Genomic DNA, 137,816 nt, shown 5'->3' with positions numbered 1-137,816 from the left:
GAGCCGGAGAGGGCACCTCAGATTTTCCAGCTCTCCTCGTTATTCAGATAAAGGAGCAAGGCCAGAGTGGGGTCGCCTCTGGAGGGCCGGCACGGACACCCGGAGCTGTCCAAACCCAGACGTCAGTGCAGAGGTCAGAAGGAGGTGGGACAGGAACAGAGGCAGAGGGACAGAGGAACCTTCTGGGTGTTCCTTTCTCCGTTTTCTGAGTTCTGTAGAATAGGATTTTAACAATACAAAGGATCATAAAGATCGTCTGGGGGAAAGATGAAAGACAACAGAAGCAAGGAGACACAGAGAAAGAGGACTGCAGAATCTATTTTGAGTAGATTGGGAAGAAAGACCAGAAGAAAAGAGAGGAGGGGACATCAAGGGAGAGACGGAGGGAAGATCCGACACCGGCCTTGTGGTCCAGCAGGGAAACTGAGGCAGCAGCAGGACTCAGACAGGCGCTCTGTGGCTCTGAGCCCAACCAACCTTCCCACCACAAGGCCACTACAAGTCGGGGGTGGTGGGGAGAGGGCTGGGGAGGAAGGAGGGCGAGAGGCACCTTTCTGGGAAACTTGCCCTGACCACTCCGGGCCTTTCCAGGTCCCCTGTCCCTGCTGTCAGCCCAGGCCAGCCTCCCCCTGGAAGGAGAAGATTCCATCCATTCCCAAGAAGGCCCTGGGCGGGGGGGGGGTAGGGGACAAGCCCGGTGTGGGGGACAAGAGCACGGGGCCCTGAAGAAGGAGGAGACTTGCAGGGCACGGAGGAGGGAGAGCAGGGGAGGTCCCCGGAGAGGGCTGGACGCTGGGGGAGGACAGCTGAGCTGGGCCCGCATCGGGACTGGGGCAGAGAAGTGGGGTGAGGGGCGGAGGAGGGGCGGTGGGGGTGATAGAGCCTCCCCAGTGTCCCTCCCTCCCCCCTCCCTCCCCCACCCTCTTTCATGATCTTGAAACAACCTTCAAGTCTGGGCTGGAGGCCCCAGGAGGCTAGTCACTTAGGAAACAAAACTGTTTCTGGGAGACCTTGACGGCCCATCTGCAGCTGAGTGGCCTCCCCAGCCCCTCGTGCACGCACACATTCTCCCAGGGACTCTCACGTACACCACGCACTCCCGCTCACACACCCCGGAGGTCAGCACATGCCGGGGTGCAGGCACTCGGGCTGGACTGACCACACAGGCGAACCAGGGCCGGCCTCTCCTGTCCTCTGGGGTTCTTCCTTTGGAATTTCCATGTGCTACGTTCGCGTGGCCCCTTTCCCACACGCGGGGCCCCACACGGTCGTGCCCCTCAGTCACGCACACACATGCACCCCTGCTCCCCACGCTGCCTGAACAACTGGTTCAGGACCACCCATCCCCACGGACCTCTGCCCCCCTCCCAAACCCACTCCCCAGCCAGGCCCGCGCCCCCCCCCCCCGCCCCCCACCACCGCCTACTTTCCAGTCCTTCCTGATCTCTGCTCTGTCCGTCTTACTCCCAAACTGACCGCTGGCTCCCTTCACAGGCACCGCAGCTCAAGGGACCAGGCGTCCGCACCGCACTGGTGTCCCGGAGTCTGAGGCCCGCACTGGAGGAGAAGGAAGTAGGCTCCCAGGGCCTCCGTGATCGCCCAAGCGGGGAGGGTGGGCAGGGACGTCTGAGCAGGAAATGGAGCCGGGGTGTCCTGTCCAGCCTTTCTTCTGTCTGAGCCCCAAATGTGTGAGCAGCACCGCCCTGGGGGCCGCACGCCAGCCCCGGTGCTGGGTATATGGCCCCAGCTGTATGCACAGAGGGAGGGCACGGTCCTTTCCGGTATGGGCCTGGCCGCAGGGACCGGAGCCAGGCCCTTGGAAGGACTGGGCAGCCCTGGGAGGTGCCAGCAGGGGTGAGTGTGGGGGAGTGAGACGGAGGCCTACGTGTCTGCAGGCTCGGGCTGGTTTTCTCTCCCACCTCACCTTGCGTCCTGGGAGCGCGGGGCAGAGAGAAGGTATTCGGAGCCAGCAACTGAGGAACAGGAGCCCCGTGAGCCCCAGGGGGGGTCCCCTCGTCTCCCCGCAGCCCAGGCCAAGACGGCCCTTCAGCTGCCCCGCTGCCCAGCGCCCCCCGCCACCTGTGGGCCACGCTTCCAGGGACTTCTGCCCAGGGCCGTCCCTCCTCATGTCCAACCACCCGCCCTCTTGCTGTGTCTGCAGCTGCCTCCCTCTCTCCCCTTGAACTGGGATCTGCTTTTCGCTTCCTGTTCCCTCCAATGCCTGTTCTCCCCCAGGCTCAACTTCAAGGTCCGCCGAGGGGCCTGAGGACAGAAGGTGTCTGTCCCCATCCTACCCATCCTTCCAGCTGTAACCCAAGAGGAGAAGGACAGCGGAAGCGGGATGTGACCTTCCGGATCCCTGAAATGGAAAATCCCAAGTGCGGGCCCGGAGGGGGCCAGTTATTTGGGGAATTCAGGCAAGAGCACTGAGCCCTGAGAATGGATTTGCTGGCACAGAGGTCCGTAATCCCTCCGGAGGGAGTTCCCTCTGGGGCCAGAGAGGACCCAGCCCAGCGAGCGGGCACATCAGGCCTCTGGAGCCGAGGCCCCATCCTCTCCCTCCTTCCCTCCCGGCTTGTCTGGGCTCAGGGCTCCCAGACCTGCTCTCCCTCCCCCTGCTGGCTTCCCTCCACTCCCTGTCTGTGCCCAGAGAAATGGGGACACTCCAGGAGAATCCCATCCTCTGCTCCCGGATGGCAGGGCCAGGATCGTTTCTTCTCTATCTCCCCCTCGCTCTCTTTGCCCCCCATGCTTTGGCTCTTCCATTAAAATGTGAGGCAACACCCCCAGACCAGCTGGTCTGGTCCCAGCTCCTCTCTACCCCTGTTTCCTTCTGGTATAAGTTACAGACACCCTTTCCGGCCAGGCCAGGCCCCCTCCCCACCCCCAGGGACTTCTCCCAGCTTCCCCCCCTGCTTCCCTGTGGAGGCCTGTCCTGTGTGCTGCCCACCTGTCCTCCCTCCATCCCTGGAAGAAGGAAACAGCCACCTCCTTCCTGGTTCTCGAGTCTGGCACGTGTTATTGTGGTGACCTCCAGATGCCTCTGAGAAGCTCAGTATTTTCCTCTCTTTTGACCCACCTGCCAACCCCAGGCATAGATCCGGCCTAGGGCTTTTCAACCGAGAGTGAGGGAGTCGTGCGTCCCTTCGGTAGCAAGGGGTCAACACAACCCAGAGCTATTAGCATGGACGTCTGCGCGGCTGGCTCCAGGCCTGTCCCCTCTGCGTCCCTGTCCTTTCCCCAGTCGCTTCCCTGGCCCCTGGAGTCATGATTCTTAAACTCTGGACAGGTTTCACCTGGAGGGCTTGGGGATTGTCTTTCCCCTCGAGGGTCCCCCTGGGTGCCCTGGGTTCCATGGCTGACTACTTTTTCTGATGTCCGTGCCCCTGCAACCTCTCCGGTAGAGGGAACAGTCTCTCTGTTTCTTTCTCTGGGAGGTTGGGTGCAGACTCCAGAGCCCCGGGTTCTGGTTCTGTTTTATGCACTCGAATTGTCTGTGTCTTTGGGCCTCAGTTTCCCCCTCAGGAAAACAAGAGAAAGGATGGAACCACGTGGTCTCTGGCATCCTGGGATGCTGCAGGGACTGTTCCCCACCCCCCTCCCCGGCCTGTCCCCAAGGGGCACACTTCCAGCCCCAGCCTTGCCTCTCGCCTCTCTCAGTGGAGGCTGCCACAGGCCAGGGGGGGATGGGGGGAGCCGAGGGGGGCACACAGCAGGACAGATGGACCGTCCCTGGTCCACCCGCCTGTTGCTTAAGGGGCGGGAGGGGAGGAGTCCTCAGGGATCCTGTTTCAACAAACGTTTCTTTCCCGAGGAGGGGAAGGAGGGGGAGAGGGGGAGAGGGACCTATTTAAAGCTACCCTGTGGCTGACTGCCTGCTCTGTCTGTTTGCCGGGGTCTCTGGCCGTCCCAGACCAGAGGTGTGAGCTTGGGATCCTCTTGGTGACCTCTCCTGTCTAGTCCCCCCAGCCACTCTGCCCCAAGATGGGCCGTGGGGTAAGTATTCCCAAAGAGAGGGGTCACTCTGTAGGGAGAAGGAGGGCTCTGTGGAGGGTAAGGGAGGCTAGAGGGAAAGAAGGTTGGGGTGAGGAGGGGTGTGAGGGGAGGAGCAGAGAGAAGCCCAGCTCTGGGGCAGCGTGAACTCGGACTGACAGTCTCTCAGGCTGCCAATGTGTCCACGGGTCCACGGGTCCACGGGTCCACGGCACTCGGGTGCCCAAGTGAACTCCTCTTCACTGCGCCCCCCAGATTAGCCCCGCAGCCCTCCACCCTACCCCCGTCTCTATCTCTGAGCCTCCCCACCTTCTAGCCAGACCCTCCTGGCCTCCCGGCCCAACCGAACTTGGCACCGTTAATGCTGCCTGCCTCTGCTACCCCCCGAAAATATCCATGCCTCTGGGAGTCCCGGGCTGAGAGGATGGGGGTCCAGTCTGAGGTTGGAGAGGCCAGGAGGGCTGGCTCCCGAGTCACCAAGCGGCCCCGACACCAGCTCCAGGGTCCCTGAATTGCCAGCAGCTGGGAGGGCCGTGGGGCAGAACAGCGATGCGGGCCCCAGCCCCAGCCCAGCACCCCTCCCGCTGCCCTGGGCTTTGAGCACTTTCCCAGAGCTGCCTGTACCCCCTCAGCCCACCCCTGCCCATGACATTCTGCAGCCCTGGGAATGCCAAGGGGGAAGATTAACAACCGTGGAGTGGTGGGGGGGGGCAGGGACGGGGCCCTGAATTCTTGGAAATGCAATTTCCATATGGAGAGAAGTCACCCAATCCCTTTACACACTGTGCCTGGCTGCTTTCCTTTTGTGGAATCCTGGCTGGAGAGAAGGGGTCTGGGGAGAAACAGAGGAGGGTGCTGAGGAAAGGGGGTGCCTGTGGGGAGAAGTGGGGGAGCTTCTGGGCCCAGGGAGGGGTCAGGGAAGGACATGTTATTGCACTGAGCTTAGCAGCTGGGAAAACTCCGGGCTTGGACGCCAGGGTTCCCGAGCTGGGGTAGGAGCTATAAATAGAACCAGCGTGTGCGCGCGCGCGTGTGTGTGTGTGTGTGTGTGTGTGTGCGGGTGTGTGTACGTGTGCCTGTGGCACACGTGTTCTCCACAGGCCAGAGCGGATGCAGATACTCATGGGCGAGCACCTAGGTTTCCATCTCAACAGGCCAACTTGCAAACAGGCCTGCAAGCATGTGTGAGCGTCGATGTCACGTTGTGTGGATGAGGGAGGGTCTGCGAGGAGCTGCCTGTGAGCTGTGGGGGTCACCGAGCAGGAAGTCACGCCCAGGGGAAGATACCCGATCTGAGGACCCTCAGCTGCACTGGGGAGAGGGGAAGCTACCCGCCATGCTCCCTCATCCCCCCACCCCACGTGGAGAGAACCAGGGGAGGCGGCCCTCTCCCCAGCTCTACCTTAGAACACGAGGTCCTGCTTGGGAAGCAATTTGACCTTGACTTCTTCAGCTGCCGAGGGTCTGTGCCTCTCCCCCCAGCATCCCTGGAGCCCCCCGCCCCCCGCCCTCCACCCCAGCAATTGTGCACAAGTTGGGGAGCAGATCTGGTTCTGCTCGGAGGGAGAGATTGGGCGAAATCGGGAGTCTTAGGGCTGGAGCTCAGAGTTCAACCTGCCAGGAGACCCCGTGGGAAGGGAAAGCCCCCCCTTACCGCACCCCTGCTACAATTCCTTGTGCCTCCCGTCTCTCCCCCCCCCCCCCCCCCCCCGTAGCGCCACTACAGAGCGAGGCCTAACCCTCGCCCTGTGCCCTGTGGCCATGAAGGGCAGCGTGGGAGCTGGGGGAAGGGACGGAGGGAGGGAGCCCAGCCCGCTCCAGCTGCCACCACGAGGCTGCGGTGGGGGGAGCGTGGCTGATTTCCAGCTGCCCCCACTCTGTCCCAGCCTCTGGCTCTCTCAGAAAGAACTCTCTGTTCTCCTTCAGCATTCAAGACCCAGAGAGGGGGACTTGTCATTGGGGGGGGCAGCAGAGAGGGGGGGTCCTCGCTTCCTCTCTTTCTTTCTTGCCTGGGCAGCCCGCTGGCCCCAAATCTCTGCAGGCTCCTGGCTGCAGGGCTGGAGATCCTTGCCAGGACGGGTGGGGGAAGGGGCAGTGTGTCCCAAGCTCTGTGCCTGCCGTGGGTGGGAACCGAGGGGAAGGGGTGCTGCGTGGAACTGCCCAGCCCGAGCACCATGCGACACGCCCTCAGGTGCATGGGCACTTTAACTTCACAGATGTCATTTCACGTCTGAATGTACAGAAATTCTCTGGGCTCTGCTTTTCTGCCCCAGCCCCACCCCCACCGCCACTCTGCCCAGGCCCTGTTCCTACCCCTGAAGCTCTGGAGGGTCACCTTGAAGATGGTCTGGCCTCATCTCTTGTCTCTGCTCCCTTTGCTGCCTTTCGTCCATTCCCCAGTTCTGTTCCACCAAGCGGACCTGGTGAACCCAAAGGACCTCAGTCCATTCAGTTAAATGAGCCCTCTTTGGTCTTCTGGGCCGGGAGACGGAGAACCTTCCGCGAGCCCTTCCCCTCTCCTGTGGGCTGCTTCAGTCTCCCCAAGATGATCAGCCTTCAGGAAGCCCAAAGTGTGCTTGATTCACGGAAACAAACGAATGCAAGGTGGACAAGGGCGTCCACCTCGCCCTGAGCTCGCCGCCCTGCTCCTGATTTCACCGGGCCCTCTGCTACGCCTCCAGGTGTTGGATTCATGAACGCCTGTGATGAGGGCAGCTGTCACATTCCCCAGATGGCTCCTGACTCTTTGATGGGGGGGGGGGGGGGGCGGGGAATGCATGATCCCAGCAGTGAAACTGCTCTGTGTGAGGCCGTAATAGATACAAGCCTTTACACATTTGTCCAGGACCCGTGGAGCGGACACCGCAGGGGAGCCCTGATGTACACGGTGGACCCCGGGTGATAATGACGTGCCAGCGCAGGTTCACGATTGCAACAAATGCGCCACTCTGGCGGGGGGGGGGATGTTGACAGTGAGGACAATAGCACGTGTGGGGGCGGGGGGGATGGGAGAACTCTGTGTACATTCTGCTCAATTTCGCAGTGAGTCTAAAACTGCCTTTTAAAAGAAAAGGCTGCCTTTTAAAAATGCACACTATCCTGCAAAACAGGACAAGTATGTTGGCTCTAGATGCCATCCAGGTGTCCAGTCTTTACGAAAAAATGAATTACACCGTAGCGTAGACAAGCTCACTCCTGAAAGCCTCGCACGGCCTCAGGGGCCAGTGGAGAAGGAGGCAGGGGACAGAAGTCAAGCCTCCCTCTAGGACAAGGACACGTGGCCCTGAGGGATGTGGGGGCAGGGGAGGGGAGGGAGTGAGAAGGCAGTGTCATGGCCCCCCAGCCCCTTCCCAGCCCCTCCCCCATCATCCCAGCCAGCCCCCCACCCCGCCCCGGAAGGACAATCGCCCAGCTCTTCCCCAGAAGCCCCTGTGAGACCCCGGAAGCCTGGCGGTGGTGAGAACACCACAGACCATGCAGAGGAAGGGGGACACAGGCTCACGAGGCTCTAGTTAAAAATGTTCGTGTGATTTCACGAGGGCGGGGTGGGGGGGGACCCCAAGAATGCCGGGACCCGAGGGTTACACACGTTTAGTTTTAGATGTAATCTCAGAGACGATTTCCTGTATTTTGGACAACGGGGCCCAGTTCCTTCATACCCGGTTGTGCCTTGGGGCCTCATGTTGCGCGCACTCTTGCTCAGCAGCGGGCAGGCCACTGCCCAGCCGGATGGAGAGGGTCCCCGGCACACTTCGTGTCCCCGTTCCCCGGGCTCATGCTGACCCTCCAACCGTTGGCTCCTCTCAGCGGGCGCATCAGCCCTGCTCGTACCATTTCCAGCCCCACCCCCTGACCCTATGCTCCCCATCTCCTGCAGACCCTTCCCTGCCCCGACCCCAGCCCTGGCCACTGCCTTCCAGAATTCTAAATAGCTTTAGATGGTAGCTTTTTAAAGTTTCTGTTTTGTTTAGTATCCGGCTGCGGGGTTCGCTCAACAAACAGAACCTTAGCCAAAGCCCAATAGTAAGGAGCTGAGAGCGAGGTCCTGAGTTCTGAGCCCCTCGGCCTTCCCTGAAATCCCCACATAGGGCCCGTGAGCCCGCCCGTGGTTTGCAAACGGAGCGCCCAGGGTCCCCTCCGCCCTCCACCCTTTCCTCCCCCGGGCTCATCACTGCCTTTGGGCCCCCTGCCCCCAGCCCGGTGGGAATAGAGGCTCTAGCCTCTGGCCTCCTTGACTCTCTGGGTTCTCCCCCCGCCCCAGGCCGGCCGTGAGTACTCGCCCGCGGCCACCACGGCGGAGAATGGAGGCGGCAAGAAGAAGCAGAAAGAGAAGGAGCTGGATGAGTTGAAGAAGGAGGTGGCCATGGTGAGGGCCGCGGCCCCCCGAGGGCTGTGGAAAAGGGGTCCCAGCGCACCTGCAGAAGGCTTTGCCGCCCCTCCCGTGCCCCCCGCTTCAGCCCCGAGCCCCTCGGCGCTCACAGGCGTTCTAGACACGATGCTCAGCCTCCTGCCCCCGAGTAACTCGACTTCCCTCCTCAGGACGACCACAAGCTGTCCTTGGATGAGCTGGGCCGCAAATACCAAGTGGACCTCTCCAAGGTGAGCGGCGGGGCTGGGAGTGAGGGCGCCAGGCAGCCCGTGGGTAGGAGGGGCCTCAGAGCTGGAATCCTGTCCTCTGCACCCACGAGGAAACTGAGGCCCAGAGTCCAGTGACTACTGGGGCCCAAGCCAGACCTAGAACCCGGATTCCCTGCCCTTCTCCTGGGAACCCGTTAGCCAGGCCCCCGGGGGCACCCTCCAGGCAGGGCTCGTCGTCCGCCCCGGGCAGCTCCGATGACACGTGTCTCAGGAGAAGTGACCTCCGTGAAATGCTAACCCCTCACTGCCCTCACGGTAACCTGTGCGCCCACGGTGCACGCGACGCCTAATGTCCACTTCCCTGATCCTCACAAGACCTAGGGGTTGGGTGCTGTAGACCTGTGTGTGACGGCAAGGGCTCTCGTGGAGGGGGACGAGCTTCCCACCGTCACAGAAAATAGCAAGCGGCGCAGTCAGATTACCAAGCCCACCATTTTGAAAGACAAAGCGTCAGTCAAAACTGTAGTGGGTGCGTACCTCCTCCCAGAGGCCCTCCCTGACTTCTTCCCTTTTGAAAATTCTTCGCCTTTGCCTTTCTTCTTCTTTTTTGTTTATTTTTGAGAGAAAGAGACAGAGAGAGAGAGAGAGAGACAGACAGAGAGAACACGATCGGGGGAGGGGCAGAGAGAGAGAGAGAGAGGGAGAGAGAGACAGAGAGAACACGATCGGGGGAGGGGCAGGGAGAGAGAGAGAGGGAGAGAGAGAACACGATCGGGGGAGGGGCAGGGAGAGAGAGAGAGGGAGAGAGAGACAGAGAGAACACGATCGGGGGAGGGGCAGGGAGAGAGAGAGACAGAGAGAACACGATCGGGGGAGGGGCAGAGAGAGAGAGAGGGAGAGAGAGACAGAGAGAACACGATCGGGGGAGGGGCAGAGAGAGAGGGAGAGAGAGACAGAGAGAACACGATCGGGGGAGGGGCAGAGAGAGAGAGAGAGAGGGAGAGAGAGACAGAGAGAACACGATCGGGGGAGGGGCAGAGAGAGAGAGAGAGAGGGAGAGAGAGACAGAGAGAACACGATCGGGGGAGGGGCAGGGAGAGAGAGAGAGGGAGAGAGAGACAGAGAGAACATGATCGGGGGAGGGGCAGGGAGAGAGAGAGACAGAGAGAACACGATCGGGGGAGGGGCAGGGAGAGAGAGAGAGAGGGAGAGAGAGAATTCCAAGCAGGCTCCACCTGTCAGCACCAAGCCCCACATGGGGCTCGAACCCACGAACCGTGAGATCGTGACCAGAGCCGAAGTCAGACGCTCAATCAACCAAGCCACCCAGACGCCCCTCTTTATTTTTCTTAAGGATCTGGCAGTGACGACTATTTATCGTGTATCGCTTCACCAGGTCATAAGCTCCACGGGGCAGGGACTTCACGGGTCACGTCCAGCTCTGGATCCCCAGAGCTGGCGACAGAGCCCGGCATGTAGTAGGCATTCAGCTCACACTTAGGAGACTGATGAGTGCACAGATAGAAAGACAACCACGTGGCCCCTGTCCCCAAGCCGCTCAAAGTCTGGCGGCAGGAAAGAAGGTGACACAGAATTCCCACGCCCCGTGTGGAGCGCGGTTCTAGAACAGTGTGTGGGCGACACCGGGTGCAGAGAGAGACGTCTGAACCAGCCTGGCGCTCGCGGAGCAGGGCCGGGCGAGCCTCTGGGGGAAGCGACAGATGGTTCAGAGCCGTGTGACGCTGAGGGTCAGCACACCGGCCGTTTCTCCTGGCTGAAAAGGGGAATCTGAAGGAAGACAGGTGGTGGGAGGAGCCAGTTCAGAGGCCTCTCCGGGCAGCCTTACCCAGGCTCCCTCCGGAGGAGGTACCACGGCCCTCACCAGCGAGTATCTCAACCCGAGGATGCCCAGAGTTGGGGCCACAGTCTGAATCTTCCTTGGGCTTCGAGGCCTCCAGCGCTCACTGCAAATGCCACCTCCCCGGTGTGACCTCTCCTGATGGTCCCCCACCCTTTCCGACCGGGTGGGATTTTTCTCTCCACCCGGACGTTGTTCCCCTGCCCGGGAGCAGGTGCAGGGAAGCGGTGAGGAGGTGCTCACACGCCTGTCCGTGCCTCCCTCAGGGCCTCACCAACCAGCGGGCCCAGGACATTCTGGCTCGGGATGGGCCCAACGCCCTCACCCCGCCCCCGACCACCCCTGAGTGGGTCAAGTTCTGTCGCCAGCTCTTTGGGGGCTTCTCCATCCTGCTGTGGATCGGGGCCATTCTCTGCTTCCTGGCCTATGGCATCCAGGCCGCCATGGAGGATGAACCATCCAATGACAACGTGAGCCTGCACGCCCGACCCCTGGGCCCACCACCCGTGGCTCTGTCCTTCAGGCCCGAATCCCAGTAGAAGTGGGGGCAGGGAACAAGGCCCTCACATCACAGCCCCGCGGGCCCCTCTGCCCTTTAGGCTGAAAGGGGGTGAGGCTTCTTTGTATATCTGTAAGCACACACACGCACACACATCCGTGAATGAGACAGCCCCTCCCTGTCCTTCCCACCTCCGTGGGCTTGTCTGCATCCCTGGGCATCAGGTGGAGAGGCCTGGTCCTGGGAACTCCCTACGACCCTCCCCGCCCCTTCCGTTTCTTAGGAAGGAGCCTGGAGGGGGAGGTTGGGGAGAAGGTCTTCTGCCATTCCCACACCCGGTCACGGACAAAGGCGGCCCCGAATGCCCACCTGAGGGGCAGCTGGCCTTCCCGGGCTGGGAGAAGAGCAAGTCCCTCAAACCTCTCTCCTTCCAGCTCTACCTGGGTGTGGTGCTGGCAGCCGTGGTCATCGTCACCGGCTGCTTCTCCTACTACCAGGAGGCCAAGAGCTCCAAGATCATGGATTCCTTCAAGAACATGGTGCCTCAGGTAGACAGCCGGACGGGGCTCCAAGGGGGGCCACGGGCTTTCTGGAAGCGTCCAGCTCCTCCCCCTCAGCACCTTGCGCTCTGAGACGGCGCTGTGGGCGGAAACACCCTCCCGCTCTCCACGCCAGGACCTAGTTTCGCTGCTGAGGGCGCAGGTGCCTTCTCCTCGAGGGGTGGAGGAGAGGGGGGAGGCCAGCACGCAGAGGAAGGTGCTGGCGGGCCGGGCGCGTCGTGAGATGCCTGGGTCCCCCCTCCACAGCAAGCCCTGGTGGTGCGGGAAGGAGAGAAGGTGCAGATCAACGCGGAGGAGGTGGTGGTGGGAGACCTGGTGGAGGTGAAGGGCGGAGACCGCGTGCCCGCGGACCTCCGGATCATCTCTTCTCACGGCTGCAAGGTGAGGAAGCCGCCAGGTGGCGGCCCGAAGGCGCAGGCCCTACAGAGCCGGGGTGGGGGCGCCCAGTTAGAGGCTGCAGGTTTGGGAGACCCAGGCCCAGTGTCCACCTGCCCCCGCGCCACCCGGCCGAACCCTGCCTCCCGTGGAGTGTTTGTGGATCGTCTCCTCGTGGCTGTGTGTCAGGCGTTTTCTTTGACATCCACTTTATGCAATCATGTCGCAGGCATTATTATGTGTCAGATGTTTTATTTACATCCACTTATGCTACTGTTTTTTTTTAAGTTTTATTTATTTATTTTGAGAGAGAGAGCATGAGCAGGGGAGGGGCAGACAGTGAGAGAGAGAGAGAGAGAGAGAGAGAGAGAGAGAATCCCAAGCAGCCTCTGCCCAGTCAGCACAGGGCCCGATGCGGGGCTCGAACTCACGAACGGTGAGATCGTGACCTGAGCTGAAATCGGGAGTCGGACGCTCAACCGGCAGAAACCCCCCCAGGTGCCCCTCCCCCACAGCTGCCCCTTTAACTCTGCCAGGCGAGTGTTCTCGTGGCGTGTGGCCGCAAGGGCGACCGTGCACGACCCTAGGCGGTTCCATTTTCTTAGCCTGTGATGTTCGAGGAGGTGCCCCCTACAGTTGTGTAACACAGAGACTCTGGTTACACGCCCCATTTTACAGATGGGTAAATGGAGGAGGTTTTGTTGGTTAGGTAACCAGCCCAAGGTCACGTAAGAAGCGAGAGCCAGGGTCCCGAACCGGGGCACGGACAGTAGCTGAGTAAACACGTGATGAGGGCCAGGGTAATGTGCCCATCGTGTCGCGGAGGTTGAGCGTGGTTGGAGTCCGGAGACAGCTGTGTGTGTACACGTGTGTCAGCCCGTCTCGTGCGCACACGCCTGCTTCCTCCGCAGGTGGATAACTCGTCTCTAACAGGCGAGTCGGAGCCCCAGACCCGCTCCCCCGAGTTCACCCACGAGAACCCCCTGGAGACTCGTAATATCTGTTTCTTCTCTACCAACTGTGTGGAAGGTGAGAAGCCGGCCCCGTGGGAGCGCCCCCGCCCAGCACCCACGGAAGGAAGGGTCCGAATCCCGAACCCCCAGGCAGGGCTGGGGGCTGCGGCCTTACCTAATTCTCGAAAGTCCTGCCTAAGGCAGAGGGAGGGGACCGAGGGGTCAGGGAGCCCTGAAGAGCAGAAGCAGTCCGTTCCAGACCGGTCCCTTCCACACACACCGTTCCACACAGGACACGCACAGACACAAACGCACACGATTGACAGCACGCACCATGCCCCAAACCAGCCTCGACTCCGAGAAGTCTTCGGTTGGACTGACTGGTTCCATTTCTCCTGATTCGGGGACTAGTTGCTTCCCTGTCTCACCCTTGCTCTGACCAGCACGCAGGCTGGGGAGGATCGAGCCAGGTGAACACCAGGCACCCCCCTCAGTTTGCCCCGTGCGCCCCATCTCTGTTCCGGGCTCTGGACATGAACCAGGGCCCACGGGAGCTTCCCGAGGTGCCACCACGTAAAGGCAGGAGCCCAAGCCTACCGGAAACCCCTCCCTCTGTGGCCGTGCCCCCTCGGAGAGAGCCCAACGGCAAGAGCTGGTGGGGACAGAGGCCTGGCCAGACCTGGGGCCTGGGACAGGCCGGAGGTGGCCGTGTGCCCCCCCCCCACTCCCTTCCTTCCCGACTCACTTCTCCCCGGGGTATTATGTCTCTCTGAGCCGCTCCCCTCCTTTAGCCAATTGGAACTCTAATGCAAATCGCCACACGTTAAATATCTTACATTTTTAATGTCCTGAGATTCTGAAACGTGCTCCACATTTGCCACAATTGGTAAACATGCCCAGTAAAATACTCGCGTTGCTTACTCTGAAATGGGCTGTGGAGAAAGGACGAGGAATGAAGGGAGCTGACGTTTGTTGAAGGCCTGCTACGTGCCAGGCCCCCGTCAGGTGCAGCACAGCCCCGACCCTTTTCGTTATGAAGGCCACCCGTCCCTGGGCGGGAAGTCAAACGGGAGTGCAAACCCACGCTTGGCCGGCTCCTACGTGCTCTTCCCTCATAGCGCTCGCCCTCCCTCTCGCTCTCCCTCTCTCTCTCTTCCTCTCGAGAGGAAGACCCAAGGGTCTACCCCTGTCTGCCTAAGGGTCGGTGACCGCCTGGCTCCTTCTGTGCGGTCCCAGGCCCAACGTTGAGAGAGAAAATCTTAAGGCCACACGGAAAACCCGTAACAGGTGCTTTCCTCCGTGCCCGTCGTATCCTTCCGGATCATAACAAGCCGGAGACTGATTTCACCGAAATACCGACGCTGTTTTTATTTCATTCGTTTCATTCTTCCTCCATTTGAATTCTGGGGTTTACCCGCAAGGTCTCCCCTCGGGGCCCAAGGACAAGAGGAAATGAGTTGCGGTTGGCGGGGGCTGGGACGGGCAGTCTGCGCAGGGGGAAGATGGCCACCCACGGGGGGTACGGCCTCCCGGGGGCGGCCCACGGGACCGGAGTCTGAGGCTCGTTTCCTCTGCAGCGGCCTTCCTTTTCCAGTTCCGGGCTCCCCTCTATGTTGCAGGCACGGCCAGGGGCATCGTGATTGCCACAGGCGACCGGACAGTGATGGGCCGCATAGCCACGCTGGCCTCAGGCCTGGAGGTCGGGCGGACACCCATCGCCATGGAGATCGAACACTTCATCCAGCTGATCACGGGGGTGGCCGTGTTCCTGGGGGTCTCCTTCTTCGTGCTCTCCCTCATCCTGGGCTACAGCTGGCTGGAGGCGGTCATCTTCCTCATCGGCATCATCGTGGCCAATGTGCCTGAGGGTCTGCTGGCCACTGTCACCGTGAGTGGGTCAGGCTGAGCGCCACCGGGGGAGGGTCTCGCCACCCTTTTCCTCAAGGGGCTTGCCGTTTCTCAGCGATGTTTTCGCTGCCAGCCCCCAAAGTCACTTATCAGATTCCCGTTTAATGGATGGCTCAGAGTTGGAGCCTGAAAAATCTCGGGAAGGACTGCGCCTCGGCTCGCCGTCTCTCTCCCTGGGGCGCGAGGCAGCCACCCCGCTCACCCCCGACGTGCTAGCCGCTGCGGGCTGCGGCTCACCCCGGCCAACCGTGCCATAAAGCCTCCCCCAAAGGTCACCGGTGGCTAAGTGGCAAGCCCGGTGCCCTTTCCTCAGCTCCCTTCCTTGACTCTGCCGCGGAAACGGGTACCGCTGTCCACCCCCTGGAATTCTCCCCTCCACTGGGCACCGCGACGCGTCGCTTTTCCGGTTCTCCTCTGCCCCCTGCGCGGTCTCCTCCTGCTCCCCCCGACCCTGATTCTCAGGCCTCGAGCTCTGCTCTCCACCCCCACCCCAGGCGCCACACCCCATGCTGTGCCAGCGGCTGTCACACCCCTTCGCCCAGCTCTGCGCTGGCCTGCTCTGGACCCCGGGCCGCGCAGCCTCGCTTCCCCGAACGCGCCCCTTGGTCTCAGCCCGGCACGGCCGAAATCGAATCCCTCCGCCACCGGCGTGTAGATCCCACCTGGTGTTGGCGGAGCGGGACCCCTGGGCCGGGGCGAGGTCACCACACGCCGGGCTCCAGGCTCAGCCCCGCTTCCTCCCCTCCCTCTCAGGTGTGTCTGACCCTGACCGCCAAGCGCATGGCGCGCAAGAACTGCCTGGTGAAGAACCTGGAGGCGGTGGAGACGCTGGGCTCCACCTCCACCATCTGCTCGGACAAGACGGGGACCCTCACCCAGAACCGCATGACCGTCGCCCACATGTGGTTCGACAACCAGATCCATGAGGCCGACACCACCGAAGATCAGTCCGGTGATTGGGCGCTCCGAGGGGGCGAGGGGCCGGAGGACGGCCAGGGCGCCCACGCGGCCGCGAGGCGGGGAGGGGGCGGACGAGGGACGAGGGCCCTGAGCCGCGCGCCCGCTTCTCCCTCCCTGCCTCCCAGGGGCCACTTTTGACAAGCGATCCCCCACGTGGACGGCCCTGTCTCGGATTGCCGGTCTCTGCAACCGCGCTGTCTTCAAGGCCGGGCAGGAGAACATCTCTGTGTCGAAGGTGGGGCGCCTCCGCACCAGCCCACCTTGCTGAAGCCCAGCTCCCCCTCTCACACCCTCCGACGGCCTCGGGGTGTGGTGGGGGGGGGGGACTTGGGTGCCCTCCTCCCTCGGCCCAGGTGACCCTGAATTCTCCTCCGGCAGCGGGACACAGCCGGCGACGCCTCCGAGTCAGCTCTGCTCAAGTGCATCGAGCTGTCCTGCGGCTCCGTGAGGAAGATGAGGGATAGAAACCCCAAGGTGGCGGAGATCCCCTTCAATTCCACCAACAAGTACCAGGTCCGGTCGGGCACCAGCACGGGGGCGGGGAGGGGGCCGAAATGAGGGGGGCGCGCAAGACCTAGGAAGGGTGGGAGCCTCGGCCGCGTCCTTCGCCCCGGCCTCGTCCCCCAGGAAAGCCGCGGTGACCCATGTCTGGTTGCAATGACCCCCTCTGACTTCCAAACTTCCATTCCTCACTACAGCCCGTCGCCCTCCCAGCTCCGGCCCCAGCCTCCCAACCCGCCCAGCGGCACCCCCGAAATTGCCTCAGGGTACCCCTCAGGCCGCAGGCATCTGTTCAATGCCAAGAACTCCCCGCCTAAGCACACTGAGGCCAGCCTGGCGGCAGGTGCCGCCCCCCCACGCCAGCACAGTGCCTGTCTTAGCTGGTGTGGGCAAACATTTGTTAGGTGAATGAATGTCCTAGGGGAAGAGGACGCTCAGTTTACAGGGCTGGGACGGTGAGGCCCCAACTCCCCTTCGCACGCAGAGGCCCTCCCTCTGTTGACAATGGTTGATGGATCAGGGGTTATCTTATTAGGGGAGGTGTCCCTAGCAGCCTCTGCAGTCCCAGGACCAGGGACGAGTATGGCCCCCTCTGTAACCACCTGTCCTCCCTCCAGCTGTCTATCCACGAGCGGGAAGACAGCCCCCAGAGCCACGTGCTGGTGATGAAGGGAGCCCCGGAGCGCATCCTGGACCGGTGTTCCACCATCTTGGTGCAGGGCAAGGAGATCCCTTTGGACAAGGAAATGCAAGACGCCTTTCAGAACGCCTACATGGAGCTGGGCGGGCTGGGGGAGCGCGTGCTGGGTGAGAGGCCAAAGCCGGGAGCGGGGCCCAGAAGGGTGTCCGGGCCTCAGTGGTTTCCCCGGGGCGGGGGCTCTGGGGACAGCCAGGCGGGCACCTGGTCGCACTCACTCTTCCCTCCTGCCCGCCTCAGGGTTTTGTCAGCTGAATCTGCCCTCTGGGAAGTTCCCTCGCGGATTCAAATTTGACACAGACGAGCTGAACTTTCCCACGGAGAAGCTCTGCTTCGTGGGGCTCATGTCCATGATCGACCCTCCCCGGGCTGCCGTGCCGGACGCCGTGGGCAAGTGTCGCAGTGCGGGCATCAAGGTACGCCCTCCCTCCCTCCCCCCCGTCCTCCAACGCCGAAGGTCAAGGGCCTGCAGGGGCTGCTGCCTCGAGGACACCCAGGCCACGGGTGGCCGCCTTCCCACGGACCCGGAGGGGAAGCTGTCCATCTGCCCGGAGCTCTCGCTCTGGTCCCTCTTGGTCAAGGTAACCATGCACATCGCCTCCCTCTCTCATTCTACTCTGATTTTGAGCCCATCTGGCACTCGTGCTTCGGACACCTGGCTGTCCAACTTCCCGACTAATGTCCACGCTCTCTAGCATTTGGGGTGGGATTAGCAGGCTCTTGTGGGCGCCCACTCCCTCCCCACGCCCCCAGCGACTGGCTCTCGTCCTCATCCCCCAAACACACCCCTCCTGGACCCTCGTGTCCAACTGCAAGTGCTCCCCAGGGGCCACTCCTTCCTCTGTGCCTCGTTCGTTCTTCATTCTGCAAATATTTATCGTTTACCCCCTGCGGACCAGGCAGTGTTCAAGGTGCCCGAGTTCAACAAACAGACGGAAACCCTTTCCGCTTTCCTGTCTCCGAGACACCCTCCTCGCCAGCCCCTTAACCCGTCTCATCGCCAGTCATGGTGCCGCGGCTGGCTCTTCCTTTTCCGGCGTCTCGGCTAATTCCCAATCAATTCAAGCCGTCGGTCCACTGAGGGCCAGGCACTCCGCCAGGCACAGGCATTGTAAGACGAAGGAGATGTGGTGCCTGGCCTCCGGCGCTCACGGGCTCCCTGGGGAAATAAATGCCCCTACGGTTAGTCACAGAACACTCTGAGAGCTGGGGTCGTGAGCACCTACCACGGGCCAGGTACTCGCATAACGCAAACCGCCGGTCGTGTGAATCAGGCACTATTCTCAGCGCTTAACCCGTATGATCTCATTTAATCTCCGCAAGAACCTGATGCGTAAGCACCGGTTTTTTCCTTTCGAACAGAAGAGGGGAGCTGAGGCACGAAGGAACGTGCTCATAAGAGGTAGAGCCGGGTTTGACCCAAGGCAGCCCTCCCTTTCCTAACTACCACACTGAAGCGCGCGCGTGTGTGTGTGTGTGTCCGTAAAGGGTTTCTCAACCCCGTAACCGCTCTGTCTCTGAGGGAGGCGTCGTTATCCCCGTTTAAAAATAAAACAAGCTGAGACTCAGAGGGGGTAAGTCGCTTTCCCGAAATAAATCTGCCAGTAAGGGCCGGATCAGGTATGTGAAGCATGGTACACGGCCTGGAAAGCCATGCTCCTGCTGGTGAGGCTGCCTCTGGCCACGATCGGTGCCGTCACGGAGGCCGGGGGACGGATCCCCCAGGGAACTCTGAGCAGGGAGCAGTTAATTCTGCTTCAGAGAACTGGACAATGTTTTTACAGAGCGCACGATATTTGATCTGGGCCTCGAAGGCTGGAGTGTCTTGTGAGGCAGGGAGAGGAAGGCTGTCAAGGTCAGAGACAGTGCGTGCCCTGATGGCGTCAGCCTGCACGTGGGGTGCAGGTGTGGGGGGAGGCGAGAGGCACAGGAGACTGGGAGGTTGGGCCGAGGCCATTTGGAAGGACTTTGCCTAAATGCCCGACTTGGGCTTCATCCTGCAGTCCCCAGAGAGCACAGGCGTCCCGGCTGATCCAGCTTTCAGGAGGCTACCCGTGCGGAGGGTCTGGATCTGGAGGAGGACGGGAGGCAAGGAGGCAGGGAGAGAGGCCGCTGCCATAGTTCAGGCAAGGGGTGAGGCCCTGAACCAGGGCGGTGGCAACGGGCTGGAGGCGAGGAGTCACATGAGAGAAATGCTTTGAGAACATAGTGACCGAGCTGGACATGGTCAGTGAGGAAGATGCAGGGGCAAAGGGACAGAATGCACAGACAGGACCGTATCGAGACGGGGACAGAGGGCAGGCTTGGCGTGCTGGTGGGAGTGCATGATGAGCTCCCTTTTGGCCTTCAGTTGGAAGCGTCCATGAGACGCCTGGGAAGAGACATCCCAGGGGAAGCTGGCCTCGGGTTAGAGCCCAGGACAGAGGGTCGGGCCCGGAGAGCAAGGCTCACCAGCACACAGGTGCAGCTGAAGGCCGGCTAGTCCGTTGCATCGTTCTGGCCGGGAAGAGAACCGGGGTCAGGGAAGGGGACAAGGATGGAACCGGGGCCACCAGTCTTGAGGCAAGGAGAGAGAGAGAGAGGAGCGAGTGAAGGAAGGGAGAGGGGGGCGTCCCAGCTCACGTGTGCTGAGTGCCCACCTGGCGCCATTTACCCTTCACGACAACTTTGGAGGGTGGGGCTCGTCCCCTCCTTGGGCCGAGACGCGGTGAAAAGACGGGTCCGAGGTGTGACACTGGGGAGGGCCGGTGTCCAAGCTCAGGCGGTGTCCATCCGCCTCCACAGCCGCCTCTTCCGCTGCACTTGGCGGCCACCCTGAGGAGGCGGGAAAGAGCCGGAAGAAGCGGGGAGGGCAACCGGGAATAATGGGGTCCATGCAGACAAGCAGGTCTCAAGGAGGGGGTGGTGGCCAGTGCCGAATGCTCAGAGGAGTCACGCGGCATAAGGACCGCAAAGATGCTGTTGTCTTCAACTGGGAGGCCCACGTGGCCTTCAGGGGGCAGGTGCAGGGGCTAGCGGGGGTGCAAGAGAAGGCAGGGGGCCTTGAAGGGGCTTCCTCCTTGGGGTCTGTGACATTTGCCCACAGACCCGCACGTGCAAATGCTTGTTCATCCGGCTCCGATCCGCTCACGCTTGTGACCGAGAGCCTCGTCACCGGCCTCTCGGATGCCAGCCACCCTCCCGAGCAGTGCCGTCCATTCTGCAAGAATCCCCTTCCTCCCCGTGGAGAAGGGGTGTCAGAGGCAGATGTACAGGCAGACGAGGGCCGGGAAGGGGGGCTGTGCCCCCTGCATCCCTCCTCTGCCCTGCTGGATGGCCTGCAGCCACAGAGTGGGCACTAAGAAAACCGTCTCCTACTCCCGGCTCCCAGGGGCCTTGAGTCACGGCCCCTTCTAAGCCTTTGTCCCTCACCGGTAGATGAGGGGGTCCTTCCAACCAGGACGGCCTCGTATCCCGTGAAATCCTAACTCCTAGACGGTCTCTGAGGCTCCTCTTCCAAGAGACCCTCGTTAATTTGTTACTCTTCGTGGAGGCTTTCCTCCACCCTGGTGAAGTATCTTTGATCCCTTAAGTACAACTTGTCACCCGCCCAACACGTGCACACACACACACACACACACACACACACAGTTGCACCATTTGGGCTGGGATCTGTGAGTCCCACCGTCTGGTGGTCTGGCCTTTTCTGACTTTGGGAAAGGAATGGGTTGGGAGGGGGTCCGAACACTGCTGTTCTTTTCTCTTTTCTCTGTCCTACCAGGTGATCATGGTGACTGGGGACCACCCGATCACAGCCAAGGCCATTGCCAAAGGTGTGGGCATTATATCAGAGGGCAATGAGACTGTGGAGGACATCGCAGCCCGGCTCAACATTCCTGTCAGCCAGGTCAACCCCAGGTGAGGCATTCCCAGGAGCCCGTCCCCCATCAACCCAGCCTGTCCCACAGAGCGCTCGAGTGTCCCCGGGGGCATTTGGATAGCTCCTCTGGGACTTTGCAGGCCTTGCCTGGGACACCTCAGTGACGGCTGCTCGGTCCTGAATGTGTCCAGGCTGTGCCACTGACTGTGTAACCCCGGAGGTGTCACCCTACCGTCCTGAGCCTCCATTCCCTCAACTACAAATTTAGGGTGCTGTCTACACTGCAGGGTGGCCATGGGGGCGAGAGGCATGTAAGAGAACTAGCACGTTGCCTAGCAACGACTGTGCTCTGTGAGGATGCCACCTCTCTTCCTCAAAGGGAGAGATGGGACAAGGAGGCCACCCATGGAGACAGGGGGAGGAGGCCCACGGCCCTGGGAGCCCGACTCGGCGGGGGCCCTGCGGCCCAGTGATGGGGGTGCGGGTGGAGGCAGGAGGCTGGCAGGGGCGCGGGGACGCAGGGGGTTCAGCCACCTCCGTCCCCGCCGTCCAGAGAAGCCAAGGCGTGCGTCGTGCACGGCTCGGACCTGAAGGACATGACGTCGGAGCAGCTGGACGAGATCCTCAGGAACCACACGGAGATCGTGTTCGCGCGGACGTCCCCGCAACAGAAACTCATCATCGTGGAGGGCTGTCAGAGGCAGGTGAGGACGACGGGGGCGCCTCGGGGGGCCCCGCCCAGCCCAGCCCCAAACCTCCCCGGGCCGGGAGGAGACTCCCGAGAGCACCCTGTCTTGAGCCCTGAGACGGCCGCCAGTTGAGGCCCCCCGAGGGTTTTAACGTCTCGGGAGGAGCCGGAGAGGGAAGGGCCGGGCGCGAGGACCTTTAGAAACAAGCGATGCTGGGAGCAGAGTGAGCTTTGGGACGGGTCCCGATGTGTCACAGTGGTGAGTTCAGTCCCTCTGTGCTTCGCCCAGGGGGCCATCGTGGCGGTGACGGGGGACGGCGTGAACGACTCCCCCGCGCTGAAGAAGGCTGACATCGGCATCGCCATGGGCATCTCGGGCTCCGACGTGTCGAAGCAGGCCGCCGACATGATCCTGCTGGACGACAACTTCGCCTCCATCGTCACGGGCGTGGAGGAGGGTGAGGGGCCACGCGGGCTGGGGTGGCGTCGGGGACGCTAAGCCGGCGCTGGCTTCCCAGGCCTCTGGACCCCAACGCAGAGCCGACGCGGGACCCCAGGCACCCGCGTGCCGCCTCGGCTCCCCTCAAACACACATTCCCCCTCTCTGGGGAACACGGGCCACCATGCTTCGAGCGCCTGGGGCGGGGAGGGGGCCCTCCCGTCTCCCTGACGCCCTCACCACCTCCCACAGGCCGCCTCATCTTTGACAACCTGAAGAAATCCATCGCGTACACCCTGACCAGCAACATCCCCGAGATCACCCCCTTCCTGCTCTTCATCATCGCCAACATCCCCCTGCCTCTGGGCACCGTGACCATCCTCTGCATCGACCTGGGCACAGACATGGTGAGGCCGGGGGTCGGAGCGGGATACGGGCGAGGCGATCACAGGCACAGGGGGGTGGAGGAGGGCAGCCAGGGCACGTGGCCAGGCTGCGACGGTCGAGGGAACAGAAGTCCGAGACCTGGACCGTAACAGCGTCTTAATAACGTTTGCTGAACTGCATCAGAGGTTCTTCCTCACTGACGGTCCTGTGCACCTGTCGCCTCCCTTCCGCTGCCCTCCTCCGCCCGCGCACCCCTCACACAGGTCCCGGCCATCTCCCTGGCCTACGAGGCGGCTGAGAGTGACATCATGAAGCGGCAGCCCAGGAACCCTCAGACGGACAAGCTGGTGAATGAGAGGCTCATCAGCATGGCCTATGGACAGATCGGTGCGGAGGGGCCCTGGGGCCCCGGGGGGACCCCGAGACAAGTCTCTGCCCAGCTGTCGGGGGAGGAGCCCCCCGCGAAATCCCAGGCCGGGGACCAGCCCCCCCCCCCCCAGGGGTCGGGGACATCCATCTCTGGCCTCACTCTGCTTCCTCCTCTGACCCAGGGCCTGTCTTTGCCCACTCCCCACAGGGATGATCCAGGCACTGGGTGGCTTCTTCACCTACTTCGTCATCCTGGCGGAGAACGGTTTCCTGCCATCACGGCTGCTGGGAATCCGCCTGGACTGGGACGACCGGTCCATGAACGACCTAGAGGACAGCTACGGACAGGAGTGGGTGAGTGGGGCCGCGAGCGGGGACACGCGGGCCGGGGAGGGCGGGCTCAGTGCCGGCAGGAGTGGTCCTCGTGGCCCACGGGGGCTGGGGGCGAAGGGCGCCTGGTGCCCGGGGCTGAGCGAGTGCCACAGCACGCTGCCCTGGGCACCTGCCCTCGCCTCTCACGCCACCCCAACTGCCCGCCCCCCTCCCAGACCTACGAGCAGCGAAAGGTGGTGGAGTTCACGTGCCACACGGCCTTCTTTGCCAGCATCGTGGTCGTGCAGTGGGCCGACCTCATCATCTGCAAGACCCGCCGTAACTCGGTCTTCCAGCAGGGCATGAAGTGAGCGCCCCCGGGCCCCCCACACCCCACCCCTCCCCCGGCAGAGTCTGCTCTCTTCCTCCCTCCTCCCGTGTGCCTCCTCCCTCTTTCCCTCCTTCGTCTCACACTCTAGTGACACCCAGCCCTAAACACGGGCGCCCTGTGCTCCCCCCCCCACGCCCAGGAAGCCCCAGTTTATGGCACCCGCCCTGTGGAATTGCGTTATCCTCATGGGGGGCTGGGAGCTGCTCGGAGTCAGGTTCGCTGCCTTCTTAGAGTGTGAGTTATCACGTGCCCGTCATCGTGTTGTGACTCAAACACATTGTCTAACCTCACAATGGCTCAATGAGATAGGTGCTATTTCCAATTTATGGACCAGAGAACCCAAAAAGGTTCCGTGACGTGCCTGAGGTCACCCAGGCGGTAAGCGTTCACCCGGGTCTGCTTCGAATGCCCAAGCTCTTGGCTACTGCCCTGGGTGGCTCGCCTGTCCCTCTGGCACCTGCTCGGTACTCAGCAATTACTCTGTGACTGTGGCATGGACGGTGGTTCGTTCTGGAGGCATCACTGCCATTCCCTTCTGCAAAGAGCGGACACGATTCCCCAAGTGAGTTTTGAGCTAATTTCTTAGCGGGGGGGGGGGGGGGGATGAGCGAGATGCCAAAACCCTGGTGAAGTTAATAGGCTTGAGATCCCGGGGAGAAGAAGGTGGAAAGTCCATTGGCTAAGTCAAGGTCACACGGCGGAAGGAGAGTCCACCAGCTGGATGGTGCGGTAAGGGGAGACCGGGAGCAGAAAATCCAAGACATGGGGTCCCCCTGTGGGGATCACATGCTGTGCTGCACACAGGCGACACAGGAAGGTGGGAACACACCGCCCAGCTGCCTCCAGCCCTCCGAGAGACAAATGGAAAAGAGAAGGGGGACTGATGATACCAACAGCCACTGGCCAGCGGCTGCCCCGCCTGGGGTCCGGGGTCCTGGGGTCCTCAGTGATGCTGGCTGCAAGATTCCAAAGCCTTACGGAGATCACCCACCTACGAGAGGGCTGTTAGGCTTCCTGAAGTTTCACTTTTAGGCAGAATCATGGGTGTGAAGGGCCATCCGTGATCCCACGCTCACAAGAGGCTCTGTTTGGAAAGCGTGTGTATTTCCAATGTTAAATGGGGAAATGGTATTCATTACTTATTAACAAATGTAGCCTGAGAGACAACAATCCATTAGAACGTGGTCAAGAAAGAATGGGAAGGATCCTTTAGTGAGTGGAAAGCTTGGGAAGTACCAGCCCCGGCCAAAAAGACATGTGGTGCGTGAGGTTTTAACAGGCTGACCAGTAATGCAACCGCACCCTGCGAACGTTCCAGAGCTATCCCGTCCCCAGCAAGCCTACGATATACGGGTACTATCTCCATGTCTCAGGGAAGGAACATGAGGCTCAGAGAGGTTCCAGAACCTCGTTTACAGCCGAAAGCTAGTAAGTGGGAGAGCTGGGACTAGACTCTGCTGTCTGACTCCAGAAACTGTTCTCAGAACCTCGCTCTATCCTGCTTTTCGGTTCCAAGACCGTGGGCATATTTCTAGCATTTCCTTTCCAGTGAGTGGACGCCTTCCTCTCTGCTAAGTGCTTTACAAAAGTTCTCCTCTTTATGGGATCTCGATCAGCAGCAACTACCGGGGCCGGGGAGGCCCTGAGAGTGTGAAAGACGTACACAAACCCTGAGGCAAAGGGCTTCCAAAGCCCCTTGCTAGGCAGACGCACTGACGCAGACCGCAGGCCAGGACCCGTGACAAGACCATACACTGCGGGAGGGCAGAAGGAAGCTTGTGTTGACCACAGCATCTCCAGCATAGAGCGCATCAACCCACACACTGGAAACGTTCATTTAATGGATGAATATATGTGTTCTGGGCAACAGTCGGAGGTGAAATCCGAAGGCAGAAAACGTAAAGAACATCTCCTTTGGTTTTGTGCAGCCTGAGAAGGGGGTGTTTGAAGACGGAGGGTGTAGGGCGACGTCTGTGATGGGTCCCGGGCATGCCTCTGCCCTTTCCACCACCAAGGGTCTCCCTGGATCTCCCCCTACGTCACCCCGCCTTCCAACACCGCCTCCTTTCTTTGTCTTTCCAGGAACAAGATTCTGATTTTTGGGCTCCTGGAGGAGACAGCGCTGGCGGCCTTCCTGTCCTACTGCCCGGGCATGGGTGTGGCCCTCCGCATGTACCCACTCAAGTGAGTGTGTCGTCAGAAGGGCCCCGGGAGGTTCTGGTCCCCAAACCCCACTTTCTGCGACCGCCCTGGGATGCCCCTGACACTCTCCCGTTTCTTTTTTTCCTGCAGGGTCACTTGGTGGTTCTGTGCCTTCCCCTACAGCCTCCTCATATTCATCTACGATGAGGTCCGAAAGCTCATTCTGCGGCGGTATCCCGGCGGTAAGCCCCCCGACCCTCATCCCTGCGCCCCGCCGCTGCACCCCACTGCTGGCCACCCCGCCCCGGGCTCCACGCCCAAAGCATTCCTACTGCGGATCCTTGCTCCTTTTCCTCATGTCCCCCAGATCCTGGGGCCCCTGGTCCTAGGAGCCTTGAGCCTGCTGAACTCCATTACTGCCAGGCCTGGGCCCACCTGACACACAGGTGGCCCTCAGGCTACTCCTTCCACCGCGACCAGAGAACAAAGAGTTGGGAGGATCCCTCCAGGTCACCTCGTCCCGCTTCCACACTTTACCGAAATGGAGAGGTGCCGAGGTGAATTTATTTGTCTGGGGTCATAAAGCAAGGACCTGGCTCTAGAACCCGGCCTCCTGATTCCTGGGCATCGACCAAGGTTTTTGTTTTGTTTTGTTTTTTCCCAACAAGCATTTTTGACCACTTACTGGAAATTGAAAATGGATGGCCCACAAGCCAAATATGACCCACGGATATCGTTTGGTCTGGTCTGCCCTTTGCTGGGTGGGTGTGTTTTTTAGTTGGTCCAATGACTGAAATTTGGAGGCTTTCACGTAAAATCCAAATTTCCGACTTCTGAAAAACCATGAGCGGCCAGCCCCACGGCCACATCTCTGCACGGCCACAATGGGCGCTTGCCCCTTTCGAAACTCATTTGTTACCCCCATGGCCCCTGAATCTTCACCCCCAGCCCACTCTGTGCCCACCCTGAACTGTGCTAAATACAAGCCTCCCTAACCCCAGGGCCCCAGCTCCCTGATTTCTTCCCCTCCCTTTCCACCCTCCTCAAGACTTCCCTGGGCCCCTGCACCAGGCCTGTGCTGCACGTGGCCGTAAGCCCCCGAGCCCGTGGAGACAGATCTCTGCCCCCCACCCCCGTGAACTCACGCCACGCCCCCCCCCCATCTCTCCCACAGGCTGGGTGGAGAAGGAGACGTACTACTGAGCCGTCTGAAGAAGGACCAGGGTCAAGGGCGCCTGGAGGGGGCTGGGGGTGGTGGTGCAAAAAGACTGGGGGGTGTCAGGGGAGGGTCCGGGAGGGAGAATGAGGCCACTCAGCAGGCTAAGTTGGGGGGAATGGGTAACTAAGCTCGGGGTGATTACCTTGCAGACCTAACTACAAACAACCGGGTTAGACCCCACACATCAGGGTCCTTCCCAGATCCCGCTCCACGCGTTCCGCTCTGTGGTCCACTTTTTCCGAGGAATTAACGGCTACCCCAGCCCTCCCTGTTCTGTCCCTGCACACCCACCTGCCATTACAACAGTTCAACACCCAAAGGCAGGGACCTGTCTGAACCAGGAGGAGGGGACCGTCTCAGATCACCAATGTCCCTTCATCTCCCCGGCCTTACCCCACTGTCCCTTCCACCGGTCCTTTGCTTCCTGCCAGACGCTGCCCCCTGCCCCCGCTGGGGATGAGACGCAGTTCCTCCTGGTGAGTGCCAGGTGTGGGGCCGGAAAGGGAAGCTGGCTGCCGAAGCCACCCATCCCCCCAGGCAAGGCTGGTTAGGAACCTCTAGGGGAGAGCTGGGCAGGGGGTTGGGAGGCGGGCGGACAGGCGGGCGGACGGACAGATACGGTAAAGGGAGCCGGGGAAGAGAGTGCCAAGGACAGGACAGCTGATGTGTGGCATCTCCAGCCCTGCGTCCTGCCCTTTTAAAGCTTCCTGCCAGCTCACATGTCGCCAGAGTAGCAGCAAAGGCAGGCCAGCTCGATCCGGAAGCTCCCTGGGATCCCACTCCCGTGCACCAGGCAGTCCCCACTGACCCCCGGCTTGTGTCGTCTGGGCCCTGGGGCCCAGGTGTCCCAGATGCTCCAGCGCTCTCCGTCCCATGCACCTGGTGACGCCCTCCCTCCATGCTGTTCCCAGAGGGACAGCGGCCAGTTCATTCCCTGCCCCAGCCACCCCCTTCCCCTTTGTGCCCATCCTGATGAACCGGCTTCATTCCAGGAATTCCCTGGCCATCAGCGGGAACCAGGGCGGAGAACTTCCAGAACCTTCCTGTCTTCCAGGGACATGCAGAATGAGCTTAGGTCGTGAGCATGGGCAGAAGCTCTGGACCACGAGAGAGCAAATGTCAGGAGGGCTGTTCCTCCCGGGCAAACTGCTTTCCTGCTAGTGATCATTTCGCCCACTTTCCAAGATGGGGAGTTAGTTTCAGGTTCCTACCGGAGGTCCTTTTCCTTCCCTTACCACCCCACCCCCAACTCCAAGACTAACAGTCTTGCCCTGCATGCGCGTCTGCCGCTTCTCTAAGCCTGGCCTAGAAGGCACTGGGAAGTTCCTGTAGACAGACACCCAGATGAACCGAGCAAGAGACACCTAAGGGGAATGTAAGGCCTAAGGCAGAAAGGAAGGCGGCCCAGAGACAGCCTCCCCAGGGGCTCTCGCCCCGCTACGCTGGAATGTCACTTGTTCAGAAGCACCTTAGCACAAGTGAGTCACGGCTTGGGGCTCGGAAACCTGATTGGAAGCCAGATGAATTTGGGCCTGATTCACCCGAGATGTGTTGACTGTGCACAAAGCTTATCTTTGCACAATCAACAAAAAGGGCACTTGTCTAGCAAAGTAAGGGCATAAACCACATCGCTGGGGGTGGCCTGTGTAGTCTACCTAAAACAATACTTTTGAAGCACTTTAGGAATATCTATGTAGACGCAGCGTGTGCCTGGGCTAATTATCATCAGTTCTCATGTGTTTGTTAAAGAAACATTTGCAAGACCTTTACTTGGTGACCTTTTTGTAAGACATTAGTTTGACATACTCCATGTGTACTTGAAAATAATAAAGTTGCATTTCTTTACGGAAGAGGAACCCCTTCTACGGCTCAGGTTTCTAGACGGAGTACTTGCCTTCCCCCCACGCTGTGGCATTGAAAGGTGTGCGGGACGTGGCCTGTGGAGGAAGCCGGAAGCCGTAAAGAGCGGGAAGGAGATGGGGAGAGGAAGGAAACGGTCTGGGGGCAGGCGATGTCAGCGGAGAGGGCCAGAGGGGAAGAAGCCAGGCTGCGAAATGACCTGGAAGAAAAGCCAGTAGAGGCCTCCGTCCTCGTGGCCGAACATACCCCGAGGGCCACAAGGGTTTGTCCAGAACAGGGAAGGACCTATGAGTCTATGGGGGCCCAGATCCTCAAGGCCACTTCTGCTTTCTCTGTTCCAGACCAAAATCAGGCCGCCGTCAGTCTGAGGGGTGGGGGAAGGGGATGGTCAAAACCAGTGAACAGTCTATACTGTAGGCAGAGCCCCGGTTCAGGTGCTGTTTAGGGGACGGAGGGAAAAGTGGCTGCAGTCCTTGAAACTGACCTAAGTAGCCGGCTCTGGAAGCCTTCGTGGGCGGGGCGTGACGGGCAGTGGGGAGGGGGTCCCCGGGAATGGGACAGGAGAAGACACCAGCACTGACAGCCCATGCCAGGATCTGGGAACGGGAGTCGGAAGTCCGTGCCTGCCACCTTCAGCTCCGCGGGCGTGGTGACAGTGACGGTGACCTTAGCGGGAGTATTACCCGCAGCTCACTCCGTGCCCTGACCGTGTCAGACCTTTGTTTGCACGGTCTCGTGTAACCCTCCCTCTGGGCCTTCCCTCTTGATAGTCCCACTGCCGGGAACACGCTTCCCGTCATTCACATGCCTGGCTTCCTCACCTCGTTCAGACGGCTCCCCAAACATTCCCTCCTCGGAAAGGCCCGCACGGAGCACCCCAATAAAATTACGCTCCCGGGAGCCCTTTCCCCATTCTCTTTGCTTTATTCATACATGCTTGCTACCTCAAGTTTAGGGAGACGATATATAGAAATGTATGCCCACAATTCAAACGTACGTAAGATTTGGTTTGCTCGACCGACTCCGGCATGCACTCGGGGATATTTTCTCTTCTGTCCACCACCTTTTTCTTTAGCACCTAAAACCATGCCTGAAACATATTGGGCAATGAAAACAGATTGGCCGGGTGACTGAAAGAACCCTCAGGATCCAGGGAGATGCACGCTGCTGTGATCTTTAATTTACAGATGAGAAAATTAGAAGGGTTGGAAAGGTCAAATTACGTCTTCAGAGTCTCCAGGATGGTGCGTATCCGAATCAGGATCTGACTCTCCGCCAGCGTGGCCCCCAGGGCCGGCCCTCTGAGCCGCCACACCACACTCTCTCTAGCCCAGAGGGCGCCTGGCCAGCCCGGTGGTTTAGGGAACCGTGGAGGCTTCGGAGGGAGTCAGGGATTCGCGCGACACGAATGTTGGTGCGGTAGGGGCTGGGCAGACACAGGTGACTAGAGACAGCCAGGCAAAGGGAGAGGACTCGGTCTTAAAGATGCTGGAGGGGGTTAAGAAGAAAGATACCGAGACTGAACAATCCACTAGAGGATTTAGTCCAAGGTGAGAGAATCTTAGCCCTGGAGGTAGTTAGGGCTGGAGGTTAAAGCCAACCTCCGATCCAGGCAGAAATGCTTTCCGCGGCATTTCCTTTTTATCCACAGAATAGGAAATGTGATGACTCACCCAGCAGAGACAGACGACAAGCTAAATATTCATCATGCTAAGAAGGCAGCAAAAAGATAGGAAAAACTGAGTAGATAGATATCAAAGGAAGACATCTGACACAAAATGAGTCTTTCAAAAACATCCTCAGCTCCAGTGTGAATTCAGTAGAGAATTGTTTTCCAAATTCCTTCAAAGAGCATCTTTAGATTACTTCCACTGTACTAGAATATAGGGGGGGGGGTAAATGGGCATTGTCCAGCCTATTTTGTGAGACAAATACAGTTTTGATAGAATTTAATAAAACATATCTTTGATGACTCCCAGCAAATCACAGAATGCAACTGCACCACATTATATGTTAAACCAAGAACTAACATGCCCTAGACAAAATGATTAGATCATCAGCTCAAAAAATGTTGAGGGGGCGCCTGGGTGGCTCAGTCGGTTAAGCGTCCAACTTGGGCTCGGGTCATAATCTCGCGGTTCGTGAGTTCGAGCCCCGCGTCGGGCTCTATGCTTAGAGCCCGGACCCCGCTTCCGATTCTCTGTCTCCCTCTCTCTCCTCCCCTAACCCACTCGCATTCTGTCTCTGTCTCTCTCAAAAATAAATAAACATTAAAAAAAAATGTTGAGAAAGTTATCAGTAAGATTCAGCATCTATTCTGGATTAAAGTGTTGGAAGGAAAAGCATATAGGATGACTAATCATGCTCCGAGAAGACAGGAAGTGATGTAGTAAAAGTCTGGAAAACTATAATCGTAGCAACTATAACAAAAGCAATAGCAACATTTGAAATCCTGAATTAGGAGTTTATATTTAAGTGGTCTAAATATAGAGACCAACCAGAAGAAGTAAAAACTTATTTCAACACAAAACAACAGGAGCAAAAAAAATCACAAAAATCCTAGAAGCAATGAGTTCAAACTTACAGGGTACGAGATATCAATTTTTTAAAAAACTCCCATGTATCCCTAAAATTAGTGAGATAGAAAGTATAGTACAAACAGCTTCTGTACGCAAAAGAATCAAAACCAATTACACTCAAGATCCCATGTGTGTGGGGCGCCTGGGTGGCTCATTTGGTTAAAAGGCTTCACCTTGGGCTCAGGTCATGATCTCGCGGTCCGTGGGTTCGAGCCCCGCGTCGGGCTCTGTGCTGACAGCTCAGAGCCTGGACCCTTTTTCGGATTCTGTGTGTGTGTCTCTCTCTCTCTGCCCCTCCCCTGATCACGCTCAGTCTCTCCCTGTCTCTCAAAAATAAATAAATGTTAAAAAAAAAAAGGTTCCACATGTGTGACATATGGCACTTATTAAAGAAACTTTAAAAGCCCAATAAGAGTAACAAAGGCATGAACACAGGGCTTGCTAAGCATCGCTGCTGTCTGGGAGCCAGAATGCAGGAAAGAGAAACAGAAGTTGCTACAAAGACTCAATCCAATATCAAAATCCTGTCTGTATTTTTACAAAACACGGCATGTTGGTCGTGACATTCGGCTCCAAACGTGGTCAGGCAAGAACGTCAGAGTTTTTTATAAGTAATTATGAAGCCAAGAAGCTGACAGCCGCGGTGACCCTAGCAGACCAAAGTGACCACTATCAAAACCTTGTCACATCGAGCTCAAACCTGAAAGTTCATCATTCGTTCGACATATTTGGGGAACTGTTTGTGGACCAGACTCTCTGCGCTATTCTGGGAACTGGGTATACAGCCGGGAAGAAGGCAGGAAAGGTCCCCCCGGTCACGGTCACGGTCACGGTCAGGGAGAAACAGACAATTAACAAGTCAACGCATAAGTGGGCAGGATGATTTCAGAGGGTGGAAAGGGCGGTGCAGACCACAGGGACGGACTGTGGGCTGCACGTGTGGTGGCCAGCTATTTTGGGTCTGACAACCAGAAGGCCTCTCTAAAGAGGTAGACTTTTGAGCCAAGATCTGTGGAACAGAATGGGGTTTCCAAAAATAATTTCGATTGATTACATGTCAATCGAGTTGCTTTGGGGGGCACCCTCCCACGTGCAAGGCTGGGCTGAGGGCGGTGCCCACATGGATGGCGCACAGGTGCACTTGGCAATTTTAACTTCAATTCGATCCTTGCTGTCAAGGGTCTTACGAGCTACATTACACACGAAGACCGGGCAAGACTGTGTGTAACGGGTATTCCAAAGGGCTCCTACAAATCCATAAGAAAAAAGAGACAGTGGGAAAGCGGGGGATGTCAAGAACAATTCACAAAAAGAAACATGAAATCCAGGGGCGCCTGGGTGGCTCAGTGGGTTGGGCGTCTGACTTCGGCCCAGGTCATGATCTCACGGTTCATGAGTTCGAGCCCCACGTCAGGCTCTGTGCTGACAGCTTGGAGCCTGGAGCCTGCTTCGGATCCTGTGTCTCCCTCTCTCTCTGCCCCTCCCCAGCTCATGCTCACACTCTGTCTCTGTCAAAAATAAACCTAAAAAAAAAAAGAGTAGGATTATTAAAAAAAAAAAAGAAACATGAAATCCAGAAAGCCAATTACCTCATGAAAAAATGCTCATAATAACGCAATGCAAATTAAACTACAAGATACCAAATTTCACCAATTATAATGGTGACAGAAAAGGATCAAAGTCACCCAGTATAATCTGGCAGATCCTGCTAAGATTTTAGATGAGAGGATCCAATCCTATGACTCAGCAACAAACTTCGATGCTACAGAAATTGAAACTTGGGGGCCTAAAGGTAACTATATATAAGGATACCACTGCAGCCATGTTTCCAGTGATGAAAAAGAAAAGGAAATTATCCTATACATGCACGAGTAGCGGGAGTGATCGGATAGACCGCGGTCAATACGGAACATGGAATGCACCACCACCATTAAAGACCGAGTTCAGTTGCACAACAGATTGGCAACCACAGGGGACTTGAAGGACTCTATAAAAATTAAGAATACATTTCCTTCAAGATTCTATTTGTATAAACAGAAAAAAAGCCTGGAAGGATTGCACACACTGTCAACAGCAGTAACACCACCAGTGGGGGATCTAAGTTTGGAGGCAGGACAAGGGGGCGGACCTGTAGTTTTTATTTGGCACCTTATTTTTTTCTTTTTTTTTCTTTTTTTTTTTACTTTTTGAATGTTTATTTTTGAGAGAGACAGAGTACGAGTAGGGAGAGGGCAGAGAGAGAGGGAGACACAGGATCTAAAGCAGGCTCCAGGCTCCGAGCTGTCAGCACAGAGCCCGACGCGGGGCTCGAACCCACAAGCCGGGAGATCGTGACCTGACACAAAGTTGGGAGTCTCCACCGACAGAGCCACCCAGGCGCCCCTATTTGTGCATTTTTAATTAAGCCGCAAATAAAACGAACAGTAGTTCACTCAAGCTATTTCTTGAGCACATACTACATGTCAGACAGAGTGCTCTACACAGAGCACCTCACTTGAATCCTTACTTTTGCCGCCTTAGTTAGATGATATCCCCCTTACGGACGAGGAAAGAGAGGCACAGAGGGGTTAGGTAACTTGTCCAAAGCCACACAGCTGGTAAGCAGAGGAGCCAGAGTTCCACCCCAGGACAGATTCAAAGGCCCAAGATCTGACCTCTTCTGCTATGACTTCCTAAAACTAAAAGCTCAAGGTCAAGGGTGGTGGAGAAGGGGGTCTCAGTAAGCGCATGCTCACACACAGTGCCTGCTTTGTTTTTCTGTCAGCTGCCGAGGGCCCCTGGGAGCCCCGGAAGCCCGAGAGACCCAGCGGGGGCCCCGGGCCCAGTCTTGCCCTCACACTGAAACTCTCACTGTGGCGGAAACTCGGAACCTGCTCCCGTCACCCTCGAGCCCGGAGACAGGACTTCTGGGATCTGGGACGGAACTGCGGTGAGGCCTTTGTGACCACAGAGCCAGGCGTTGCCGTGGCGCCCACAGGGCCTGGGCGGTGGGAGGGGGGGCCCTCCTCACCCTGACCCACCTGCTCGGCGCCCTCGGCACCTGCACCTCCTCACTGAGGCACGGGGCTGCCCCCACCCTTGTCCCCAGCCCTGCTGACCCGCCTGGCCTGTCACCTGCTCAGCCGCTCCCTCCCCCGTGCCCCCGCCTCTGGCCTCTGCTCTCTTCTGGCCGGTTTCCACCTCGTCCTCTCTCCTCACTCCGCTGGCCCTTCTCGTCCTTGCCGCCTGACCCCTCTGTGCCCCTCTTCTCTCTGCGCCCCTCAATTTCTTCTCCTCCTTTTGCCTTCCTTCCCACCAGTTGAGCTGGGTCAACCGTATCCAGGGAGGACTATGGGGCGCCAGAGAAAAAGGGGGACCGTGATCCCTCACGAGCAGATCCTAAGGCCAAGACATAAAAGGAGGCCTAAATCGGGGAAGAGAAGAAAAATGAAGAGGAAAACAATGAAGGCAGACATGGAGGAGCTGAAGAAGGAAGTGGTCATGGTGACAGCCCCCAGCCCTCCCGCAGCCCCCGCCCTCAGTCCCCAGCCCCATAGTCCTCAGCCCTCAGCCCCCAGGTCCCAGGGGGATCTCAGCCCCCAGCCCTCCCTCAGCCCCCCGCCCTCAGTCCCCAGCCCAATAGTCCTCAGCCCTCAGCCCCCAGGTCCCAGGGGGATCTCAGCTCCCAGCCCTCAGCCCCCAGATCTCAGCTCCCAGCCCCCCAGCCCTCACCCCCCAGCCCTCAGATCTCAGCCTTCAGCCCCCAAGCCCCAGCCCCATAGTCCTTAGCCCTCAGCCCCCCGGTCCCAGATCTCAGCCCCCATATCTCAGTCCCCAGGCCCCCAGCCCTCAGCCCCCAGGCCTCAGATCTCAGCCCTCAGCCCCCAGCCCTCAGCCCCCAAGCCCCAGCCCCATAGTCCTCAGCCCTCAGCCCCCAGGTCCCAGGGAGATCTCAGCCCCCAGCCCTCCCGCAGCCCCTGCCCTCAGTCCCCAGCCCCATAGTCCTCAGCCCTCAGGCCCCCGGTCCCAGATCTCAGCCCCCTGCCCTCAGCCCCCAGATCTCAGCCCCCATATCTCAGTCCCCAGGCCCCCAGCCCTCAGCCCCTAGGCCTCAGATCTCAGCCCTCAACCCCCAGCCCTCAGCCCCCAAGCCCCAGCCCCATAGTCGTCAGCCCTCAGCCCCCAGATCTCAGCCCTCAGCCCCCCCAGGTCCCAGCCCTCAGCCCCCAGCCCCACAGCTCTCAGCCCCCAGGTCCCAGCCCTCAGCCCTCAGCACCCAGCCCCACAGCTCTCAGCCCCCAGGTCCCAGCCCTCAGCCCTCAGCCCCCAGCCCCACAGCTCTCAGCCCCCAGGTTCCAGCCCTCAGCCCCCAAGCCCCAGCCCCACAGCCCCCCAGCTCCCAGCCCTCAGCCCCCAGCCCCAGCCCTCAACCCCCAAGCCCCAGCCCTCAGATCTAAGCCCCCAAGCCCCAGCCTTCAGTCCTCAGCCCTTAGTCCTCAGCCTTCAGCCCCCAGGTCCCAGGCCCCAGCCTGTAGCCCCCAGCCCTCAGCCCTCAGCCTATCAACTTCCTGCCCTAAGACCACTTCCCAGCAGGCCAGGACCACCCGTCTTCCTCAAGTGCCTCTCCCCCTCCCCTGGAAATGACCCAGGTCACCACCTGTCCCCAGTGACTCCACTGTCCCTTCAGGACGATCACAAATTAACCCTGGAAGAGCTGAGCACAAAGTACTCTGTGGACCTGACGAAGGTGAGCGAAGGAAGCCGCTGAAAGAGCCCCCCCACCCCCTCCGGGACGTCAGTGGAGCTGGGAGTCGGGCCCTAACTTCCAGGTCAATGTTCTTACCCCTCCCCTCCGCCCCCCGGCTGAGTTCCAGGGCGGGGCGAGCAGAGTATGGCGAGGCCCCAAGGAGTTCAGGGGCAGATGAGAGGAGGGAGAATGGGGTAGGGCAGCGCTTCTCCAGCCTGTGTCCCGGGGCCCCTCCACGCTCCTACAAACTGTCAAGGCCCCAAAGAGCTTTTGCTCGCGTGAGTTATATCTGTTGATGGTTATCATATTCAAAGTTAAAACTGGGAAAATTAAGAGACACTTCCCAATTCGTTTAAAAACAAGGGTAAATCCACTCTATATTAGTACAATCGTTTTACGACAAACTGGTTTCCCATAGAAGCAGTGTTTTACATTTTTGCGAACCTCTTTAATGTCTGGCTTTCTAACCGGAGACGGCGGGATTCCCATGTGTTTTCAGCATTAAATCTGTTGTGACACATGTCATGTAGCCTCTGGGAAATTCTACCATACACTCGAGAACAGGAGCGAAAAAGGTGAACCACGATTTAGCATTATCGTGAACAGCGTTCGACCCCCCCGAAAGGGTCTCGGGACCCTCCTGGCCCCCAGACCACCCTTTGAGAACTAATAGTTTAACAGGAAAACCGTATACGTGGTTACCATCACTGCCCCTGCTGCTGTCACCACTCATACAAGGACCACAGATAAAAACCTAAAAGCCCTCAAAATAGAAGCCCTTCTTCGTTCTAGAACGTCTTCACGGAAAGGGTGGGTCTCATCTGGTAACCCGGGAGGTGTGCAGGAGACTTGTCCTGTTTTCATTCAAGTTGTATGTTTTTCCGGGGAAGTTGGGGAGTGGCCGGTGGGGATGAAGGAGCGTTTGTTTTTTAATCCTCTGGCGGGTTCTACTATTGTTTTCATTTAGAGGAAAAGGCACAGGAACTCACGCCCAGCCTCCAGCGAGAATCTATTCTTTCCTGCGTTTGCTCTCTTTCCCCGCATTTCTAAGTTAAAGAGCCAAAGCATGAATGAATGTCCTGAGGTTATCGACATAAGGTGGCGTAGCTGGTCATCACGTTAGCCTTGCTCGTTATGTCACCAACAGTTGATAGTTACCTCCCCCTGGAGACGGGGTACCGTAGGGGAGGGACCCTTCTGACTCCTGCGGGAGTCCTGCCCCAGTGCCGGCCCAAGATACAAATTCAAATTTTTTGTGAACCGACCCATCAGCTAAAAATCCTCCCAATGTAAACGTGCTGATGGGAACGCCTGGGCGGCTCAGGCGTTGAAGCATCAGACTCTCGTTTTCGGCTCAGGTCATGATCTCCGGTTTCCTGAGTTCGAGCCCCGCGTCAGGCTCTGCGCTGACGGCACGGAGCCTGCTGGGGATTCTCTCTTTCCCCTTTTCTCTGCCCCTCCCCTTCCCGCCATCTCTCGGTCTCTCTCAAAATAAATAAAGTTTAAAACCCTGGGATGCTTTAAACACGCTAAAGGTTATCCCTCCTATCATGCAAATTTTAAAATCCCACCTTACCTAGGAAGAAATTCCAGGGTGGCCTTCAGGGAGCTTCCCCGGTCTCTAGACCCTCTAAAGGCGTCCTGGGGCTATAAATGGCACATCTGAGCCTTGCCTGAGCCTGCTTCTCTGTTCGAGGCCCTCCATTCTTCCCTCTTTCCTCTCCACACAGGGCCTCAGCCCCAAAAAGGCACAGGAAATCTTGAACCGAGATGGACCCAACGTGCTTACGCCGCCCCCCACCGTTTCGGAATGGGTCAAGTTCTGTAAACAACTCTTTGGTGGCTTCTCCATCTTACTGTGGATGGGTGCCATTCTCTGTTTCGTGGCCTATGGCATCCAGATGCATTTCAAGGAGGATCTTTCCAGAGATAATGTGAGTCTGTTCCACTGCCACAGGCCAGCCCGGTCTCTGCTTAGCCCTGATACTCTCCTGCTCCGCACCCTTGCCCTCTCGAAGGCCTCTGGCCCAAACCCCCGGTACTCCCAGGACTTTCTGAGGGAGCCCTCGGTCCTTAGGCTTTTATCTAGAAAGCTACTGATGCAGCTGCCTGAGAGGCATGGTTTCACCCCGAAACTTGCTCTCCTTTGATTATCCTCCTGCCTCATCATCAAAGCACTCTGCGGCCCCGTTCTCTTTGCCAGAATTTTGATCTCTTCACCTCCTTCCTCCTGGTCTCCCTCCCTTACCTGCCCCCCCCAGCCCAAGCATAGCCCAAGCATCCTGGGGTTCTGCTGCATCTTGCGGGCCTTCACGGTAGCTCAGGGCTCCGACTGAGACACCCTGCCTCAGATTCTTCCTCAGCCCCTCCCTGGCCATTACCCTGGCGAGCTGATTTTCTGATTTGAAGAGGAGAAAAAAGGGCTACTGATGAGCCCTGTGTCTCCCCACCCCCAGCTGTACCTGGGCATCGTACTGTCCTTCGTGGTCATCGTCACCGGCTGCTTCTCCTACTACCAGGAGGCCAAGAGCTCCAAGATCATGGAGTCTTTCAAGAACATGGTGCCTCAGGTAGGATTGGTGTGGGAGGATCAGGTGAGGGAGCCGTAGAATGTGCCCAAAAGGGCAATTTTTAAGTCCCCGGAACGTTACATCCTGCGACGCGTGAGGGAGGTGCGAAGGAAGTTGGAGAGGCTGGATTCCTCAATGACCTGAAAGACAAAGGCCAGACAAAGGCCAGCCGTGGGAACGTTCCAGGTTCCAGGGGGCTAAAGAGACAGGACAACTGAATGCAATACCTGGACGAGACCCAGTCCTGTGGCGAAGGGGCAAATAATGCGGCTGACGTACTGGGTCCCAACAAATAGGGGACTGACGCACTGGGTCTACGAACAGTAGACTGAAGTCTGGTGTCAAAGCGAAAGTTAGCGACACCGCTAGCTGTATCGTGGTTCTTCAACCTACTCATTCTTGAGCCGTGCACACTGAAAGGTGTAGGATAGAAGACCGCGACGGACGTAACGTACCCTCAGACGGTTCCGGAAAAGAAGTGCTCGCATCCACACCTCGGTAGACACGGTGACCAAACGACAGAGCGAGTGGGGTAAAACGTTAACAGGTGAATCTGGGTAAAAGTTGTGCCGGTATTCTTAGTACCATTTTTATGCTTTCCACTTTCCTGAAAGTTTAGGTAATTTTCAAATTAAAAAAAAAATGGTTTGTCAGCATCTGGAAATGACATGACAGCAGAAAGAGGTTCCTAGGCACAGAGATGGAGACTCGGAAAGGAACAGGCGCGAATTTCCCGGCAGCACCATCATGTTCTGGTGTCCTAGCCCAGGAGATTTTTCCCCTTTGGTGTCAAAGTGAATGAATTCCTCCCGCGGGTAAGACTTCGGGGAACAATGTTTTGGTAAAATGAAGCAGGAGTTTGGAGGCCATCCGTTCGCTTTTGCTGCCTAACTGGTCACCCCAAACTTAAGTGGCTCAAAACAACAAATGTAGCGTGTCCCACACTTCTGTGGCGGGGCTGTTCTGATCTGGGCTGAGCCGAGCAGTGCTGGACCGTCTCAGATGACCTCATCCCCATGTCTGGGGATGACTGAGATGGCTGTGACAGCCAGGGCCTTTCTCCTTTGACCCCTCTTCCTCCAGGAGGCGAGCTCGGGCTTGTTCAATATGGTGGCACGGGGGTTCCCGGTGACAAAAGGGCAAGCGCCCACGTGCAAGCACTTTTTTAAGCCTCTGCTTTGCATTATGTGTCTAATGTCTCAGGAGCCGAAGCCAGTGGTATAGCCAAGCCTAAGGGTAGGGATGGAGAGACAGACCCCATCTCTTAGAGACAGGGTCATCAAAGTCACATCGCAAAGGACAAGGATGGTAAGAATTTGGAATCTGCCAAAGAGACCTTCAAGCGTGATGTGGTGAGTGACAGTGCAAGAAAGGGAGTCAGAAGGAAGGAGCCCAGGAACAAGAGGCTATAGGCCAGACGCAGGATGCGGGAAGCGGAAAGTTCTGGAAATGACCCAGCACTACCTTCCCACAGCAAGCTTTGGTGATTCGAGATGGAGAGAAGATACAGATCAACGTAGAGAACGTGGTGGTGGGAGACCTGGTGGAGGTGAAGGGCGGAGACCGAATCCCTGCGGACCTCCGGCTCATCTCTGCACAAGGATGTAAGGTGAGGGGGTGAGGGAAGCCAAGGGAGGGAGCCCAGCATGGTCTTAGGGTGACCTTAGCTACTGGCCTGGATTCGGTTAAAGAAAGCACGATCTTATCATTCCGAACCTCGAGAAGTTACAGGTGCAAATTTGAGGTCGGAGACAATAGGTGCTGGTGTGTAAATTTGTTTCGCTCTGCAAGCCAACAGTGATGGCGTCAGTGGTGGATAAAGATGTGTCATCTTGCCAAAGGAATCTTTCTTCCCATGCTCACTTTACGACCCATCCTCCCTCCCATCCCAGGTGGACAACTCCTCCTTGACTGGAGAGTCAGAGCCCCAGTCCCGCTCCCCTGACTTCAGCCACGAGAACCCTCTGGAGACTCGTAACATCTGCTTCTTCTCCACCAACTGCGTGGAAGGTGAGCACGGTGTCATCAGTGGCCCAGATTCAAAAGCAGAGATTGAAATAAAGATTCCAAGAACCCCCTATCTTCTAAAGGCAGTAGGGTAGGTAAGAGCCAGTAAACGGGTGAGGCTCTCCGTCGCTCATGAGCTGCACGACCTTGGGGAAAGGTCAAAGCCATCGTCTCCCCGTTTTGCACCACGATGATATGAAGAGTCGCTATCCCGTGGATGTTTATGTGGATTCAACGCACAGAAAATGTTTAGCGCGAAGCCTAACACGTTGGAAGTGCCCTGCAGTCGTCAGCTAGTTCTATTGTGGCTGCTGAATAGACTGTGCTCTCTCAGCTGAAAATAGCACAGAAGGACAGAAAACTGTTGAGCCCCGCCAGGTCAGTCTTCTCGTCAGTTGAGCGCTAACTTCTCACTATTCCAGAAAGGTATCAGCATCGGAGATCCGAGTTACCAACGGTGCCACTCAACACGTTGGCTCAGCTCCTAGAATCTAAGACACCCTTGTGCAGGCAGTTCTGGCCAAGGGTGGTAACAATGGACTCAGCATCATTATGTCGACCTTCCCCCTCAGGGAGGCCTGCAACACCCTCTGGAACACACATGAAAGCCATTATTCGTGCTTAACAACAAATGTTTGGGTATCCAAGAAGTAGCTATTTTTTAATTGAACGCCTTGGACGCGCCAAGCGCTACAGATGTCTCTGACGCTCACAACACTGCACGACGGATAGTATCGCTTTTTTACACATGAGAAGCTCAGAGAAGTTAAACGCCGTCTCCAAGAGCACAGGTCGATAGGAAAGAGGAAAATCAAGGATTCTCCTGCAAGTCTGTCTCCCAAAGCCCATGCTCTTTCCATAGACCCTTCTCTGGGACAAAGCCGCCTACTGATCTCTCTGTTAATGAAATTATTTAATGCAAAAATGCTTTGGGGGCATCTGGCTGGCTCAGTCAGTGGAACATGCAGCTCTTAATCTTCGGGTTGTGAGTTCAAGTCCCACCAGGGGCATGGAGCCAACTAAGATACGATAAAGCAAAATGAAATAAATAAAATAATAAAATAAAATAAGGGGCGCCTGGGTGGCTCAGCAAGTTACGCATCCGACTCTTGATTTCCATTTCGGCTCAGGTTGTGATCTCACAGTTTCGTGAGTTCGAAGCCCGCGTCGGACTCTGCGCTGACAGTGGGGAGCCTGCTTGGGATTCTCTGTCTCCCTCTCTCTCTCTGCCCCTACCCTACTCACGCCGCCTCTGTCTCTCTTAAATAAACTTAAAACAAATTTTTTTAATTGAATTTAATTTAAATTGAAAAAGAGAAAATCCTATAACAGATGAGAGTAATTATAAAACGAAATAACCAAGAATCCCCCCAGAAAATAAAATCGACATTGAACCATTTTTAAATTTGGATCAGACAGAAAGAGCCAGGCGAGCCAGATTCCTCCGAAAACACTGGATTTCAATTATTAAAATTCAGGAAAAGCTTTTGCTCGGGTTTGTCTTCCCAAAGTGGGTTTTTTCATCAGCAAAGCGTATGCCTCAGATGAGGGAGCAAGGGGGCGGTGGTCTCCTACCCAGGAAACAAAGTTCCGGCCGGAACGGAGGAGACCACGGGGACCCAAGATGTGGCGGAGAGGGCGGAGCTAGGCCCCAGCAGCTCCTGACTGTGCAGCCGAGGGATGTCCACGCGGTTTGCAAACTAGTAGCCCACCTTCAACCTTGATCCCAGATCCTCACCTCCCGACGTTCATGGCCACGGCCCTGACAGGGCTGCAGGTACGGACGTCTGACTCTGGGTTCTCACGCATCTCCACGGGGCCTGAGCTGTCTCCCTGGCGACGTGCAGGGTCCGGAGGGGCCAGTCTGGCCTGGGATACAGGAGGCTTGCCCGTGGGCTCAACCTTCCCCAGCGTCACATCATCAACCCGTCCTGTCTCCAGACACGTGAGATTCGGTACTAAATCCCGCCTCTGCGGATGGACAAACCCACGAGGGAAGGCATGCAAAAGGCAAATCAGACCAAACCCTGGCACAAAATGGATGTAGGTAGCACCAAGCTCCACCCCTGCCCTCAAACACAAAGCCCTCTCGGTCCCCCTCAGTCATCTGAGTGTCTGCTTTGACAAGGCTCGGTGAACGCCACCTACTCCCGCCCGTGTGCAGAGAGCCCTGGACACAGCCAGTCTTCCCCGGCACCCCGGCCCTGCCCGCCGCCCTCGGGGTGGGACCCTGCTCTCAGGCCCACTCAGCTGAAGGGGACCTTGGAAATGGACCAGCCGCTCTGAGCCACGGTGTTTGTGAGAGCCGTCAGAGTCGAGCCACCCCTCCTGAGTCACGCCTATGAGTTTCTGTCGGTCCTTCTTAAGGCCAAATTCGTCCAGATGAAGAAAAGACAGAAGCGAGTATCTGGGTGCGTCCTATGTGCCCGATTCTGTTCCAAGCTGTTTCGTCACCTCTCATCCTCGCCGCTTTGTAGACGCTCTCGGCCCACTTTCAGGCTGAGCACACCTGGGTCTCAGAGAGGGTAAGGAGCTAACTCTCGGGCCGGGCAGCAACCACGCTGCAAAACTGAACTTCCGGCCGGAGCCCTGCTGGTTAGAAAACAGGTGCCGTTTCTAGAATACGCAGCTCTTTCTGGGTGATTCGGTGACTGTAGTGGCAGGGATTCCAGCCATTCTGGTAAAGCAGGAAAAAACCGTTTTGAGCCAAGAACGGGCCCCTCATTTCGAGCCACGTAGGTGAGGGGCCCGCATCCCACGGGTGTGGAGCCAAGTGTGACGTCCAGGTCCCCCTTCTGAGGCCGGGGCAGGGTCCGCGGAGCGAAAGCCCAGAAGCCCGGCTGTTATGACGGCTCCTCCCCAGCAGGGGTCAGGCTGGCTCCAGCCAGCAGAGCAGGGAGGGGCTCAGCGGAGCTGTTTCTCGAACTCCACTCTGGGGCCACTGGGGCAGGATAATTCTTCGTTGTAGGGGGACAGAGGGGCTCTCCCGTCAATTGCAGGATGTGGCAGCATCCACGCCCTCACGCAGCGACCTCTCCCACCCCAGATGTGACAGCCAAGGTGCCTCCAGACCTTGCCCACCGGCTCCTGGGGGCAAAATGCCACCGACGGAGGACCCACTAGTTCAGGGGAGAGGCCGATGTTGGAAGGTAGGGCTCTAACAGAAGGGCGGCCACCATTCCTGGGGATCTAGACACTTTGCAGCTGCTGAGGGAAAAATAAGAAACAGACAGGCAATAGAAGATACTCAGAATCAGTGTAACAAAGACCATTTATTTTTAATGTTTGTTTATTTTTGAGAGACACTGAGACAGAATGCAAGTGGGTTAGGGGCAGAGAGAGAGAGGGGGACACAGAATCCGAAGCAGGTTCCAGGCTCCGAGCCGTCAGCCCAGAGCCTGACGCGGGGCTCGAACCCACGAGCCGTGAGATCATGACCTGAGCCGAAGTCGGACGCTCAACCGACTGAGCCACCCAGGTGCCCTAACAAAGACCCTCTTGACGGGGAAGGCAATAAGGCAATGAAATGGGAGGACTGTGAAATCAGAGATTTTTCGGGCGAGGAGACCCTTTGCTTGTGTCAACTAAATGTGAGGAGAATACAACACAACGGCCTCCAGGAGGCTCTTGAGTGTCCACCTTGCTCCTGACAGCTGTGTCCTTGCAGGAACCAGGGGCAGCCACTTTCCCACCTCAGACTTCCCTGTTCCTCTGCAGGAACAGCCCGGGGCGTTGTGATAGCAACGGGAGACTCCACAGTGATGGGCCGCATCGCCTCTCTGACGTCAGGCCTGGAGATGGGCAAGACCCCCATCGCTGTGGAGATCGAACACTTCATCCATCTGATCACGGCGGTGGCCGTCTTCCTTGGCGTCTCTTTCTTCGGGCTCTCGCTCAGCTTGGGCTACGGCTGGCTGGAGGCTGTCATTTTTCTCATCGGCATCATTGTGGCCAATGTGCCCGAGGGGCTGCTGGCCACCGTCACTGTGAGTAGCCAAGGTGGAGGGTGGCGGTCTGCACAGACAAACCACCCCAGGGGTGGAAACCACTAGAAAACACAAGAAATCTCTCTTGCTGTTGAACCTCTCGAGGGCAGGCTACCCCTGATGTGTGTACCGTTACCACCCGCTTTGCTCCCCAAAGGCACTGACTTCCCCCACCCGCATTTTCTGGTGCCTTCTCTGTTTTCTCCGTGAGTTGTGGTGCAGAGAGCATTAGATTCTCAGTCGTCGGCAGTGAGTTCCAGTCCTGGGTGTACTGGCGGGCGAACTTGGCCAAATCACTGAAACTCTCCAGGCCTCAATGGAATCATCTGGTTTTCTAGAGGAAGATTGACTTGGAATGTAGAATCTTACCGGAAAGGACTTCAAAGCCCCTAGAAATCCAGCCTTTCAGCCCATGCTGAATATCCGGTGTACAATCCGTGGGAGATGCGGAGGATGATTTCTGGTCCTGGGAAGCCCGCCCCATCCACTCTCTGCTCATTTCATCACTAGGTTGCTGTAGCTGGATTTCACTGTGTTGAGCAGAAACAGGTTTTCCTGTTTGGTCCCAGTTTTCCCATCTGAAGACACACAAAACAAGTCAATTCTCTCTCCCTTCTACAAGCTATGCTTTCGACTGATGGTACCCATCGTGTCCTCCTCAAAATCTCCGGTGGGAGATAAGAAATAATCCCTTTTCCCTTAGCCGTCCTTCACGTCACACGGCCTTCAGGCCCCCGGCTTGCTGGTCACCCGTTTGGGGTTTGCCCTAGTTTACCGATATCCTTCTTAAAGTAGAAATGAGAATAATACCTAGGGTGTGGTTGGTTAGCACAAAACCTCAGGACCAGTGATGAGATGTGAATAGATCATAACCCCACGATTAGGATTCTGTACTGTTGTAGCCATGGCCTAAGAACGTATTCGTTTTTCAAACAACTTTGCCGCATACCTGACTTTCATTGAATTTGTGGTCCGTATAATTAATGTCCGCAAAAATCAGATTTGAATGACTTCTCAAGTCTGCAATATTCCTTCTCAGTTTCATGATTCGCTCCGTGTTCTTTTTTTATACCTATTGGTCCAACCCCCCCGCACACACAGCATCTTATACCCCAGTGAACCGTTAGCTACCGACGTGGTCCCCGGGGAGACCGGACTTGAGAGAGACAGGGGGGGCCTGAACTCGATTTGGAGCAGGCCCTGCTGAATAGAAAAGACGAAAGGATCCTGGGGGAGCAGAATATTCCAGGGATCAGGCCATGCTCTACGTTACCCTGGTAGAGGAAGACTCTCTTTTTCCAAAGCGCTGTCGTAACGCGCGAACAAAATCCCTTCCCTGATTTCCTTTACCGCGGCCCCAGATGGGATTCCCAAGGACTAGGTGGGAACGAAAGGAAATTAATTACAAAGAGTGACAATAGCAATGCCAGCTACCAGATTTCCCAAGCACACCGTGGTGTGAGTGGCCGACGTCTTGTCTCCGTTGATCGTCTGCCCTCTTCGCGGCCTTAGGTGTGTCTGACCCTGACCGCCAAGCGCATGGCGCGCAAGAACTGCCTGGTGAAGAACCTGGAGGCGGTGGAGACGCTGGGCTCCACCTCCACCATCTGCTCGGACAAGACGGGGACCCTCACCCAGAACCGCATGACCGTCGCCCACATGTGGTTCGATGAGACCATCTACGAGGCGGACACCAGCGAAGAGCAGACTGGTGACTGGTGGCACCGGTGGGCCGAGGGTGCGGGGCTGGGGGTGGCGAGTGGGCCGCGGAATCTGACGCGGGGAAGACGGCTGGGCCCCGAGTGCAGAGAAGGGAGGCGCGGAGGAAAGGTGCGGAGGTGCCAAGCAGTGGGGCACAGAGCAGGATGGGGCTGTGTCCCTGCTTTGCACTGCCCTGCCCCCTGCCCCCTACTCATGAGCCTCTCCTTCACCCCCCCTTCCTCCCCAGGGAGAACATTTGCCAAAGGCTCAGCTACCTGGTTCGTCCTGGCCCGAATCGCCGGCCTCTGCAACCGAGCTGAATTTAAGGCTAACCAGGAGACCCTTCCCATCATCAACGTACGGGGCCTGCGGGGGGAGGGGATGCCTCGGTGTCTGGGGCGTGCCCCGCGCCCTCCCCAGACACCTCTCTTCAGTGCTCCCCCCCAGGTCCTCCCCATCACGCCCCCCCCACCCCATCCCTGTGCCGTACCCCCGGGGCTTAGCGAACACACCCTGTCTCGGCAGCGAGCCACAACAGGCGATGCTTCTGAGTCGGCCCTCCTCAAGTTCGTCGAGCATTCGTACAGCTCTGTGAAGGAGATGAGAGAGAAAAACCCCAAGGTGGCCGAGATTCCCTTTAATTCCACCAACAAGTACCAGGTACAGAACCCGCGAAGGCGGAATGGCGGTGGGGGTGGGCTCGTCGTTTGGAGAATGCCTTCGCCTTCAACCTAATCTCTGAACAGTAGAATGAAGACAGTGGATAGATAACCAGCATCCTCATTAAGAGGAAGGCTGGGGCCGCCTGCGTGGCTCAGTCGGTTGAGCGTCCGACTCTTGGTTTCGGCCCAGGCCGTGATCTCGGGGTTCGTGAGTTCGAGCCCCCCGTCAGGCTCTGCGTCGACTGCACAGAGCCTGCTTGGGATTCTCTCTCTCCCTCTCTCTCTGCCCCTCCCCGCCTTGTGCTCTCTCTCTCTCTCTCTCTCTCTCTCTCTCAAAAAATACAAACATAAAAATAAATAAAAATTTTAAAAAAGGAGACGCTCACTGCAAGAGAAAGTGACAGACAGGTAGAGGAAAGGCGCCGGGTCCCACGCAGAGCAGGAGTCTCCCAGTCGCTTGCAAAAAGAGCAAGTCGGAAGTGTCCCATAGGTAGCGAAAGCCGCCGGGCAACAATCGGGGTCCAGCCTCGTGCAGCTGTCAGAGGCATCTCTGTGGCTCCCGCCAGGCTTACCACCGCGGGATAAGGCAGGGTTTGCAAGGCGCTCCCCGGTGGTGCCCTATTTCGTCTCAGGCTTGTGCGCGAGGACGCCAGGCAGACTCAGGAAGGGCGGTATTTGGAAGTTACTTGGGAGCGCAGAGCCTGAAAGTTTTCCTCACAAAGCGGAAAAAAAATTGTAACTAAAAAAAATAATAATAATAACAAAAGCTATATGGGGTTTGGAGTTTTTCAAAACCCAATTTCCCGTCTTCTCACGTTGAACATCGAGCACATAAGCGGTCAAGAAAGAGATCCAGAGTTTTGTGTCTCCGCTGGCTTTCAGCCAGTGTAACAAGATAGGTCTCCTGAGCCCAAACTGCAAACTTATTTCTACTTTTATCTGACGTTTAGTGGCCTCACAACCCAGACGAGGGTTGTGTGCCTGGCAGGGCCGGATGAAAGCCTGGGACGGCCAAGAGGTGGATGCCTCTTCCGCCGCACGGGTCAAAATAAAAGCCAAATATACCCACGACATTCGTTGGGACATCCCACAAAATAGCGACTTGCCCCAAAACGACCAGGTTAGCGCCTTTCCTGAGCTATCACGTGCCAACGGCACAACCTTCCTCGGTGGTTCCCATGCCAGGTGCGCCCAGCCGGCCGAGCGAACGCCCTAACTGGTGGTAGCCTAACTCCAGCTCTGAGCGCGGCCGTCCTCAGCCCGCTCGTCGCTTGCAGGGCGTGGTCCCTTCCTCGCTCTCCGACTAAAAGGAAAGGAGTGTCTCGGTTCTGATATTTCCAGACTTCTTCCACCTTCTGATCTGCCATTTTCTATCAAGATGCGACTTTCCCATGACCAACGGGCTAACTCATAAGTAGGTCATGCCGTCACCTCCGATAATCCCCCTAAATAGCGAACAAATGCGTATTAAGCCTTCAGAAAACCAAGCTTTTTAAACTGCTTACAGCTTTCTGTTTAGACAAGTTAAGGTTTTTTCCTCTTAACTGCTTAGGCATGCTTTGACTACAACTGAAAGTGGTAAGAAATATTTGAAAGTTTCTAATGGGATGGGCCTTTGAATAAGTTGGTTGTATTTTTATTTATTTATTTTTTAATGTTTATTTTTGAGAGAGAGAAAGAGAGCACAAGCAGAGGAGGGCCGGGGGGCGGGGCGCTGATGGCAAGCCCGACGGGGGGGCTTGAACCCACGAACCAGGAGATCATGACCCGAGCCAGAGGCGGTCGCTCAACCCACTGAGCCAGCCAGGCGCCCCTCTAATGGGATGGTTTTAACGGCATTTTACACACAGGCTTCCCACCGCTTCTCCTCTGGACGGTGCAATCCGGCCTCCTCTGCACCTGCTCATTTCCAGGTGCTGCTTTTGTGACCAGACAGGCTACTAATAGGGACTTCCTGGCTCGTAAGAGGAACCTCACCATAGTTCCCGCTCCCAGATCAGAGATCAAGAGAAGACGCAAAACCGAAACGCATCTAATTTCTCTCTCCTCCCTGAGTGTGGTCTCCTCAGTCACTCTTGAATATGCCCTTCCCTGTCCCCAGCACACCGCACTGACCCCGACCCCAAATTTCCATTAGCCCCTGGGACTTCTCACGCTACTGGGAGAGGGGCAAGGGCATGACAATGACCGACCTACCTCTGGATGATGCTTCGTGATTTTCAAAGTACTTTGTACAAATGATCGGACCCTCGGGGGCGCCTGGGTGGCACAGCCGGTTAAGCATCTGACTCCTGACGTCAGTTCGGGCAGGTCGTGATCCCACAGTTTGCGAGCTCGAGCCCCGCATCGGGCTCAGCCTCGATGGTGCAGATCCTGCTCGGGATTCTGTCTCTCCTCCTCCCTGCCCCTCCCCGGCTTGTGCTTTCTCTCTTTCTCCCAAAATAAATAAATAAACCTAAAAAGAGAAAAACAAACAATCTGACCCTCAAACAGCAGGTGTGAACCGCGGGGGTCCACTTCAACACCGCCGGTTTTCGACAAACACAGCACGGTACTGTCCGTGCGTTTTCTCTTGTGACCGTCGTAACAGCGCTGGCTTTTCTCACGCTCACTTTTCAGTGGGAATACGGTATATCGTACACGTAACATGTAGAATATACGCCAATCGACCGTTTATGCTATTGGTAAGGTTCTGGGTCAACAGCAGGCCGTATTAGCAGCTAAGTTTTAGGGGAGTCAAAAGTTCCACGCTCATTTGTGACTGTGGGGTCTCTCCTAAAAACCCGATGAAGTCGGCAACACAGAATCTTTTGCTTTTCATCAGAGGGACTAAGGTTTAGGAAGGTTAAATGGACTGACCCGAGGTCCTAAAGCATTCCTGCCGGCCCTGCGACCCAGGCCCGCGGACCCTACGTTTTCTCTCCTGTCCACTCTGCTGCCTCTGCCCAGCTCAACCTTCTGCTTTCCAGGCAGAGAGGAAGCAGACACAGTGAGAGTCCTGGTCCAGCTCTCAGCCTCCAGTGGCGGAGAAGATAACAGATTTGCTATAGGCTGGATTCCCGGCAAGGACGCCGGGTGGGCTCGGCCCTGAGTCGGAGCTGCCCGGAGGGAGCGGCTGTGCTGGGGTTTGGGGACCGAGGAAGTGGGAAGGGGGAGGGTGTGAAACAGGACTCTTTTCTCCTCCCCAGATGTCCATCCACCTGCAGGAGGAGAGCTCCCAGCCCCACGTGCTGATGATGAAGGGGGCCCCTGAGAGGATCCTGGAGTTTTGCTCCACGTACCTTCTGAACGGAGAGGAGTACCCCATAGACGAGAAGATGAAGAGCAAGTTCCAGGACGCCTATCTGGAGCTGGGAGGCCTGGGGGAGCGCGTGCTCGGTGAGGGGCTGGGGAAGAAGCCTGGAAGGAGTGGCACCACCTGGTCGTGGCTCGGGGGGCACAGAGCTGAAGGCGCTGGGGTGAGCGGGACGGAGACATCGGCAGCTGAAGGACTTCCATTCCCTCTGTGTCTCCAGGCTTCTGTTTCTTGAATCTGCCCACCACTTTCTCCAAGGGATTCAAGTTTGACACGGATGAGATCAATTTCCCCATGGAGGACCTTTGCTTTGTGGGGCTCATCTCCATGATTGACCCTCCCCGGGCCGCAGTGCCCGACGCCGTGGGCAAGTGTCGCAGTGCGGGGATTAAGGTAAACCTCTGACGGTCCCAGGAGTCGCCGACCCGTCACAACACGGCACAAGGGTAGAAAGCTTTGCATGGAACGGGTTCTCCGCCGTCTTGGTTTACCTGAATTGATTTCGGTTTCCTTGAGCTCATGATGTTTAGTTGTAAGAGACGACCTAGTAGTAAACGGCAAGTTTCTTCTGTCATGAGAACGCTGTCTTGCGTTGACCGTGAGACTCATCAGGGGAGCTTTAAAAATCTGATGGCTGGGGGCGCCTGGCGGGCTCAGTCGGTGGAACATGTGACCGTTGATCTTGGGGTTGTGAGTTCAAGTCCCACATTGGGTATAGAGGCTACTTGAATAAATAAATAAATAAACTTCAAAAAAAAAAAAAATCTGATGCCTAGGCCATACCCCAGACCCGTTACATTGGAAACTCTCAGGGTGGGGCCCAGGCATCTGCATTTTTTAAAACATTCATAGAGATTTCCGTAGGCAGGTCAGTTTGAGGACCGGCGTCCTAGGACACGGTTGTACATGTGACTCATCTGGGGCTTTTTCTGGAATGCAGGTGTTGATTCAGCAGGTCTAAGTCACCGTGAGATTCTGCACTGGTGACGGGCTCCCAGATGATGCCGGTCCGCAGGCCACAGTAAAGGTAGCAAAGTGCTAGAAGGGGTCAGGTCAATGTGCTGCCGGGATGGGCTGGGGGCTGGAGCAGGCGACGGCAAGAATGAGGTCATGAGAGCTGGGCCCTCGACCTGACGCAGGGTGAACAGCCGCGCTAACAGGTACACGTCCGGGGGTACAAAAGCTGGACACCAAAGTGAATCGGCCGGAGAGTGAGACACAGTTGCCGGGCACCCCCAGATGTGGGGACTGTTCCCTGGCCAGGGGGTGCTCGGGCCTCAGGGCGGAGCTGCAGAGTTTCTCTAGTCCTGAGACGTTCTGTACCCCACTTCCACGCCAAATTCTAAGACTCACCTCCAACCTGGGAGATTAGAGATTGGCACCTTTCCCGCTCCTACCTGATATTCCGGATCCCAGACGTGGGGGGAGCGCAGTTAGACGGAGGAGTGGGGCGGGGGGTAGCACTGGAGGTCTTTAGGGAGAACGAGATGCTCTCTGCAGAGCTGGCTTTATCTTAGACCTTTGACTGTGGGCAGTTTGTCAGAGGGCAGCTGGGCCATGCCAAGTTCAAGGATTGGTTTCTGAGAACCAAGGGCTGGATGTAGGAACTATTTTGAGTGAATTCCCTAGTGACTGCACACTGCTTGCGTGGGACAGTTCTCTGTAGCGACAGCTTCATTGCAGCACATCTGCGGAGGACGGCCACACCAACCCGAGCTCCCTCCCTCTGGCTCTCTGAGCTCCCGCACCATGCGATGGGAGGCACGTGGAGAAGGGCCCATTGGAGTTTCCTGAGCTTTGAGGCGGCCGTCGGAGTGGGGATTCACGCTGCAGGTGTGAAATGCATCTGGGGATCTGTGGGTCCCTTTAGCAAGAAGAAGAGGGTCACAAATGCACCTGCAGGCAGGGAGGACCGAACGGGGGGGACAAGGGGCTGACCGAGCCTGGGTGTCGTCAGAGCCCGAAGCAGGCGAGCCGCAGCAGTCGGAGGCTGAGGCCTTGCTGCCTTCCGGGCTAGCCCGTGTTCCGGGCACAGATGGGCAGTTCTCGTTATCACTTCTTCTGGCCCCTAAGCTGCCAGGACTTTGGCCGACTTGGTGAGAAATTTTGAGTCATCCCCTTTCCCTGTAGGGAAGTGAAAGACATACAGGTCACGCCATCCTCCGAGGAGGACAAAATGTGAGACGTACAGGGGGTTGCCCCGAAGGGTGGACCCTTTCAGGGTCGATTCCAAAACGGAGCTGATGCAGAGCGGATCGATGTTATGCGGCGGCTGACAGGGATCGGATGGCGGTCCCAGGGCAGCGAAGTTCTTACAAGGAAATGACGGCAGGGCCCATACTTCCCCAGGCAGAGCCCTGGGCTCAGGCCTTTGGAACTGATGTGATTTAAAAAACTTCAAGTACCCCATTACATTTGCCACTCGTCGAGGCTGCATGGTTCTGTCACAGCCACGGAGTTGCCTTCTCCTTCCATCGGCGCCTGGAAAATCATGCGCCTGGAGGGCACCCGGGAGCCAGGAGCCGTGGTTCCCCGGACGCGGTCATTCTTTCTCCCTTCTCTGATGGCTGTTTGTGGAACGAGGGCTGTGTGCCAGGCTTTGCGCCAGGGCCAAACTTCACAAGGGGTCACGGACACGGCCCTCCTTTGCAGAGATCACGGTGGCGCGCGGGGAGGTGGGCGCTCCCCATGGGGAGGAGGCTAAGTGCTGACATACGGAAGGAACAGAATGCCAGGCAGCTCGGAGCACAGGCGCCAGAGCTCTGGGGAGCAAGGGGACAGGGCCGGGGCTGGTACCAGGCACCCGCCAAGGGCTGGACCCCAGGGGAGGTGAAGGAAGAGGGAGCGAGAGGAAAAGCGAGGATCAGCACACACCTGGGCCTAGATGGTATTTTGCTAGGGCAGACGGATGATTCCAGACGTTCCTTTGTTACCATTTGTTCTCTGTGTAGGTGTTTGTCTTCTGAGCTTGAAGAAGCCGACCAGCTTCTGGAGCAAATTCAATGAAATTCTGAATATAGTAATGTGCCCAAATTCTCAGTTTATTCCTGGGAAACCTAGAGCCCAAACGGTTCTATGTTTTATGGTCTGGTGGTCCTGACCCAGTCCCAGGGGCGAAGCCACAGCAGCGCAAGGTCTCGGGGATGAGCTACTAACTCCCCTATGGAATAAAGGCAGTGATCCATTGGGTTGTGGGGAGAAAGGCAAAGGATCCAGGACTCCCTGAAGATGATTCTTCTCCTCTTTCCTCCCTTCCCAACCCAGGTGATTATGGTAACAGGGGATCATCCCATTACAGCCAAGGCCATAGCCAAAGGGGTGGGCATCATCTCTGAAGGCGCTAGAACAATAGACAACGTGGCCGCCCAGCTCAAGGTCCCCATCTGCAGCAGCATCGACCCCAGGTAGGACCCCTAAAGAACTCAGATCTGCCGTTTGTTCCCTCCATCCTCGGTCTGCCCCACCCGGATCCCCACTCACTAAGGTTCTTGAAGCCTCGTGCGGTAGGTAGATAGGACGTACGGGGTTTACTGACGGCAAAGTAAAACGTGATAGGGAAATGGCCACACGACCACAGCAGTGAGTTTGTAGAAGGATGCAGAGCAAAGGGAGGGGCAGGCGGGAAGCAGGCAAGGGTGCGGTGTGTCCACCTGGGGACAGCGGGTGGCCGGGGACACGCGAGCTCTGAGCCCTCTGAACCGGCGTTTGGAACCCGTTCCCTCAGGGAAGCCAAGGCCATCGTGGTGCACGGCTCGGACCTGAAGGACATGACGTCGGAGCAGCTGGATGAGATCCTCAGGAACCACACGGAGATCGTGTTCGCGCGGACGTCCCCGCAACAGAAACTCATCATCGTGGAGGGCTGTCAGAGGCAGGTGAGGACGACGGGGGCGCCTCGGGGGGCCCCGCCCAGCCCAGCCCCAAACCTCCCCGGGCCGGGAGGAGACTCCCGAGAGCACCCTGTCTTGAGCCCTGAGACGGCCGCCAGTTGAGGCCCCCCGAGGGTTTTAACGTCTCGGGAGGAGCCGGAGAGGGAAGGGCCGGGCGCGAGGACCTTTAGAAACAAGCGATGCTGGGAGCAGAGTGAGCTTTGGGACGGGTCCCGATGTGTCACAGTGGTGAGTTCAGTCCCTCTGTGCTTCGCCCAGGGGGCCATCGTGGCGGTGACGGGGGACGGCGTGAACGACTCCCCCGCGCTGAAGAAGGCTGACATCGGCATCGCCATGGGCATCTCGGGCTCCGACGTGTCGAAGCAGGCCGCCGACATGATCCTGCTGGACGACAACTTCGCCTCCATCGTCACGGGCGTGGAGGAGGGTGAGGGGCCACGCGGGCTGGGGTGGCGTCGGGGACGCTAAGCCGGCGCTGGCTTCCCAGGCCTCTGGACCCCAACGCAGAGCCGACGCGGGACCCCAGGCACCCGCGTGCCGCCTCGGCTCCCCTCAAACACACATTCCCCCTCTCTGGGGAACACAGGCCACCATGCTTCGAGCGCCTGGGGCGGGGAGGGGGCCCTCCCGTCTCCCTGACGCCCTCACCACCTCCCACAGGCCGCCTCATCTTTGACAACCTGAAGAAATCCATCGCGTACACCCTGACCAGCAACATCCCCGAGATCACCCCCTTCCTGCTCTTCATCATCCTCAGCATCCCCCTGCCTCTGGGCACCGTGACCATCCTCTGCATCGACCTGGGCACAGACATGGTGAGGCCCAGCCTGGAACCCGGCTCGAGGAGCTCCCGGGAGAGGGTCTGGGGGCAGGAAAAGTCCGTGTTCAGGGTGAGGGACAGAGCTCGCTCAAGTGACTTGTGAGTTTCCTCCTGAACTTTGCGTCCTTTGTCTCTCCCACCCTCCAGGTCCCGGCCATCTCCTTGGCTTACGAGTCAGCTGAAAGTGACATCATGAAGAGGGCCCCGCGGAATCCAAAGACTGATAACCTGGTGAACCATCGTCTCATTGGCATGGCCTACGGACAGATTGGTGCGGCCAGAGGAATGGGGGGCTGGGGGTGTGGGGAGCGGTTGCACCTGCCGGGCCGTTGGAGTCGGCTCCATGTGGAAGTCAGGGAGATACTTTCATGACAACAGACCGTGCTGGGCCCTGGGAACACACAGAGCCACTGAGCTCTGATCTGCCCTTGGCTTCAGAGTCTAGCCGAGAAGGGACACACGTACATCAAACGATAGCACCTTTCCAAGTGCCAAACAACAAACACGCATGGGACACGCGACAGGAGAACAGAGCAGGGGGCTCATGAGTCAGGAGGACAGTCAGGGGGACCCTGTGGAGGAAACAAGACCCGCACCCGCTGTTAGAAGACGGCAGGCGTACAGTCAGTTGAGGGGGTCAGGGGAGGGGAAAAGCACATGTCTGCCAGTTGAAGAGTGAATCGGCAGCTTGGGGGAGCGCGTACTCCCGAGAAAGGAGCGGTAGACAATCAGGCTGTAGGCACAGGTCGCGTGAATCCCGGAGCGAGCCTCGAAGGACACTTGTGAGCCGTCAGAAGTCTTTGCTCTGGACTTGCCAGTGGAGCAGGCGAGGGATGGACAGGGAAGAGACTGGGGACAGGGGACATCTAGAAGAGGAAACGCGTAGAAGCCGCTAGACCCAGGAGCTGCTAGGTCTGAGTCCCGATTTCGCAACTTAGTGCCCGTGTGACCCTGGATGAGGTTAGAATCTGTTTTCCCCCTGACGAAGAGGTAAATAATAGTTTATCATTGTGGTGAGAATCAACGTCCACAGGGACTCCGTGCGCAGCCCCGCAGCCGGTATGCTAACCTTGACATCCTCTATCGCCGTGGCCAGCCTTGGGGGACAGAGGTGTTGACTCAGGGACAGGCAAGGGGCAGGCAGGGGAGGCTCGAAGAGAGCACAGGACCTGATGAGGGCCCACACGAGAGAGGAAATGGAGAAAGAGGAGTCCAGCGCTCTCTCGGTGGAAAGGGGGAATAAATCCCCCCCAAGGTCCTTTCAGTTTTAAGATTATACAACTCAAAGATGGCTCTGGGTTAGAGCCCAAAGGCAAACGTCAGGGCTTGGACACAAGTCCGAGAGAGATGATGGGACCGGGTCACTGACGGCCAGCATCTCTGGCGTTAGAAGCTCAGACACACACCAACCCAGCTAGGAGCCACTCCCGGCCACCACCCCTTCCATGGTCTGCCTTGTGAGGTGCTTCTCTGAAGCAGGTTCCCCTGTCCTGTGACTCTGCCATTCACAGGGATGATCCAGGCTCTGGCTGGCTTCTTCACCTACTTCGTGATCCTGGCCGAGAATGGTTTCAGACCTTTTGATCTGCTGGGCATCCGTCTCAGCTGGGAAAACAGATTCCTCAATGACCTGGAGGACAGTTACGGACAGCAATGGGTGCGTCAGGGGGTCGGCCCTAGAGAGTGACCAGTGAGAGTGGGCCAGTGAGAGTGGAGAAGGGAGGCACCAGACAGACGGAGGTGACGCCTCATCTCCAGGCCTACATGACCCCAATCTCCGATCACGTCGGCAAAGGCCCTTCAAGTGACGACTTGGCGTAATGGCTTGATTTCTATTTGTTCCTGCTGTCTGTCACCTGTCCTTACCTTCCTGCATCTTTTGGCTTCCTTAGTCCTGGAGTTCTTCCTCCTCAGATCAACTTTTGGAGGCTGATTTCTGTTCTTCCAGGTTCCAGCCATCATTGGCCCAGAAATGAGGGCTGGCTCTTCTCTCTCTGTTCTCTCCCTCCCTCTGCGGGAGTTCAAATAATATGATTTCAAGTCTGCAAACCTATTTGCTTTGTCTCCCCCTTTCTCACCTTTCTAAGCTTTTAAACCCAGAGGATGCCTCTCTGTAGTAGGCTTCCCTAAAACCCAGGACGAACCCCAACACGAGGTGTTTGAGAATTTTAGTGAGTGTGCTTTTTTCCTACCTGTGAACAACTCCTGTCCCAATTTCTAAGACAGTAGGAGATGTGACCCCAATTATTGCTAGCATCGTAGGACCACAGAAGATACAAAGTTGAGGGAGGACACATAGTCTATTCTCATCCCTGTGTAAGTGAGGAAGCAGAGTCTGGAAGGATTCCCTGACTTGCACCAAGTCCCACAGCACATCCCTAGAAGAGCTGGGCGGGAGCTCTACGCTGACTCCCGTCCAGCACCTTCCTTCTTCACCATGATGCCTCTAAGCCACTGCTAACTGTAGGTTTCCTGCTAGTGTGCTAGAATCCGGTCGTTGGAAGGATGCCAACTGAACGCACTTGGCTTCCCCTAGCTCAGCCCCACGAGGCCATCAGATGTCAGTGTTCCCAGCAACCAACATCGCTCCGGGGGCCAATGAGGCCCCAAATCATGGTCAGCATCCCCTCAATCCTCAACTCCAGCCTTTGTTAGTTTCATATCTTGATACTTTCTCCCTGCGGCCAAGATGCAGCCTCACAGAGCGGTGGTCAGAGCAGAAGAGATGCTTGAAATTGAAATCGCAGAGAAACAAGCTGTTGGGAAGGACAGGATCTGGAGTCTGCCTGAGGGAGCAAAGGGCCCAGCTGGGGAGCGGAGGCAAACACCGCTGGAGAAGGAGATGATGGGGGTGGGGGGAGGGTGGCGGACATTGAGACCGTGGCAGTGGAAGGATCATCCACACAGATATTTGGATCCCCAGAAACCAGGACAGGAGCGGTGTTAGGCAGTGAGTCAGAGCCAAGATCTGCCAGCGGCCCCAGAGCCCCGGGGTGTTGGTCGATGACCACCCGCAAGACGTGGCCATGCGACCTGGCGTCACAAACGTGCCCGCTGGATGCGTTACCTGCGCAGCGCTTGGCTCATCAACTTCCAGTCGTTTCCATCCGATGTTTTCTGGTCATTCAGGGCTCGATCTCTTCCTCCGGGTACCACTTGGGCCACACCCTCTGAGGTTCGGCACGTGGCATCCCACCGTCGTTCAGTCCTACGTATTTTCAAATTCTTGATTCCTTCTACAAGTTCGCTGTAAACATGCCGTTTTCGCCTTTCAACATGGGCTTCTCCTCCAGCCTAATTTGGATGCGCCTCTTCCGTGTTCTCACGGTCCCGAGTGACCTCTCTTATAAACCACTATGAGGCTGACACGGCCAGCCTGTTTATCTTCCCCACTAGATTTACGTTCCTTACGCGTGAAGTGTGAGTGCGAGAGAGAACCACTGGAGGTGTGTGGTCGCCTCCTCCCCGGTGCCACCCGTTCGGGCATTCCCGTCTCTGTGGTCAGATGCCCCCCGGCCCCACCTTCCTTTCTGACGCCGCTCTCGGGGTCCGCCTCCCCTCACACGACCCTTCTCGTTCTAATGTGGGGATTCCCGAGCCGCACCACGTGCCGCTCACGGAACTAAGCTCGGGAGGGTGCTCGAAGGTCAATGGGACAGGTGCTTGCCCTTGAGTTGTTCTCAGTGGGTCAGGACAGACAGCCTGTGAACTAGCTCACAACCCAGCGCGAACAAGAGGGCTGGGACAAGAGGGCGTAAAGCCGAAGGGGCTGAAGGTCTGACCCAGCCTCGGGGTCCAGGACGGCAGGAGGGGCCCTGAGGTGCACCCGGACCCCTTCTGACAGTGCCCCTCCCCACCCTGCCCGCCCCCAGACCTACGAGCAGCGAAAGGTGGTGGAGTTCACGTGCCACACGGCCTTCTTTGCCAGCATCGTGGTCGTGCAGTGGGCCGACCTCATCATCTGCAAGACCCGCCGTAACTCGGTCTTCCAGCAGGGCATGAAGTGAGCGCCCCCCGGACCCCCACCGCCTCACACCTGCACGCAGGGCGCTGGCTTCCCCTACCTCTCCCTCCCTTTCTCTGGCACACCCTTTGACCTTTCTTCCCAGAAACAACATCCTAATATTTGGGCTCGTGGAGGAGACATTCCTGGCTGTTTTTCTCTCCTACACTCCAGGCATGGACATGGCCCTGCGGATGTACCCACTCAAGTGAGTAAGGGAAGGGACGCAAGCCAGGGGGGTGGGGATCCCCGGCACAAGGAGAGCCTGGGACAGGAAGTGGTGTGTTGGAAAGGGAAGCCCCGAGCTGGGGGCTGCCTGGCTGGCTGGGGGCCGCCCTGGGTGACGACGTGAGGAGAATCGTCTGTGCTCCAAGAAGCACGTCTTATTTAGGGAGGGACTGGGACCGTGTCAAGTGACCCTCGTCGAGACATGCAAATTGAGCAGACTTACCGGCACTCAACAGAGGGGCACCTTTTTTTATGGTGATGTGTGGTATAGCTGTTCCAGGATCCAAATTGCTCAGAGGGGAAGTAGGCATAAAAATCGCCCAATCTAGGCGTGGCTAATCCTGTCCTACTTAGGCAAACACATTCAAAGCGCATACGTGCACAGGTGAGCGGGCGTACTGAAGTTCTTACTGGCCGGTACCTCGTTTTGTTCCAAACAGGCCCGTGCGTCTGTGTCTTGGTGTATTTTGTTTTTTTACGTCGGCGTGCGCTTGTTACGAAGACGTTCTATCGCGACTTTTACGGGGAAAAAAAGCAAACGTGCCATACCACCCCACTCTCACCGCCCTGCCCGCCTCTGCGATGGTCTCGGGCGTGTTCGTCCAGCTCATCTGCCACGACTTCACACACTTTGCTCACCTTTCCGTCCCTTGCAGTGTTTCACACAACGCTTTGCGGGCTGTAGGTGCTCAATGAATGCTTAATAAGAGACGTTGGCATTGCCCTTGGATACTGACAAGCCCCGTTTCGAATTCCGACTCCACTGTGTGTTGTGCTGGACGGTATATAACCAGTCTAAGGCTCAGCTTTCCCTGCAGAGTCTTGGTCATACACACCTGGCAGAGTATTGTGAGAATGACACAAGGAAAGAATATTATGCGCCAAGCGCGGCTCCTTGGGTCGTGGCGGGAGCTTTGTTGGCAGTGGTTCTATTATTGTTGCCATTAATGTCAACACACAAGTCCTGGTAGATGCGGTTGAGCATTAACCGTGATCCCAAACATCCTGTACCCTCCCCGGCCATACAGCACATCCCCTAACACTGTATTCATGTTGGGTGTCTTTCTGCCTTCTTTCCCCTGATCACCTGAGCTCCTGGAGATCAAAGGCCATCCTGGCATCGCTTTTATTCCCCCAGGACCCGCGCGGACACAGAGCGGACACACGGCAGTTGTTGTTGAGTGATTGGGTGGCTGTGCGTCTGGGACCGCGTGTGCGCGTGTGCAGTGAGCCCGCGGCCAAGGCCAATATGGCTGGCCAATATGGCAGCCGCCCTGCTTCCGTCCCTCGTTCTCAGGCTCCTGAGACGTGGCTAGTGAGAGACCGATAAACGGAATCCGCCGTTGTAGCTAGCTGACGTAGAGTTAAAAGCTAAAGTGCCGTCAGAGATTATTCTACTCAGTACACCTTTCCTGTTTGGGTTGGGCTACGTTTTCCGCGGCCCTTTGAAAATCGAGGGTCCGACATGCGATGCGCTCTCATTGTGAAGTGCCCCCTGGACCTCGAAGGCTTAGGACAAAAGGAAGAGTGTAAACCATCCCCTTAATAACGTTCACGTTGGTTCCACGTGGAAGGGATGATACTTTGGATACACTGGGTGAAATAAAACGCACTGTTAGAATTCCTTGCCCCTGTTTCTTTTTACTTATTTTCGTGTGGCTACTGGAAACGCGAGCTCTCACGGGTGGCTCGCAGTGTATTTCCATCAGACGGCACTGGTCGAGGCCACCTGCCTGTCTGTCACCCAAGGGAACAGACGTGGTTCTGATTTGACTCCTCCCCAGAGTCTCTCTCCCCGGCCTCTAGTTACAGAAGAGGGTCAACCGGCAGAAGAACTTTCCGCGTGTTTGCCATATGGACACGTATATCCATCCCTTGGTGAAATGCCCCCACACGTCTAGACTCAGGTAGACGCGTCCTACTCAGACAACCTCCCCTGTGTGGGCGCAAGGCCCCGACTACCTGCAGGGCAACAGGGGTCGCCCTGAGCGACTCCACAGAAGCCAGGAACACCGCGTGTGCCGCTAACTCGGCGTTTGTCGCGTTCTGTTGTCAGTGGCTGCTTGTGTTTTTGTCTCCTCCCTCCCCCACCAGGCTCGGGCCTCCTGAAAGGTAGGGCTCAACCCTGCACACCACAACGGGTCACACGGTTCTGGGCGCTGTCCTCTGCACCTGCTTCCTCTGGCCCCTCCCTCGCTGCCCCACTGACCAACCCTTACTCCCTACAGAACAGCCTGGTGGCTCTGCGCCACTCCCTACAGCGCTCTTATCTTTATCTACGATGAAATCCGAAGGCTCATCATCCGTCGTCATCCTGGCGGTGAGGCTCCCTGCGCGCTGCTCTCAGCAGTCACCGGCCTCCCCACTGGCTCTCCCCTCCTGCCCTGTTGCCGCGGGCCCCTTGCCTCCCCACCCCACTGCCCCCGGGGTTTTTGCTGCCAGACAGGCCCCGAGGTCCTGGCCTTCCCGCTCTGCTCCTTCCTGTCCGCGGTGCCTCCCACCTTGTCCTCGGGCCCCCTCGTGCCTCACGCCCCGCCCCCCCAGGCCTCCCCTCCCCCGTCCCCAGTTCACTCCGGTGTCCTCTCTTCCACAGGCTGGCTGGAGAGAGAGACCTATTACTGAACTCGGCACAGGAAGAGCTTCACATGACGGCTGTCCCAGGGCCGGGTGGGGGTTTGGGGTGACGAGCTCGGCACATGGGAGAGGGGGGCGAGTGGAGCAGAGACGCTAGGGACAGGCGAGCCTGGGGCTGCGCTGAGGGCACTGGGGCTAGGAGCCCGGGCGGGTGGACGGGAAGCCCAGAGGAAGGCACTGTCCTGTTGAATCAGTTGCCAGTCTAGAGAGTAAATGTTTGCAATGGCCCTCACCTGGCTGGATGCGTCCGTCTGGTTTCTGGAGACAGGGGGTTATCGTGCCACCGTCCCCCTAGATCTCCACGGGAGCCCCGCAGGGCAGTCTTTCGGGGACCAAGTGGAGGCGGGGCGGGGGTCGGACTCAAGCATCCCTGCCCCTCGAGGGCTAGCCCCCAACTTCGAGTCTGAAGATGTGGAGGAAAACAAGGCCAGGACAAGTCAAGCAGAATCAGAGACACGGGCGCAGGCGAGGGAGAAACCGCGGAGCCACCGCCTAGAGAGGGGGCCGCAGGTGTCACGTCCCGGCTGGCGGTTGGACTCCTCATGGAGCTTGAGCGCTACAAAAGACCTTATGAAGTCAATGAAGGGCCTGAGGTCCAGACAGGACCTGAGAAGTGTCACACGGCGAGTGGTGAATGCCTTCCTCTGGCGACGGGGCCGCCGGTCCACCCTCCGCGCCCCGCTGTCGGGCCATCTTGACCCCACCCCATTCTGGATCCCTGGAGCCTTGGCTGTGGGTGAAGCGCCCTTGCCCCTCGCACCCCAGGCTCTGCACAGGGTGACAGACATTCCCCAAATCCTGGTCTCCGCCAGGCTCCGGGCTGGTCGCAGGTGGAGGAGGAAGACGAGCCTGGGAGTGTCTCCCTCGGAGGCGGCCCCTCCCCCTTCACCCACTTGCTGGCTCTTGCTCCCTGGGCTTCACGCTGCAGGTCAGCTCATTGGCACACGTCTTCAGGGGCCGTGTCCCCAAAGCCCGCAGGGCTGGGGAAAATGCTAAGGAAAGCTGGGGGAAGTCGTAGACTGTCACCAAAAACAAAGCGTATGTGTTAAGTGAGAGCACACGTGCCTGGCAGTGGGACGAGGGGCTCACACGCCCCATCCGTGAGTTCACACAACAAACAGATTCTTATCAGCCACCCTGTTTCTTAGATGAGGAAACCAAGGTCTGTCGGATTCCAAAACCTGTGCCCTTAACCACCCACAGACTAGTCCCCCAGAGTGGGCCGGGCCGAAAATATACACCGACAAAACAAAAAACAAAAGACAAAACAGAACAAAAGGACGGCCAGGGAGGAAGGTCCGCGGACGGTTCTAGGGAACGAGAGGCCGTGGGCTGGCAAAGAGAAAGCCATCGTAGGGGGTCACCAGCCACTCCTCCCCTCCTGAGGTCTCTCCCACCTGTCAACCTCCCCCCTCCAGCACCAGGTCCCCTAGGGACAGGGCTATATCCGCCTGGGGTCCTTCTCTGCTGCTGACAGGGCTGAACCAGACCTGGAGGACAGAGGGGCCAGGGTGTGGGAGTGAGGGAGCACGGAGAGCACGGGGAGCACGGAGGGGCCAGCTCCTCGGGTTTCAGTAGCAGGAGCCTCGGGTGTCTGGTGGGTTAAAAATACAGAGGCCCCAACTCAGGGTCATTTGATATCAGCGGCTGAGGCTTACAAGTCCAAGGGCCTGAAGGCAGGGGCTCAGAGAGAAGGGACAGAGCAGAAAGCAGGGAACACAGCAGCAGGGAGAGCAGGCAGGGGGCAGGAGGGGAGGGTACAGCTGTTGGGAAGGACTGGCTAGGCCTGGAGGGCCAAGGGCAGGGAGTGGGAACGAAGTGGGAGAAGGTGGGGGGGGCTGCGGGGCCAAGGTCACCTTTTCGCCCCATCTCACATCCTTGGGGGAGCAGGAGGTCAGCGTCCTGGGGGACAGGGCCGGTGTTCCAGGGTCTCACCCCCCACCAACATGCGGCGGAGGGAAGAAGTCCCGGCCCTCCCTCTTGCCCTCTGGCTGCGGGGCTGTGGGCACGTCCGCGGCTCTCCTGTGAGACCAGGAGAAACGTTCTGAGGCCTCTCCTGCTCCAGTGACAGCTGTCTCTCTTGGACCCACTCCTGCCACATTCTTGAGATTTTCTGTGGCCTTCCTTGCTTAGCTGTGCAAGGTCCACCCCACAGGAGGGGGCAAAGTTATTCCTCCTAAGATAATGTCACGCCCCTGCCTGGGTGCAAACTAAACCCTGTTTCTCCAAAGTCGGAGATCCCTCAGGGTGGGAAGGGAGGACTTCTGACTTTGATCCAGCCTCTTCTCTGGCTTCCCTCGTGCCTCAGTTTACCTGTGCATGGTAAGAGCCCTGGAGGGCCAAGAAGAGGGTCCTTCCTTCCCAGGAGCCTAGAGCGGAGCTCCTCTCTGGTGCTCGTCCCCCAGGCTGGGGCGCAGGAAGTTAGAGTCCCTCCTCCCACCAGCTCTCAGGTGCACAGAATGAATCAACCTCCTCGGCTGGGGTTCGGGTCGAGGTCCCACCTCTTCGGGTTTTAACCTGTCCCCTGGCGTTTACACCTGATCCCCTTTGCGAGAATGCTTCGTGGTCCAGCCTGGGGAAGGCTCCCTCCCCGCGTGCCCTGGAGAACCGGGTCCCCTTTGATGGGAGTGCAGAGCACGAGCAGGAGGCAGGAGGCAGGAGGCGGCTGGACGGTTCCCCTCCTCTCCTGGGCCTCCTCGAGGAGAGAAACCCCCGCCTCGCACGTCTGCAGGGTGGACGGGAGCCAGGGCTCCTTGCCCTCCCCCCCCCCGCCCGCCCCGTCCTTCCCTGCGTCCCGACTGAGGAGTGTTGAGTGAAGCACAGGAAACTGGCTGGGGCCGAGCCAGGTGGCCAGTCCTGGACGAGGCTTCATCTTTTATTCAGAGAATGACCTCATCCCTGGTCCTGGCTCTCTGAAGGGAAGTGCAAGGGGGTCTCTTTCTGCAGCCCGCTTGCTCTTCACGGCCCCCTCCGCCCGCGGGATCGAGCAGACAGACCTCGTCCGGAGGGGCTTCCCGGGTTTTCCGACCACGACGGGGAGGCAGTCCAGCGTTTGTGCCCCTCGTGCTCTGTATTCGTGAATTCAATCTCTGACCCGGAATCCCTCCTCTCCACCCCCATTCCCCTCAGTCCGAGTACCCTGGCCCTCCCCGGGCTCTCCCTAATTACCCCACACCTCCCCTCCCCCAGCCCAGCATCATTTACCTCCGACTCATCTGGTCTTATTTTTAGCTCCGGCCTTTTCCTTTCTTAATATGGCGATGAGCTTCTAGGCCTGCGTGGGGGACCGTGCTGAGGAGTCCTGGACGGCGGGGAAGGGGTGGGGGAGGGGCTCTGGGAGGCCGGGGGGGGGGGGGGGGCGGCGGGGTGAGGTGTAGGAGGTGGGAGGGTCTCGGCCCTCGCGGAGCTGCCCTGGCCTCAGAAGGTTATCCTCTCTCCTGCCAGGCCGAGAGACATATTTAGATGGGACCAGGTGGGGGCCCACGGGTGCCAACTTCGGGGCCGGCTCCGGTTCCCTCCCCGCCCCCTGCTCCTATCCCTCCTCCTGACCCTTTCACTCTTGGCTCTGTCGGCAGCCTGTCCGGGGACCCAGCAGTGTCCTCTGTCCACTGCTCTGGGCCCTTCCCCACCCCGCCCCCACCGTGAGCCCCTAAGTGGGGATTCAGGACCCGGGGCCCCTCCCTCTGCCCCGGCCACCCTCCTCTGGACCAGGAGAGCCGACCCGACCCAGACCCCGCGACGTCCATGGGCACTGCACACAGGATGGGGGCCGCGGCCGTGCCCGGCCCGCGGCTGGCATTGCTGCTGCTGCTGCTGGGGACACCCCGGCCGGGGGTGCGGGGGGAGGAAGGGCTGGACTTCCCCGAGTACGACGGTGTGGACCGCGTGGTCAACGTCAACGCGAAGAACTACAAGCACATTTTCAAGAAGTACGAGGTGCTGGCGCTGCTCTACCACGAGCCCCCTGAGGACGACAAGGCCTCCCAGAGACAGTTCGAAATGGAAGAGCTGATCCTGGAGGTGAGTGGGGGGGGCTCCGCAGGCCCACGGGGCACGCCCGCCCCCCCCCTCGCCCACCGCGAGCCCCAGCCGGGGAGTGCGCGCAGCCTCTGAGGGGGCCTGGGGGGGGGGGGCGCGAGGGACAGCAGTGGACACAAGGGCGTGTGGCCCTCGCCACAAGAGAAGGGAGACTTGGAACCCAAAGTCCCACCCCAGTCAGGCCGTCGTGGGCCAGAGAGGCTGCGGGGAGACCTCGCCTCCACGCCGCGAAGCCCTGGGTTTGGCCAGGACCCGGGTGTCCTTGGAAGGGGGGGCTCCAAAAAGGAAAGGGACGCTCTTCAGAGGACAGGGGAAGAGCCGCACTGTGGGGCGCTGTGGCCCCGGTCTAGTGGCTGCACCCCAAGGAGACCCGCCCGGTATGAATTTTAAATGCCATCGACATTCGTTTGCATCCACTTCCCGGCTGGAGGTTTCACGGAGACCACCCGTGGCCTCGCTCCCTCTCCCTCGCTCCCTCTCCCTGCCCAGACTGGGCCAGGCTGCATGCCCTGGTTGGAAAATTCTTGCAGAATGCCTTTCCCCAGCTTCTCTTTGCGGGAAGCTTCCTCCCACCTCCAAGTGGACTTCAGAACGAGAGCAAAAGTCTGTGTCTGGGAACAACTGGGACGTGTGGTCACACACACTCTCCATCCTGGGATAAGGATGTCTTCTCACCCAAGCTTCTGCAGCCCTTGGCAGTATGGATGGGCCTCGGCCCGCCCGGAGGAAGGACCGCAGGCTCCCGTGTGTGTGTGTGTGTGTGTGTGTGTGTGTGTCCCTGTGGCTGCTAGAACCTGCCATTGCCATCTAATTAATGTGCTGAGTATTTTTATCCTGAGCGTTCAACATCTCTGGCCATCCACCTGCCAGCAGCCTCCCTTCCCCATCCTCCTGAGGATCCGGCACCAGGGTCTGTTAGGTGGGGCGCCCTCAGCAGAGTGCATCGGGCTCCAGGGTCCAGCCGGGAGGCCGAGGGGGCAGGGTCCTGTGGGGGTGAGGGGCTGGGGTAAAGAGGGGGAGGAGTGCCCTGCCTGGGTCCCCTCTAGGGCCTGCTGGAGTCTCTGCCTCTGAAAGTAACAAGAGGTGGCCACCGTGACCCTCTGGCTTTCCCCACTCCTCAGGGACATGACCAGACTCCCCCCACACCCTCCTGCCCTCCAAAGCTCTCCCCAGTGGGGGTTACTCAGGGACTTCTAATGTCACCCCACACCGAGCGTGGCCTTCAGTCAGGATGGGGGGCAGGGCCTCAGTCACTCTGCAGGCAGGGCCTCCCTCAGGAACCCCCTCAGGAACCGGGAAGGATCACACCTTCAAGGGCAGGATCAGAAGCACACCGACGAGGGCCACGTAGGGGTCAGGGGCCAACACTGGACCGCAGACCAAAGGGGTGGGCTTGCAGGGCGCGGGGAGAGGCCCCGGATCCTCGCGCGGCACCCAGGGCAAGTCTTCTATTCCCCAAACGACCCCGCCGGGGAAGCCCCCCCGAGATGGGAACAGAATCCTGGAGCCGACTTTAACCCTTCGTTCCCTCCAGTTAGCGGCCCAAGTCCTGGAAGACAAGGGCGTTGGCTTCGGGCTGGTGGACTCTGAGAAGGACGCGGCAGTAGCCAAGAAACTAGGTAAGGGACCGGCAGGGGGGAGGCAGCGTGTGGGACAGGGGAGGCCTGGAGTGTGGGACGGGGCCCAGGCCGGCGACTCGGAGGGCAGCCCTTGTCTAGGCCAAGGGCCCCACGGTGCCCACTGGGAATGGAGTCGGAGGTGGGGGCGCGGAGACTGAAATTGGGACGATTATGGCTGGGGTTCTGGCATCTCCTTTACTCCTTAGAGAGACCCAGGCTCAAATCCCAGAAAGGGGGGCGAGTGGCCTTTAAACTCACCTAAGAATCAGGGCTAGGTGCTGGGGGAAAGGGGACGCCAGGGAACACCACCGGCGGCGAGGCTGGAGAGGCTCAGTCACACCCCTCCGTCCAGAGCTGGGGCCCCGGGGGTTATACACCGGCCACCAGGGAGCAGCACAGGCCCAAACTGGGCTCCGGGTGTGGCTGGGGAGGACGGTCAGTGATGAAGTCATCTAGTCGGTAATAGCAGTGGGTTAGAGGGCTGGACTGGCAGCGAGCGGCCCGAGTCCTCCCAGGAGGTGAAGGAAGCCAGGGAAGGGGGGACACCTTGTTAGACCCCACATCTCCCTATGTCCCCTTAACACCCCCCACCCCCCGCTGATCCCACTTTCTCCCGGAGAGCCCCTGCCCCCCCCCCACACCCCCTGGAGAGCCGCCTGGACTAGAGCCAACGGCACAGATCCCAGGGCTGTGGGGTCTGAAGGGAGGGGAGAGGGGCGGGGGAAGGGAGAGTGGAGAGGAGGACGTGGGGTCCAGGGACGCTGGCGCGGGCCCTGGACCGGTGGGCAGCCCGGCGGCCGGGCTCACCTCTGGCTCTGGCTCGCCAGGACTCACGGAAGAAGACAGCATCTACGTGTTCAAGGGAGATGAAGTCATCGAGTACGATGGCGAGTTCTCTGCTGACACCCTGGTGGAGTTTCTACTCGATGTGAGGGTCCCCTGCCCCTAACGGCGTGGCTTTAAGTCTTGACACCCTTCGCCGACCGAGTCCAGCCATGCACATGTGCATGCACGCACACACGCGCACACACACACACACACACACACACACACACACGCTTGCAGGTGATGGACAGCCCCTGCCTCCCTCTCACCCCTGCCTCCCTCCTCCCTCTCCTCCTCCTTCCAGCGAGGAGAGAACTCACACTCTCGCCGCTGGCCCCGCTCCTCCAGGTCCTAGAGGACCCTGTGGAACTGATCGAGGGTGAACGAGAGCTGCAGGCATTTGAGAACATTGAGGACGAGATCAAGCTCATTGGCTACTTCAAGAGCAAAGATTCAGAGCGTGGGTAACTCCCAGGTGTCCCTCCTTGGACCCCCGTTTTATCTGTCCCCCTAACCCCCACTCGGCCCACTGTCTCCCCATCTCTACGCCCTCCTCTCTCCGACCCACCTGCACTGGGGGCTCCCAGATGGGCACCCCCAGCGCCCCACCTTCCCCGCTAAAGTGCAGCTGCTCTCAGAGGACTGAGGGGTGGGGTCTCAGAACGAACCCCTCTGGCCGAAGGAGCCTTGGGGAGAAACAGAGGGGACGTGGCTCCCCGGCCGACCCTGGCCTCCCCAGAGACTGACTCCGAGTTACTCCCTCAGATTACAAGGCCTACGAGGACGCCGCGGAGGAGTTTCACCCCTACATCCCCTTCTTCGCCACCTTCGACAGCAAGGTTCTCTTCCCCGCGGCCGTATGGGGTTCCCCTCGCTCCCCACAGCTGCCCTCCAGACCTCTCTCCCAGAACCTACGGTCCCTCCCTACACAGGACACTCCTCACCCCACCCCCACCTCAGGCCTCTCGCGCGCGTCCCAAAGATTTTAGATTCCCTAACCCACCCCTCTAGCGTTCAGCCAAAGCCCAGAGCAGTCAAGACACTTGTCCATTGTCACAGTGGCAGTGACAAGGGCCCAGGCTGTCTGACCTCCTTTCTAAGGGCTGCTCCCCGTGACACTGCCTCGCCCCGTGACCCACATCCCCCTGCTCCACTCCCCCCACCCCCTCCCCCAAAGGTGGCAAAGAAGCTGACCCTGAAGCTGAATGAGATTGATTTCTACGAGGCCTTCATGGAAGAGCCCGTGACCATCCCAGACAAGCCCAACAGCGAGGAGGAGATTGTCAGCTTCGTGGAGGAACACAGGAGGTGGGGAGCAGGGTCAACAGACCCCACGGGTACTGGTAGTGGGTGTCAGAATGGGATCCTAACCCAGATCTGGCTCTGTCCTTCCTCGTCGTCGCCCTGCACCAGTGGTTCTTGACAGGGGTGAGGTGGGGGAGGACTTCGCCCTCCAGGGGACAACTGGCCGCGTGGGAGACATTTCCGGTTGAGGAGAGCGCTGCTGGGTAGAAGCGGGGGCGCTGCCTGACCTCCTCCAGTGCCCCCAGGACAGCCCCCTGCGACAGAATTGTCCGGCCCCACATGTCAGTGGTGCTGAGGCCGAGAGGCCCTGCCTGCACTCCACAACTGGAAATACCCACTCATCGGTATAAACGCCACCAACTCTCACTCCCCCCACTAGACTCTGGTCCCCTTCACCGGGGCAGGGCCGGTCAGCTTCGTCCAGCTCCATCGGCACGGCACCTGGCCCGGGGCCTAGAACTTCAGAGACTCTCAGCTGTAATGAGTGAACGAGTGGATGCCCAGACGCCCAGGTCTTACCTTTCTTCCAAAGATTTCTCTCCCAGTCCGCTGGCCCACTCTGGGTTCTCCCACCTGCTTTAACCAGGCAATGATCTGGGCCCGGTGCCCAGAGCTTAGACTTTGCCAGATGGCTCTGTTCTGGGCTACAAGCCGGCTGTGCCCGAGGCTTGACCCAGAGGCAGCCTCCGCTGCGAGGGCCCCCTGGGAGGGCATCCTTGTCGCCCACTGAGTGGTGACGGTCTCTTCCAGATCCACCCTGAGGAAGCTGAAGCCCGAGAGCATGTATGAAACCTGGGTGAGTGTCCCCTGGATGGGGCCGGGCCCCTAGGGGAGCAGGGGTGACTGAGGACTCAAGCCCTGGGAATATTCCCACCTGCTGTGCCCTCGCTTGTAGGAAATCGATGCAGTGGCAGAGTGTGGAGGGTTTTGTTCCGAAGGACATGCCACAAACTGGGAGACACACAAAAGCTGTTAAAGAAAACAGGGGGAGGAGCCCCGAGATCTGGGGCTAGCGGGTTTGCAACAGAGGTGTGGGGGCCCTGGCGCTGAAGCGAGCCGTGTCCCTTGGGACAGGGCCACCACCCCAAGGACGTACCTGTCCTGGAATCCAGAAGCTGGATTCCCATCCAACTCGGGTTCAAGGAAGAGGTAGGGTGTGTCTGGCTCTCTAACTTCGGGGAGCACAGCTAAGCCCCCCTCCCCCTAACAGGAAGACGACATGGACGGAATTCACATTGTGGCCTTCGCAGAGGAAGCTGATCCTGGTGAGGGAGGAATGCAGGATTGGATGGGGGGGCACCGGTGAGAGGGGGACGCGGGTGTTTGTGAGTGAACAGGCTTCCACGGGAGGCATTCCTGGGGATCCGCGGGCAATGGCGGGCAGTGGGGGGCCGTCAGGACACCCGCCGCCTCCGTGTCCCCTTCTCCCCTGCCCCACCTGACACTTCTTCCCTGTGTTCCCTACAAGATGGCTACGAGTTCTTGGAGACGCTCAAGTCCGTGGCTCAAGATAACACTGATAACCCCGACCTCAGCATCATCTGGATCGACCCCGACGACTTCCCACTGGTGAGGGGCACGGCTCTCCTAACCCCCACCCCCCGCCTCACGGTGGCACTTTCTGAGACCAGCTTCCTTCAGGGTCCCGGCCGCAACTCCTGGCTCAAGGACCTCGGGAGGTTATGTCCAGTACAGGTTCAAGGGCGCCACGGGCAGGAAAGGCACCCTGAGAAGGGGAAGCAGGATGGGAAGTGAATCTCACGGAACGTGGCACCCGATTCCCAGAGCAGAGGCTAGGCGGGTAGCTTGTGTGCCCAGGGCTGACTTCTCCTACAAACGCCCAGAGTTTTGGGGGGGGGGGCAGATGGACACCCTATTCTGCAGGTGGGTCTACACAATCACAGAGTCAAAGCACAGGGATCCCATTGTCAGGGGACAGCTTTGTGCCCAGCGGGATCCCCAACACCTAGCGCTCGTTAATGTTTACTTATTTTTTTAATTTTTTTTGACATTTTTTATTTATTCTTGAGAGACAGAGAGAGAGACAGAGCGTGAGCAGGGGACAGGCAGAGAGAGAGGGAGACGCAGAATCGGAAGCGGGCTCCAGGCTCTGAGCTGTTGCCACGGAGCCCGATGCGGGGCTCGAACCCACAAACTGAGATCATGACCTGAGCCGAAGCCTGATGCTTAACCAACAGAGCCACCCAGGCACCGCCCCCCCCATACTCATTGTTGAAAGTGTGAACGAATGGAAATGTGAGGGACATTGGCAATGACCAGGGATAATGACCTCAGTTTAGACGTGTAGAAGCTGAGGGTCATCGAGGAGTGACTTGCCCAAGGTCACAAGGTCACGCAGTAACAGATCAAGGCTCAGGAAACAGGGGTTTGCCACGCAGTTTTCCTTGGAAAGGAAAGGCCAATGTCTCCAGCCGACCCTCCTGATACTTTCTTTCCCTCTGGGATTTTTCCCTGTCACTGCTTACCTCCGCTCCTTCCCTTTGGGCCTTACGGCCGGGCTGTCCCCCATCCACATGGGTTCACGGGGACCTTCCCCTACCCCTGGACTGAGCCTCGCGCTCGCCCTCCGGGACTCGTGTGTTCCTGGACTCATGTTAACTAACCACACATGCTCTCTTCACAGCTGGTGCCATACTGGGAGAAGACGTTTGACATCGACCTGTCGGCCCCACAGATAGGAGTCGTCAACGTTACTGATGTGAGTCTCCTTCCCTCGTGCCCCGCTGGCCCCTGACTCTGCTTCCCGGCCCAGCTCACGTCCCCTGCTCTGCTGACTGGGCACTGAACCCTGCCCAGAGGAATGAGACGCGGCCGGGCTCATGGCTGCGGGGAGGGGGAGGGACTCGGGCCCTGAACACACCCCTGCTGGAACTGGCTTCTCATCCTCAAGGCCCGGGTCACAGCCCGTCTTCTCCACGAAGCATGTCCAGAGCCCCCGTTTGGAGTCCCACCCCTCCTCGCCACTCCCAGCGCCCACTTGGCATTGAGAACGTGACTTCTCTGTGGCTCTTTGTGTGTTATGCCTGCCCCTCCCAGCCGACTCCGAGCCCTTTGAGGGCAGAAAGCTTCTCGCTCCCTCGTGGCAGGTGCCTCAGACGTGCTCGCGGAGGTGAACTGAGTGGAGCCACAGTCTTTTCGTTAATACAATTGTCAGTCCGACTGGGGAGGCAGGTGTCCTGTTAACTACGCGGCCGGATCTCGTAAACTCTATCATAAAGGGCCCCATAAAATGCCAGGGAGGCACAGAAATCAAAGCTGCTTCTGCTGCAGAGAATCCGAGAGAAGGGTTTCAAAGGAGTGGCATTTAAAGCGGAGCCTGGACAACCTATAGGAGTCCCCCACGTGGAAGTTGTGAGAAGCCATCCCCAGACCGATGGAAAAGTTAGTGCCAAAAGTCAAAAGTAGGGAAACGAATACCAGGTTCTGGAAAGGGCAGGTCATTTGTTGTTGTCATTGTTTTGTTTCTTATGGCGTGAGAGTCGAGAGGTTTCTGCGGACGGTGCTGGGAAAGCAGGTTAGGAAAGCCTTGATCTGAAGGGCTGCTGGCTCTGTTCTCCGGCCACGAGGAGCCACCAGTGGTCCCTCATCAAGGGCACGGCGGGTGTGTTGGAGAGGCTGAGGGAGAAGGTCTCCTCGCCAAACCACTTTCTCCATCACTATCCCAGCCCAGACCTCCACCTGAACAGCACCCCCCCGCCCCGCTCCCGGCCATGACAGGTGCAGGGAAGGGACGGAGGATGTAGGCAAGGACTCAGGGAGCCCTGTGACGGGTCTGAAGACCTGAGTGGGGCTTAGCTCGGGTCCCCTGTGTGTGCCTCACCTAGGCGGACAGCGTGTGGCTGGAGATGGACGACGAGGAGGACCTGCCTTCCGCTGAGGAGCTGGAGGACTGGCTGGAGGACGTGCTGGAGGGCGAGATCAACACAGAGGACGACGACGAGGAGGAGGACGATGACGACGACTAGTTATTGTGGCCGCCGCGTCCCAGCCCGCCCGCTCTCCTCCTCGTGATCTCTTCTGCCTCCCCTGTCCCTCCCTGGGCCCCTCCAGGGACACCGGGTCACTCTCTGCCCTGGGGCGCGCCGGGGTCCGCCGGCTGAGTGCTGAGCCCCTGACCCTCACCGGACAAGGACGGATCCCACTCTTAACCCACGTGCCAGCCCGGGCGCCTCAGCTGACTCGTGTCCTATCCCACGGTGGCCCTGGGCCCGCTATTCGTTTCGTCCATCACTCCGTACAATCTTTCCTGGGACTCCTGCCTCCTCGGTTCCCTCCACCCGCGCACACTCTTCCCCGCACTCTCAAATCCTGCATCCTTCTGACCGGCCTGTCCCTGGCCAGGAGGAAGGGCGGGCCCTGTGTTTGGGGCTGTCTCTCAGCCATCTCTTGTTAATGTATTTGGGTCAAATGAGAGGCCTCAATAAAGGATCTGGGGCAGCAAGAACCAGTGTCTGCTGAGGAGGCCTCACCCCGTGGCAGGAGAGGGGCAGCCGGAGGACGGGGTGGCGGGAGGGGGGAGTGTTAGGTGTGGGTGCCTTGTGAGGGCGCCGATAGAAGGAGCGGGGGCTCCCTCCAGGCAGTCGTCCCAGAGGAGAGTGGATTATTTATCCGCTACTAGTCAACAAGCTTCCACCCCCACCCCGCCCCCCAGCACATGGTGTTTGTCCAGCATTGCTCACTGCTCACAGGCTCAGGGAGAAGACAGAGGGCCGGGCCCGTCCCTGCTCCCGAGCTGATTAGCCTCCCTGGGAAGTCGAGCCGAGCAACTAAACAATTGAAGACAAACACAAAGCAATGAGTAATTAAGTGATTACGGGCTGCTTGATAGCACCCCCCCTGCAGCTCTTATTTGAATGTCAGGACTGAGCCCAAATAGCACCTCCTCGGTGAGGCCTTCCCAGAGGCGGCCCCTCCTGCGGTTCCCTCCTCTGGGGCCACGCCGCGGCGCGCTCTCTACGCTCCTACTCCAGTCCTCAGCATGTCCTACCCTAGATCGTCATATACACGCCTGTCTTCCCCCGCTGGACTGGGGGCCCCTTGCCCCTGTGCCCACAGGGCCTGGCGCACAAAACATGGCGCTTAACAAACGTCTGTTGGAAGAAGGAACAAAGGAGCAGGATGGCTCAGAAGAGAGAGGTCACAGGGGTCTCTGATGGCTTCATAAAGTGAGCATTTTTCTAGGCCTTCGATCAAGAGTGGGGTCCGACGGGGCCAAGGAGTTCGGGAAGGCACCTTGCAGTCAGTGGGAAACCTGAAAAGCACGGGCAGGTGCTTTTCATGTGTATCATGCGGGGGGGCGGGGGGGGGGGGCACAGGAGAGACCAGAGACACAAGCAGAGACGGATGTTCCAGGGGTGGCCGCGAGGATGGGTGGGCATGGCGGGTGGCAGAGTTTGAGTTCAATCCTGTGGCAGTGCCCAGGGGGATGCGCAGGGGGAGGGGAGGGGACTCTCACACTCAGAGGCCACCAGGAGAGTCAAGGTGGAATTGGGGAAGCGTGGCCCCAAGTTGTGGTCCCAAATAGAGAGGAGACATTGAGTTTCGTACACTCAGGATCCTCCCCCGGCCCTGGATCTGGGCTGCCGGGGTTCCTGCCTGGAGGGGTCCGCACTCTGTCCGGCACAGCCCAGGCTGGCGTATGGGCAAGGGAGCCAGGCGTCGAATCGCGGAACCAAGCTACTGATCGCGCCCAGAACTCACAGATGGGACAGTTGTCATGGGTCAGGTGGAAAGGTACTGCTGAGAGACTAGGGGGCCACTCGGTATGGAAGAAGGAGACACGAGGTTACCGAAGCGTCACCTCTACAGACAAACCCGGGACATGCTCCTACGGAAGGCACAGGAGTGTGGAGCAGAGACCGTGTTTTTACCCAACTGGTAACCATTTAATGCTCAGTCTAATCCGTGCTGTGGGCCCTGGGCGGATGCGATTCTAACAGGGAGCTTATGATCTAGTACAGGTCACTGGGAGGTCCCACACTAACTAGAAGCTTCTAGGTTTCAAGCCCCCCTCTGTGCCAGTGCTCAGAGACGATTTCTGAATCTCAGAAGAGCCCTGGCAGACGGGCATCAGCGTCCCTATCTCACCGGTGAGGACACTGAGTCTCAGAGGCATAAACCACCCAAGAAAGGACGGGAGACAGCACGGAGCCCCAGTCCCCCGTGCCTGCTGCCTCGGGAAGATCTGAGCCTGTCACTGACTACAGACACACCATTGAGTCTCTCTGAGTCTTAACGACAGGTCAGTGAAATGATGTTCGGTCCTATAACGCAGAACAAATGAGATATCCTCAAAGGCAGATTACGAGGTGGTCTTACTCTGGAAGTGTGGTGCCAGGAGAGGGCCACTGAAGAGCAGAGAGAAGGCCTATGGAAAACCCAAGACGCCAGGAGCCTGAGCCTCTTTCCGGGGCAGCGTAGACCAAGAAAGCAGGGGTCCCGGAGGCCTGACCCGGCTCTGCCAGGCCAGAACCGAGGGAGGCCGGGGCGATCGTTCCCAGAGGTCGCCGGGGGAACTGGTGGGGCCCGGACCTCTTCCCAGGGCCAGACCCTGCCAGAGTTGAGGCAAGAGCCCTCAGGCTGGAGATGGGGGTGCAGACAGATGCTTCCCCACTTCTTCCTTCCCTCTTTCAGTCTGGCTGAGAATCTGGGGGAGGAAAGTCCCTAGGGGTGGAGAGGAAGTTGAGAGCCGCCGCCGGGTGCTGGGCCTGGGCAGAGAGGCAGAGCTAGGAGACAGAGCTAAGTGCGGCGTTGCAAGATGTCTATATTTGCATGCTGAGCTCACTGCTGCTCTTTTCCTCCCCAGAAAATAAAATTACATCATGGTGGGGGGAAGGCAGGAGGGCGGTATATTCGGGAAAGGTGAGAAGAACACAACGGGGCATCACCCCCGAGGAGAGAAGATCCGGGGCTCCAGGTCAAGGGGACGAGGCCCCGTGTTGCTTCCCGCCTGCATCCCTACCCACGCCCCCGCCCCCAATGTGGAGAAGCCCGAGCCGGCCTCCGATCCCTCGCTAGCGGGTCCCCTGACCCAGAAGGGGAGGAGAGAGGTTTTTCCAAACACAGGTCAGCCAGCTAAGAGGATCAGAGGCCCGAGGCCCGCCGGACGCCTAAACCCTAACGCACTCTGTGCTCCCCAGGGTCCCAGCCGCCGCGGCCACCGAAAGGGAACCGGGCGACGAGGGTGTCCCGCTGGGAAAGAACGAAACCCGAGGGCCGGGTCCCGCAGTCCCCGGGGGCGCGGGCAGCGGCCCTCGGCAGCCCACCCGCCGGCCCTCCCTCAAGCCCCGCCCCCGCCCCGCCCCCGCCGTGACGTCACCGGCCGGCCGGGCGGGGCGCGCGGGGCTCGGACTCGGGCTCGGCGGGCGGAAGCGGCGGCGGCGGCGGCGGCGGCAGGAGCGGCGGGAGCCGAGGAGGAGGCTCCGGACGCTGCCCAGGAACCGGGACGCCGGAGAGCCGCGCCCTGAGCGCTCAGCCCGCGGCGGTGAGAGGCGGGCCGGGGCCGGGGCCGGGGCCGGGGTCGGGCTCGGGGCCGGGCGGGCGCGCAGGGGCGGCGACCCGGGGCCGCGGGGGGCGGCCGGGGTGCGGGGTGCGGGGCCCGGCCCGGGGACGCTCGGCCGGGAGCCCGCTTCCCGCGCGGGCCGGCTCGGCCAGGACCCCCGCCGCGGCCCGCGGGGGGCCACCGGGGGACCGGCGGGCGCGTGTCCGGGGCAGGGGGGCGGGAGCCGGGGGCGGGGAGGAGCAGCAAAGGCGAAAGCCCTAATTTCCTCCAGTCCGTGTCGGAAGCGACAGGGACACGCACACCTACGAGAGACACGCCAGCACACACGGTGACACACACCCATGTGACTCTTCCACACATCGCTTCGCACACAGCAAATCACAAACGTCCCTGCACTACACATCCACCCCCTCCCCCCACGGCCTCCATGTGCACGTCCCCTGGGAGAACATCTGTCTGCGGGACAGCTGAGTGGGGGCCCCTGTCCCCAGGCCACCCTGATTGTCTGGGCACAGTCTCCGAGCCCTGGGCCTCAGGTTGCCCCTCTTTAAGACAGAGGGACAGGGAGACGGGATCCGGAGTGAGTGAGCCCGCCTGGCGCCCCGACGCTGGGGGAGCCGGGAAGGTAAGGGGCTGCTGCGGCCTCTGCCCCCCCCCCCCCCCCCCCCCCCCCCCCCCCCCCGCCCAGGCCCACTTAGGTGCCGGGAGCGGCTGGTTTCTGCGCCCCGAGTGGCCCAGGGATGGAGGAGGGGGTGGGAGAAGAGGAGAGGGAGAAAAAGAATGAGTATGAGTCAGCCAAGGATGGAGCCCAAGTCAGAGAGAGAGAGAATGAGGAGAATGTGTGCGAGGGACAGGGACACAGTCGGGGACGGGAGGGGAGGAAGCGAGGCCGAGGTGGCCAGAGCAGTGGGAAGAGGGCTGGGGGCTGGGCAGCACGGGCTCCGAGAGCCAGGACCCGGCGAAAGCAGGATGGGGCGAGGCGCCGGGGAGTTCGCGAAACGTGCTGAATGTGTGGGTTTTGTTTCTCGACGAGTCTGGCCCCCAGGCTGTCAGAGCGATTAGCTTTAATTGCTCTTCCCTTTGTGGCTAAACACTCCGTTGGGGAGATTGCCAGAGATGCCCTAGGCTGCCCACTGCCCCGGTTGCCTACTTCCTCACCGCCCCCGACACCTGTGCCCGTCCTGTGTGCATGTTGTCATGCGTGAAGAGGGCCACGGAGTCACGCCCTGCCGGGCCGTCCCCTTCCCTACGGACCCTCACGCGCCACCTGGATGCAGCCAACCAGTTCAAGCCCCTCCCCCGCCCTTCCCCAAGCTGCTGCTCTCTGGGCAGCAGGGAAACTCTAGCCCTGAGTGTTCAGAGGGGGATACTGAGTCACAGACCCCAGCGGTCCTCGGGGCCACCACCCAGTGAGACCGGCTGAAAGCCCACTGATAGGACAGGAGGAAGGGAGCGAGAGACTGCAGGAAGGAGATGGGTGAGGGGGAGAGGTGGGAAGGAAACCGAAACAGGAGTAGGAGAGACACCACCAGCTGAGTGGCCAGCACTCGGGCCACCTCACCAGCAGGCAGCCCTCTCTGCCCTGCCCGACCCGATGCCAGAGGTCTCCTGATGCCCCCATCGCGGGGCGTCTGCCTTCTCTAAGACTGAGGGCCTCTGTGCCCAGGGCTAACCCACCTGCCTTCTCAGCCTGAGGCCCGGGTATCCCGTCTCCCCTCATTCCCAGGCTGGCCGGCCGAGTCTTAGAGCCCCCTTCTTCCTTTGTTACAGGAAGAAAGACACCCCCCCCCCAAAGCTGAATGGAAGCTAAGGGAAGAAGTCAACTGAGTGGGTTATTAAGGGAATCATTAGGACTAGGACTGCTTGAACTTGGGGCCCAGGTAGAACGGGCGCCCTGCCCTCCCTACTCACCCCTCTGCTTCCCCTCGCCTGGCACCCCATGCCCGGATCCAGAATCGAGGCAGTAAGACCCCCTCCTGCTGGTGTGGGAGACCTCCTCCACCCCCCACTCCGGCAGCTGCCACAGATGTGGGGGGGGGGGGGGGAAGGCTTTCTTTTGAAGTTTACTGGGAGTTTGGGACCAAACGGGAGAGGGGATGGGCATGAAGTAGTGTCCCAACGCACAGGGGTTACCCCGATTTTCTAGGCTTCTCAGGGTGCCCCGGCCCGCTCCTTCCGCAGGTGGTGCCCCAGGGCCCCCACCTGTCTTGCTCTGGGCTCCTATCCCCGGAGGCCAGCATGTAAGATCCTCCCCACCTGCCTCTCTCCCCCCAGCTTCCTCCATCACTTCCGCTTTTGTCAGGGCTCCACCTGGGGCCAGCTTGGAAGGAGAGGGAGGGAGGGAGGAAGGAAGGAAGGAAGGAAGGTAGGTGTGAGGAAGCAGTGAGCAGAGCACAGAATGATCTGGGAGGGAAGGGGACTGACTTCCTGGCAGCCTCAGCTCCGGCCCCGGCCCCGGTTCCTGCCTTGGTATCCTGTCCCAAGAATGGCCTCCGCCCAGGCTGCCTGGTGTTCCCCAGACAACCTCTGTGCTGCTCCGGGGACCTGGAAGACTTTGCAGGGCTGGGAGGGGAGGAGACGCCTCTGTAGGCCCTGAGGAATCCTGAGTCTCGGTGACAAAAGTGACCGGGCGAAGGAGCCCGGCTTCTGCCAAGCCCCACCGGGGCCACACCGCCCCGAGGATGGTGCTTGTCCGTGAGACTTGAGAGCCACCTAAGGAGATTCCACTTCTTGCACCCCAAGAATTCCCCAAGGGGCTGGCCTTGCCCCTGCTGCCCCGCCCAGGCCTGGCTGGACGGATCTCTCCAGGGAGGGAGCCCCCAGGCCGCCTTTCCCACTCCCTGCTGCACAGCTTCTGTCCCTCCTTGCCGCTCCCACACCCCTCCCATCCAGTGGTGTCATTGTCCCCACCGCTGGGGGAGGGGGGGGGCAGAACCGAGGTCACCCTGGTAACCGCGGAGTCCCCGCACCCTCCCCTAGGATCCCTCCTTCGCAGCCTCCTTCCCTCTCCCAGCCCCGGCTCTTCCTCCATTCTGGGGGCCCTCCTCACCCTTCCCTTCTCTCTGCTTTCGGGCCTGTGATTATAGAGCTGACACACGCGTGCGGCGTTCACACACGCGCACGCACACACACACACACACACACACACACACACCTCGTACGCTCACCGCCACCCATCCAGCCCCAGCACGTACACATCCATTCCCAGAACACGCACGCACCCCCACACCCCGCCACCGCCACCTCCCGGTGCCCGCGCCCCTCAACGTTCCCCCCCACCCCCGCGCCTCTTGGGGGCCTCGCGTCTGCCTCGCGCTCTAAGAAAGCTCCTACCCACCGCCCCCCTCCTTCGTGGGTGGCTCACTCACACATTAATCCCTCCCCGCCCACCTCCCCTGGAAGTCTGTGTTTTAGATTCAGAGCCCTAAACCCAACTTCCTTCCAGGAGACACACACACACACACACACACACACACATTCTCCTTCCACAGGATCTAGTTACAGCCTCTTCTGCGTGAAAATGGACAGGAGACCCCTAACCGCTGTCCCATTTCCCAGCCGAGGGCTTGGTGTCAGGGTCTCCTCCATGGGGGGGCAGGGTCTTCTTGGGGGCACCCTGCCTCCTTCCCGTGCTGCCCCTTCCTTTTGAGCTCTCTCCACTCCCCCCCCCCCCCCCCCCCCCCGCCCATGGATGTCCTCATGCCTGGACCCCCTGCCCGTCACCCCCCTCTCCTGGCCCGGGATTATGGAGGGGGTTGGGGGGGGCGCTGGGCTCCAGGGCCTGCTGCTGTGACCTAGATTTCAAGGCAGAGACGGCTCCTGGTGCTGACAGTCAGAGAGCATTGTTCCTGGCCCGGCCTGGTGGGGCGGCCGCCGGGCCCTGCTGTCTGCTTGCACCTGGCTGTGCAAGTGAGCGTGCCCGTGAGTGCCTGTTTCTTGTGGGGGTCCTGCTGGCTCATTGTGTGTGTGTGTCACGGTGCCTGCCACCAAGGGAGGCTTGTTGGTTCCGGTCCGAGTAGGGGGTTGGGAATGCGGACTTCTGGGTCCACGCCTTTTACTATGCCATGCCTGTCTGCCTCAGTTTCCCTGCACCTAGACCAGACATAAGGAAAATGGGGTGAGGCCAGCCCCTCGCTGTCTGCTACGTTCCCAGGCCAGCGTTGGGGTGATTTGTGGGCAGTCCCCGTCAAGTACAAGGTCGTCTATCTCCTTGTCCCAATCCTTGGTTCAGCCAGAGTTTAGGATAGAACTTACTTTTTAAAATGCTTTACTTTTCTCATTATAAAAGAAATATATACTCATTGTGGGGGGGTGGGGAGCCCCTTTTAAACTCAGCACCGGAGTTTCACATCTTACCACTTCCAGAAGTTCATTCTAAGGTCTGACCTTCCTTCTTCCTGTCTTAGTCACGCTTCCTACCTAGTGGGAAGGAGGGCCTTGAACGTTCTCTACCTTCCCACTTCAAGATCTTCCTGAAAGAGGGGTGGGGTGAAGGCCTGGGGGAGCCGCAGCCTCGCCCAAGCCCCCTCTAGGAGCCCACCCCGAAGGTGGTGCCAGCCGGACGTCGGTGCAGGCAGCGGTGACAGCCCCTTTGCTGCCGGACTCTCCCAGAGCTGCCTCGAAACCCCTTCCCCTGCCACCCAGCCAGCCTGGGAACCGGGCAGGGGGCCAGAGCCAGCCGCTTGGTATTCTGGGGCGCGGGGGCTGCGGGCGTAGCACAAAGGCTAGGAGAGAGGGCTGTGCGGAGGCCCGGCAGCCATCAAGGGAGGAACGGGCTCCACAAAGGTGGGGGTGGCCCGTTGCTTCCCCCTCCCCGCCCGCCCGAGCCCTAAGGACTGAATACAGGGGGGCACGGAGGGGCCAGGGGACCGTTAGACCAAGCACCTAGGCATCCATCCAAAATGAGTCATTGGAGGGGCGGTGGGGAGTTGAAGTGAGGGACCCCTTTGCTTCTGGGGAAGAATGGGAGCTAGAACACACGAGCTCTAACCAAGCAGCCCCCCTTCTGCCCCTCCTGCCCCTCCCAGAGCTTCTCACTGCCACAGACGGCCAGCCTGCCTCTCCCTGAAGGTCGTTTTGGAGTGTTGTGGGGTTTTTGTTTTGTTGGTTTTTTTTTTTTTTTTTTTTGACAGGGGGAGGGGTTGCAGGTGGGTGGGGCGATTCTGGGGGGGGGGGGCCTGGGAGGCAGTGGGTGAGAAAGTCTGGAGCAGGTTGCTATGGTAACCGCCTCCTCAGTCAGGGGAGCTGTTGCCAGGGTTACTGCTGGGGGGGGGGCAGAAATGAAAAAAGATGGGGGAGAAGGAGGTGTGACTTGTCACTCTAGGCTGAAGCTTGGCCCTTAGCTTCTCGTCTCTTCCCGACTGCTCCCGCCGCCCTTGGGTCTTCATTTTCTCCCTCCAGCCCGGCCCCCCCCCTCCCCCCCGCCCCCAGCCTCCGCCAGGGTGGAGGGAGCTGGTGGAGGCGGGTGCCGGCGAGGAAACCGGACTGGCACCTCCAGCTCAGCGGCCTCTCCCTTTGTTCATCCCGCCCCCAGTCATGGCCGAGTACGGGACCCTCCTCCAGGACCTGACCAACAACATCACCCTTGAAGACCTGGAACAGCTCAAATCGGCCTGCAAGGAGGACATCCCCAGCGAGAAGAGCGAGGAGATCACTACTGGCAGTGCCTGGTTCAGCTTCCTGGAGAGCCACAACAAGCTGGACAAAGGTGGGCGGGGGCCGCGGCCTCTCGGGCTCAGTCCTGGCGGCGGCAGCGAGAAGCAAGGTCGGGGCCGCACGCGCCAAGCATGCTCCTCTCCGGCAGGACGGGGGAGAGGCTGCGAGTAGAGTCCCGGGGGTGGTGGTCCCTGCGTGCCTTACGGTGCCGTCAGTCACTAACGGGGGCGCTCACACGCCCCTGTGCTATTGTCAGATGTGCGACAACACATTAAAACACAAGTCGAAGGCGATGGGATTAGAAGTAAAACCACAAGTCCCGTCGTTTTCGTATCCACTTTTAGAGACCACTGCTCTGGGAGTGGCTTGGGCGGGGAGTCGGTGCGTTAAGCTAGCCCTGCAAGGCCAGTGTATTTCGAAGGCAGGGTCCAAAGCGGGGGCGTGCTTGGCAAAGGACCACAGTCCCAGAGGCAGGAGTGTCTGGTGTGCCTGGAAGAGCAAAGGGGGCCTGTTTGGCTTGGCTGGTGGGGCCTAGGGTACATTTAGCGGTGGCTGGAAAGGTAAGTTAAGGCTGCGCCGTGGGGGGCCTTGAGGGACGGGGTATTCGGCGGGCGGTAAGTGACCCGTGGGCCCCGTGGGCCGCGAGAGGTACTTGTCTGCCTGTAGCATGGCGAGCGGTCGGGAGGCGGCTGCAGAGGGTCACAGGGGAGGAGCCAGGGAGGAAGGACGGAGGGCGTCTGCAGTCTAGAAGCAGCCCCGCCACGGAGAGCATCCTTCTGGCCACGGCCGTGCCCGGGCTCACGAGGCCCAGCATCTCTCCTGGCTGGTCTGGGGCCTGCACCCCCATGGGTGCTGTCAGGAAATTCTGATGCTGACGAGGAGGAGTGCTAGGGAGTCAGCGTGGGTGTGGGGGGTCAGGAAGGCCATTTAACTCTTCTGTTCTCCCCTCCCCGCAACGTGGAACCTGGTATTCAGCCCGAGTCCCTCGTTCTAAATCCCTAATGTTTTAAACTTCACTGACCAACCACCTGCTCTTCCTGGGAAGTCCTCCGTATTTACTGTTGGTGCCTTAGCTTGCTTGTCCTGCTCGGCAGCCCCGCCCCTTCCAGGGGCGTGCCCTCTGATAGCCAGTGTGGGTCCCAGAAGCCTGGCCTGGTGCGGCAGGGGAGGCCTCTCCAGCCTGGCTGACCCCGTCTCCGTCTTCCTTCAGACAACCTCTCCTACATCGAGCACATCTTCGAGATCTCTCGCCGCCCTGACCTGCTCACCATGGTGGTGGACTACAGAACCCGTGTTCTGAAGATCTCCGAGGAGGATGAGCTGGACACCAAGCTGACCCGCATCCCCAGTGCCAAGAAGTACAAAGGTAGGAGGCCACGCCTTCACCGTGCACCTCTCCCCCTGCCCAGGGGTGATCCTTGGAGCACTTGACTCTGGGGAGAACGGAGGCGGATGCGGCGGGCCTGCCTGCTGTCGTCCACGCCTCCCGTCCCTGGACACCTCCCTTTTTGCCCCCAGACATCATCCGGCAGCCCTCGGAGGAAGAGATCATCAAACTGGCTCCGCCACCGAAGAAAGCCTGAGCGAGGGGGAGGAGAGGAGGAAGGTTGGACCTTCACTGGACCACTCCCTTCCCCCAGCCTCCAGGGGAGGGGCGAGGGCAACCCCCCCAGTCTACCCACTTACTAACCTGGTCCTAACCCCCTTACTGTGCGCGTGTGTGTGCGTGTGCGCACGCTCTGGCTGTCCGTCTGTATGTCTAGCTCATCAAGTTCCTCCTCCTTGTGAGAGGATGGGGGTCGGGCTGGGGGGGGGGGGCTTCGTTTCCCCACTTTAGGGGGAGGTGGGGGCTGTTTCTATGCAAATAGAAATGGGCACATTCCTCCTACTGCCCTTTCCTCCACTCTTCCCCCACACGGCCGAAGTGTGGGAGCAGAAAGGACCTGTATTTTCCTACACTGAGGAGCCGAGCTGGGGGTGAGGGCCTGGGGAGAGGTGGGTGGACCTAATGACGAGCAGCGGGAGGGAAAGTGGTTACCCAAACCCCACCCGGACGGGGCAAAGAACAGCCAGAGTTCCGAGTTTGTACTCCCATGCTGGATTGGCCAACGAGTCTTTTCTAGTGGTTCCTCAGGTTGGAGGGCCTGGGCCCCGGCAGGTCCCATTTTGCTCCCCTCCCATGGGCCTAGGATGGGTATGAGCCAGGGATCTAAGGAGAGAGGACCACTGGATCCCTTCCTGGCCCCGAAGTTCAAACCCCGTGGAGCACCCAGCATTAGACCCTCCCGCCTCCCCCAGAGCCCATGCTGGGAGCAGGCCCCCCTAAACCAGATGTGGGGTGGGGGGGCCCTCTTTTCCACTCCTTTATTCCTACTCAGACTGTTGCACACACTGACTCCAAACCTAGGGAGACTGAGGAATGAGCTCCTTAGGTCTTAACCCCAACCCCGTCCCACCCACAGGGTCCCAGCGTGGTGACTACAGGCGACCCTCCCTATCTCGGGTCTAGAACGCCCCCAGCTGGAACGAAGGGAAGAAGCTAATTACAGTGTCTTCCTTTGCACTGACCACCTGCCCCCGCCCCCCCCCCCCCCCCCGCCGCCAGTTCAGTCCAGGAGGGGACTTGTTAGCCCGTCGCCCATCTTCCCCACTCTCCTGGCGTGTTGGGCTCGTGAATGCCTCCTAGCCAAATCACTAGAGTGCAGTGACCCCAGCCTCCTTCCTGTGCCAAGATGCCCTCCCTGCCCTGACCGTGCTAACTGTGTGTACATATATATCTACATATATGTATATTAAACCCGCACTGCCATGTCTGCCCTTTCTTGTGTCTGGCATTAACTTAGTGTCTAGGCCAGGGCGGGGGTGGGGGGGGCGCAGTGAAGGGAGCGCCAGTCCAGTGGCTGTGTAGTCAAAGCGAAGAAACTTTCTTCAACTTTAAATTCACATGCAATCTCAAGAGACTATTCAGAGAAAGTTTTAAGTTCAGAGCTTTGAAGACGTGGGAGCAAAACTTAAGTGGGAGCGGAGGGCTGGCTGTCGGAGGAGGGAAGAAGCCAGACTGGCCGGAGAGAGCCGCCTCTGTGCCCAGCCCAGCCCAGCCGTCCCCTCTGGCCACCGCTGCGGACACCTGCCTTAACACATACACCTTGAGTACTCCACACAGTTTTGCCTTAAAGGACCTTCCCAAGTTTCCCCAGCCCTGTCTGGCTTCTCCCTCAAGGACAGAGAGCTACTTGCAGAATTGGGAGGGGGGAACTGAGCACGAATTGTCCTTCCGGTCAGGATATGTGATGTGAGAGTGTGTGTGTGTGAGAGAGAGAGAGAGAGGGAGGGAGGAAGGAATTAGGAGCGTTCTCTGAAGAGGAGAGAGGGTGAGATGGGAGAAGGGAGACAGGGTCATTTTCAACAGAGTCTAGTAGTATCTCTGTAAGGCAAAAATAATCTAAAAAGACTAACCTGCCCTCCCATCCCTGTACTGCTGTGAGATCGTCCCTATCCTGTGCTCCCCTGTCTGCAGTGTGCACGGCCTCATTCTAACCCTGGAATAAAGGTGATTGTACTGTACCCGATTCTAGAATTTCTGTGAATTACCAGGACTTTGGAGTCTTTGAATGACTGGGAGGGGAGGGGGAGCGATACCCCAAATCCCTCACCGCAGCCTGGAAAACACCCCTAATGGTATCCTTCCCCCCGCCTCCCCCCACCCGTCTCCCGAGTAGCCCTGAGCTATGGGGCCTGCTCCACTGGAGCCCAGGCCTGGAAACACGGCTGTCCCAGACCAGACCTCCTCAAACGGTAAGGGAGACAGGGCCAGGAGCCTATAGTGGAAGAGACCAACCCGGTCCATCACGAATGAATGGGCCACATGTCGCACACACACAGCGGCAGTCAGAAAGGAGAAGAAGAAAAAAAAAAAAAGCTTTACTGAGAGAAAATACACAACCAATTCCAGAGTGCATGGTTTTCAGGCCACTCCACGACCCCGCCGGCAACAGGAGTGCGCGCGTCCCCGCCTTGGGGAGGAAACGCAGCAGCTGACATCTGGTCTGAGCGTTGCTAAGAAAAGGGGCAGGAGGAAGGAGTGCCTTCCATCCCTTCACTCTGCCCTTCCTTCCTGGCCTGTTCTAGGAGAATCGGGCCGCCTCAGGATGCAGAATTCCCGGTTGGGGGCCGGGGGGGCTGGGGGGGGGGGTGGATAGCAGCACAAGCAATAAGGGCAAAGATTCAACTTAGGACTTTCATTCAGCGACCAGTGACGAGACAGGTGTCCAAGCCCCAGCTATCTTCATCCTTAGATTAACGATTTGTCCCTCAGTCGCGAGATGTCAAGAGGTGGACCAGCTAGAGAGGCCACCCCAGGAGGCCTTTCTCTGCTATACTCTCCTCCCACGAGGAAGGGGGCTGCTGGGGCAGGGTGGGTGGCTTAGAGAATGAAGCAGCTACAGGTAAGAGTGAGCGTGTCCTCTGTCACGTACAGTATGAGGAGAGACAGTCTGCAGTGGCAGAACCTTCCTGAAGTCACAGTTCAGTCAAGTTTTAAAGACGGGCCAGCCTCTGGTTGGGAGAGCATCCTGGGAGCACCCACAAGACCCAAGGAGAGGTAGGAGATCTGGGGCAAAGAACTGAAAGGAACTCCCTGTTTTCCCAACCCCGCAACCGCGGCAGGAAGCAGGGAAGGGCAGAATCGAGGATCTTTCCGTTCTGGAGCCTCCAAAAACCCAAGGGGTCGGCCCCCATCTCTGGTGGCCGCAAACAGAGGGCGGGCTGGGCCCTGTGCGACTGCGAGGGCAGGACTCCCACCCTCCACCTTCAGTCCCTTCCCTGCAGTCACGGAGGACATACAGGTATTCAAACTGACAAGAATTTTAACGTGCTACATCCAAGTTTGACTTGCTTTTTAATATATTTATAGATATAAAATTAGGCCTCTAACAGTGACAGGGCAAGGAGACTGCTGCCACCAAACAACTTTTTTTTTAAGTAACAGAAGAGGTAACATCCTTCCTATCCTTCCTCCACTTCTGCCCCTCCTCCCGCCACCCCAGCCCCCTCACCAGACCTAGTTAGGGGTGACGGGATGAAGAGAAGGGCATGAGGGACACGTCATCGAGTGTGAAACACCATGGGAAGGACAGAGGATGAACGGGTGGGAAGGACAGTGAAGAGTGTGGGGCGGTTAGGGGCTCCGAGGACTCCCCAGAATAACAGGATCCTGGGATGGGGTCGTCCGGGGGCGGGGGGGTGGGGGGGTGGGCAGGGGAATGCAACTGTCACAGACTTTTAAAACATAAAGAAAAAGGTCAACAACCTAAACCAAAGAGAGAACGGCACATCCACCGCCCCCACCCCGGCCCATTGGTACTGAACAGCCAGTTATCCCCGCCCCCCACCCAAGAAACAAGGGAGATTAAAGAAAAGGAAACCCCATTCCCTACCCCAAACCAGTTAACAAAATAGGCTCCCCCCTCCCAAAAAAAACAAGGCTTTGGGGAGAGGCTGTTTCTGCTGAGCCCTCTGCACCTCTCCGCGGAGCCCATGCCAGGGCCTGGCTCCTACTCCTAGCTACTCCGCAGGTTCGCGCCCCCTCCGGTCTGTCTGTCTCCCAGGAGGTCTTTCTTTTATCTAAAGCAAAAAGTCCAAAGTGCGTTTCTGCTGAAGGTAAGGGCCTGAGACAGGAAAGGGCTGTCCAGGCAGGATCGGGGTTGGCAGCTCCGGCCCGCCCCTCCCGGGTCCGAGGCCTCAGGAAGGCATGCACTGCACCCGGTCGGGGCCCTCCTCCTCGTCCGATGTGTCTGAGGAGCTGGGGGACTCATCCGAGTCTGCATCTGTGGCCCCAACCCCAGGCTCTCGCCAGCGCTGTAGAGTGGGAAAGGCCTGTTAGTAGTTTCCCCACAAAGAGGACAAGCCTGTTAGGTCTTAACTGTAACTCAGGTGCTCTAGGCCAGGGGTCGGCGGACTTTTCCTTAAAAGGTCCAGATAATAACTATTACCGATCACGTCTATTGGATATGTCTATCGCAAGTCTTCGGCTCTGCTGTGGTAGCACGAAAGCAGCCACAGACAACGTGAATGGACGGGTATGGCTGTATTCCAGTAAAACTTTTGCCAAAACAGGCAGCATGCCAACCGCCAGAGTTTGCTAACCCCTGCCCTAGGCCTCTTTGGGCAGAAGGAAAAACAGAAAGTCACTCTGACACTTATCATTTTTCCCAACTCCTTCCCCACCCTCACGCCTCTGCAAACACCGCGCTCTCAGGCATGGCGATGGAGAGCAGAGAGCAGACCCCACCCGTCTGCCTGGTGGCTCTTCCAAGGCTGCACCAGGGCTCTGGTGGGGGTGCAGGACAATGGATAAGCAACCCAACCACAACCACCCGATCGCTTTTTAAAATGGCGAGGAAGTGTGCACTAGGACATGTGACCCTTGCGGGGGTCACCGCCCCCGGGCGCCCACCCCCCAATGCCAGCTTACCCGGTGGTGGCGTCTCTGTCTCAGGTGATGCATGAGGAACCAGAGCATGTGGCTATCAAACAGGTCAGTGTGGTGCAAGCTGTCTTCATCCCGCTCCCGCTTGTTCTTCTTAATCACCTGAACCGGAGAGGGTGCTGGGGGTGAGTGTGGCGAGTAATGACTAGGGACCCCGGCCCTGATCAGAAGGGACTGGCGCCCCATCCCCCTGAAAACGTCCTCCGGGAGCCGTTAAGCCGAAGGGGAGCCAGACCAGATTAGGAAAGGGTGCCCCAGGTTTATCCACTGAGAAGGTCAGGAAGCTCTAAAATAGAACGATTCTTCCGAAAGACCCCCCCTTCCCCACTCCGCCATGAACTCAGCGCACTCCACAGCTGCCCCTGGACCCCTGCGCAGGGGATGCTCCCCGAGGGCCAATCACAGCCGCGTGGGGGAGGGTGTTAGACTCAAAGTGCAACATGGACCTCCGCAGTCAGCTACTTACATCCTTCAGCCCCGTCAGCTCAGTGGAAGTTTCAGCGGTGGGTGCCCAGATCTTGACATCGTGGTCTAGGCCGCTGGTTGCCAGCACGGGCAGGTGAGGGTGGGGCTCAAGACAGTTTACCTGGTCAAGAGAAAAGGAAACCACAGGCTCAGGGGTATATGGGAATAGGACTTAAAAACCACTACTCACCTTGAGCCAAACATATTCCTCAATCAGAGCTGAGAGAGTGCTGGGAAGGCAGGCCCAACCACCACGAACGCAGGCCAAGGGCCCTGGGGGTGGAAGAAACGCTGGACACAGACTGGGTAGATAGAACAGGCCCAACTCTCATCTCCCAGGTATAGGTAGGGGTGGCCTCGCCCTAGACACAGCCCCAGGGGCAGGCGGGTGACTAGCCAAGCTCACTGCTGGCTTCACAAAAAGGCAGTGAGGTCCAGATGACCTCATCTACTCCGGATTCCACAGTCCCAACTTGCCCAAGGCTGGAAAAAAAACATCTCAGTGCCTTTCACCAAATGGCAAATAAATTTTTAAAAATGAAGAAAGCAGCAGCTGCCGCTGAGCCCCCAGAAAAGAGAGAACAATCACATTCACTTGGCACGGTTTACTTGGACTGGAGGGAGGCACAGGCTGGGGAGGGGTGAGGCAGTGGAGGCACGCGGATGCTGGAGAACCCTGCACGCCCCAGGGGGACGGCATCCTGCTGTGCACCCAGAAAGCCCAACAGGCTCAGCCACAGGGTGGCACAGTGTAGGAACACAGCTTCCTGGGGCATCCACGGCATCAATGTAAACCACCTCTGGGTACAGTGACTGCACAGGAGAAAGGGACTGTGGCAGACAGGCAGGCCTTCTGGCTTCAGCAGCTTCCTTCTGTCTGGGGGCACCCATGCCCCCTGCTGTCTAACTTGGAAACATCAGCCTTCCAAACAGGGCAGGGCAGGGCAGGGCAGGGCAGGGCAGGGCAGGCAGCTCCCAGGGCCACTGGAAGAGCTGGTCCCAGATCTAGCTGCTAAAGCATTTTGGGGCTTAGTCAGCCGAAGAATAGATAGGAAAGGCACCCGGAAGGAAGAGGGTGTGGCCCTAGCCAGTCCTCACCCGCACCCCCCCCCCCCCCATCCCATCCCGCCTTGCAGCTGCCCCCGTAGGCCAAAAAAACAACCCCTGGCAAAAAGCCTCTTTTATCTTTTCCTTCTCTCTGGACCAACCTCCTCTGCCTGGCCTGCACACGCAGAGAGCGCAGCTGAGGGGAAACTGGGGCCAGCATGGAAAATAATACTGACCCGGGCTTCCAATCGTCTTTGTTCTTCCATTTTACAAGTAAATAAATGCTCAGAGAAAACTGAAGTGAAGCCCGAGCCCGAGAGTAAAGCAGAAACCACGTTTCCCCTCTTCTCTTTCTCTCAAGCCCCGTATCAGCTCGCTGCGAAGTTTCTACTGGGGCTCTCTTCAGGTAGTGCGGACAGTTCTCAGCATCTGCGGCATGAGGAGACCCCAGACAGGAGCTCCACTGCCAGAGATTATTATCCAAAGATACGTGACAACTTACACGTACAAACCAGAGATCATTCCGCCGCCTCCTGATGAGCCCTCCACCCCGACTACCTCTCCTAGAGCAAGTCAGCGAAATCAAAAAAGTTCCTTGGAACTTGGGACTAAGGACAAAGCCAAAGGCAAGAGAGACAGCAGTCAATACCGTATAGTACGTGGGTTGGAGCCTGCAGGGGGAGCCGACAGAGAGCTTCTGGGCCAGGCCCGTCTGAACGCCAGCACTACCCGGTCAGTAACAACCTGAGCAGAGCAACGAGCTCCAGCCTCAAGAGGCCTGGGCTGGGAGATACGCGGATGGGACGGAGCAGTGAAGTGCTCTGGGGGACCAAGGACTGTCCTTTAACATCAACCCCACCCCCTTGTCCTTAAATGGGAACAAAGAAAGGACTAGAGACTGACGCAAAACCCGAGTCGAGAGACCTGGGCAAGGCGGATGATAACTTCTAAGATCCCTTCTGGCTGTAATATTCTACTTTACGATGAGCTGCTATGCATCTTCTTTGGAGGCTGGTGCCCGGCGAGCAGCTGCGGGGAAGTTAGGGCCAAAAACACGGAGGCGGCCAGGTGGGAACACACAGATCATCAAGCTCACATGGGGACAAGAACGAGCTGGGAAACGCTCTTCAGGGTGCAGCCTCTAGATCTCTCCTTCTGGTCTCTCACTCTCGTGACCACCAGATCCAGGCGTGGGGCCCGCCTATCCCAAGCGGCTGCCCTCTCCACCTGAGAACCTGGATTACCCATCAGACCCTGATATTGGCAGAGCTGAAAGCAAACCGGCCTGCAGAGTGGCTTGGGAGAGGGCATTCGGCCCTGCGTCTCTCCGGAACGGAACGCAAGACAGTTTATGATCTAGAAAGGATTCGCTGGGCCCTTCTGACTTCCTTCTGACTACATGCCTACTGCAGAATTCTCATGAAGACGCCAGTGTTTTAGTTTGTTCACTGCAGATGATAGAGGAGGACCTACGGAAGGGCAGGACAGGAAGCGGGCAACAGTGAGATACACCTTCAAGCTCCACACCCTCTCCACATGCGTCCAGGCCAGAGAAGCCTGGGATCTCTACTGGCCCCAGGTCCCGAAAACTTAGACAAAACCAGAAAAAAACCTGAAAGAGCTTCACGTGAAGGCAAGAAACACACAAGGAAAGGGAGCCTGACTGCAAAGCACCATTTTAAATTCTACCACCACTGTCTGGACACCTCATGAAGAGATGGGCTCTTTGCAACTGCCCGGAGCTGAGACGGGATGAAAAGGGAGAGAGACCAAGCTGTCTCAGCCGTTCCTGAGAGGCTCCTAACTAGACTCGGGTAATCAGTACAAGGCAGTCTCCCAAACTGCCTCTTTCAGATCTTCTGCAGTCCAAAAACCTTACAATAGGAAGCCACTAAATTCCTTTTCAGAGTCTGGGTCTCAAAAAAGAAAACAAATATATGATGAGCTAGATGGATCTTAAGAGCTGACCGTACTTCACTCCCCAATTCAGGACCCCTCATGCTTCCTTTCTGCCCTACCCCTTCGAAGGGTGTCTGGAATTCAAAGGACAGGCAGACTGTGATCTGCTCATGGGCTGTACAGCAGGCTGCTCAGTCATTACTTAAACTACCACCACAACAAATCACCGTATTTGCTCTGTCCCTATCTAAATGTAGATGTTACGGGTTTATATTCATTTAAATATAAACATGACATTTCACCTTTACGTATGTAATACGTATCTCCTAAGTACAAGGATATTCTCCTATATAAATAAAACGCTATTGTCACGTGACAGAACCCTAACATTGAACGCCCCACGAAAGGATGTGTGGACCATATTCTGACTCTCCCAACTGCCTGAAAAGTGCTCCTTCTACCTTGTATCCACTGACCCAGGATCCAGTCAAGATGCCTACTCGGCTACTCTTAAGGGATGAGGCACGTGGCACGGAGACCCCTTTGGCACTGGGCACGATGGGAGTGCCCCGAACTCCAGTGCTCTCCTTTCAGAAAAGGTGCGTGGCTAGAGACCCCGCATTCAGGCCACAGGCTCTTCCCTACAGTCCCTTTCTCTCCCGAACAAACCATGCCTCAGAGGGGCAGAAGGCAGAACACGGGAGAAAACATTCCAGGCAAACCTCAGCACCCCCTGGTGCCTTCGATGTGGCTGGCCAGACTCCAAGACAGGGCATCGCGCCGCCACAGTGAACTCAGGGGCCCTGCGAACACCTACCTCAATGGCGAGAAGAGCAGGGAGCCGGCCAGGCCGGCACAGCGTACTCACCACGCCTCCCTTGTCCCCCTCCATGAACTGCACGATCTGGCAGGAGGACTTCTCCCAGAGGAAGATGTGCCCGCAGTCACTGCCGCTCACCACAAACTCGCTCTTGGGGCCATAGAAATTGACGCCTTTTACTGAAACGATGAACGAGGGAAGAAACCACACGGAAGTTGGCATCAGGCCTGTATGTATTTACCTCATAGGGAATTTAGTTATTCACAAACTCCGAGTCAGCAAAGAGCCACAGAATCCCTTTCATTTTCACAAACCAAATCAAGGGCTTGTGCGTATACAACAGACAGAGCAAGAGTCATGCCATTCCCAGAGCCTGCTTCTAGTCCCTCGAAGAGCTCCGTGGGGCAGAGGGGCTCCGGTCCCTCGGTGGCAGCCTCAATCACCGTGGTCTATACCCTGCGGGGCAACCCCGGCCTCACGAATGCCTTACCTGTCCCGGCCTGAATCCCCCGACTAGGCAGCCCTGTTCCACACTCCCGGCCCATCCTTGGTTTGTGTGCTTCCTTAGGACCCCGTCAGTGCTTCCTGGGCCGGCAGTGGGGCTAAGGACGACGGAGGAATATGCCACAGCTGCCCGTAAGAAGCGCCCGTACCCAAGACTGAACAACAGGGCTCCGCTCTGGGACGTGGCTAGGGGAGCTGGGGGCCCAAGCTCCGCGCCGAGCACGGGGCTGCACCCTCGCCCTGGCTGCCCGTGGACTGAGTTCCAAGCCCAAGTTCTCTCGCTCTCCTCACTCACTCGGAAGGAAAGGACACGTCCCTCCAAGTCAAAATTATGACAGATACTTGTTGGGAGTGGTGGCAGCAACAGAGCCGTGGCCACCCCAACTTTTCTGTACACGAGAGTCCAGTAGGGAGCTTCTCGAGAACTCCAACCACGCTGTACCCCACGCCAGCTGAATCAGATGTCTGAAGACAGAAGCCACGCTTCGGCATTTCCGAAAGGTCGGCAGTGAGTCCGTGGCACGGCGAAGCTAGGCAGCCGCACGCAGAACCCAGACGGCCGTTCCCGCCACAGACTGGGGAGGAGCCCCCAGCACCTCCTCTGCCTCCTCCCAGAGGCCCACCGCCCCCTCCACCCTAGAGTGAGCAGCTCCCCCCTATTTCAGGCAGTTCGGTACCACCGGCAGCGGACGGCTTTCCCAGCCTCCCCGACAAGCCTGGTAAGCCTGCAGTCGCCTGCAGCCCCAGGAAAAATAGTCACCCACGTCCCCTTACGCCCAGAGGAAGTAACCTCACTGCAGGGATCGAGGGGCTTCGGGCCCTCCGTGCTTGAGCACAGCAGGCCCGTGAAAACCCCCGGCTAATTAATCAGGGACACCCTCCCCCTGCCAAGTCCCTCAGGTAGTTCTTATCTGCACAACCTGATTGAAACACTGCAGTTCTCCAAGCCACCGGACAGAAACTGAAAGACAGCCTCACCTGTGGCATTATTTCTGTGGCCCTTGTATCTCTTCACATACTGGGCCCCGTCGCTGTGAGAGGAGTTGAAGAGGTAAATGTCTTCGTCGTTGTAACTGGCCAGGAGCTCTGCCAAGAACAAGCAGACAGTAGTGAAGGCAAAGGCTGAAAAACAGCCGGGACCAGGAGTCGGGGGCTGGGGTGCAGCTTCTGGCCGGTAGTGCCCCCTCCTAATACCCGGGGATGGCACCCATCTCACTCGGTTGGAACGGCAGGCAGGTCAGGTGTCCAGGGTAGACTGAGAACACGCTGCCAACCCAGGGGTAGCAGGATGCTCAGGAAGGTCACACCCACTGACTCGAGGAGGAGCCGAAGGCGTGAGCACCTGCTCAGGCAAGGAGCCTGGGCTTCGGGACGGGCGCTGCGAAATCTGATCTGCGGGTGGCGCCCGGCGCCTCCGGGGGTCGTCTGCTGTGTCCTCCCGCTCGTGTGCTCACCAGCAGCGACTACTCCCCAGCTGCTCCACTCGGAGCCAGGGCACGGCGGTGAGCGCCGGAGGGCACGGCGGTGAGCGCCGGAGGGCACGCGCCTCACTGGCCCGGCAGCTCCCTGGACAGAGGGGGCGCGCCAGCCTCGGAGCCGGGCCCTGCGCACGTACCTGTGCCGTCGTGGCTGAACACAAGACAGGTGATGTTTGCTTTGGACTCACTGTTCACCTGCAATAAGGAGCAGATACTGACTGATGCCCCACCCCCCCACTTGTCACACCACCTTCAGGAAACAGGTTTTCCTTCAAACTCCCCTACATCTTCTCCCAGAGAGTGAGAGAGCGGAAGAGACAGACGGACAGGAGTACAGCCAGCGAAACGTGGCCGCCTCGGGGGAGAGGGCTTTCGGCTGGCCGTCTTCTGTAGGATGCCAGCCATCCTACATCCGCCCTATCTCACTCAGCCCCACCGTCACGGGGCAAGGCAGTTATCTTTACCTCCGCACTTTGTCGCTAAGAAAACCTAGCTAACGGAGGTGAAGCGGCTGCCGGAGACCGCAAAGCCAGTAAGTGGTGGAGCCAGGATTCAAGTCCAGGGGTCTGACTCCAAAGTCCAAGCTCCACCCGCCAGGCCGACAAGTTTGGGGACAGCCTTGGGGTTGAGTCGGGGAAGCCTGGAACCACCGGCCCCTCGTGAACCTTACCAGGTGGTGAGGACAGAATTTCTTGAGCACTCCGTTGTTCTCATTCTCATCGATTTTCCTCTGGTCGTAAATCCTGCCGTGGGCGGAAACGACGGAGATGTTACAACTTACAAACCATTCCCTTGAAGAGCTGCAATGCGTAGTGGCGGGAACCACAGCCAGTGGGAGGTCAGGACAGATAAAGGACAGTCCCCAACCAAGCTTCTGGCTCCCGCTCTTCCCTGAAGGCCCGCCTCTCCTACCCCCTTTCAAACCCTAGCTCTTCTCCAGGTGGTAATCCTAAACCCCATCAGCCTGAAGCGGCTTCTCTCCTCTCCCAGCTTGTAATCGCTTACTGTTGATTTCCACCGAAAGCTCCCCAACAGGGTCCGCTGCTACCAGGCCGGGCTCGTGCAAGTCCTCGGGTCTTCGGTCCCGTCTTGGCCCCTTACTTGGCTGGTTCTCCCTCTCGTTCCCCACGGCGACAATTACGAACACCCACCACACCAGGATCTCCTCCAGACGTCCTCTCTCCTGCCTTCATTCCCATCCAACCACGGTCCCCTTCCCTCATCTCTGCAACCCAACCTCTGACCATCCATCCCAACATCTGGGGCAGATGTCGTGCGCGAGCGTCCCGCCAGGCGCTGGACATCCGGGAGAAACCACACATGGCAGCGTGTTCCCTCCAGTCTCCGCGCCTCCTCTCTGCATCTGCTCTTAACTTCCTCCCTGCAGGACCTGATTCCGTCCGTCTACTCTTCAACCTGCTCCTCGTGCCTGTCCGCCCACTTCCCAAAAACCCTCCCTCCACTGACCGGCCCCACCGCTGCCTTTTCTGCCCTTCCCTGTCGTAGTCAAATTACTAAGCAGAGCAACCTGCATCAACGTTTTCACCTCCTCACTCCCTATTCACTTCTCAATCCACTGCAGTCCAGCCTCGGCCCTCAGCCCTCTACTGAGACTTGTCTGGCTCAAGTCACCAGGACCTGACGGCCTCCACCCACAGCAGGGTCTCGGGGCGTCTCTCTCGCATCCCGACAGCGTTCACCACTCCTGCCCTCAAACGGTGTCTTTCCTTGATGGCCGACGGCCCCTTACTGGTGTTCATGAGCTCGTCTGTCTCTCTAAAATGCCCATGTTCCCCAGAGGCCGGGTCTTCAGCTCTCCAGCCTCTGTATAGGGAAACCGCAACCTAGAGAGAGGTTTCGCTGAGATTATTTGTATCCTTCTGACCTCCTTGCTCATGTCGTCCCCAGGATCATTCCAAAATGCAATATTTTGTGTAAATTCCCGGCTTAAAATCTACTCGGTGACTCTGTATTTTCTACTAAATAAAGTCCAAACTCCTTAGTACATACAACTCTCCACCTCTTCTCAAAAGACCCTACACATTACACAAAAACAAAACAAAAAAGCGATGCTTCTCTGAAGACACCATGTCGCAACCTCACTCTCTCACCTCCACATACACCGCTCCCTCTACCTGATACGCTAATTTTGTCTTTAATATTTCCTCTGTGAGAAAGAACAGCATGGTGAAAGGGTTTCTCCCATATCTGAGGCGTACGATCTGAGTTCAAATACTAACTCTGCTACTTAGTAGATGAGTAATCCTGGGTAGTTACTTAATATTTTTAATCCTTACATACCTGTTTCTCCAGAATGCTCCCTGTATGTCTAGTCAAGTGTGTGTCTAGCACATAGCAGGTGCTTAGTAAACACTGGATGAAGAAATGAATGAATGAATACATACTTCTATTCTCCACAATTTCTTGCTTAATATCCTCCTGCGTTGAGAATTACCCAGAAATCTTTGCCAAATGAACACCGGATAAAGAAAAGACAAATAGGAGAGGTGCCTGGGTGACTCAGTTGGTTAAGCGTCTGGTTCTTGGTTTCGGCTCAGGTCACCATTTCACATTTCGTGGGTTTGAGCCCCGTGTACGGCTCTGTGCTGATATCGCGGAGCCTGCTTAGTTGCGTCTCCCTTCTCTCTGCCCCTCCCCTAGCTATCAAAACAAAAAAACAAACAAACAAAAAAAACCCACAAATAGGAGACTGCTATATTGCTAATTAGTACTCTTCAACAAACAGAGCATCTGATAATCAATTTTTTCCCTCTAAACTAAACCAACAATTCTTAAACATTTTTTTTTTTTAATGTTTATTTATTTTTGAGACAGAGAGAGAGCATGAACGGGGGAGGGTCAGAGAGAGAGGGAGACACAGAATCCGAAACAGGCTCCAGGCTCTGAGCCGTCAGCACAGAGCCCGACGCGGGGCTCGAACTCACAAACCACGAGATCATGACCTGAGCCGAAGTTGGTCGCTTAACCGACTGAGCCACCCAGGCGCCCCTAAACCAACAATTCTTAAATGTCACTAAGCAATCGTAAACTTTGTAAGTCAGCAAATTAGTAAAACATATTTACTTATTTTTTAATGTTTATTTATTTTTGAGAGAGAGAGACAGAGACAGAGCGTGAGCAGGGGAGGGGCAGAGAAAGAGGGAGACACAGAATCCGAAGCAGGCTCCAGGCTCAGAGCTGTCAGCACAGAGCCTGATGAGGGGCTCAAACCCACGACCTGTGATTATGACCTGAGCCAAAGTCGGACGCTTAACTGACTAAGCCACCCAGGTGTCCTGTAAAACACATTTAAATATGCAATATTTTGGTATATGGACCATTCAGTATTCCTCAGTATCTAATGCGCTCTGCCCCTCCTCTTTATGAGGAAATCTTTACATTCCTTCCCCTTTCTTCGGTATTTATCAAGAACCTACTATATTCTACGGGGCGCCTGGGGGCGCTCAGCCGGTTAAGCATTGGACTCTTTATTTTTGGCTCAGGTCAGATCTCCCAGTTCATGGGATCAAGCCCATGTCAGGCTCTGTGCTGACAGCATGGAGTCTGCTTGGGATTCTCTCTCTCTCTGCCCACCCCCCACCCCCGTGCATGTGCTCTCGCTCTCAAAATTATTTAAATAAACTTAAAAAAAAAAAAAAACTACTATATTCTAGCTGTGAAGCTAGACTAGGGGTTGGTAAACTTTTTCTTAAATGGCAAGATAGTGAATATTTTAAGCTGACAAGCCACCTGGTCCTTGATACAACTACTGAACTCTGCCACTGTAGCATAAAAGCAGCCTTGGATAACACATAGATGAACAGCCAGGGCTGTGCTCCAATAAAAGCTTACTTAGGAAAAAAACAGGCAGTGTAGCTTGTCAATTACTGAGCCAGACAGCACCGATACAAAGACGAATACGAATTTTTCCCTTATTTTCTGAGCATAGGACAGGAAGAAATTTCAAATGGCAGAGACTTTATTTTTTAGAGCAGTCCTAGGCTTACAGTCAAGTTGAGAGGGCTGACAGAGATTTCTCACTCTCTGTCCACACGTGAGCGTGATCCCCACCATTATCAACAACACCCACCAGAGTGGTTTGTGTTTGCTCTTACCAAGGATGAACCTACACCGACACATCATGATCACCCAAAGTCCACAGTTCACCTGAGGGCTCGCTCCTGACGTGGCACTTTCTACAGGTTTGGACAGATGGATGATGACACCTACCCATCATTATGGTATCCTACAGAGCACTGTCACTGTCCCCCAAATCCTCTGTGCTCTGCCTGTTCTTCTTGCCTCTCCCAGAACAACCACTAGTATTTTTACCGTCCTCATAGTTTACTGCCTTTTCCTGAATATCATGTTGCTGGGATCGCATAGGATGTAGCCTTTCAGATTGTTTTTTTTTTTTTTTTTTTTTACTTAGTAATATGCATTTCATGTCTCCCCATGTCTTTTTGTGCCTCGTTAGCTCATTTCGTTTTTAGCACTGAATCCTATCCCATTATCTGGATGTCCCAGTTTATGCGTTCACCCACTGAGGGACACCTTGGTTGTTCCCAAGTTTTGGTAATGATGAATAAAGCTGCGATGCGCATCGTGTACAGGTTTCGTTGTGGACAGAAGTTTTCAGCTCCTCTGGATAAATACCAAGAAGCATGGCTGCTGGATCAAATGGAACAGCATGTTGAGTTCTATGAGAAACGATCACGCTGTCTTCCAACGTGGCTGTACCATTTTGCATTCCCAGCAATTGTTAGGGTTCCCGTGGCTCCACATACCTGCCAGCATTTGCTGTGGTCCATGTTCTCTCGCTGCTTAATATGTATTTTCCCCATGACACAGAAGTGGAACACCTTTTTATGTATTTACTTGCCACCTATATACCTTCTTCAGTGAGGCGTCTGTTAAGGTCTCTGAGCCATTTTTCTTAATTGAGCTGTTTTCTTATCGTGGAGTTTTAAAAGTTCTTTATGTATTTTAAACAACGGTCTTTTCTCAGATAGGTCTTTTGCAAATATTTAATCCCAATCTGTGGCTTGTTTTCTAATTCTCTTCGACAGTGTCTTTTACAGAGCAGAAGTTTTTCATTTTAATAAAGTCCACCTTATCAACTATTTCTTTCACAAACTGCGTCTCTGGTGTGGTATCTGAAAAGGCGTCACCACTTTTGGTCCAACATCTCAGCAAGGCCCGCAGGGGTACCCGCTGCTCTCTGAGCTTTGCAATGCCACCCAAGGACGACGAGAAGAAGAAAGATGCCAGAAACTGGGCCAAAAAAAGACAAAGACCCAGTGAACAAATCTGGGGGCAAGGCCAAAAAGAAGTGTCCAAAGGCAAAGTTTGGGACAAGCTCCATAACCTGGTCTTGTTTGACAAAGCAACTCATGACAAACTCCGGAAGGCCGTTCCTAACTATAAGCTCAGACTCTAGCTGTTGTCCGTCCTGAGACACCGGGGATTTGAGGTTTTCTGGCCAAGGCAGCCCTTCAGGAGCTCCTTAGCGAAGGATTTATCAAACTGGTTTCAAAGTACAGAGCTCAAGCTATTCATACCAGGAACACCAAGGACGGAGATGCCCCGGCCGCTGGCGAAGACGCATGAATAGATTCCACCAACTGTACGTTTTAGACGATAAAAACTTATTAAACCCAAATTGAAGTAAAAAGGCATCACCATACCCCAGCAAGGTCATCTGGGTTTTCTCCTACGTGATCACCTAAGAGTTTTATAGTTTGGGGTTTTACTGGTAGGTCTATGATCCACCCGAGTCAGTTTTTGTGAAGGGTGTGAAGTGTGTGCCTAGATTCCCTTTTTTCTTCACATGCGGATGCCCAGCTGTCTCAGTACCATCTGTGGAAGAGGTTACTTCGGCTCCCCTGGACTGCCTATGATCCTGTGTCAGAGGTAAGGGGACTCCACTCACACGGGTCTACTTCTGGGCCCTCTAGTCTAGCCCACTGATCTGTCTGTCTGTTATTCTGCCAGCACTATACCATCTTCTTTACTGTGGCTTTACGGTAAGTCTTGAAATCGGGCAGCGTCAGTCCTCCAGCTTCGTTCTTCCCCTTCGACACCGTGCTGACTATTACGGGTCTCCCGCCTCTCTGTATAAACTTTAGAAAGGGCTTGTCATTGGGGCGCCTGGGTGGCGCAGTCGGTTAAGCGTCCGACTTCAGCCAGGTCACGATCTCGCGGTCCGTGAGTTCGAGCCCCGCGTCGGGCTCTGGGCCGATGGCTCGGAGCCTGGAGCCTGTTTCCGATTCTGCGTCTCCCTCTCTCTCTGCCCCTCCCCCGCTCATGCTCTGTCTCTCTCTGTCCCAAAAATAAATAAAAAACGTTGAAAAAAAAAATTTAAAAAAAAAAAAAAAAGAAAGAAAGGGTTTGTCACTATCCATAGAATAACGTGCTGGGATGTTGATCAGAACTGCACCAAATCAGCAGGTCCAGGTGGGAAGAAGTGACATCTCCACGGCAGTGAGTCTTTCTATGCCCTTCACGTTTTAAATCAGATAAAGAGTGGCTTCGGCATGACCTCAGCACCCAGCACCCTTATGTCACCTCCCTCCACGATCCTCCAGGTACCCGCCAACTCGTCACGTTACAGTCTCTCTCTTCCCGCCTCCCCTCCTCTTCCCCGCCACCCGCCGGTAATCTAGTGTTCTCTGTTCTGTGAAGATCAGCCGAAGGACAGGGAGGCAAAGGGACCATCTACCCACTGCAAGTCCTTTCCCAATATATTTACCTGTCCACCAACCACCACAGGATTCATCCATCTGATACATCCTCCTCTTCTTCACTCCTTTCGATTCGTTAACCAACCCAAACAAGATTTACTAGGAGGCACTCGCACCTCCACCGTCTCCATTTGCCTACTCTCTCCCTTCTTTCCCCTCCTTCCCCCACCTCTTTGGGGTCACAGACCAAAAAGCATGTCTCTCTAGGCTCCCTTTCCACGCTCCCTCACAATACTAAAACAAAATTTCGTATTCATGATGCAAAGGCCTTGAGGACGAGTAAGCTATCTCTCTGTGTTCCCTTGAAGGAATTCCTTTAGGCTAGGAATGAAAGCTACTGGCGTATGATGTAAACTCTACGGTAACGACATTTTCAAATTTGTACCGAAAAGGTGAGCTCCGATGGGGAAATCCCAAGACATTCAACTGGCTGAACCGAAGAGGTGCCAGAGAAACTGGGGACGACCCTAACGTCAGAGAAGAGCTGGGATGCTACAAGGGCCATCTGCTTACACAGGGTCAGGGGGCCTCAAAACCCGCACAGGCTTCTGCCAAGTAAATAGCCTGTATCTCCTCAGAATCTGGGATGTACCAAGGGACAGAGGATACTGAAGCTGGTAAGAAACAGAAAATCGAGGTATTTCCCCTTGTGCTGAAGTGCTAAAACTAATTTCCAGCTTTTCTCTAGCCATGGCCAAGTATTAGCTTTGGATTAAGGCATTATCAACTGCAGTTCTCAATAAAGCCAACTGCTTCAGTCTCCTCCAAACATCAAGGACCCGCGGATGACTGATCTACAGACACGGACTTTTCAAGCAATCCAGGGCTCTAGGCAGGAAATCCAAATCAGGAATTTCAGTAAATGCCCTATTTGCAGGAGGCACCACCTGGTCGTTGTGACAAGTACAACCCCTGTTGATCAACTGCCTCTTATTTAAAAAACAAACCAAAACAAAAACTACCACTATGTATCTGTTGTTGGTGAAGAAAGGACAGGAATTTGAAAAGCAAGGGAAACCGGAAGTAGAGAGTAACAAAGTTGCCCAATTCTCTTGGGGCAGGATTCTTGAACAAGGGAAGGCCATCTCCTGCGTTTCTAAAAACTCAATCTATCCCCAAGACACTTATCAATGAAATTAATTTCAGAATACAGTTATAAAAATGTGTTTCCGTTGAAAAGGGAAGATAATGCTTTCCACCCACCACCAGGAAAGCAAAAGGTCATTTATTTTCCTAGTGATCCTCTGTCTCCTCCCTTTTAAACTGATGATTACTCGGCAAAGGGGGACGGTATAGCCACAGAAATACAGTTCACGCAGGCCAACTGGGTAGGGGTTTTGCGGCGTGACTAAGTTTGTGACGAAGGGCTAGAAGGAAGCTAAGTGGTGCACATGAGGACTGAATCTCTGAACTCTGGTTTTCCTCAGGATGGGCCTCAACAGCAAGCGTTATAGCAAATGTTCACAGTGACGAAGGTATCACTATGAAAAAAGAAAACTGGTTCATGACGGTGGGGGTCAAAAACCCTGAGTTCACAGTGAGTACTCCCACTCAGATCTGTATCTGAAACCATTCAAAGTTTTTAGTACATGTTAACTTATACATGAAAAATGGTGGAAAATATTTACTAATAGAGCATTTGCTAGTAAACCTGGGTTTATGTCTCAGCTGCTCTGTAGGGACCTTGGCCAATTTATCAAACTTCTTTAAAACTTGATCATCTCTATAATATGGTAAGCTATCCCCCACCCCCCACATCAGGACCGTTACATTAGGGAACAGAATGCCTCAGAAGGAGCTTAAACTCTTTGGAAGACGATAAAAAACTCAAGATGGCCGGCAATGGACTCCTAGGCCATTCCCACATTCCCACGAGAGACACCTGGCGGCAGCCAATGCATCGTCTCAAACTCCTCACAGACACAAAGGAGCCAGACTCACCTTACAAACTGATCTCGTCCACCCACTGCAAACTGGTGGGTATTGGCAGGATTCACATAGATCGTATAGAGCCCCACTTTCTTCTCCTTCTCTTTTGTCACCACCAGTTTCCTTTAAGAGTAGAAAAGTAGAAAAGTTATATTCTCGAAAATACCCAGATGGTCATGGCAAGAGAGAGCAGAGAGTAATGCAGACAAAGCTACGAAGAAACCAGATTCTGATTGAGAAAGAAAGAAAAAAGTGGTCTTGGGGCACCAGGAGGCTCAGTCGGTTAAGCATTTGACTCTTGATTTCTGCTCAGATTATGATCTCACGATTCGTGAGTTCAAGTCCGGTGATAGGCTCTGAGCTGACAGCGACGAGCCTGCTTGGGATTCTTTCTTTCTCTCTCTTTCTCTCTCTCTCTCTCTCTCTCTCTCCCCCCCCCCCTCTCCCGCCCCCACTCACACGTTTGTGCATGTTCTCTCTAAATAAATAAATAAATAAACAAATAAATAAATAAATAAATAAATACAAACTTAGAAACGGAAAAAGTGGTTTTGTTAGTTTTGAACACTGGAACAAGAACAAGACAAAATCACTTCCACGTAGATTTAATAAATGCTACTTTGAGGAATGGAAAAACAAATGCATAGTGAAGTCATTTTCCGGTGTTCCCCAAGACATGTAAGGTACACGTACACAAAAGTACTGCTCCCCAGGTGGTGTCAGTTTAGCTGGAGCCCAACATGACGACCCTGCCCACACCTTCCCGTCCTAGATAAAAACACCCTCCCAATCATCTGGGAGCAGTCAGCAAGAGGACCGATCATGAAAACAGTGGCCAGAAGGGACCTTAGGGTTAAATCTGTCTCCCGGATTCCACAGAAGTGTCACAACCCAGCTCTAAACATGCACACTGAAGACTGACAAGCCACAGTTTCCTGGCACAGGGACAGCCCGGAGGAAACCAGCATTCTTCCTTTACCCGAAGTGAGCTAGGAGAGGAGATTCCTAAGAAGACAGCTGTCTACAAGGCTGGCTAATCCTCTCTAAATTACTCCTCTGATTGTACCACAAAAGGCAGTCCTTAGGAGGGTACTGGGGTCCTGAGGAAACTCTCTAAAATTCTGAAGTTGTAGCCAGAAGACTCGGACTAAATCATTCTATTCTGTCCCAGCTTAAAGGTGGCACTACGGCTTCCCAGGTCTAAGTGTCCAGCCAGTCAAATGTGACATCACAGAGGTTAGTAAATTTACAGGAAATGAAAGACTGGGAAGGAAAGGGCTGGGTTCTAGCTTTCATTTTTAATTCTAGAGTTTTGCTCATCTTGTTGCTATGGAAACTGAAAGAAATAGAACCATGACAACGAGTTTCTTGGTAAAGAAATGATTTTAGCATCCTCTCTGCCTGGTCAAAGTCACTCCAGCCTAGAAATGCGCTAAGCAAAGTGGAGAGATTTTACTTGATTTTAAAATCTCTGTAACCTTTCATTAAAACAGTAGATGGAAATCATTAAAAATGAACGTCATTAGGAAATATGCACACATACACAACCCTCAAAAACACAAGGTAGAAAACACATCCCAAAAGAGTTTAAGGAATAAAACCAGCAGTGGAGAAGAGACAGCTCTAATCATTTGTTTTTGTTTTTTTGAAAGAGCACGCAAGTGGACGGGGGCGGGGGGGGGAGAAGGAATCCCAAGCAGGCTATGCACTGTCAGCTCAGAGCCCATCACAGGGTTCAAACTCATGAAGTAAGAGATCATGACCTGAGCCAAGATCAAGAGCTGGACGCTTGGGGCGCCTGGGTGGCGCAGTCGGTTAAGCGTCCGACTTCAGCCAGGTCACGATCTCGCGGTCCGTGAGTTCGAGCCCCGCGTCAGGCTCTGGGCTGATGGCTCGGAGCCTGGAGCCTGTTTCCGATTCTGTGTCTCCCTCTCTCTCTGCCCCTCCCCCGTTCATGCTCTGTCTCTCTCTCTGTCCCAAAAATAAATAAAAAAGCGTTGAAAAAAAAAAATTTAAAAAAGAGCTGGACGCTTAACCGACCAAGCCACCCGGGTGCCCCGTCTAATCGGGCTGTAGACCGGGAGAACGAGCAGATGCTGCTTTTCACAGGACCATTCCATTTTCTCGGCAGTTTGGACCTTCAGAAGGAGAGGGTCAGACAAATATAAAGGTGACCATGTGGAAGCAAAAGGAAGAAACCTGGGGACACGTGGGTGGCTCAGCTGGTTAAGCTTTCGACTTTTGACTTCACTTCATGTCCTGATCTCACAGTTTGGGAGTTTGAACCCCACATGGGGCTCTCTGGGTGCGAGCTGGAGTCTCTCTCTGCCTCTCTCTCTGTCTCTCCCCAACTCAAAATAAATAAACTTAAAAAAAAAAAAAGGGGGGGGAGGGACAGATTATGAAATAGGGCTTCACTGTCCTGTAATCCTGACAGAACTCAATCCTCCTAATGCTTCACTTTATTCACCTGAAACAAAGAATTCTCTCTCCTGGTGGATGAATGCAGAGTACCTTGGGCCCTCTGGGGAACTAGCAGATGTGCTACAAAAATGATTAATCTTGTACCCGGCTGGCTCGGTCGAAAGAGCATGCGACTCTTGATTCTGGGGTCATGAGTTCGAGTCTCATGTTGGGTGTAGAGATTACTTAAATAAAAACTTTAAAAAAAATTGTTTCAATGATTAATCGCGATGGCAGCAGGGGGAAAAATGTTTTTCACATTAGGAGGAGGCAGCACACAAAAACACAGGAAACAAATTTACTAAGTTTCGCTATAAAACTTGCAGTTTTTTAGTAAGCAGGTATGTTCCAGCAAAAAAATTTTAAAAAAAGGAAAATAATTACAAGTCAGACCAAAGAATTCCTTTGAAGAAGATCTCAAACTGGCTGCCACTGGCTAAACGAATATCCCATCCACAGCTCCAAAGCCAACTCTTTTCCTAAGAGGTCGGCCAATACCACCAGCTTCCAGAGACGCAGCTATCATAAATACATCAAAGTTCCCCTTACGCCAGCTTCACACAAAAACGTCTCTGATGTAAGTGGATGTTCACGCACCAGCTTAAACTTAATAGCTTGGATTTTCCAGCCATTCAGCTCCCCACCTCAGTCAAGCTTTCCGCTACTATTTCAATCCTTAAAGCAAAAACTTTGAAAACTCACAGTCCCTGATTCCCCAGATCCAGAATCTGGGCCTGCTCCTACGTGAAGTTTCTCCTACATTCCCCATCTATCACTGCTCACACCAGAGCCACCGTGAACACCATTTCATTCCAAATCCAGGGAGCTAACACACTCATCTGTTCTGCCCAGTACTGGGCTCCCAACTCCTTGTGGCCTCACAGTGGTTTTCCTAGGACCTGACGCACAGGATAAGCTCTCTCCCACCTGCCTCACAGCTCTCTACCAGAGCAGACCGAACAAACTCAGCCCATTTGCTTCACCTCTGCGTTTCTCCCCCTGCCCCTACTCTGGAACTTTAAAATGAAAACCACAAACATGCAGATCAAGAAATTAATTTATTTCCTCACAACTAAACAACTGCAAGCTAGTCTAGAAGGTAGATCTGTTGTCACCCAGGCCTGTTCACCTTCCAGTAAAACCCATAATCTCCCAATCTTCATTCTCTTGAAGGTTTATAGAAGTACAGTACATCCTTTCTACCAGCCTAAAACATTTTTTAAATTCTTCCACTTTCTAGACAACCTTTTCTATATATAGTGACCTTTCTAAAAATAAAAGTCTGGAGTGCCTGGCTGGCTCAGTCAGGAGAGCATATGACTTGATCTTGGGGTCGGGAGTTCAAGCTCCATGGTGGGCATAGAGCTTACTTAAAAAGATAAATAAAAAGAAAGAAAAAATAAAATAAAAATAAGTCTAATAATAATCAGCCTTAAGATTATATTCCCTAGGGGCGCCTGGGTGGTTTAGTCCATTAGATGTCTGACTCTTGGTTTTGGCTCAGGTCATGATCTCACATTCGTGAATTCGGCTCATGTGCTGACAGAGTTGGGCTCTGTGCTGACAGTGTGGAGACTGCTTGGGATTCTCTCTCTCTCCCTCTCTGCCCCTCCCCAGCTCGCGCGTGTGTGTGCGTGTGTGTGTGTGTGTGTGTGTGCGCGCGCGCACACACGTGCACACTCTCTCAAAATAAACATTAAAAAAAAAAGTCCCACGTTCTACTGAGTGAGCCAGCCAAGCACCCCAAAATTTGTTATGTTTTTAAGACTAACAAGACAATAAAAAAATCTAGATAATCCATCAACAAGGTAGCAATAATTAAATAAACTGTATTACACCAATGCTGTAAAGTAGACCTTTATGGTCTGGTGTAGAGAGAACTCCAAAAACACATTATAACATGAAAAAGCAAATTGCAGAATCCTACGTGTATGTACGTATATATATACATGGGTGAAACATATGTGTATATATTAAGATACATAAAAGTATAAAAAAGGATTGGAAAGGTATTCCAAAATTTTTAACAACGGGTACCAATAGCTAGAAAAGTGAGGGTGGGGGAGATGTAAATGAAGAAGCATATACATTTTGCCCACATACTTTATTATTTGAAATTTTTAAACAAGATGTACTTGTTTATTATAAGAACTAAAATTTTAACACAGTAAAATAATTAGTAGCCATAATATAATCAGTTCCAAACATAGTGCCAGACACTATGCTGGGGCTTCAAGCACCTTTATCAATAACCCTCAGAGACAAGAGAGTAAGATATACTGATTATGCCCAAAGTCAGACTGAAGAAACCGAGGTTCAGAAAAGTCAGAGAGGTCGTAACTAGTAGTGCCTGAGTCGCAATTTGACCCAGGTCTGTCCAGATCCAAACAAGATGCTATGTTCTTTCTATGAGATCACATAGCTGAGAAGGGTTTAATCATTAATCACGAGTCTCAAATTCATGTCTAAATGAGCTGTGATAAGACAGAACTCTACTATAGCTACCAATATTTTTGTTCAAGATTTATCATTTGTTTACATGTTTCTATAAATAACTGAAAACTACATAGGACCGTATCTCTCAGCTGCCCTGCAGGGTGATGTGCTTCCTGTGGGTGAGCTGAGTGGCACCCAAGTGAATGGAGAGGAGATCAACAAGTTATTCAAACTCACACGTAAGATGACTGAATCTCGTTCTGGAAATAAAAGTACACATGAACAGTGCTACACTGCTGAGAAACAGACAAACAACTACAAAGAAGTGAGGAATTGCCCTAAACCTCAATCTGCTTCTTAGCATAGGCACAGAGGGACTCTGGGGACTGACCGGAGAGGTGGGTATTACCTAGGACACGTAGGGTACTTTCAAGGCCAAGAGGTCCAGTGATGTAAAAATATCTACTGCTACACTTACGAAGCTGGCCGGTCTTGTCTGAGGTCAATGGTGAAAACAACGGCGTCTTCACCTGCAGACAGGAACGTACAGGGAGAGTCCGGTTCCAGGGCCAACTGAAGGAGAAAAAAAGAAAGGATAAGGTTTCTACAGATTAGAATCAGGGCCATCTAGTTTATTCCTTTATCTTTAGGAAGGACTGCATTTTATTTACTATTTATTTTTTAATATTTACTTTTGGTAGAGACAGTGTGTGTGTGCGTGCACAAGTCGGGGGGGGGGGGCAGAGAGAGAGAGGGAGACAGGGGATTCAAGTGGGCTCCATGCTGACAGCAGAGAGCCTGATGGGGGGCTCTAACTCATGAACTGTGAGATCATGACCCTTGAGCCGAAGTCGGATGCTTAACTGACTGAGCCACGCAGGCACCCCGGGAAGGCCTGCATTTTAAGTATCTCAAGAGGGCGCCTGGGTGGCTCAGTCGTTAAGCATCTGACTTGGGCTCAGGTCATGATCTCGCGGTTCATGAGTTCTAGTTCCACATCTGGTGAGCTCGAGCCCTGCTTCGGGTGAAACACAAGCCCCAGGTGAGCCCCAACTTCTCTCTCTTTCTCTGCCCCTCACTCATTTGTGCCCTCTGTCCCATAACTAACTAACTAACTAACTAAATACCTAAGTGAGAAACCTTCCTAGCTGTTTTGTTATAAAACCCCAGGAAAAAAACTAATAAACCCATTCTCTCTTGTTGTGTGTGAATTAGTTAGAGCTTGTTGATCCCATACAAGTCTAGAGGACAGGAGTTTTGCTTTTTCAACTAAGTCCTCAAGGGATCTGAGTAACAATACCAAAGAAAAACGTCAGGTTCATTCTCAAAATCAATTCCACTCTCGGGTGGGCAGAAAAATGGTGCCCAAGTGTCACTCTCTACATCGTAGGTCTAAAAATTAGCTAACTAGCAGGTTTGGGGTAGGCTTAAGAATCAAAGAAATAGGTAATTTTCATATTTTCTGAGCCATTCAGGCTAGAAAAGGATACACATTAGCTTAGGGTTTGTAAAAGCGGGCCACTCTCCTCCCACAGTATGACCACTCTGAGACTAGGCAGCTCGCAGCTCCTCACTGGCTGCCCCCATGACTGTCTGTCCTATATTCCCAGTTCTAAATAGGGCTTCCAGAAATAGTGCTGTCTGTGCCCTGAGACCTGGGCAAAAAGTTGGTGCTCTCACATGCGAGGAGCCGACCACTAGGGCTTTGGCGCCGTTAAGATGTTCTAGATACAGTCGAAGTAGATTTAAGAAGTTTGGAAGCCGCAGGAGACCTCAAGGATTTCCAAAGCAACCGTGGGTCGGCTTCGGCTTCATCAACTGAATGCCACACGTGCAAGATCCAGAGAGCTCTCAAACACTTGCCTTCCAAGAAGTTTAGGGTGGCTGCTTTCTCTCCCTTTCCAGCTACAAATTTTAGGACTGAGAGAAGTGAGGCAGGTGTCCACAACAGAAGGGACACAATGGGCAGAGATCTACGAAGGCCTTGGCTGAGATCCGGGGCTGAGGAGCTGGACCACACAACCGTGGGGGCGAGAGCTTACTTACCTTGTGGGACGCTCCCTTGTGCTGGGCCACACGCTTCGTGTTCTTGCAACACTGTGTGGCAGACAGCTCTGCTACCCGCACCTGCCCGTCACGGGCACACATGGCCAGGGTGGAGTCTCCGCTGTTGGGAAGGAACTTGGCCTGGAACGTTAACGACAAAAAGGGATACACAAAAGAAATTGAGGAGGTGAATCTGAGAGGGAAAAACGGGATAACGGCCCCACCCCATCCCTTCTGTTGGGCAGCGGTTGGAAACTTGGCTCTCCTAGCCTTATACCCTTGGCTCAAATCCAGTTTCTTCCAAGAGTTAAAGAAGAGGGAGGAAAACCTTCTGATAGAAGACGGCATTGCAGGTGACTCTGGAAGGCTGAACTGGCACAGGATTAGTGCTCAGGTGAACTAGGACTACGCCTACGAGGGGGAGAACCGTAAGGAAAAGAGGAGGAAAGTCTATCTTGATTCAGGAAGCAAAGGGAAACTTGTTACAAAGGCAACCAGTGCCTTCTCTCCGCAGAAGAGCTCCCACCCAGGAATCAATGCTAGTTCCAGTATGATGGAGGGGCTGATGAGTAAACGAGAAGGACAATACTAACAGATATTCATCAAACGTTTATTAAGTACAAGACAGGATTCTAGACTGCTCAGCTTCCGTATTAATCCTCACGATCCTGTTACCAGCTCCACGTTACAGATACACAAACTGAAGCCGGAGATTACAGAATTTGCCCAAGATCACAAAGCTAGCGAGGGGGCAGGGCCAGGATGGGAACCCCGTCTGGCTCAAGAGCCTCTGCTCTTAGATGGATGCCTTCTATCAGGGCCCCCCGAGCACCTTCCTGATGACTTCCAAGCACCCGACCTATAACGAGGCTTCCGACCGCCACCAGGCTTGGGAAGAATGAAAGGCAGTCATGGCTCTTTCAGCGTATTTAACTCCTCTAAGTTATCAAGGGAGCCACGACAGGACTGAGCCCTGAGGCCAGCCCAGACTCACTGTCTGCTCCCGCTCCAAGCACCTCAGGCTTGTCTAACTCCTGCCTGACTTTCCCAGTGGCCGTCCTGCTCCCTTGCCTCACCTGGAAGACATTGCTTTTGTGGCCGCTCTCAAAGTCCAGCACCGGCTGCCGCCGCACCCAGTCCCAAACCACCACTTTCAGGTCATCGCTGCCACTGGCCAGCCAGGTGCCGCGCTGGTTAAAGTGCAGGGTGTTGACACAACCAGTATGGCCCTCGAGCCCATGCTGCAGGCGGAAACGCTGCACAAAGACTCTTGCTCCGCAAGCCTCATAGACAAAGCGGGCGCTAGAACCCAGCTCCCGCTCCCGAAGGGCAGGAAGGGCTTGCCACCGAGGTCGAGGCAGGGCGGATGTCTCCGAAGACACCCAGTCCTCCAGGGCCCGCTCATCATCTGATGAGTCCTGGTCACGGTTGGCCCGCTTCCGCTGGACACGGCGCCGAGGGTGCGCTTCCTCCTCCTCCTCCTCCTCCTCTTCTTCCTCTTCTTCCTCTGAGCGGTCGTGGACTTGGTTTTCGTCGTTGATGGAGTAATGGCCAGTGTCTTCCATGCTGTCAGAGTCCTTGTCTTCACCTGAGCTCTCCGTATCTGTACCCCGGCTTCCTGTGCTGGCACGGTTGGGGCCACCATCATCCCCAGTCAAGCTCAAGCTCAGGTCTGAGGCTTCCACTTCAATGCCTGAGGATGTCTCCCTCCCCTCCTCAGCGCCAGACATCTCCTCTGGACTGCTAGACAGGCTTCCTGCATGGTAGTGAGGAATGGGCGGGCGAGGGGGAAGACAAGGAAACGGGAGAGTGATCAGAAGGATGTTCCCTCCTCGGTCCAAGAAATCATCACGCCCCAAGATCCAGAAACCAACTCTGGTCAACGTGCTTTTGTTCAAGTGCTTACCATAAAGACTACCTTCTGGGGGGGGGGGGGGGGCGGGGGGGAGTCTCGTACAGGACAAGAAACTGGAAAGATTAAGATCAAAGCCACACGCAAACAAAGGTGCTTCAACCCAAGTGAAGAACCACAGGGCAGCCCAAGAGTCTGATAACAACACCCCGCCCCCCCCCCCCCCGCCTCTCTCTAGCAAAGCACAGCCAGGTTGAGTCCAAGTACATCCGATACAACTACCTTAAGCTCTGTTCTGCTGGACACACGTCTATTAAGCACAGCAAACAATTAAGTCAAATAGGAAAAAAAAAAAGAACAGCCATTCCCAGCAACAGCTGGCACCTCCATCTTCTTAGAGAAAGGCAGAAAATAACAGATTAAAATCATTCTGACAGTGGGTGTAGACAAGAACGATTTCCTACTTCAAGGAAGTACCACTACCTCCCACCTCCTAAATCCCAGTTTCTTCCCTTGAGGTCTTAAAGTCCACTAAGAATCCAGAAGGAGGTAGAAGGGACATGCGGTAACTGTGGTCCTGGGTTCCTGGTTCGCTGTTTGCTAATAAATGTGTTCTAACAACTTCCATTGACTTAATAACGTTAACACTACATCTAGTTATTGGAACTCTACCCTGAGGTAGAGTTTTACCAGGAAGCACACGCACAACTGACGACAAGCAACGCTACCAGAGGGCACCGGGAAGGGAAGTTCACCATGTTTTTCAGTCTGCCATGTGGGTGGCCATAAAAGAACTGGGCCACTTGGAGCAATCTAGCCCCTGACAACGAGACACTGCATCCTCCCAACAACAGCCAGATCTTATTTCAGCGAGCACTCTGGCAACGTGCCAGAGCCAATACGGCCACAACTTCCACACTAAAGCCGAGGTGTGAAGAAAGGAAGGAGGGAATGAGGATTCTGAACACTGTTCACGGCCTCCTTTCCTGATGATGCCAAATTTTACCTTACCAGAAGTAAAGGCCGTTAGGAAAAGCAGACCGGCGATGGGCGACTCTGGTACGAGCTATCCGACCCCACGATGACGTTTAAAGGGTTCAAAGCAGTGCCTGACCGCTTAGTCACCTGGAGCAGAGCGGCAATTTCTAAAAATCTTTGCGGCAACGGAACCCCTTCGCCACGAACTCTGAGGCAAAACCCAACACAGAAAACAGATGAACAATACAAGCACTTTGGTTCAAGCAGTGACAGAAGGCTGGGAGACACACAAACAGCTCTTTTCAAAAAAGCACCCCAACTAAGATCCCAGCATGAAAACAACTGGTGCAGGAACTAGAAGAAAAAGGGGAAAAGTGCAGCAATTTTCTCCTAGGAACTACATTTGCTGAGACTGCTGTGGATGCTGAGAAAGATTAGTAGTTGTGGTTTCTGACACACAATTGGCTTTGAAACCGGGAGTGGTGAGAAAGGACGAAATACCACACTTTCGCTTGTACGCAGAAGGAAGATGTAAACACCGAAAATCCTAGCATTTACTGTTAAAATTATGATTAACCAATCAAGATGACTTGGGGGCTCTACCAGATTAATTTAAGGGCCAGAGCAAATCGCGAGCTCAGCAAGATGACCCTAACAGTCGATGACCAAGATCTAGCCCAGAGGCTGGCAAATTTTTTCTACAAAGGGCCCTGTCGCAAGTACGCGATGCCACTGTTACGGCACAAAAGGACCCGTAAGCACCATGTGAATGATTGGGACGTGACCGTGTTCCAACACACTTTACAAAAACAGTGGCAGGCTGGATCTGGTCTGCTGGCCATAGCCCGCTAATCCCCGATCTGGCTAACAGCCAAATTCCAAACCACTCTAGAACCCTGAACTTTTCAATTAAGCCCAGCAAAAAATCTGAACCACTGTCTTTTACAGAAAGAAGATGAATGAACAGCAATGATAAGAAGGGAACAAAGGAGCAATACACAGCATTTTTTAAAAATCTCACTTTTCCTTACTCCACTTCACTGTTCCACCAATCACATCAACTAGAATTTAGCCTGTAGTCCTGGCCCGCAAGGTGTTGAGGAACGCTAGACTCTTGTGCTGCCCAATTCTATGCATTTGAAGGACATTTCTCAGTTAAGAAGCTGGCTCAGGGTTCAAGCACTGATTGAATAACCCATGTCAAAATCCCGACATTCTACCTTCAAACCTGCCCTCGACCCAGTGATTTCACACTTGCCGAGACCCTACAAAGCAAGCAAGCAAGCCCTGACTCCAGTCGGTTCAGGCTGTAACTCCGTCTGTCGTCCACTAGCTCTCTCGAACTATAAGCCACCACAGAAAGAGACCTCTCATCACAACCGGGGAAACGCACCTTCCCACAACTCCTTGTTCCCTACACACAAAACAGCGCAGGAAAGGTCCACTCTTAGGAAAGATGTCCTTCCCTCCACTAAAGTCCAGGCCTCCACTTTCCCTGGGGGAGGAGGAGACCCTCAGGTGGCCCCTTACCATTGGCTAAGTCTGTTTTGCCATCCGCGCCGTTCCCTTTGCTGGACATCTTGAACGATGTTTACTGTAGCCAGCCTGCATTTAGGAGAGGAAGAAAAGGAAACAATTAGGAAATAATCTGGGAGAGAAGAGAAAAGGGACAGGAGATTTAACAACGCACGGCCTTTATTGTTTTCATAAAAATGACTTTTTGAGGGGTGCCTGGCTGGCTCAGTCACTGGAGCATGTGACTCTCACTTGATATAGGAGCTGTGAAGTTCAAACCCCATGTTGGGGGTTTAAAGTAGAGATTACTTTAAAAAACTATTTTGGGGGGCACCTGGGTGGCTCAGTCGGTTAAGCGTCCAACTCTTTGATTTCAGCTCAGATCACGATCTCCTGTTTTGTGAGATTGAGTCCCGCACTGGGCTCTGTGCTGGCAGCACGGAGCCTGCTTGGGATTCTCTCTCTACTTCTCTCTCTCTGGCCCTCCCCCACTCCTGCCTTCTCTCTCAAAATAAGTGAACTTTTTTTTTAAAGCTTTAAAAAAAAAAAAACTTTTTGAGTCTGTGCTCAACAGGGCTTCTCAGCTGCCGAAAATCATATCAGGCCCCCCTCCCCCCATGTCTAAATTCCATAAAGAGACAATATCTTTGGGAGGTCAACTGCTATCTCTTTACCTGAGTAACTGGCAATGATTTTTCAGATGGAAAGGAAGGAACTGAAAGAAAACCTGAACCAGCAGGCATATATCCAGTGACAGGTACTACAAGCAGAGAGCCTTAACACAAAAAGCTAGCTTCAGCACTGCCCTCTAGGCAGGAATCTTCTGCTGTAAATTCAGTCAGATGTGTCCATAAATTTTATGAAACACTGTCTTCATAACATGAAGCAGAGGGCCAGACTCTGAACATCATCTTACACACGAGTCAACAGAGACAGAAGAGACCAAACTCTTGGGGTGAGAGCTTGGGCTTTGTTTACTCAGATGCCTAGCTTCAAACTTACAGGCACAGACATTAACTAAGGACAACGAGAAGCAAAGCCAAATTAGAATTCAGGAGCAAGGAGCACCTTGCGCCCAAGAAAGAACCTAAGGTTTCTTTCTTCCTCTTACAAGTAAGTCACCGAGTACAAAGATGGGGAAGAAGAGGGTGACATTTCCATCTCAGTCTGTTTCATAAAACAGCAAACATTATTGCACCTAACTCCACCAACTTTCACCAGATTTATCTTTTCGGCAAAGCCCTGTCTGGGAACCGGGGTACCTAGCTTTTTTTCCTTTTATGCCACCATAACACATTCATTATTTTTACAGAGCTTCACTCCCACCTCGAGCAAATTCCAAAGAGCGAAGAATAATATTATTCAGACTAGAATTTTGTGAAGCCCTTTCAGTGCCTGGACAAAAGGCACTGGTAAAAGACAAAGTATGATTATGACTCCGGTCCTCGTACCCAGGCACACTGGCTTCTAATCTTTCAACAGCCCTTTCATTCCCATAACAATTATCCCAGAAGCAGCCCCGCCCGCATCCTTACCCCCTACTCTCCTCTACAGAAATCCAAGTTGCTTCAGCAAGTGTCCCCTGCCAAGAGACAGCTGCCCAAGGCTCGCTCCGCAGCCCAGGGCAGGGGGTGGAAATAATGCACAGGCAGGACCAAGGCCGAGTCTGGGGAAGGACCTGGAAGGGTGCTGGGAGACAATGCCAACAAAGCACAGATTTGTGAAGCCGCGCGGAAAACGACGGGCAAAGAGCAGCCCGCGGGGCCGGCTGGTTTCCTCCCGCTGCTGCTCGGAGGCGGCGTGTTGTGAGCGGTCTGCACACAGCACTGGCCTCTCCTGGCGGCGGTCCCTGTTTCTACTCTTTAGCATCTCGCAGCATCTTCTTCCCCACCCAGGGCTGAAATTCATTCCATTTAAACTGCAAAAGTCCCGCAGGGTAAGGAAAAGAAGCTGTGCTACTCTAAGATTAAAAACCTCAGGTCATAAGCACACGTGATGATGGTCAACTGAGGAGAGACCTGAGGTTTCTGACCTCCGGGAGCAAACCTCTCAACTGGCCCCTACTTTCCACCTCACCATCATCCACCTCCAAAGAAGAAAGTGGCTCCGGAGACCCTTCTCGAGCCCGAACTGCACCAACTCCTCCAGAGGCCCAGACGGCCTGAGCTGCAGACTCAGGTCGGTGCCTGAAAACACAGCCGCGTTCCCAGCCTCCGGGGCCAGGAGAAGCCAGAGCTCCTAGCTTGGCGAGGGGGAGAACAGGGCCTCACGGTTCAACCCCAGGCTGCAGAGCTGGTCTTTCGGGGAAAATGGCTTACGGTTCTTGCAAAATGAGATCTTCTTCGTGAGGAAGAAAGCTGACGGAACGTATTGCTAAATTCAGAAACAGGGACAACCCCGTGAATGCTTATGCCAACTCTGTTTAATCACGGAGTTGGAAGGCAGATAGCTTCTGAAGGTCACATTTTAGGGGCCATGGAGTTTAGCAAAATTAGTTGTAGACTGAAAATTAGTCCAGGGTTGCAGCATGAGTAAGCCATTAGCATCCTTTCTGACTTTGGATGAGCTACTTAGCCTTCCTGAGGCTTCATTTTTCTCTTTTTGTAAAACAGTAGTGGTTAATTCCAGAGACGGTCGAGATAAGGAGAATTCTACGTTAAACGTTCTGCAGAAGGACGCTCTGGAGCAGGGGTCTCAAAACGGATTATAAACCACTATCGGTGAAAATTTTTACCATGAATCCTGAATATGTGTGCGTGCATGTACATACACGTTATCTAACCGATTCACATTAAATATTACATTTAATGTTTGTAGGGAAAAAAAAAATTCCAACATTCTTTCTCTATACACCACCGGACCACATTCCATACCCCTCTGGGTGCACAACTTCCCCCTCAGGAGGACCACTTTTTTAAAAAGCCAAGAAATGATGACAATAAAATACAATCACTTTGGAAAGGAGTTGTTATTCTTATCATATAAATTTCTGTCAGAATGAAGAAGTTTAACGCCATCTCAACTCTGGGGCAGGAACTCAAGTGTCCAACTGAAAACAGGCTAAGATGCTAGGACAGGGCCCTAGGTCTCAAGTATAAGAACCACTCTAGAGTCTCTGCCGCCATCAAAGATGATGGTTATTTTATAGTCAGAGGTTAGGGACCCTACTTGACCCAAACATAAATTGCTTTCTTCATTTTTTACTGCACTACATTCCCAGCAAATCCACTGCTTTTACCTTGATCGATTTCCATGTAAAATTCAGTCCAGAGCAAACGAATCTGAGCTTGGAGGAGCCGATTGATGAGCTCACTGTCCCAGGTAGCTGGGGGAGTTTAATTAGATTAGCCCTACTGCCTACACTCTAAAAATAACCATAACCCCTGCCAAACAGAAGGTTAAAGAGTAAACTACTGGAGAATGGGAGAAAAAGATCCAGGTGTCATTTTAATTTCTACCCAAGAAAGGCCAGTGACCTAGATCTCTCCTGTCTTAAGGAAAAGGCCTTAAAGTTTTAACCAAATATACGACAAAATACTAACTAAAAACCAAGCAAAGAGGCAGTTAATACAGTGTACGAGAGTACTTTGTGGGGGCGCCTGGGTGGCTCAGCCGATTAAGCGTCCGTCCCACTTCAGCTCAGGCCATGATCTCGCAGTTTGTGAACTGGAGCCCTGCGTTGGGCTGACGGTGCAGAGCCTACTTGGGATTCTCTCTCTGCTCCTCCTCCACTCACGCTTTCTCTCTCTCTCTCTCTCTCTCTCTCTCTCTCTCTCTCTCTCTCTCTCAAAAGAAACTACTACAGAGCAATAAAAAGGAGTGGATTACTGACACACACAGCAACGAGGACGCGTCGCAAATACGTCATGCTAAGTCAAAAAAGCAAGACTCGAGCAGCTACGTAACAGGATTCCTCTCATGGGACATTCTAGAAAAGATAAACTACGGGGACAGACAGCAGATCAGTGGTTGCTGGATGGGGATGGAGAATGGACAACGACCAGGCACAAGAAGACTTCTAGAAACGACGGAGTTGTTGTCCGCCTCGACCGTGGGTGGTGGTGTTATGTGAGTATGCGTTTGTCAGAGTCCACAGAACAGGTCACTGAAAAAAGGCATAGATTTTACTGTATGTGAATGATCCCTCAATAAATTTGGCCAAACAAAAGAGAATGAGAGAAAGGAGGCAGGGGGAAGAAGTTGGGCAAAATGTAAAGGACAAAGCCTGATCATTAAAAATTAAAAATACTAAATTCTCATGGGGCGCCTGGGTGGCTCAGTCGGTCAAGCATCCGACTTCAGCTCAGGTCATGATCTCACAGCTTGAGTTCGAGCCCCGTGTCAGGCTCTGTGCTGACAGCTTGGAGCCTGGAGCCTGCTTCAGATTCTGTGTCTCCCTTTCTCTAACTCTCCCCGTTCATGCTCTGTCTCTCGCTGTCTCAAAAGTAAATAAACACTAAAAAAACAATTTTTTTTAAAATACTAAATTCTCAAGCCTGTGACAGTAACAAGTCAGCCAAAGTGGTCAACACACCACAGTAAATGAAGGCAAAACATCAGGTCTTCTTGTTTGAAAAAGAAAGTGTGGGAGGAATTTTACTGTGACCAAAGCTGCCCGTGACTTACCAGCAGCACCATTAAAGGCAAGCGAGGGGTGCCCGGGTGGCTCAGTCAGGTAAGCGTCCGACCCCGGTCATGATCTCACAGTTTGTGAGTTTGAGCCCCATGTGCCCTGCTTGGAATGCTCTCCCCCCCGGCCCCCCTACCCCTGCCTCTCTCTCAAAACAAATAAACACTAAAAAAAAAAAAAAAAAAAAAAAAAGGCAAGATAGGCAAGATGAAGCCTAAACTTCTAAAAGACCCCAACACCTAGTTGGTGACAGCTAAACGTATCAAGAACCGAAAGCAGTTCAAAATCGTTCCAGTGGTTGTACTGTTATTTTGCATACTTACTACTTTTATTTTTCAAATTTCTCTTAAATTAAATTTCATTTTAACTCCTTTGCTAGGAAAATAGGTCTGACAGTTCTACCTCACCTCAGGCCCAACGGGCACATCTACTCCTCCAAACGGTACCGCCACTGCTCCCTTTACTGAGACCCGAGCTCACCGACACACGAGCCCGGAGCGCTCCGGGCGGCCCAGTGCCTGGCGTGGTGCGCCTCCCTCTGCGAGTCAAGGGCCCTGCTCTCCTACACCGACACCCGTAGTTGGAGCAAAGTTTTAGAATTTCCTCTGAAACTGAGAAACAGTGGTAGGAAATACTTCAATTATTGGTAAAACACCTACCAGAGAGCCACACGGTCTCGGGTTGCTCTTGGGAGGACAGACGTCCCAACACCCCCATCACGGGACAGCTGTTCAGGGCCAATCTCCATCCACGGGCCTAATTTACCTCTTTGCCCTGGGCTCTGCGGTCCATCTGGAATCGACCAGTCCTACTTTCCCCATCCCCAATTGTGGAGTTCAAGCTGAAATGGCTTATTTTAAATCCTTTCTCCTCACCTTACTATTTCTTTACTTCACAATAAACACTTCTGGCCAACCTTCCGGCCACCAGCCACACTCCATTGGCATGCAGTTTATTCATCAGACAACCTCACGCACTGAAATTCAAAGGATAACCCCAAGGAAACTGAAACTCATACTATAAACCACGTTTCCAGCGGGGGTAGGTTCTGGGCCACTCTCTATTAAGTGCCTGGAGGGGCTGACCACACTGCCCGGTCTCCCCTGGTAAGCTGGACGGAGGAGCAGAAAGAGACCATACATGCTTCCGGATCAGGGAAGTTAATGTCCATCAGTGTTGTGCAGACTTCGCAGCACAAGGCAACCTAACTGCACGGCGCTCGAGCTGCCCCTGCTTATCCCAATTATAGGGCTCTGGCACCACCCAGTGGCCCATCTACACACAGACAAGCTACTAACACAACAACGTACAAGGCAATACAGGAGCTACAGATACAGACAAGGCAGTCATGATCCCCTCTGCAGCCAATCATCGATTAGGAAAAATGAGTACACAACTACGATACAAGTGACCCAAGCACCAATCACGGTTACAAAAAAGATAAACTGGGCTTTAAAGGAAGGACAGGATTTCAGTGTGTAAAGGTGAGAAAGACCAGGACATGGATGAGAAAATAAATACATGGAGGATGAAAAACATGTTCAAGTCTGGTTTGGCTGGCTGGTGGGGTACAGCTGATTAGTTAAGGAGTGCAGTAGTGTGTGTATGTGTGTGTGTGTGTGTTAGGCATCAGGAAGATTATTTTGTCAAGGATAATAAGATCGACAGAAACGGACAAAAAAGGAAGGACAAACCAGCTTAAAGGCTGTCATGGTTGTTGAGGTAAAAAGCAATGAGCACCTGTCTTAGGCTGATAGCAGAAGACATTAAAAGAAGAGAACTGATGTGAGAACCCTGTAGAGGTAAAATTGATGGCTCAATGGTAGTTATGAAGCTCACAAAATCAAAAAGACAAGTTTGAGTCTGGGTGCCCAAGGGAAGTCAACCCCATAAATGAGAGGCTGGCATGTGGGAGAAGAGATGAATTTGATTTTATGTTTAAAATCCAAGTTGACATGTCAGGAAGGCAGTAGAAAACAAGTGTAGGTCTGAAATTTGAGAAATCAGGGTCAGAGATACAGACGCGGGAACGACTTACATGGAGAAGCTTCAAAATCAACTACCTTATAAACTTTACCTCACCCAACAACAAAAACATATGTACCCGAGAAAGGTGAGAGAGTCCGAGGAAACAATCCCGGGTTAACATCTACCCTTAGAGAAAAAGAAGTAAGAGGGAGGCAGGAAAATGCTCAGGAGAGTCAAGAGATAAAAAGGTTTCAAGAAGGTGGGGACGGTCCATGTAGAGAGAGAGGGAGAAAGAGAGAATTCCCATTTCAAATGCTACAGAGAAGCCCAGAAAGACGCGTACTGAGAAAAGGCTCGAAGAGTCAGAGAAGCTTTCCATGGAATTACCTCAGATATAAAGGGAGAATGTCATTTCCTCCCTCTTCAAGGATCATAAAAGGACTCAGTTATCTCTTCAGTTGAGTCCATTAAAGTTATTTCCTGAAAAAATTCGTCAGTCTACCAATCAATCATCACCTGAAACCCATGTTTAAACAATTCAGTATTTTTTTTTTTAATTTTGTTAATGTTTACTTTTGAGAGAGAGAGAGAGAGAGAGCGTGAGCAGAGGAGGGGCAGAGAAAGAGGGAGACACAGGCTCGGAAGCGGGCTCCAGGCTCCGAGCTGTCGGCACAGAGCCCGACGCGGGGCTCGAACCCACAAACCGCGAGATCGTGACCTGAACCGAAGTCGGACGCTTAACCCATTGAACCACCCAGGCGCCCCAGAAATGTTTTTATTTGTGCAGTCATGTGGACAGACCTTTTATTCTTTAGATACACTCTTATAAGAAACACCGAATTCTTCCGTTGAGCTCATTTGCTTCATCACTCGGCACTGAAGAGCCCGGTTTTTAAAGACAGAATCTGGTAGAACAGAAGGGTTTCTGGTGTCAGTCGGACCTGGGTCTGACTCTGCCTCTACCACTCACTTTTACGTTTGTTTCTCCTCCTATAAAATGGGATGATGCCATTACCCTGCAGAAGCTGGTTTAGAGAATTAAAGACATTTTTGCAAAGAGCTTGTCTGTACCTGGGAGGTACGTGTACTTTCTTTCTGGCTTCTCATTTCTGGCTCCAGACCACATTTCCTAGAGAAGCCTGGGCGTCTTCACCACCCAGCAATGATCTTCCAAACACCGTACACAAATGAGGACACGGTTCTAAGTCTAGGAAATCTGTTTACCTGTTCTCGTTGACCTTTTAAAGACTCAGAGATCTGTCAATATCTCTCGAGCGCATCCATGCTCTACGAACTACAGGTAAAGCAACATACCCAGGTGCCTCTCTCCGAGTTCTTCTCCCTCTTGAAGGCTCACCGGATGGCCAAGATGAGGACCTCAAAGCAATCCTCACAGGTGACGAGGAAGAAAATAAAGAATTCCCGCATCAACTATACTATGAACAAGAAACTTCTTTCCTCCTTTGGATGAATGCCTCCTCTCCCTGCTGGTAATTCCAAATGTCCTGTGTTTACAGTTTATTGGCTTTAATTCTAGTAACAGTATTTCAGAGTATGTTAGGAATGCGCTCTAAACCTTAAGGGCTGTCTGCGGCAACAGACTTAAGGGACCTTTTATGACAACATTTAAGCCCATTTACCTCAGTTTAAATGATTCTAAGGAAAATTCATTTCCAAGGAAACTCCACTGTGTTTCCACGATGAAATGATTTGCCTTTACATGAGAATCCAGCCCCCATTACCAGTTTTTGCACTCACACTGCAAACTGTTCTTTAATCACTGGAAAGGAGATGGAAGTGCGATGCTCCAAAGATAGAACTTATAATAAAACAGTAAAACGGAAAGTCTAAAAACCTCAAGAAGTGCCCTCCTACCTGCACTAGGTGAGAGGGAAGAGTCTTAATGCTGGGTCCTAAAATAAGGTCAAATAATCAGACCTAAAATAAGGTCTGATAATGTGGCAGTGCTTAAACTACACCAGGGGAATACAGCCTCCTGGCTACCACTAGAGGTAGATCCTACGACAGGTTTCCAGATGGCTGAGAAAAACCAGAACAACAACAACAAAATGACAGGAGAGGCAAGCATGGATGCTCCACGTTAGAACTTGGACAGGCCTCCTTACACAGGATCCGTATCAACGACAAGAGCAAATATCTAACCTCTCACACGCGATACCAAAAATGTCGCCAATAACCCAATCCATTACACATACATTTCATTAAAAAGATGCCGTCTTTGTCATATTCGTCACTCCCCAGGCCCTATCTGCAAACTCAGGGCAGACTCAGTTCATTGATTTATCTTTAGCATGCACACTCCAGAGGTGAAGGTAGCACTTGAGAAAGTGGGCTTCTGGCCCAGAAACCAGGTCCTACAGAGACACAGATAAAAGCCTGCTCTAAAGAAGCGTGACCGAGTCACAAAATTCATCACACACTAACTTTCAAAGAACTTTCAAGGACTTTCTTCTCCAAGAAAATAACTGAATCAGTAAACAAGAATTTCTGACCAATCCTAACCGTGGCACAGTTCCTCTACTATAGGCACAAAAACATTAAGATGAAGTTTTCATTATTACTGTGAAGCTAACCTAAAATCATTGGCAGGTAGCTTTGACATGAAGATATACACGTGTCACTACCTCCGTGTCCACTGCTGGTTCAATTCTTCCAGTTAGTTGCCCGGGGTTCCAAATTGGTTGAGTGTAAGCCGATTATCTTGGCTTACTGATAATTTGTTTTTTTAAAAAAGAAAAAGCTAATTCAGTCTTAACGACTAACTTTAACGGCAATGTTATGCAAAAAAAACCCCTCTTAATTCTGTCTTTTATAATCCGGAAAATTCCTAGACATGTTTAGAATAACTTTTCTCCAGTAGAAACAATCCAGAAACAAATCTATCTCCTGAAAACAAAGGTTAATTAGTCACTGCAACTCACCTGATAGAACACAGGACCGAGAGCATGAAACTCGAAGGTCTCAGTCTCCCACAACAGGGCACACTTCTGCAGAATGTCTTCTAGAGTCCTTTTGCTTTTGAGATGTCAGTATTGTTTTAAACAGGCCACCAAAAGGCTGCTTTCTTTTACTCTCTCTGCAGACAAGCTTGTCTTAGGTTGATCCTAGTGAACGCTAAGGATCACAGCACTGGTGCTGGTTCCTATACATTCCACAGACTGCTGTATACAGTGCCCTGTCAGGCTGGTGGTGGGAACTAAGGTCACAGTCACAAGCATACCTACCCTCCCACTCAGCCATGCTAGGAAATACTTCCTACTAAGATGCGACAATTCTTATGCGACGCCCTGAAATATAAAATAACTTCAGAAAAGTAAGAATTTTATCATTGTGGCCCACAAACTAAGAATATCGGTTCACTATATACACAGATGTCACCTGAAGCACAGAAGGTGAAACCCCTGGGGGAGGAGAGATTCTCACCCAGCACACAGAGTAATAAAGGAACAAAGTTATACCTTTTTCAACATATCTCCTTTTCTCCTCCCACCCCACCCCTCTCCCAACACAGATCTCCAGATCTCACAAAAACGTAAGTAATAAATCGGGGCGCCTGGGTGGCTCAGTCGGTCAAGCATCTGACTTCGGCTCAGATCATGATCTCAGGGCTTGTGAGTTCGAGCCCCGTGTCGGGCTCTGTGCTGACGGCTCAGAGCCTGGAGCCTGTTCTAGGTTCTGTATCTCTGTCTCTCTCTGATCCTTCCCAACTCGTGCTCGCTCACTCTCTCTCGCTCTATCAATGAATAAAAACATTAAAAAATACTAATAATAATAAAAATGCAGTCTCAGTCCACCTCAACACCCTCTACCCAAGTCTACTTTTGGTGGTGGTGGTGGTAACAAAAGCTGACCAAGTCTAATTTGGTCACTGGCCTGAATGAACACAGTTGATTTCATTGCGACGTTATCAACACTTTAATTTTCATGTGCCCTTACCTCCCCCAAAAACGTGGAAGAAAAGCCAACAAGAGAAGGTTAAAAACCTGCATCTATGCCATCATGCTGTTAAGACGGGCCAGCTGGGGAGATGAAATAAAACGCTCCACACTCCTAGCTCCCTAGCCCAGACTCACTTCCGAGAACAAGGAGACCTTTTCATGGTCTAGGCCTCTGATGATCTATTGATGGGGGTCACTGCAGAGCCCAATAGCTTGAAAAAATGTATTCTCGTCAAGGCAAAAAAGGAAAAGGCATAAGGGGTAGCTGGAGCAGAGGCAGTGAACGCTGAAGCAGCAAGGGAAGGAATTCCAATCCTCGTGTCAATGCTGACCAGGTGTGTATGAACAGAGACCAAGAGAAGGAGGCGATGAACTAAGGAGATACACTGATGTTTAGTCTAAGAACGCATTTATTTAGAGAGACACATACACACGGACATCTAATTATTTCCGCTGTTCTCTGGTCTTGAACCCCCACCACACTGACTCCAATCATGTTCAGAAGATAACTGTAGATGGGTGCCTACAAAGCAGACATCTAAGCTGACCAGTTAAAAACGATTCACAAAAAATAAAAAAATAAAAAGGAAACTACGTTGGAAAGCAGAAGGCAAAGAAGTAGAAATTGGCGCATGCCTTATTCAAAGTCATAGCAACAATGTGTAAAGAAAACAGAAGACATTTTTTCAGTGTCTATCATGCGCTAGGCACAATATAAGAGCTTCACACAGGTTCCCTCCCACGAGACCAACAATGACTGTAGGAGGTAAGTGGCGTTATCCCACTTTCAGAGATGTGGCAATTAAGAGTCAGAGAAGTTTAAGTAGCTTGCCCAAGGTCACATGGCCAATAAATCTTAGTACAGTAGTTAAGTTCTGATCTGTCCAGCTCTAACGGCTGTACTTATCTGTCTCACTGACACACAAACATGCCCGGCTGATGTTCCAATCAGGACACGACACGGAACAAAACTCAGCAGTGTCCCACTCAACCTTTACCTACTACCTACCCTGAACGTATGAAGAATCAGCCAGGCCTCCCTCCCAGAGCCACTCAGCTCTTCTGTCACATCCCGTGGACTTCAACCACAGCACTATCCTCCGCTACCAGAAACCCAGGAGTCTTACAAAAACTACGTTTACGAGTATGTTCTGACTCCCTCTCTGACCCTGGCCTGTGCTGTTGAATGCACAAGATGATTCCTCGGCTGACCCCAAATTCTTCAGACCGGCTATTAAAGAGCAGCTGATTGGGTTTTTTTAACCCCAATTTTACTACGATGTCCTGCAAAACTGGAATTCTCAAGTGGACTGAACTCGGACGCCGACCTCCCAGCACCACTTCCCAGCTTTCGGGGACAAGCAGCTGAAGATTCTCCTCCAAACACAAATAACAATGCAAAGCCCTGAGAAGGGAAGAGACTCGATTTGACAAAAGGCTGAAGAGAACTCAGGCAGACTAATTCCCAGCTTTTAACGACGTAAGAAACACGATCCACAGAAAAGCAACACACAAGGCAAATGAATAAAGGAAGAGGGGGACACATTCCCTTCTAGGCTTAACGAGGTGGGGGGGGGGGGGCGGGGTGCGTTATTTGAAGATACACAGCAACAGTTTAGGACAGAAAGTCAAGACGCCCACAGCCCATAAAACTTGTCAAAGTAATTTAACCGGAGCTGGAACACAGCCAAGAACAACACCCCAACTCTTTGGGATACTGGGGTAGGAATTTTATGACTGTAGTGGTCAGCACTTGGGCATCAGGGTAGGGTCTGTCTTGGGCTCAGGAATTTAAATGCCTTCAACTCCTACTCACCTTTCCTTCTTTATCACTGAAGTTGGGCCAGGCTGAGCTCCTGAGAAAATAGGTCGGTTGATTCACTGAAGGGCTGAGAAAAGTTAAAGTTTAAATGGCAAAAGTATCTCTACTGACCATAACACAACATATCTGTGAATACATTTTAGTTCCTTTTCAGACCTCCTCGGCACTGTTTGAAACCAGAGTAAGCCCAACTACTGAATAAATAACCCAGGCAGTTACAGAAATACCACGAACCAGGCAAGTCATCTCCCAGCTCCGCTAAAACGTTAATAGTCATTTAAAAGGAAAACCTGAATCTTGTCGCTGCTAACCCATAACCAAACCTCTCAACAAGAAGCCACAGGGCAGGGGGGGAAATCCCGGAGAGAATGTGATAGCGTTAGTGCCGGTTTGTTTACAGAGACTCCAGCGACAATCATATGAGTCAGAAATTCAAGCCACCAGATGCTTTCCAACTAACAGGGAGCAAAGGGTACGGTTCTGCGGGGCCCTGGAAGATCTGGGGGTGAGGGGAAGCAAGCTGCGAGAATTGTATTACAAAGGGAGCGAGACCAGACGGCGACAACTGACTTGGACCTCGGCCTTCCGTACAAGGTGCTGGGCCCGAGAACTCGGGATGGGGGAGGGGGGCACACTGCGCGGTGGCCCCGAGGTGACGGGGAGACGCAGGGCGACCGCCTCCCCCAGCCTAAGGGGGTAAACACGCGCACCCAAACGGGTCACCCGAGCAGCAAAGCCGTCCCTGTGGACCGTGGGGCAGGCTCTTGGGGGCAACCCCAGGGCTGACCTGAGGCAAGGGCAGCCAGTCCTCCCGGCGGAGACCCGGGTCGGGGCCAGGAAAAGACCTGAGCCCCGGGAGCTTGGGAAAGGAATCCAATCTATCCTGAAGGGGAGCGGGCCAGGGGCGAGGGGGTCAGGCCAAGCCGGAACGAGACACGGACCGGGTAGGTCAAGGGGGGGGTGTCCGGCTGGGGCAGTTACAAGCACGGGAGCCGGCGAGGCTCAGCAGCCCGCTTCCCGTCTTGGGTCATCCTTCTGCCAGCGGCTGCTCCGACTGTTCCAGGCCCAGCCGCCCCGTCCACTGCCGCCACCAACGCCGCCGCCATCTTACACTGGCCAGCGGCCGCCACCACCACCGCCTCCGCTCTCGGCGCTTGCGCCTGCGCCGCCACGCTTTCCGGCCCCGTTTGCGACGAGGTGCTGGAGAAGACTGAAGGAAGAGTGGTCGCGCGAGCTCTCGGCTCCCAGCCCTCCGCGGAGGACGCATAAGGGGCGGGGCTTAGGGCCAACGGCAAACACAGCAAGGGGCGCGTGCGCGCTCCCGTGAGGCGAAGCTGTTTTCGCGGCGTGCTCGGAGGGGCTCGCGCCTCTCGCACGGCTGCGGGCAGACGCGGGGGTAGGGGGCCTCCCGGACTTGTGGCTGCGGTGGAACCGAATTTCCCTTCCAGCCGACTGGAGGGCAACCTCCTGGGCGGCCTCCATTTCCGCCCTGTTTTTGAATACTGGGAACAGGCAGTGCTTGCCAGGCTCCCTGTGGAAACCCCATTTCCTTTGAGGACCTTGTTTCCTTAAGTGGTTTCCAGCCCTTTGAGACCCGCTTCCCCGCGAGAGCTTCCATTTACCCGTTTTTAAATTAAGGGATTCGGAAGCTTCAGATGCAGCTGAGCGATTCAAGAGGCTGTTTCTCCGAAGGGGAGGCGGGGGGGGGGGGGTGTCGCAAGTTCCGCAGAATGGGCTTGGTGGTGGACACCGCTTGGCTCGGACACCTGAAGGAAACTTGCGGGAGATCCCTGGAAAGGTTGCTGCCAGGCGCAGGGCATTTTGACCGGGGCATGGTGCGAGAACCTGACCCCATTCACCTCTACCACTACCATCCTATTAGAATTCGTTGTATGTTACTTATGAACATATGAACGCCTAGCTGGTTTGTCTACTTCCGTGATTGACTTGCTAGTTGGAAGGCAGCCAGACTGGCGGCCTAAAATGTAAGTCAGGCCATATTATTGCCCCCAGAGCTTCCCTAGCTCTCTCGCTCTCGCTCTCGCTCTCGCTCTCGCTCTCTCACGCGCGCGCACGCACACGCACACGCGCACACACACAATGGCTTCCGAAGAAGGCCTTACGTGACCTGGCGCCTGTTCCTCCGATGTCCTCTCCCCTACTGCCTACCTCTGCTCTAGCGTCGTTGGCCTTCTCCACTCTTAGCTGCAGCCAAAGCATGATCCATCCCTAAGGGCTTCTGCATCTGTTCCCTCTCGGGGTTTTCCTCTAGCAGATCTTTACTAGACTTGCTCTCTCCGCTCAGATCTCCACCGAAATCCTCCTTCAGAGAGGCAGCTCTTGACTGTTCCAACTAGAACCATACCCCACACCACCACCCTCCTCTGCCTTCTCACTCTGCACTGTTTTCATAACGAGTTTTACCTGTGACATCTAAGCTGTAATTATGAATTTGTAACTGCAAAATACCATAGAATATGAGCTCTATAACGGCTTGTCTTTGTCACCTTTGGCACCCCAACATCTAGAAGAGGACCAGAGCACAAAGCAGCTGTCTGATGCCTCACCATTCCAACCGTTCTTTCATTCAGTCCGTCAACATATACCGAATTCCTATGGCGCCCGTAAGCTCCTGTTCTAGGTACTGGGGCTGAAGCAGTGAAGAAAACACACCGACGTTCCTGCATTCACAGAACTTATTTATCAGTGCAGAGGGTTGGGACTGTAAAGGGAGGGGAAGGTCACAAAGATAATAATATTAAGAAGACTAGTGGAAAATAAAGCAGGGTAAAAGCGGGTTACCTGAGTAGGTGTGCTCTTTTACAGAGGCGGTTCAGGGGAAGGCCCTCTGCCGAGGTGACATTTGAATAAAGATTTGAAGTGAGAGAGTGAATCATATCCACTGGGGGAAGAACCTTCTAGGCAGAGGAAACAACAAGGTAAAAAGACCTGGAGCTTGAGTGGGCTTGGTGTATTCAGAGAACAGCAGGGCAGCCAGTGTGGCGAAAGAGCAGATTAGAGAAACGTGGTCAGAGATTACTCCCAGATTTATAGACCAAGAAGACGATTTAGGATTGCATCTCCTACAGGTGCTAGGAAGCCATGGAGGGTTCTGAGTAAAAAGGTGACACGATCTGATTTATAAATGAAGAGATTTGGTCTGGTTGGTTCTTTGAACACTGTCTGCAGGGAGGCAAAATGGAAGCTGAATGAAAGACCAGTTAGGAAGCTGTTGCAAAAGATCTGCAAGACTAGTGTTGCAGTGGAAGTGGCAGGAAGTGACCGGATTCGGGAAATAACGTGGAAGGTGGCAGAGGTGCCCTGCTAATAGAGTGAGTCTGGAGTGCAAGATAAACAGGCGGGCTGTCTCGGGCTTTTGGACTGGAGCAACAGGATAAACAGTCGGGCCATTTACTGAGATAGAACTCCAGGCAGGAGGGGGGAGCAGGAGGAGGGTTTTTGTTGGAAAAATGTCCAGTTCTATTTTAGACATGTTGAACTGGAGGTGCCTATTAGATTTCCAAGTGGAGCTTCTGAGTAAACAATTGAAATATGAATCTGAGGCTCCTAGGAGAAGACAATTGCTGGTATAAAGTGGGGAGCTATTAACGTATAAATGGCATCTATAACCATGGAGTGGGGAGTGCTCAACTTAGTTAACACGGGAGAGAAGACAAGCAGAGTCTCTATATAAGTTGAGCCCTCTAATCCCAAGGCACTCCAACTAGTAAAGGTCAGGGAGAAAAAATATCCAGCAAAATTTATTTAAAAGGAGCAACCAAGAGGGGTGTCTGGGTGGCTCAGTCGGTTGAGCGTCTGACTTCGGCTCAGGTCATGATCTCACAGCTCGTGAGTTCGAGCCCCGCGCTGGGCTCTGTGCTGATGGCGCGGAGCCTGGAGCCTGCTTCCGATTCTGTGTCTCCCTCTCTCTCTCTCTCTCTCTGCCCCTAACCCACTGGCATTCTGTCTCTGTCTCTCTCAAAAATAAATAAACATTAAAAAAAATTTTTTTAAAGGAGCAACCAAGAAAAAGAACTTAAAACCCAAAAGAGCAAGGAATCCTATAAAACAAATTTTTTAAATGTTTCAAGAAGGGCACTATCAACTCTCATTCCTGTTTAAGAGTCTGAGGACTGAAAACTGACCACTGGATTTGGAAACATGGAGGTTAAGACCTCAACAAGAGTGACTTTAGTGGAGCTCTGGAGATGAAAACCTCCCACCCCGTGATCTGGTTTCTATGCTTACTGCTTTGGACACCATTGCTATTGCCACCAAATCTTATTTTGGGCTCTCCTGTTGCATTTGAGGTTGTGATGATCATCACCCCTTCTAAATATCCAATCTCACGGATTTCTGTGACACTGTATGTCATAGTTCTATTTATATCACCTGACCATTTATTTCATGAGCTGTCCTCACTCTTCATTCTAAGTGTTCTTCCAAAGTGATCTTATCCATTCTGACAGTGTGAACCACCATCCATGTCCCAGTCTTTATTGCCAATCCAGGCTTCTTCAAGCTCTAGACTCACATACCTGATAGCCAGTGGCACTTTAAAAAAAACAAAACAGCTGTATTGAAATGAAATTCACATACCATACAGTTCACCCATTTTAAGTGTGCAATTGAATGGTTTTCAGTACATTCACAGATATGTGCCGCCATCACCACAGATAGTTTTCAACCATTTTTGTCACCTTGAAAAGAAACCGGGTACCCTTTAGCTACCACCCTCTATCTTCCCATCCCACTGCAGCCTAAAAAACCATTAACTCCTTTGTCTCTATAGATTTCCCTATTCTGGACTTCCATATGAAAGGAATCATATAATACACTTTGTGTGTGTGATCGCTTTCTTTCACTTAGCATGTCTTCAAGGTTCATCCACGTTGTATCATGTGTCAGTACTCCATTCTTTTTTAGATCAAATATCGCTCCATTGTATGAATACATCACATCTTGTGTTTCCAATCATCTGCCGACAGTTTGGTTGTTTCTTTTGGCTATTATGAATGATGCTACTATAAACATTCATGTACAAGTTTCTGTATGGGTTTATATTTCACTTCATTTCTCTTGGGTATATACCTAGGAGTGGAGTTTCTGGGTCACATGGTTCACCATATGCTTAATCATTTGAGAAACTAACAGACTGTTTTTCAAAGCAGTGGTACCATTTCACATTCACACCAGCAGTGTATGAGGGTTCCAATTCCTCCTCATCCTGGCCAATATTTGTTATCTGACTTTTTAATTTTAGACAGCCTAGTGGATATGGAGTGGTATCTCAGTATGGTTTTGGTTTGCACTTCTCTGATGACTAACAATGTTAAGCATTTTTACACGTGTTTATTGGACATTTCTGTCTTCTTTGGAGAGCTGCCTATTCAGATCCTTTTGCTCGTTTTTAAATTGTCTTCCTATTACTGAATTGTAAGAATATATATTCTAGATACAAGTCCCTTATCAGGTATATTACTTACAAATACTTTCTCCCATTCTGTGGATTGTCTTTTCATTTTTGATGGTCTCCTTTGATGCACAAAGCTTTCTAATTTTGGTGAATTTATCTTTTTTTTGTTTTGCTGCTCATGCTTTTTGGTGGCATATCTAAGAAACCTTAGCTAAGTCCAAAGTTATGACAGTTTTACCCCTCTGTTTTTAGTTATTACTTTTAGGTCTTTGACCTGTTTTGAGTTAATTTTGCATATAATGTGAGGTAAGGATTGAGCTCATTCTTTTGCATGTGGCTGTCCAGTTGTTCCAGCACCCCTGTTGAAAAGACTGTTCTTTCCCTCTGGCTGGTTTTGGCACCCTTGTGAAAAATCAGTTGACCAAAGATGTAGTTTATTTCTGGACTCTTAATTCTATCCCATTGGTATCAATGTCTATTCTTGTGCCAATGCCAGACTGTTTTATCATTGCTTTATAGTGAGTTTTGAAATTGGGAAGAGTGAGTCCTCCTTCTTTATTCCTTTTTCAGGACTGTTTTCTTATTCTGAGTCCACGGCAATTCCATGTGAATTCTAGAATTAGCTAGTCAATTTCCACAAAGAAGTCAGCTGGGATTCTGATAGGGAGGGAAAGCACTGACTCTTGAGATCATTTGGGGAGTACTGCCCTCTTAATGATGTTGAGTGTCCTGCTCTATGGAAATGAGATGTTTTTCCATTTATTTAGATCTCCCTCTGTCAACGTTTTATAGTTTTCACAGTATAGTTTTACACTTCTGTTAAATTTACTCCTAAGTACTCTTTTTTTTTTAATTTTTTTAACATTTATTTATTTTTGAAACAGAGAGAGACAGAGCATGCACGGGGGAGGGGCAGAGAGAGAGGGAGACACAGAATCGGAAGCAGGCTCCAGGCTCTGAGCCATCAGCCCAGAGCCCGACGCGGGGCTCGAACTGACGGACCGCGAGATTGTGACCTGAGCCGAAGTTGGACGCTTAACCGACTGAGCCCCCCAGGCGCCCCTCTTTTTTCCCCAAACATATATATATATATATATATATATATATATATATATGTCTTGAGACAGCAAGGGAGTGAGCGAGTGACTAGGGTTGGGCAGAGAAAGAGGGGAAACTGAGGCTCTGAAGCAGGCTCTGAGCTGACAGCACCGACCCCGATGCGGGGCACGAACTGACGAACCATGAAATCATGACCTGAGCTGAAGTCAGATGCTTAACTGACTGAGCCACCGAGGCACCCCTCCCCAAGTATTCTTTTTGATGTTATTGTGAATGGGACTATTTTCTTAACTTCATTTTTGGATTGTTCATTGCAAATGTATAGAACTACAATGTATTTTGTAAATTGACCCTATATTCTGAGAATTTCCGATATACAAGATCATGCCGTCTGTAAATACGGTTTTATTTCTTCCTTTCCAATGTCCGTGCCTTTTATTTCTTTTTCTTGCCTAACTTTCCTGGCCAGAACCTTATATAAGTAGTGAAAGCTGATATCCTTGTGTTATTCCTGATCGTAGGGGGAAAAGCAACCAGTCTTTCACCATTAAGTATAACGTAAGCTGTAGGGATTTCATAGATGCATTGTATCAGGTTAAGGATATTCCTTTCTCTTCCAGACAATGGTACTTTAATGTTTCCAAATTGAACTCACCTTTGCTCTACCTCGGTCAAACTCAAACTGCTCCTGTTCTCCTCTCTTGGTTGGCTCCACTGTTCTGCCTTAGACTACATTCCCTAGAAGCTGAGCTCAAAAAAGGGATTCCATGCAAATGGTACGTTGAGGGAGTGCTCTCAAGTAAAACCTGTAAATGGAGTGAGGCAAGCAAGGTAAGACAGGGGGAAAAGTTAGGTGAAGATAGGGCTCCTACATTTAGCCTCCACTGGGAACTCTTGGCATATACATGCCACATTTGTCCCACCTCGAGGAAAGGGGGGAATTATCTATTATCATTTACTGATAACACAACTAATGATTACATGTCATTGCTGATAATGCAATCTCCAGCAGAATCCCAGCTGACTTCTTCACCAAAACCGGCATCATACCATTGGCCGTGATGCTGTCCCCAGGAGGGAATAACCTTCCAGAAGTTTCCAGAAGGGGTTCCTGTCGGTACAGAGGGCAATTCTCAAGAGGATGCAGCTGTGAGCTATCAGCAGCCAAAACTTACACTTCCTGGTAAAGAGGATCTGGACAGGGTCCCAACAATGTTTATATAGTCCGCTTCTAGCATTGCTCAGATCCATATGCTTTGTACATAAGTCCACTCTATCCAGGCATTCTGGCTAACTTCTGGGGACACTTACAAGGGGAGTCCCTAAACTGTAAATGCTATGATCTCCTTTCTCTAGCACCCAGTCTAGAGTCATCTCCCCCTTGACTAGCACTTGTTAGTCAAGATGGCTTACCCAGTGGAGTAAGCCAGACCCTCATTCCTGAGGGTTTCGAGCCCTAAAAGAGATCATGCCCTTAATCAGGCTGTAATTCTTTACTTACTCATTTATGGTTCAAACTGAGTATAGGAGGCCCAAGAGATATCCCAAGGATCATGTGCGCATCGAAGGCTTCCCACTGTGTCCATGTTAGCAGCAGTTCTATCTTCTCGTAAGAGTCAATTGTCCCAAACAGTATGGTAACTTCTTTGCTTGATGGCCTGCAGGCATTAGGAGCTCAAAGCGACCAGATGACGGTCGTCTCTTTAAGTTTATTGAGATTCTTTAAATTTTTTTTTTCAACATTTTTTATTTATTTTTGGGACAGAGAGAGACAGAGCATGAACGGGGGAGGGGCAGAGAGAGAGGGAGACACAGAATCGGAAACAGGCTCCAGGCTCCGAGCCGTCAGCCCAGAGCCTGACGCGGGGCTCGAACTCACGGACCGCGAGATCGTGACCTGGCTGAAGTCGGACGCTCAACCGACTGCGCCACCCAGGCGCCCCTAGTTTATTGAGATTCTTATGTTGTGCCTGATAGAAGCATCCTCCCGGCACCCCTTACCCCCTGATCCTCAAGTAGATCACTGGGAGTGATGTTGAATAGGGTCACTTCTGTTTCCACCCCTTGGTTCCAGAGCCCTTGGATTCTACCTAGGGGCTGAGGATAAAGCACCCCATTATGGTCATGTGGGTTTACACTGTATTGTAAAGGACAGCACGCCATTCTTGCTGGCACCACCAATGCACCTTCCAAAGGCCATCCCAATGCTCTACCAGGTCAAAAGCTTCTGGATGGAAAGGTATTTGGTAACAGTAGTGGACCCCATTGTCATGCGCCCACTGCCGCACCTGCTTTGTCATTAAATGGGTCCCTTGTTCCAAAGCATTATTATGTAGGATCCTATACCAGTAGACCAAACGCGTCTGAGTCCTTGGATGGTCGTACTAGCTAAGGCACTCCAGGCAGGATAAGCAAAGCAAGATATGGGATCAGAGTAAGTTGCTGACTTTTCCAGAATGGAATCATTGCCACCAAGTGGCTGGTTGTTCTCCCTGAGCAGTGGTACTGAACTGGGGGATCAGCATTGCTCTTTGTGGCTGACCGGCTAGACATTTGGAATAGCTAGGTCAGCCTCTGGCAAGAGAGGCGTCCAATGCTAAGAGGCCGATAAACAGCCTCCATCTCTGCCATCAGGGTGATTCTACTCATGAACACACTGGAAGAACTGGGCCAGGTGAGGTTCCTGGTCAAATCGTCCTGTCCGTTTGGTTATTAGCTAACGCTTTTCTGGTGAACGCTATAGTAAGTCCCACTCTCACAGACCCACCCAAATGCTCTTCACCAGATCTTCTCTCGCATTTTCCTCTCTTGCACCTTCTGGGCCCCTGACCAACCAGCCCACTGACCTTGAGTTCACATATACCCTTGCCTCAGGCCACTTCTCACTCTCCAAAGCGGATAATCACCTACACTGCCTAAAGACCTACTGATTGAGAATTTGCCCTCATCACTGACTTTTAGGACCACTCCAGATGGGGCCATTGAGAAGCGATAGTCCATATTTGGCTTGCCCTGAAACATTATCAAACCAACTCCTCCACGAACCAGACCTGGATTTTTTTCTCGTCTGGCCAATCAAATGGTTGCAGGATTTCTCCTGTTGCCACAGGCATGGGCTAGGACAAAGCTATCACTGTAACAGATGTACATAATCTGGAGAACTGAAGACCCTTGTTCAGGTTAACTTATTCGTGCCCACCAAGGCTGTTTGGGCTTCTTCCCAAAGGTACTGTTCCCATTGTAAGACGAATTGCTATTGTATCCACCCAATCTTATGACTTGGCAGGTCTCACAATAACCAGCTGGTTATATGGGCAACTGCTCACATAGTCACTTGATATTTTGTGGTCAAGCACTGAGTCTCTATCAGGGTCTAATCGTATGCCAGGAGATGCTTTTCAAATGATGAAACTTTCTTTACTGCAGATGGCATAACCTTACCCCAGAACCCGAGAGATCTATGCTGGAACTCTCCTGTTGAGGATAGCCCGAGAATCCACACACCATCTCTTCCTACCACAGGTACCTCTAGTACCACAGAATTTTCCAGGTCATACGGCCCCTGCCGCGGGGCTGCTTGTATATCATAGCCTGGATCTGCTGCAGAGGCCTTTCTTGCATTCCTAAGCACAGAGTACGGTGCCACCAAAACAGAAGAGGCCTACTTAAGGCACCGCGCTTCTTTCT

The 137,816-nt window shown here is 55.0% G+C and overlaps 5 protein-coding genes, 3 long non-coding RNA genes and 1 pseudogene across 14 annotated transcripts; 6 read left to right on the top strand and 3 right to left on the bottom strand.

The window, feature by feature from the left end:
• Positions 1-3,862: 3,862 nt before the first annotated feature.
• Positions 3,863-28,554, top strand: ATP1A2 (ATPase Na+/K+ transporting subunit alpha 2). Its single transcript, XM_058700969.1, has 23 exons — positions 3,863-3,996; positions 8,255-8,359; positions 8,533-8,592; positions 10,696-10,899; positions 11,363-11,476; positions 11,735-11,869; positions 12,775-12,892; positions 14,436-14,704; positions 15,478-15,676; positions 15,810-15,919; positions 16,063-16,197; positions 16,803-16,992; positions 17,123-17,298; positions 20,643-20,779; positions 21,295-21,445; positions 21,719-21,887; positions 22,121-22,275; positions 22,519-22,642; positions 22,833-22,978; positions 23,173-23,303; positions 25,410-25,511; positions 25,620-25,711; positions 26,644-28,554. Exons 1-23 carry the CDS (start codon positions 3,985-3,987, stop codon positions 26,670-26,672), a joined length of 3,063 nt encoding a protein of 1,020 aa, XP_058556952.1. The 5' UTR covers positions 3,863-3,984; the 3' UTR covers positions 26,673-28,554.
• LOC131495827 (uncharacterized) lies at positions 18,173-20,645 on the bottom strand. The gene is made up of 2 exons (XR_009254139.1): positions 19,536-20,645; positions 18,173-19,438 (listed from the first exon to the last, which is right to left on the bottom strand). It is a non-coding gene; the product is annotated as an uncharacterized LOC131495827 (long non-coding RNA).
• A 5,478-nt stretch (positions 28,555-34,032) lies between the features above and the next one.
• On the top strand, positions 34,033-61,886 carry ATP1A4 (ATPase Na+/K+ transporting subunit alpha 4). 5 transcript variants are annotated; one of them, XM_058700968.1, is made up of 23 exons: positions 34,034-34,056; positions 34,426-34,610; positions 35,794-35,853; positions 37,584-37,787; positions 38,310-38,423; positions 39,898-40,032; positions 40,316-40,433; positions 44,148-44,416; positions 45,929-46,127; positions 46,365-46,474; positions 46,643-46,777; positions 49,968-50,157; positions 50,295-50,467; positions 53,339-53,478; positions 53,799-53,949; positions 54,223-54,391; positions 54,625-54,779; positions 54,932-55,055; positions 56,296-56,441; positions 58,657-58,787; positions 58,962-58,995; positions 61,244-61,335; positions 61,609-61,886. In XM_058700968.1, exons 2-22 carry the CDS (start codon positions 34,458-34,460, stop codon positions 61,298-61,300), a joined length of 2,967 nt encoding a protein of 988 aa, XP_058556951.1. In that variant the 5' UTR covers positions 34,034-34,056; positions 34,426-34,457; the 3' UTR covers positions 61,301-61,335; positions 61,609-61,886. The 5 variants fall into 5 exon arrangements, with proteins under 5 accessions (XP_058556949.1, XP_058556947.1, XP_058556946.1 ...); XM_058700967.1 differs by having other exon boundaries at positions 58,894-58,995; XM_058700966.1 differs by lacking the exons at positions 61,244-61,335; positions 61,609-61,886 and adding an exon at positions 59,456-60,638 and having other exon boundaries at positions 34,033-34,056; positions 38,373-38,423; positions 58,894-58,995.
• A 2,576-nt stretch (positions 61,887-64,462) lies between these two features.
• Positions 64,463-64,994, bottom strand: LOC131495826 (uncharacterized). Its single transcript, XR_009254138.1, has 2 exons — positions 64,854-64,994; positions 64,463-64,717 (listed from the first exon to the last, which is right to left on the bottom strand). It is a non-coding gene; the product is annotated as an uncharacterized LOC131495826 (long non-coding RNA).
• Positions 64,995-65,146: 152 nt separating this feature from the next.
• CASQ1 (calsequestrin 1) lies at positions 65,147-73,904 on the top strand. Its single transcript, XM_058700978.1, has 11 exons — positions 65,147-65,669; positions 67,222-67,306; positions 68,134-68,234; positions 68,480-68,591; positions 68,897-68,970; positions 69,309-69,439; positions 70,187-70,232; positions 70,647-70,701; positions 70,905-71,005; positions 72,081-72,155; positions 73,282-73,904. The coding sequence occupies exons 1-11, from the start codon at positions 65,394-65,396 to the stop codon at positions 73,420-73,422; spliced, it is 1,197 nt and encodes a 398-aa protein (XP_058556961.1). The 5' UTR covers positions 65,147-65,393; the 3' UTR covers positions 73,423-73,904.
• Positions 73,905-76,797: 2,893 nt separating this feature from the next.
• On the top strand, positions 76,798-86,177 carry PEA15 (proliferation and apoptosis adaptor protein 15). The gene is made up of 4 exons (XM_058700989.1): positions 76,798-76,940; positions 82,492-82,665; positions 83,824-83,979; positions 84,132-86,177. Exons 2-4 carry the CDS (start codon positions 82,494-82,496, stop codon positions 84,194-84,196), a joined length of 393 nt encoding a protein of 130 aa, XP_058556972.1. The 5' UTR covers positions 76,798-76,940; positions 82,492-82,493; the 3' UTR covers positions 84,197-86,177.
• Positions 86,178-87,493: 1,316 nt separating this feature from the next.
• On the bottom strand, positions 87,494-128,902 carry DCAF8 (DDB1 and CUL4 associated factor 8). Of its 3 annotated transcripts, none has more exons than XM_058700972.1 (14): positions 128,766-128,902; positions 127,649-127,721; positions 115,291-115,365; positions 112,007-112,686; positions 110,931-111,071; positions 109,363-109,457; positions 103,998-104,108; positions 95,984-96,056; positions 95,451-95,508; positions 94,814-94,921; positions 93,380-93,510; positions 89,567-89,686; positions 89,086-89,202; positions 87,494-88,469 (listed from the first exon to the last, which is right to left on the bottom strand). In XM_058700972.1, the coding sequence occupies exons 3-14, from the start codon at positions 115,337-115,339 to the stop codon at positions 88,353-88,355; spliced, it is 1,800 nt and encodes a 599-aa protein (XP_058556955.1). In that variant the 5' UTR covers positions 115,340-115,365; positions 127,649-127,721; positions 128,766-128,902; the 3' UTR covers positions 87,494-88,352. The 3 variants fall into 3 exon arrangements, with proteins under 3 accessions (XP_058556955.1, XP_058556954.1, XP_058556956.1); XM_058700971.1 differs by having other exon boundaries at positions 128,596-128,771; XM_058700973.1 differs by lacking the exon at positions 128,766-128,902 and adding an exon at positions 128,442-128,581.
• On the top strand, positions 99,149-100,999 carry LOC131495823 (small ribosomal subunit protein eS25-like; annotated as a pseudogene).
• Positions 128,903-128,965: 63 nt separating the features above from the next.
• Positions 128,966-132,698, top strand: LOC131495825 (uncharacterized). Its single transcript, XR_009254137.1, has 2 exons — positions 128,966-129,639; positions 130,183-132,698. It is a non-coding gene; the product is annotated as an uncharacterized LOC131495825 (long non-coding RNA).
• The last annotated feature ends 5,118 nt before the right edge of the window (positions 132,699-137,816 follow it).

This window comes from Neofelis nebulosa, chromosome 15 (assembly GCF_028018385.1).
Source record: "Neofelis nebulosa isolate mNeoNeb1 chromosome 15, mNeoNeb1.pri, whole genome shotgun sequence".
Lineage (NCBI taxonomy): Eukaryota > Metazoa > Chordata > Mammalia > Carnivora > Felidae > Neofelis > Neofelis nebulosa.
This window is presented reverse-complemented; position numbering and strand designations above follow the sequence as displayed.

Coding starts and splice junctions, on each gene's coding strand:
- PEA15 (XM_058700989.1), top strand. CDS start 82,494: ATGGCCGAGTACGGGACCCTCCTCCAGGACCTGACCAACAACATCACC. Junction 82,666..83,823: donor CCACAACAAGCTGGACAAAG/GTGGGCGGGGGC, acceptor GTCTTCCTTCAG/ACAACCTCTCCTACATCGAG. Junction 83,980..84,131: donor CAGTGCCAAGAAGTACAAAG/GTAGGAGGCCAC, acceptor TTTTGCCCCCAG/ACATCATCCGGCAGCCCTCG.
- ATP1A4 (XM_058700963.1), top strand. CDS start 34,458: ATGGGGCGCCAGAGAAAAAGGGGGACCGTGATCCCTCACGAGCAGATC. Junction 40,033..40,315: donor TCTCTGCACAAGGATGTAAG/GTGAGGGGGTGA, acceptor CTCCCATCCCAG/GTGGACAACTCCTCCTTGAC. Junction 58,996..59,455: donor CTGCGGATGTACCCACTCAA/GTGAGTAAGGGA, acceptor TGTTCCAAACAG/GCCCGTGCGTCTGTGTCTTG.
- CASQ1 (XM_058700978.1), top strand. CDS start 65,394: ATGGGCACTGCACACAGGATGGGGGCCGCGGCCGTGCCCGGCCCGCGG. Junction 68,235..68,479: donor TGGTGGAGTTTCTACTCGAT/GTGAGGGTCCCC, acceptor CCGCTCCTCCAG/GTCCTAGAGGACCCTGTGGA. Junction 68,592..68,896: donor CAAGAGCAAAGATTCAGAGC/GTGGGTAACTCC, acceptor TTACTCCCTCAG/ATTACAAGGCCTACGAGGAC.
- DCAF8 (XM_058700972.1), bottom strand. CDS start 115,339: ATGTCCAGCAAAGGGAACGGCGCGGATGGCAAAACAGACTTAGCCAAT. Junction 111,072..112,006: donor ACAAAAGCAATGTCTTCCAG/GTGAGGCAAGGG, acceptor TTAACGTTCCAG/GCCAAGTTCCTTCCCAACAG. Junction 95,509..95,983: donor AATTCTGTCCTCACCACCTG/GTAAGGTTCACG, acceptor TCCTTATTGCAG/GTGAACAGTGAGTCCAAAGC.
- ATP1A2 (XM_058700969.1), top strand. Junction 11,870..12,774: donor TCTCTTCTCACGGCTGCAAG/GTGAGGAAGCCG, acceptor CTTCCTCCGCAG/GTGGATAACTCGTCTCTAAC. Junction 15,677..15,809: donor CACCACCGAAGATCAGTCCG/GTGATTGGGCGC, acceptor CCTGCCTCCCAG/GGGCCACTTTTGACAAGCGA.